This window comes from Podarcis cretensis, assembly GCF_951804945.1.
Source record: "Podarcis cretensis genome assembly, chromosome: 6".
In the NCBI taxonomy this organism is placed as follows: Eukaryota; Metazoa; Chordata; class Lepidosauria; order Squamata; family Lacertidae; genus Podarcis; species Podarcis cretensis.
In genome coordinates, this window is record NC_137175.1 from 51,946,264 (window position 1) to 52,049,466 (window position 103,203).

Consider the following 103,203-nt stretch of genomic DNA (forward strand, 5'->3'; position numbering starts at 1 on the left):
GTGCAGACAGATACCTTACATAATATCCATCCTGGGATTATTTGGAGAATATCATATTTTATTGTGCAGTGTACTCAATCCCTGCAAACAAGAAGCTCATGAGGCTTCATCTGATACAAACACATCACTTAACTGCAATTGACAGGGGTGTGAGTGAGCCTGGATGAGTTGTGCAGAGTTCGTATTAGTGCTGTAGGAATGCCATGTGGGAAAAGACTGCTACCATTGCTCAGGTCACACCAGCTACACTTTGAGTTGCATAAAGTCATATTGATCCAAGAACATGAACAGTACTGTAATGATGTGCCCACAGAGTGGAAACTTGGTAGCCTTCCATGAAATCTGCTTTCATTCTGCTTTCTTAGAATCATTGAGTTGGAAGTGATGCTGGGGATCATCTAGTCCAGCCCCCTGGAATGCAGGAATATGCAGCTGTCCCTTACAGGGATCAAACCCGCAACATTGGCATTATCAGCACCACACTCTATCCGACTGAGCTATCCAGCTGTTTCTTGCATCTTTGAAGGGTGCGGAGTAAAGTGGAGCAGAACATGTTGGGCTACAAAGCAGGTAAAATGGTCTCTTTCCCTGTAAGCTAGGGGAAAGTTTTGCTGTTTAGAATGGAGGCACACACTCATTTCCTCAACAGTTCTGAGTCTGACTCTTAATAATTAGACCACTCCAGGGAGGCTCCCTTGAAAGCCAGGGATGGGTAAGGCTAGGGACATGATACTTTAGTTCCTCTCAACTGAAGAGATATTTAAAACAAAATAAAAGAAAAAAATTCCTTCCAGTAGCACCTTAAAGACCAACTAAGTTAGTTCTAGGTATGAGCTTTCGTGTGCATGCACACTTCTTCAGATACACAGAGTGTGCATGCACACGAAAGCTCATACCTAGAACTAACTTAGTTGGTCTTTAAGGTGCTACTGGAAGGAATTTTTTTTTTTTTTTTTTTTTACTATGGCAGACCAACACGGCTACCTATCTGTAACTGAAAAGATATTTATTTATTATAATGCTTAGCTGCATGGAACATCCTGAAAAGATGAGATGTAAATATATTTTTGAAAAGCAGAACTGTGTTCTGGAAAAGTCTGGTTTCTTGAAAGCTCATTGACAGTGCCTTGATGCAAATATCCATAGTGATGGACAAGTTTCTGCAACCTCCCTTTACAATGTGCAGCCACAGGACAGTTTTGGTATAGGATTGCCACCTTGCTATAAGTCTGCTTCCTCTATAACAGAAGCTTGCCTTGCAGACATTAACTAGTTTAAATGTTTCCCATCTATCTATATCCTTCTCTCCATCCAAATGCCCAATTTACTCAACTAGTTGATGAATTTTGGAGACAAACAGGGTTATGCAGGAGGGGGAGGAGAATGTGGTCATGGAACCAAGGTATGTTCTGAAAGTGCTTTCAGAGGTATTTTAAACAACTATATACACAGGAAACCCAGAAACAAATGGACATTGATCGTTTTTTGAAAATAAATGGATTACAAAAAATCTCTCAAGAAAATAAACTAATGTTGAATTACAAAATAACGGAGCAAGAGATAGAAGGGGCCATTGGGTAAATATCCAGGACCCGACGGTTTGACTTCAAGATACTATAGGTCACTGAAAGAATTGATAATACAGCCATTAAATGAAGTGTGTAATGAAATATTGGAAGGGAAAAGGGCACCAGGGTCGTGGAAGGAAGCTTATATTACACTTATACCGAAAACAGAGTCTGAGAAGACACAGCTTAAGAACTACCGCCCCATATCTTTGCTTAACGTGGATTATAAAATTTTTGCAGATATTATGGCCAAAAGATAAAAAAAGGTACTAGTAGAAGAAATTCATAAAGATCAAGCGGGCTTTCTCCCGGGCAGACATTTGTCTGACAACACGAGGAACATAATTAACATTTTAGAAAAGTTACAAGTGAATATCAACACTAAAGCAGTTTTGATATTTGTGGACGCGGAGAAAGCCTTTGACAATATTTCTTGGAGTTTTATGAAGAAAAACTTACAGGGGATGGGGGTCGGTCAAGGGTTCGAAAATGGTATAGGTGCAATTTATTCAGAACAAAAGGCTAAATTAATTGTGAACAATGTAGTGACGGAAGAATTTAAGATAGAGAAAGGAACACGACAAGGTTGCCCAATCTCTCCATTGCTTTTTATATCGGTCCTGGAGGTGCTTTTAAATATGATTAGAAGGGACCAAACAGTTAAAGGTATACAAGTTGGAGCCAAACAGTACAAACTGAAAGCATTTGCTGATGATTTGGTATTGACATTACAGGAGCCAGAATCCAGTACTAAGTACTGGAACTAATTCAAGAATTTGGCCAGGTAGCGGGTTTTAAGTTGAATAAGTTGAAAACTAAGGTTTTAGAGAAAAATCTAACAGTGACTGAGAGAGAGAGGTTTCAGAAGGAGACAGGATTAACACTGGTTAAGAAAGTGAAATACCTAGGGGTTAATATGACTGCTAAGAATGTGAACCTATTTAAGGATAACTATGAAAAATGTTGGATGGAAGTGAAAAAGGATTTAGAAATATGATCAAACCTGAAGCTATCATTGCTAGGCCGAATTGCTGCGATAAAGATGAATGTATTGCCAAGGATGTTGTTTTTGTTTCAAACATTGCAAATTTTGGATAAAATGGAGTGTTTCAAGAAGTGGCAGAGAGATATTTCTAGATTTGTCTGGCAGGGCAAGAAGCCTCGAATAAAATTTAAGATATTAACTGATGCTAAAGAAAGAGGACTTAAAACTTTATTATGAATCAGCCGCATTTTGCTGGCTGAGAGAATGGATGCTTCTTGAGAACACTGATGTGTTGGATTTAGAAGGTTTTAACAATGTTTTTGGGTGGCATGCATATTTGTGGTATGACAAGGTCAAAGCACATAAAGCATTTAAAAACCATATTGTCAGAAAAGCACTGTTTAATGTTTGGATAAGATATAAGGACTTGCTTGAAAATAAAACCCCAAGGTGGCTGTCACCAATGGAAGCGAAGGCTCAGAAAAAGCTCAATATGGAGGCCAAATGGCCAAAATATTGGGAAATTGTGGAACAAGACGGAGACAGACTAAAATTGCAGAGTTTTGAAAAATTAAAAAATAGAGTGCGAGATTGGCTTCACTATTACGAGATAATGGAGGCATATAATTTGGACAAAAAAATTGGCTTCCAGGTGGAAAAATCAAAATTGGAAATAGAACTGTTAGATCCTAAAATTAAGAATTTGTCAAGAATGTATAACTTGCTGTTGAAGTGGAATACTCAGGATGAAATGGTGAAATCTGTTATGATTAAATAGGCACAAGACGTTGGACATAATATTATGATGGCTGACTGGGAACAGTTATGGTATGAAATTCACGGCATGTAATGCCTTAAGAGAGAATATAATGAAAATGATATACAGGTGGTACATGACACCAGTCAAGCTTGCAAAAATCTATCATCTGCCCGATAATAAATGTTGGAAATGTAAAGAGACCAAAGGTACATTCTTTCACCTTTGGTGGACGTGCCCAAGGATTAAGACCTTCTGGGAGATGATCTATAATGAAATGAAAAAGGTATTTAAATATACCTTTCTGAAGAAACCAGAGGCCTTTCTCCTGGGCATGGTCGGCCAATTGGTGCCAAAGAAGGACAGAACTTTCTTTATGTATGCTACAACAGCAGCAAGAATATTTATTGCAAAGTACTGGAAGACACAAGATTTACCCACCCGGGAAGAATGGCAGATGAAGGTGATGGACTATATGGAACTGGCGGAAATGAATGGCAGAATCCGAGACCAGGGAGAAGAGTCGGTGGAGGAAGATTGGAGGAAATTTAAAGACTATTTACAGAAACATTGTAAAATTAATATCTGTTAGAAGGATGTTGGAATAATAGTATATGATTTTAGCAGGAATGATATAAAGGATTTGGGAATAACTGACTGTTAATTGGTGAAAGGAGGAAAAGTAAAGTTACATTATATTAAGACAATTTACAGGACAAAAATTTTAAAAGAGGGAAAGGATTCGCTGAAATGGATAATTGACCTAGAATACAAAAAAGGGAGGTGTGAGGAGGTCAAGGAAATAAGCTAATGAAAGATTAGTAATGAGGAGATCTGATGTATTTTTCTTTGTGTTTTTGTTTTTGTTTAATGGGTTTTATTTTTCTGGTGTTTTTTTTTATATATTGTGATGTGTTGTTTTGTTTTTGTTTAATGTGGTATTTTTACTTTTTCTTTCTGTAATTTTTAAAACTTTAATAAATATTATTTTTTTAAAAAAGAAAGCACATTGGGCAACCACTTGGCTGAAGCTAAGCATGTCTGGGTCTGGTCAGGGCTTGGATGGGTAGCCACCTAGGAATTACATGATGCGTTCCATGATGGAAGAAAAGCAACATATAAAGGTAAGAAAATAGTGTTCTCCCTGTGTATTTGGATGGAAAGTGGACAGCTATTTCACTGAGCCTGGGATTGAGGCAGCCCAGAGAGAGGATAAAAAATTGATATGGATATGAAATAAAGAGAAACCTGCAAGTGATCATGAGAGGAGAGGAGAAAGCTGCAAGTGGATTGAGAGATGGAGCAGGAGATGCACAGAGAAAACAAGAAAGAGGTGGAACAGAGAATGCTATGCCCATGCCGTCGTCAACAGAAAAAAGGATTTAAACATAGCTTAAAGCAACACACAGCAGTCCTCCTTTCCCTTTTCAGTACTGAGAAATCCCTAGTGGAAACAAGTACCTTTGAGATGTCTGTTGAGGCCAGCTTCCACACTTCCAGCTGACGTACATACTGGGGAGAAGAAGGGACCATAGCTCAGTGGCAGAACACAAGTTTTGTGTGGGGAAAGTCCCTGGTTCAATTCCTGGTGTCTTGCACTGAAAAGGTCAGGTAGGAAGTGATGTGGAAGAATCTGCCCTGCAGAGCCACTGCCAGAGTAGGCAATGCTAGGCTAGATGGACAAATTGTCTGACATGACAAAAAGCTACTTCCTATATTGCCAGCATGCTTAAAAGGAAAACACCATGGAACTTTCATTCCTACATGTGAAGCATTTGGTGTTTTCTGTCAGGTTTATATGCACATGGGTCTGGATCAGAAGCTACACTAAGAAAGAAGAAGCTACTTGCTGTTCTTGATTAGCCCAAACAGAGTGTTCACTATTTATTTTATTTTATTTTTAGTCATTTTTTTGTTGTTTTTACATAAGATAAATAGAACACTGAGGCTTTGTCTAAGCAGAATGCTTCCTGACATACCATTTGCATTGGGATAGGCCACATAATGTAAATTTTAGGACAGCTTAAAATGTTAGGGAAAACATCCACTGTGTCAGTTAGTAAGAGAAGAGAATAAACTTGAGATAAATATTGCATAAGAAGAAGGTTGGTCTTGAATAATAATTTTGGATTATTATCAAGCACTACAAGTTTATCCAGTTGATCAGTCAATGCAAGGCATGCCCCACCCGTGTTACAAGAACCAAATAGAACTTCAGACCCAATTCACACAATACTTTATTAAGAGATTTACTGGGGTGATATAAACATAAAAACATCATGATTCTTAAAAAGAATTGCCAGGGATTGGCTAAGTATTTACAGAGACTTGCCTGTGAAATTGGCCCTGTGGCCTTAAGCGAATCAGGATGTTGACAGGACTGAGACAATGGTCAGAAAAGGCAAACCTGATTGTCCCTAAGGAAGGAAGGGGGGGGTGTCCGGAACATCAAGGTCTTCAAATGCTTTTAAGGCATTTTCTATAATGTAATCCTATAGCTTCTAACTGTGTGTCACCCATGCAAATCTCCTTTATGCAATATACATGTTATAGGAAAAGCCGTAAACCTGCTATGGGGAAGGAGAAACTAGCTCATCAATATGTGTTTCTGCATTCCAGCAGGCCAGAGTTAGGGAGCCACTTTAGGCAGCCGATTGTGAGAGTCAAGAAAGGACAATAAATAATTTATTGTTATTTTATATTATTCCTGAGGAGAAGTGTTTTGTGAGATTTTCTGCCTCAGGTGTCAAAATAACTCAGCCAGCCTTGGGTACTAGGGGAGGGAGGGACACCATCTCTGTTTTGCCTTGGGTGAGTTCTGCATTTAAGCACTGAAGAAAAGTACAGAAACCACTGAGCTGTCAAAAAAGACGCCAGAGCTCAGTCACGGATGAGATTTATAAAAACGAAAATCACAAGATACTTCTGTCTCATCCACCCTTTAAAAAGGTAAAGGTAAAGGACCCCTGGCAGTTGATCTAGTCACTAATGACGCTGAGGTTGTGGCGCTCATCTTGCTTTACTAGCTGAGGGAGCTGACCTTTGTCTGCAGACAATTTTTTCTGGGTCATGTGGCCAGCATGACTAAGCCGCTTCTGGCAAAACAAGAGCAGCACACAGAAACGCCATTTACCTTCCCGCTGAAGCGGTACCTATTTATCTACTTGCACTTTGATGTGCTTTTGAACTGCTAGGTTGGCAGGAGATGGGACTGAGCAACGGGAGCTCACCCCGTCGCAGGGATTCGAACTGTCAACCTTCCGATCGGCAAGCGCTAGGCTCTGTGGTTTAGACCACAGTGCCACCTGCGTCCCTGTATCCACCCTTTACTGTTTGTTTAAAAGAATTCCCCTCACCCCTTCCCAATTATACAAGCTGGAGATGTGTGACATATGTTAATCAGCCTCCATTTCCCGTTGCTTCCTCTCTCACAACCCCTCTCTCCCTTCAGCTTACTAGTATGTTAAATTCTGTGTCTACGTATTCTAAAAAAAACTGAAGAAAGGATGAGGTGTGAGGGGGAATAGAAGGAACAACACAAAACACAGTGTTGATGGCAAATCACTATGTTAAGGGCTATCTGTCTACTAGTGTTGCCTGAGTGGTCTCCTTTGTGATGTCAGTGGTAATGAAAGGAGCATAGCACCTTAGCTGGGCCTGGGAACTTAAAGGAAACCCCCCCACTATTTTTGCTTCGAAGAAAAATGCCAGCTACTACTGATATTGCACTGAAAGTCCCTGAAAGGGACAAGGAGTGGGTTCTGGGTATTAGAAATTAACTCTGCTGAAGTTCAGACACCTTTTCCTCCAGCAAATCGCCTAAGAAAATACAACTTTTAAACGATTTGAAATTGTGAACTGCCTGAATGTTATTTCGGAATTACCCGTTTTCCCCTATAACTGTATATTTTAAATCTGACTATTAAACGACCTGCTTTAATGAGAGAATATTAGATTCAAGCCATTACTTCAATGGCTCTTGATGCTCCTGTCAGAATGACTCATCAAAACAAACAAACCCACTCCAGTGACATTAACAGAGTTATAAGATAGGCTTTAATACAAGATCTATAAAAGAAGCCACAGAAGAACTCAATATTTGAACAAACTAAGCACGTGTGGGGGAAAATAAACTAGGTTGCAAGCATTTTCAGAATTTGCTCTTAATTGTTTTGGGCCAAAGTAAGTTGAGGTTGGTTGTTGTTTTCTTCATAAGAATGTAGAGAGGACCTTTTAATGCAAATTGCATATCACGTACTGTCAGGAATTTATGTTTTTAATGCCTTTCTTCATCTAGGTCCCTAGGTACAACCCTATATATTATATATTGACTCAAAAGAATGTCCTAATAATGTGGTGTGGCACCTCAAGTGTTGGACTAGGTAGGACATGGGAGAGCAGTGTTTGAATTCTCATTCAGTCATGAAGCTTACTGGCTGACCTTGGGCCAGTCACAGTCTTTCAGCCTAACCTACTTAACAGGATTGCTGTGAAGATAAACTGGAGTGTGTACCACCTTGAGCTCCTTGGAGAAAATGTGGGATATAAATATAAATAATTATGTTCAATGATGTTTACTCTGTAGTGTGTTTTGGATTGCAACTTTAGAGTATTGTATTTTGAGTTTTTCTTTGACTTACTTAACAAAGTTTGTGCACTCCAGAATTGGTGAGGAACACACAGTCTAGAGGGAATATTATTATGATTATAATTTATTAGGAAATGTCAGGACAATATTGCAAGGGAGGAAATAGTCTTGATGGGGTTTACCCAGCTCGTTAGACATTTAACAAGGCTACAGTTGGCACTCCTGCTGTTATGCTACAGAAGGAAAGCTCATTAAAGACCTTTAACTCCTGAAAAGATTTTTTTTTAAGAAACATGTTTTTTAAAACAACTTCAACAACAACAACTTTAAAAGTAACACCAGGGGGTGGGGAAGAGTGGTGCTTGTCACCAGTGACATCACTGACATTAACCAAAAAGTGCTTCTGACATGCCAGAACCACATTCCACACCAAGCACGCTGCTGCAATTGACATGCTGTTTGGAAGAAGAAACACTTTCCTTTCTTTTTTTCTTTACCAGCAACAACAAGAAAAGCTATTTATTGCTGGGAAAATGTTATTTCCCCGCAAAACAAGTGATAATTTGGCCGACATTTCAGAATGATTCCCAAATCCTAGGCACACTAACTGAAAAAGAGCAGCACATTCCTAGCATAGAATGTAATAAAACCTACCAGAATGTTAAAAAGGCCCTAGAACATTCTCTGACCAGGCGAGGGGCAGAAGATGGTTTCAAAATTGATAATATAGCCCAGCCTTTACCATCCTAGTGCCCTCCAGATGCTTTGAACCATGTTGTCCATCAGATGCAAGATAAATGATACAGTATATTCTGTCCTCACTGTTCTTTCCCTTTTCTCTAGAACCTTTAGCAATTTCACTGCAATTCAACCCTCATATTAGCGGTGACTGAGGAAAGGATGAAGAGCATTTATGCTGATGACATGATTTGCATGTTAACTAATCCACTGGACACCTCACCAATGCTAAAATCAGAATTAGGTCAGTTTGAAAAAATGGCAGTCCTTAAAACCAATCTCAATAAATCATGGATCATGTACCACAATATAGGCCCAATGGAGCAAATTAAGCTTCAGCAAACACCTATTCCACATTGTAGGACTAATTTTTAGGGGTAAAAAATCCCATATAAAATGAATAAATTATACATTTTAAATTATACTCTTATAAAAAGTTAGGAGCCTTGGGTTGATGGGATAAACTACATCTTTCAACTTCATAACTGTGTTTATTCAAATGATGATAATACCTACAATTTTATATCCTTCCTAATTGCTTCTAATTTGACTTCCACCCAATTGACTCAAGAAATGGTAAATGATACTTTAAAAGTTTGTGTTTGTGTAAAAAAAAAAATGGTCCAGCCTGGCTATTATTATTATTTTTTACAGGAAATCAAGGGAGTGGATAGGGGCTACCACACCTAGCCTTATCTCACGATGCATTCCAACGATGTCAATGTAATTTTATCATCACTAAAACAAATAAGAAATGGATTGACCTCAAAGACTAAATGATATAAAATAAAATATGGGTACTCCTGAATTTCCAAAACAATTTTAGATAAAATACCGCAACCCATATACAAAGAACACAATATGGAAAAGGTTGCAGTGATGTCTATCTCCTTTGTGTTCACCTTTAACATCACTTGGCTTTCACACCCAAGTCCAAGATCCAGCTCTATGAAATCTCATCCTATTATGGAAGAAAAAACATTTATTTAGACTTTGTAGTTTTTATGCTAATGATAAACCAATATCCAAAGAACAACTAACAATAAATACAGGTGACTTGAGACTCTACTGGTTACAATAAATACAGTTCTCCCACTTATTTAGCATATAATGCTTTAATTGCACAAGCCACCAGACCGTTAACTAAATTTGAATTTGTACTCTTAAACCAAGGGCATGTAGGAAGAGGCTTGATCTCTACCATGTATAGTATAATGAATTATTACACAACTACAGGCCAATTAGTTGGCCTGAAAACTGCATAGGAAAGAGACCTTAATTTCAACATTGAAGACTATGTGGAATGGTATTTGCTCAAGTAAACCCTTTGAGTCAATATCTGCTTATATCCAAGAATACTCTTTGAAAGTACAATATTACATAGATGGCACCAAACTCCTGTTCAGATCTCACACATAAACTCTCAACCTTCCCAGGTCTGTTGGAGGAGGGTATGCTCAAAAGGGAACTTTTTTCCCTTTATGGTGAGAATGTCCATGAAAGAGATATTTGCAGAAATGTCAGACATATTTAAGTTTCAGATTCAAGCAACCCCACACATTTATTTATTTATTTATTTATTTATTTATTTATTTAATAAATATGTGGGATAATAATATGAAGCAGTGTCCTTCAAAAGAGCTATTACTTGGATGCTGGCAGCTGCCGGAATTTCTGCAGCACAAAAATGGAAGACATTAAAGTTGACTCTTGCATTATGGTACAAAGATTTGCAGACTGGTGATCGCTGAAAAAATAACCCACAAACTTTGTGTAATTAAAGGCAAAGATTCTGCAGAGCACTTCTATGCAATATACTGGGACTTTACCAATAATCTACAATATTCTTTACCTACACATAAAAAGAAATCTGGACTTCATGATTAGAATATATTGTAAAATGAATGTATCAGATTATACTTACCCATCTTACATATGTATGCATCTCTCCTGTGACTTTCCAGATTTCCAGATTTCCAGAAAAGAAAAAGTATAATAAGAATAATAAAAACTTCCATCAAATCGGGTGGAAGTTTTCATCTAACACCTCTGGAAGCCATCAAGTTGGCAAAGGCTGCTATAGTTGTACCTCAACCAATCTCCTCTGAAACTATTCTAGAAAAATATTAGAATTTCTATTCTGGCAAGCAGGACAATTGATCCCCACAAACAACATTTTCCCTGTGCTACAGTATTTTAAGGAACAAATATGCTTTTGAGGCTGTGTAGGCCAAGTGGCACCTGTCATGGTTTAACTCTTTACTCTTTCCCTGTACCTTAAGTAGATGCCATTCTCCTACCCCACTTTTTAAAATAAAATATGCTTACTGTATTCAAAAACTAAGTAGGAGGAGGTGTTGCATTTGCAATTGGTATTGTTCACCCCAAACGGCAAGAGACTTACCCAATGCTTACCCAGGTTTCCGGTTTCAGGAAAGAAGCTCAAAGGAGACAGTTATGTCTTTATTTACACACATATATACAACCTGAACATAGGATTGGCATAGAAGGGCTCACAGCATAAACACACCAACAGATCTTGCCTCCTCATTAGGTTCCCAGGGGGATCCCCAAGCCACAGCTTTTGAGTCCAGCACAGACCAAGCCTCTGTGTCTCCAGCTTCCAGTGATAGCCAAAACTCTCTCTCTCACAGCCCCTCTTTACCTATTGTTTTCAATCCTAGGATGATGTGGGATCCAGTCAGGTGAGGTGGGAAAAGACCTACTCATTTGTCTCTATGACAACAGGACTCACTCTTTAAGATGCTGGTGGTGAACATTTAGCTGAGCTAACAAAGGAACTGGTTTAACTGGTTCAACAGGTTTCATCTTACATATTCTAACCCAGGGGTAGGCAACCTAAGGCCCAGGGGCCGGATGCGGCCCAATCGCTTTCTCAATCCAGCCCGTGGACAGTCCAGGAATCAGCGTGTTTTTAAATGAGAAGAATGTGCCCTTTTATATAAAATGCATCTCTGGATTATTTGTGGGGCATAGGAATTCGTTCATTCCTCCCCCCCCCCCAAAAAAAAATATAGTCTGGCCCACCACATGGTCTGAGGGACGGTGGACTGGCCCACAGCTGAAAAAGGTTGCTGACCCCTGTTCTAACCCCACAGATACAATATCTCAGGCCTGGAAGGGACCCATGGATATAATCCAGACTGCCCCCCCCCCCATTCTATACAGTTTACTCAGCTAGACAATGTAAGTACAGAGAATGAAAAATTGTGCAAGAACATTTTCTTTATATTAACTTAGAACATCTGTCCAGTATCTGAAGCCGATGTCCAACTATTTCATTTCCAGAAGTAAGAAAACGATAAAGTACATAATTTGACCCATGTGTTTCTCCTTTAGCAACTTTTACTTGGTTGGTTAGGGGGTTTTTTGGCCAAGGGAAGGTTGCACACTTTGCTCTACCCATGGTCCAATCATGTTACTTCTCTGTGTTAATTCTTAGGTTATACTTGCATGGCTGCCCCTATCACAAATAACAGACTTGTTTGTATAGCAAGTTTTTGTTTTGTCCACCCAATAATGAGATCAGCTCCAGCTTTAGTGTACAATATATCTGTTGACCTTTTATAGTAAAACTTTTAACCAAAAACTATTAACTGTTACACAGGTCCACCTCATGTGGAAAAATTATCCCAATTAGGGCCTTTGTCGCCAGCATTGTGGACTGGTTGTACTGCTTAGTTTTGGCAGTGGAAGGCAGTGGATGATTTTAAATGTGTCTGCTCCAATTGCTAAAATAGATTTAAATAGTTAACACAGCTACACTTGAGGCTTTTTTGAGATGTGACTTTTATTTCTTCAGAAGGTCAGGCTAGCTGATTGCAAGCAATTTGCTTCATTTTATTTATAGTCCATCTTATCTCATAGGGTCAGGGCAGGAAACAATCATTTTATCAAAAAATGACAGGCATATCCCCATCCTTGAAGGCATAGGAAATTGATACAAATGGCTGAGGGCTGTTGGGGGGCGGTGGCAGAGAATAATACTACTACTAATAATTTGAACATTAGTATGCTTCAAGGTGTCAATAAAAGCTAACCCCATTTCACCCGCTCACACCCACCCATAGCAGGGTGTCAGCAGCAGTTTATAGATAGATAGATAGATAGATAGATAGATAGATAGATAGATAGATAGATAGAGATAGAGATGATAGATATGCCTTAAGCCTATAACTATATGCACTGCTGTTACCTTGGTCCCTGACATGTCCCTGACAGCCTGCAACAGAGAAGATCATCCGAGATTTAGCACAGACCATAAATTCTGCAGGCAACCAGGTTTCTGTTCCAAAAACAGGGAGAAATATACCTTCTTCTTTAAATAGCTCTTGCATCCACTTTTGGGTTTCACTGTAATCAGACTCAGGCAGTCTTTACCATCTGTATATGTGTTATTTATCAAGAGGGTTTCTTCCCAGCCTCTCCATTTCTAGACCCCACAAGGCAGCTTATGGCAAACTGATTTAAAAATACGTAGCAACAACAAGCCAATGCTGATATTAAAACAGAGCAAAAATGGCAGCAGAGCCCCACAAAAAGCATATAGTTCAAAAAGAACCTAAAAGTGTGGTGCTGATAAAAGCAAACATAAAAGACTCTGTTACGCTACATTCCTAAATCCAGACAAAGGTCATCTAAGGTGTGGTATAAGTGCTGCTCTGCTCCCAGAGAAGTACATGTGAGGCATTATTCATGCCACCGAGGGCCCCCAGGTATGTCCATGGAAAGCTTATATGAAGAGAACTGTTGGATCAGACAAAAGGCCCATTTTGTCCAACAGTGAGTTCTCAAAGTGGCCAGCCAGATGTGTATAAAAAGCCTGCAAGTACGACTTGAGTGCCAAAAAACCCTTTCCCCAGCAACTGGTATTCAGTTGCATATTACCTCTGACAGTGAAGGTAGAACATAGGATGGTTAGTATCCATTGACAGCCTTAGCCCCTGTGCATTTGTCTAATCCTCTTTTAAAGCCATCTAAGTTGGTGACCACCCCAACACCTTGTGGGAGCAAATGCCATAGTTTCACTAGGCAGTGTGGGAAGAGGTACTTCCTTTCATCTGCCCTGAATTTTCCAACATTCATTGGATGCCCCCTTCCCTTTTGATTTCAATTGTTATGCTTTCTCATTTACAAAGTACCTACATTTTAAATAAACTCTGCACAGATTAAAAACATGACAGTCCCCGCTCGCAGGCTTACAACCTAAAAGGCAGGACTCAAAAAGGGGTGGGGGGGAAGGGGTGGGGTAGAAGGAGCAAAACAAACATCTCTGGCACCAGTTATTGTTCTTATATTTCCCAGTTGCAACACATCAAGTGAGGGGGTGGGGTTGGCACTGCTCCTTGCTGGGGCCAGGATTCAAATCTCCTCCTCCCTAAAAACCCAGTTTGTCAAGGATCTTGGGTCCACACTAGTAGATTTAGCACAACCCCCTGGTTGGGTCTAAAGCTGGTGCTGGTTCTCTAAAGCGTTATCCCGCTGAGACTGCCTTGAGCAGGGCAGTTTTAGCAATAGGTTTACTTGACACTATAATGCTTATTAAGATCACTGCACAGCAAGTGTAAGTAAGGGAGGAGTGGCTACACTTTAACGAAACGGAGCTGTCATACAGGATAATCCTAACGGATTTAAGCAAATGTGCTCAGGGGTAAGACCCTATGTAACTAAGAGTAAATAATGCTTGGCCTATATATAGCTGGCCCAGGGCAGGAGGTGGGGGAAGGGCCAGGTGCAGAGGCATCCCCCAGGCCCATTCTCTGGCCAGCAGTGGAAACCACTAATGAGCATGCAGTTCCTCTCTGGAGCAAAGAATTATTATATAAGCCCAGAGAGATTGGGTTGGCAATTTATCAAGTGATCCCAGTTTAGATCCTGTGCCAACAGCAAGCGCCCCATTTGGCTCACTCCATTGGAATAGCTAATTAGAGGCAAGAGAGAGCAGCTGAGGGCAAGTGCAGCCAGCAGAGAAACGGTGGAAAGGGGCTTACGATGTACAGCAGCAGCAGCAGGCAGGGAAGGGGACGGGATGTGAGAACTGGATGCAAGCTAGTGCCCTTGAGAGCTGCCTGGTGCCAGGGGAGCCGGGAAGGCGCAGGGAATACATTCCCTTCCCAGGCCTCCAAGGGGTAGGGTGCTTGGGGACCTGGGGTGGTGGTTCTGCTGAGCCATCTCAGTCCCTCCGCTGAGGTCCGGAGAAGAACATAAGAGTTGGAGGTAAGAACTGGGCTGTCTGCCCACAAACAGATTAGCAAGGTATACCCTCGGCAGCTATGTGGGAGTTAATCCATGATCCACTTGGCGTGGGGAGGGGGTTCGTGGGACATGTGAGCAACGCCAGTGGTGATTTCCAGAAAAGATCCAGGCTTCTCCTCCAGCCAGCAAGGAAGGACTGTGGTTCAGCGGCAGAGCCAAAGGTCCCTCATCTAGCCCCAGAATCTCCAGATATTGCTGAGGAAGGTCAATACTGAAGAACTGCTGCCAATCTATGCATAGACCAGCCTTTCCAAACCATCAGCCCAAGCTGGGCAGGACTCATGGGATGGTGGTGGAATTCTGCTCTAGATAATAGCAAGCTAGATGGACCAATGATCTCTTCTTGGATTAAAGCAGCCTTTTATATTTTGAATGAGGAAGTGTTAATCAGAGTAACTGGGTCTTCCGAAGGTGCATATGAAAACCAGTGTGCCATATCTGCTTACATTTGTGTTGAGTCCCCAGCAGGGCCATTTTAAGCATATCTGGCGCCGTGGTGTAAAGCTCCCTCTGGCACCCCCCGCCCCCATTTCCCAGAGTTTTTTAGAGAGGACGGCGCTGCCGGCGGGGCTGGAGGAGGCGGGCAGCGGCTGGAGGGTGGCTCCTCTGGCAGGGAAGAGGTGGAGGCTGGCCGCGGTGCCTCCCGGCTCAGCTGGCCGCTGCATGCCGTGGTGGGCAAGGGCGGCGAGCTGACAGGTGCCGCGTCCAGCCTCTGCCTCTTCCCTGGTGCCCTCCAGAACTTGGCGCCCTGCGCCCCTAGCCTGTATGGGTAAGACGCCCCTGGTCCCCAGCAAAAACAGAGTGGCCACAGGCACCAGCCTAGCTTAAGGAGAGAGGGGAGTTGCATGTGTGCTTGAATAGCTGGGGAAAGGGGGCGTAATTCTTACAATGGGTGGTGCCTTGCCTCTATTCCATGGAATCAGAAAAGGGAAGACTTTCCAGTGTGGCTTAGCTGCTCTCCAACAAGACCACTGTACCCCATAACCCAGAATCTCCCAGGCCCCTAGCACATGCTCCTGGGCCCTCAGGCCAGGATCTGGGGGCAGAAGACGGGGGTCCCATGCAGCAAAATGATGAAGGACCCCCAATGCATGACTTTATAAGTGAGCAAAGTCATACAAATTATTATTATCTAAGGATGATGGGGCGGGGGATAGAAGACAGTTAACTGCTACTGAGCACCTGGAAGTAGGGACTGGGGGAGCTTGATGAGACAAGAGCAGAACTTGGCAGAACAGCACTGTGCGTCTGCCGTTCTGTCCAGAGAAAGGCAGCCGCGATTCAGCTACTGGGGTCAGGGATCAGCACTGCCAAGCCGCTGATCACCAGCACTGCACTGGCATGGACTACAAACCAGTTCCTGCTGTGGCACAACATCCTTGAGGAGTTTGGGTGGGCAAGGACTGCTCTGTACCTCCCCTAGCAATGGATGTAAGGAGCAACTGCCACGGCTTCCAGCCACTCATCTGCTCTCTCCTGCCCTGGGCAGCTCTGCCTGTGGGTGATGCAGAAGTAAGGACTGCCCAGCTTGAGAGTGCAAGCAAACGTCATGCCCAATACTGTGCCACCAGGAGGGAGGATGCAGGTGAGAGTATGTGGGTGGCCCACGTTTTGCATGAGCAGCTGCCTCTGCTCACCTGCACCCTCCCTGCTGTCCCTCCCTGAGAGAGAGAGCGCAAGCCGGCAGAAGCAGCACCTTACTCTGGCTCTCCTCGGGCCCAATCCTCTCCACCATGTTGTCCAGAGAGCGAAAGTGCCCGCCGCCTCCAATCCTCCCCCTCTCTGGTGGCAGCGAGAACTAGGAGGCAGAGAAGTGCCTCATGACCGTCGCCAGGGCGCCAGCTGCCCGAGGGCCCCAGGGGCCTCCGCGCCGGTCCCAGGGGCGGCGCCTGCGCCGGCTGCTCGGCTTGGCGGCCGGGGTGGGGTGCGGCGAGGTCCCACCCGTGGCTCTTTCTCTTGTCTCTCGGGCGAGCCCCGCCCTGGGGATCAGGTGACAGCGGAGGCTGGAATTTGACACCAGACTCTGCCAGCCGCGGAGATGGAGCCGGTGCTTTTCTTCCTGCCAGAGGCCGCCTGTCCCGGAGCCCGGCCGGCCGTAGGTCCGCTTCCCGAGGGCCGAGCGCCGTGTGCGGTGAGTCCGGCCCGGCGTGGAGGGGGGTCCCGGGATCGGGGCTGCCCTGCCGACTCTGGCCCGGACGCCAGCCGCTCTAACCCGATCTTTCCCCGCAGGGGGGCGCTGAGCCCACCGGGCACCTGCCGGCCATGCAGGCGACGTGAACGTCGGGCGCCCGAGGGAGCGATCCCGGCGGGGCCGGGCTATGGCCCCCGGGGCCGGGTGAGCGCAGGAGCCGCCGAGGAGCCGCTGCCGCCGCCGCCGCCGCCGCCGGGAGGTAAGGAGGGGGGCTGGCGAGCTCGTGGTCCTCGCGGGGAAAGGGCTGTGGGTGTGCGCAGTTCTGTCCCAGAGCGGGGAGAGGCGAAATCTCTGGTCGTCGGGAAGGGGCGCGGGGGCCCTCCTCTTTGCTCCCTCCCCGGCCGATCCCGGTGTAGGTATTCCCCGTGGCTCTGACCAGGCCGCCGGTGACCGCGTGTCTCCCGTGCAGGGAGCGGATTCGATGCCCTGGAAGGGCCGGTACCCGAGGGCAGAGGGAGGCGCTTCCCGGCCCGGATCCTCGGAGCATGGTCCCCGGAGAGCCGCGCGCAGCAGGAGGCGCCCGATCTGCCGAGACGGAGCGCGCGGTGAGTGCGGCGGGCGGGAAAGCGCGAGCGCAGCGCCCCCTGGACTGGGGCGGGGAGGAGAGAGCGGGGCAAATGCGCGGCTGGGGGGGGGGGGGCGGAGAAGCAAGACTCTGGAGCGGAGCAAGTAGGCAGGCTGTTCGGAAGGGGAGCGGGCGCTTGTCGCGGCAGGGCTGCTTCTCCGCCGCCGACCCGGGTAACTCTTGGCGGACCTCGAGCGCCTTCGTTCTCCAGAGGGCCGCTTGCTCGGAGTCGAACCGCACGCTCGCTCGCTCGCTCGCTCTCTCGGTTCCCCGCACCCCACAGCTCAGGTCTGCCTCGTGGCTCCAGTCTTAAGTTTTCCAGGCAGCTCCTCTGGAGAGAATCGATGGTTGAGTGTGTTGTATGTGTGTGAGAGAGGCAGAGAAAGACAAGAGAGCCGGATGCAGGGTGTCTCTTTGCCTTTTCCCAGGCGGTCCACGGTCCTCTTCTCTTCTAGAATTTCTCTGGCATTTCTCTGCGTTTCCTCCAGTCCAAGAGTGGCTAACCTTAGGCCCTCCAGATATTGCTGGACTACAACTAACATCATTCCTGACCATTGGTAATGTTGGATGGGACTGAGGAGTCATAGAATCACAGAATTGTAGGGTTGCAAGGGACCTCCAGGGTAATCTAGTCCAACCCCGTGCAATGCAGAAATCCTGCTCATGGTACCTGGGTGGACTTGACCCACCAAAACAGCCAGATGCACTGACCCTACAGAGCCTAACAACTTCTAGCGAGATCTCTGGGGCTGTTAGACCAGGCCTATCAGGAAGGACCTCTCTGGCTTCCTCAGGCACTTCCAGAACATATTTCCACCAGCATTCAAAGGAGAGAGAGAGAGAAGAATTCGACACAATTTCTACATCATCAGAACTTGAGAAACTCAGCTCTTCCACCTCAGTCACTGAGCCTACAATGCTATGCAAACTTACCTGAGAGCAGCAGGACTTACGTCTGAGTAAACGTGCCGAGGATTGCACAGCAAGTCTGTTTTCCACTCCCCATCACCACCGGTGTCCGGCAGCCCACTCCTCTTTTCTGCTGTGGTTCCGATCCTGGCGTGACTTCTCTGTTGCTTCCTAGCAGATATAATTCCTGCTGTTTTTGGTTACTGTTCAAGAGAATGTGGCGTCAGGTTGCGAGTCCTGCATTAGCTTGCTTGCTCACTTAGTCTTTTGACTGTGTTCGTTGTAGACACCAGGGACATATTGGGCTGCTCCGGTGGCTGAGTGTCCAGAGATGAGGCTCCAGAACTGACACTTTGGCATGCTGTTCCAGCCACAAGGGGTCCAGGATAGCATATGCATGGATGCTTTACAAAGTGAGCAGGATGTTCAGAGTTGTGGGGGTGGGGGTGGAGGAGCAGGAGCAGGAGCGGGGTGTATATTGGCTGCTCATCAGCTTCAAGGAAGACTTTGCTGCCAACATCTCTTTGTTTTGGAAAGTAAACATAAATCTTCAAACCAGCTTCCTTCAAAAACTCCTGCAGCTCTGCAACAGAATGCCTTAGAGTCACCACTTTAGATTGTTATGACAGTTTGAGGCACCAGAAAGATAATATTCTGTTCTCCCCGCCCGTACTAACCCATTCCTTTCTTACTAGCCATTGTTTTGTATATTTCCCTAATTACCCACAAATAGACTATGTGGTCCTATGTGCTCTGACTGCCTATTTGGCTCTCCCAGAACCTGTTCCAAACACTCCTCCCTGATTTGCGAAATGCAGCACAAGCAGCCCTTCATTTCTTAATCGAAACAGCTGCATGACAGGGGAAGATGCTGTTTTGATAATGCCCTTGCCCCTGTGTGCTACGAGGTGGCACATACCAGGCAGGAGTCTTCAGGAATACATTTCAAAGGATTTGTGTCATCCTTCTGACACAGCTTCTGAATTCATTTTGCAGCCAGCAGTCAATGGATAAGCCTCCCCTCCCTTCCATTCTTCTCAGTCCTCTTGGGTTTCCCTGGGAATTGAACTTGATTCCCCACCCCCATAATTCTGATCCAGGTCTGTGGAAGACTTGCATTAATGAACATGAGTCAAATTCAGGCCTCTGCATCAGAGGAGGCATGGCTTTTCCACCCAAAGGTCTTGGGAAAGCGGAAAGATGTCTTTGAAGCTTCCAGAGTTGTTGCTGGAAGCTGATGACTCCCAGAAGCTCTGCAATCAGTGTGGTTATTACTCTGTGCTGGGTCTGGCAAGATATGGAAGCAGATTTCCACTGGGCCTCAATGTCTGCATGGCTGGGGACTCTGCATACTAGGTATGGTTGCCTGGATGGCAGAAAATAAACAGAAGTCTGAATTCTGAAGATCAGTAGTATCTATTAGGATGTGCTTGGACATTGGACCCAGAGGATATAATTTCCACATTTCACAGGTTGACCTTCAGAAGCTATTCTTTTCTCTACAAAATCACTGGTAGGACCTCCCCACCTTCCAGGACAGACATGGATATTCTGTGCAGGGCTTAAAGATGGAAGGCTCATAGACTATAGAATTGTAGTGTTGGGAGGGGCCAAAAGGGTCCTCTAGTCCAGGGGTAGGCAACCTAAGGCCCATGGGCCGCAAGCAGCCCACGGGGGTCATTTAACCAGCCCACGAGCCGTCCCCTAACTGAGCAGCCCACTTGGTGAGTCCCCATGCGCTGTGCTAAACCAGCACAGCACGGCACAGGAACTTGCTTTCACAGTGCCGGAAATCACATCTGCGCATGCTCAGGCGCCGGAAATTGCGGCCGTGCATGCGCAATCTGGCCCACGGAGGGATCTCAGCTGGAGTGAACCGGCCCAGGTGAGGTAAACCTTGCCAACCCCTGCTCTAGTCCAACCCCCTGTGATGCAGGAATTATTTCCCCAATGTGAGGTTTGAACCCATGGCCCTGAGGTTAAGAGTCTCTTGCTCTACTGACTGAACTATCCCAGGAAGCCTGTCTTTCTCACAGCTACCCACACTGCTGCGTCTTTAAATCATTTTGGAACTCTCTGTTTCCCAGTCTGCGGAATCAGGGCTAGGTTCTCCCTCTTAGCCACTGAGATGAGATAAAAGGTTCCCCTCTGTGTGTGTGTGTGGTATGGGCAGTGTAAAAAATGCAACAAAACTCTGGTTCTCTATTGCCACCTTGTGGGAATCTGATAAAGTGCACATCTCTGCAAACGACCAGATTTCCCAGATGTTCCCTCATGCAGGAGATGAATCCTGTCTGGTCAGGTCAGATCAATGCCAGTTGAAGGTAGTCTAATATCAAAGCTAGCTAATTAAGGTGGTGGCAACTTCAGATGGAAGGATAATCAAGAACCAAAAGAGTTTACCTTTGCATCCAGCCTCTACACAAGCTCTTTTAAAAGGGCTCAGCTGTTTAATACTCTGGGGAACCGCTCTCTGTAGTTGCAGGGCAAAAAGTAGTGTGAGGGCAGACTGTGCCTCTGATAAAATCTGGTGCTTCACTTAGTGGGTTAGCTCTAACAATGAGCTTACAATCTAAAATTTTACACTGGGGTAAAACTGTCTGCAGTTGTGGGACAGGTGTGCTCATATCTCACAAATCATAGCAGTGGCATAATAAAGTACCCATGTTGGAAGCACTTACTGTCATAATAGACTCTTCCATGTGAGCTTTTCCTGGTTGCATGCCTGGTGGCAGCCCTTACAAACCCCAAGCCATTTGTGTGCATGTCACCGTAAACATGAACTAGCACAAAACCTTCAGAAATTATCAAGCTAGGTCTCATCAGAGTTGGAACTGGCCAGGAACCTCTTTTGTCCCAGTCCTGGGTAGGTGCCTGATCTCTCCATGGTACCCCTCTAGAGATGACGATGAAATACAAGGAGCTGCAACACTCATGCCTGTTTTATTTATTTCAGCACCAGCATCCACAAGATAGTTGCTTGCTGTGGATATTGGTGGTCTTAGCTGATGCTAAGGAAATGGCTTGTTTTAATTTTTCATTGGCCAAGATACATTATTGGGACAGAGCCATGGGAATGTCTCATAGCCCAATCCTGTTCCTGTTACAGACTCATACCAGATCCTAAACTGCAAACTTTCAGGTCAACTATCTCTTGCAAGGGTCATCTGAACTGCTTTTATTTAGCTCAACTGACTCACTTATCCAGAGAGGCTTGCAGTGCAGGAAGGAGAAGTGTAGATCTAGACAAGGCTGATGTCTGGGCCACAGTAAGGCTGAAGGTGTAGAAATTAGGCTATCCAATTAGGAAAGAAAGGTCCGGTTCCTGAACTGTGTCTTTGTGTTGCAGGTAGGATGGAGTGGAGAGTGGAGGGGCCAAGGCACAGATCGGACAGATCTCCCTCTGCCTACAGGAGTTTGCCTGTCCAACAAGAGCGATACAGGGTGAGTTAGCCTCGCCAGAGGGTGTTTTCAACACAGGAGCAGGAGCCTCAGAAGCAACGGGTAGGTAGAAAGGCCCTTGTCTGCAGGAGGATCCCAGCTCTCCCAATGTATGAGAGATGGAATGGCTTCTTGGTACATCACTTGCCTTGGGTTTCCAATGCATGAATCTGGTTCTTTGCTGCTCTCTGTTAGCCTAGCCCAGTGTTTCTCAAACCTGGGTCTCTAGCTGTGGTTGGACTACAACTCCCATCACCCCAAGTTAGCAGAACCAGTGGTCAGGGATGATGGGAGTTGTAGTCCAACAATACCTAGAGACCCAAGTTTGAGAAACACTGGCCTCTCCCTTTGTGGGAACCTTGTCTTGGAGGGCCGCATTGTACATAGCAGTTTTCTTACATAGGTTTCATTTTTATGTAGGCCAAAGCTTGTCCATTGCTCATGTGAACTTGCATATGTCTTCTTTGCTGCATGCATCTATAACTGTAGCTTCTCACTTGGCATGCATGTGATGAAATGGATTCCTGGGCACCTTGATCTTTTCACATAATGGTGCAATTATGGCACATATACATGGCCAGCATGTGTTTTCCAGCACAGAAGTGACACCCATGTTAGATGGTGAAGTAGCCTCGAGACTCCAGCACAACACATTGCCTCCTCATCTCACCTTCCTTTGTAGGACAGCCCTGCTGCATTCTCTGTGCCCTTGTTTCCATGAGGTGTGCTTTCTGAGGTGTGCCATTATCTCTTTCGTAGGAGCGGGGTTTGTGGGGTACAATCACCCTGCTATCATTGTTTGCTGGTGCAGTCATGGCAACCCCGCAGACCTGGCACAACAACCAGACATTGGGAGCTGCCTCTGATGGAAGCATGGGCACTGCCAGCCCTGCCTCTCTGGAGGAAAACAGCAGGGAAGCATCATCACTGGGCACATGGAGCCACTGGCACGGTAGGAACCTGGCATGTCTCATGGGGAAGTGGGTGAGAGTCTGGGGTAGTGAGGATCTGAACTTTTCCCAGTTGGATCCTCACCCACACAGTGGTCCCCAGCTTCCTTTGTCTCAGGCACTGCTGTGATGCTTTGCCTCTCTTTAAATCATTTACCCACCCCCCATGTCCTTTGAAACAGGCAGTCCATTTGCAGAGCAAATGGAAATAGGTATATTTCTGCCTGTTATCTTTTGGGCAGATTGAGCCCCATGCCCTTTTCCTTGATTCCCGGTGCCTAACATTCTCCCCATGTCCTCCTTTCTGCTCGCCCCTCTTCTTTTTTTCCTTCAGGGGGAAACGTGACCATAGACAGGCTGAGCTCTTCGGAACTGCTCAGGGCTGAGCGCTCCCCAGCCAGCTCCAGCAAGGCCAAGAAAGGATCCAAGAAAGCTGGTCGCAGCAAAAACAGCCGCTTCTGCCGCCTGCACAGCCGCCTGGTGAAGGTGCGGGACCTTGGGCTGGGCTTTGAGTCGGAGGAGATTGTGCGGTTCAAGTACTGCAGTGGGTCGTGCCAGCGAGCCCGCACCAACTATGACTTGGCCTTGAGTAGCCTGCTACAGCAACGCACCATCGTGCCTGGGCCTCATGACCACCCTTCCTCCCACCCCTGCTGCCGCCCCACCCGGTATGAGGACTTCTCCTTTATGAATGTGCGCAATGCCTGGCAGACTGTGGACCATGTCTCAGCAGCAGAGTGTGGCTGTGTGGGCTGAGGGGGCTGCCTACTCCGAGCTCGCAGTTTGTCACTGAGGCTGCAGCCATGCCTAGGGCCTTGCTCCATTGGTGGGGCATGAGACACGGAGAGACACGGTCTGTGGTGGGGCTTTCCAGGTCAGGCAGAAGCAGCACATGGACAGTAAGCAGGAGGAGAGCATGATGGCCACAGCTCGAAGGTGCCTGGGCCTTCATCTCCACATCTGTGGAACATTTTCATAGGGTACTTTCCTCATAGCAGCCAGATGGTGAGATGGAGGCCAGCCAAGCCTTTGAGGACTGCAAACCCACACTGGGAGGAATTCTCCCCTTTAGGGTTTGGTCCGTCAACCGTGTCGTGCATTTGCTCACCCATCAAGTTGCACCCTCCAGTGGAGAAGCAGCACTGGGATTTCCCATACCTTTACTCAAAGGATGAAGGATAGGGATGTAGCCTGAAAGACCTATGGTGCAAATGGGAAGGTTCTTGAGCATCACTCCTTGCCACTTTGTCAGGCAGTGGAAAGAATTGGCTGCTTGCTCAGGTCACCTGGCCCTGTCAATTGCAAGGCTGATGTTCTCTCCCACTTTAAGCCCCCAAACCTTTCCCTGAGCAAATTGGTTTGCTCCATCAGAGAGCAGATGTAGTTGAACACGAAGGACAGAGTCACAATGCTTAGCAGCAGCATCAGGGTCAACCTACAACTGGTGAGCTTGTGCTCTGACGGTCCAGCGATTGCTACTGCTGTCAGTCTTGTGCTGGGATGTTCGGCACAGTTGTTGAGGACTGAATGGAGCACCTTCCTGGTTTTGTACTAAGATGGTGGTAATTCTTAGAATCTTTGACCTGGTTTGGGGAGCTTCTCCTGGTGAGAACAAGCCCTTGGCAGATGGGAGGCTGCTGGCTGGACCTTGTGGAGATCAAGAAGCACAGCTGATGGAAGTCTTATGTTTCCACAGCGTAATTAAGGCATCTATTGCTATAGAAAATGGTCTTATCCTATAAAACCAATGATGGTGTTAACATCCTGGATTGCAACATTCCCTAACACACCAGCAGCAGCTTGGAGTTTGGCCACTACAGTTGCCAGGCCAACACTGGAAGCAGCAATAGCCCCTGCCAATCGCTGAGTCAGCCATCACTTGGTGCCAGCAGGGTGGGGAACTCTCTGTCCCAGAAGTGACACTTTCTGAACAAAGTTATTTATTCTCTAACTTATTTATTTATTTGTTTGAACCCCACTCCCCACCCTACCCACCCAGTGGCACCTATTTATGATGCTGAGAGTCGGGCCTGGTGTACCATTGAAAACGGGTGCTGATGTTATGTCCCGGCCTGTGACCAGCAGTTCCTACTCCCTTTTCCCTTCTTGGCCTGATCAAAGGCATTTCCTCTTTTTCCTTTCCTGATTTTTATATTCTCTACCCTTTATTTGCATTTGAATAAACTCTATTTTTGTACAGCAGCAACTTCCTGTAGCAATAAAGCCTGTTAAGGCAGTGAGAAATTGGCTTCATGTGTATCTGTGTAGGAGGGGGGGAAACAACAAATATGCAAACCAGCTTAATTCATAAATATAGTTTCTGAAGCAAGTGTGGGCGCAGACAAGCATTTGACTATGTGCCTTGTCATCTCAAAGTTTATCACCCATGTGCCAAACCTCTTGTTTATTTATACGTGCTTGGTTGAAAGTGAGTTAAAAGGCCAGCAGATTGAACTCTGGCCAGCAGTGCCTAGGAGAATTTACTAAGAGCTGCTTCCTTTCTAGGTAAAAGGTAAAGGTAAAGGTACCCCTGCCCGTACGGGCCAGTCTTGACAGACTCTGGGGTTGTGCGCCCATCTCACTTAAGAGGCCGGGGGCCAGCGCTGTCCGGAGACACTTCCGGGTCACGTGGCCAGCGTGACATCGCTGCTCTGGCGAGCCAGAGCCGCACACGGAAACGCCGTTTACCTTCCCGCTGGTAAGCGGTCCCTATTTATCTACTTGCACCCGGAGGTGCTTTCGAACTGCTAGGTTGGCAGGCGCTGGGACCAAGCAGCGGGAGCGCACCCCGCCGCAGGGATTCGAACCGCCAACCTTTCGATCGGCATGCCCTAGGCGCTGAGGCTTTAACCCACAGCACCACCTGCGTCCCTTTCCTTTCTAGGTAAAAACCTGCAAATCCTGGGAGTCCTCGCACCTCAGTTTCAGGGTAAAAAGAGGGTTTTGTGCAACAAACGTTAAGTAACTTTGTGAACAGTATTACAGACTAGTCCATCTTAACATGGCAGTTGACGTTCCTTTATTCAAAACTGAATCCGCTGACATCCAGTGTTGGTAAATGGTTGCAAGATATTATAAAAATAAGCTCTAGAAACCTCTGAAATGCTTAGAATATGTTGTTTTATTCATTTCTAACAACAGCACAGGTGGTAAAGAATAGATTGTGCTGCTGAGCTTCTCCAATTTGAGCCAAGGTTAAGCTGGCATCTATCAACACATTCCTGAAAGGAAAAAGGGAGTTCTGTTGGAGTGACTTTTCCACACTGAAAACAAAAATTATGAAAAGTAAGACCCCATTAAAACTAGAGACAACATTGTACAAATCACATCTCCCACACTGGTCAGAATAATCTGAGATGTTTTCAAACTTAGCAGGTAGTAAATATCAGTGGTAAGCTATTTTATTTATTAAAATATTTACAACCTGCCGTCTACACCAATCATTAAAAAGAACAAATCCAACTACCGATCAGGATTGGATAAACAAATAATAAAGAATCTTTAAACACAAGTGATGGTAATAACAAATTAGGCACGCATAACTGCATGTACTCCAGCAGTTAGTTATGCAAACACGTTTCACACATTACTAAATCCTGGACTAGTGCCTACCACACAAGTAGCTTAAGCAGTGTTTATACTGGCGCCTGTTGTGCAGTGTTTACTTAGAAGTTAGTCCTGGTGACTTACTCTGTCGAAGAGTGTAGGAGTGCATCTGTAAAGTAGCTGCCCCTCCCCCCCCTTTCTGCCCAGGTTCATAAAGACACCTAGTTTTGTTTTTTATGTTGCTGGGACTGGTGTGGTCTTAGGGTTTGGTTGTTTGTTGTTTAAATGTTTAAGCAGGGCTGAGGAACCTCAGGGATGGGGGCTGATTTTAGCTCTCCAAATTCTCTTTCCCGCCCTGAGACCTCCCAGGCCACATCCTTCACTGACTGGCCTATGGGCCTATGCCTTTTAGGGGCCCCTCGACAATGGATCAAAATAATATTGATTTGGTCTTTTAAGAAATTACAAAAAAAATGTATTAGGAGATAATTTGTGAGCCCTCCCCCAATATTTCAGTTGCCATGGGGCCTCCACAGCGTTTAATCCAGCATTGTCACTGACCGTGCTCTGTGCCCCCTTCAGCTTTTTTATCTGACCAGAACATGTCATTGAACTGTAAAAAGTAGCCCACTATGCAAAGGTGAGTCACATCCGATGCTCTGCCTTCTTTTACACCTGACCCCACCCACCAATGCCACTTGAAAGGTTGTTTACCGGGATTGGGAATGCTTGTGTAAGTTGCTTTGAGTGATTTATGGGTTACCTAAGCGTTTCCATAACATTCTATTTTATACCAGCTGCAAATTTGCTGCTGCTACGAGGTACCTGGACCAGACTCCCTTACCGGGGTGCCACTTCCAACTTCGTCCGCCCCAGTCTCGCAGAATCCCACTGCTTAGCTGAGATTCACTATTTTTTCCCCGCCACCAGGGGGTGCAGTAGGCAGAGACTCGCCACACTGCAAGAACTACAACTCCCATGAGCACCCGTCGGCCAATGTCTCGCTCGCTTCCGGAGCTGGGAACTACAACTCCCATGATCCTTCCGCCACAAGCTTGGTCCTCAGCGGGAAGCGGCTGTTCTTGGCGCCTGACTGGAAGCGAGCGAGCGAGCTGGCAAGAGGGCTTTTGGCGAAGACAACCCGGCAGCGCGTGAGGCCCTCCCTCACTCCGCTCTCACTGGGTGCCCCACTGGGTGCCCGGCCCAACTGCCAGTCAATTAGTCCGACTGAGCGGCCAGGGAGGCGTCTCGGCGGCGGTGGCGGCGGCGGCAGCGGTTGCCGCCTCAGGCAGATAGAGCGACCCTCCTCGGGGGGCGTTGAGCGGGAGGGGCCGGGCGAGTACGAGACCGGCAGACGCCCTTCTGTCTGTCTGTGTCTGTGGCGGGTGATAGGCAGGTACCTCCTCCGCCATTAACGGCAGGAGGACAGATTCCCCGCTTCCCCAGGAAATTTGCGTCAGTTTATCAAGCCTTTTCTGTGCTCCCTCCCTCCCAATAATCCCGCTCAAGGCAGATAGTCCGTGCGCTTTACCGGGGCGGAGGCAGGTAGCTTCCATTCACTCTGAATCTTGTTTGGAACAGGCGGGATATTCTCCCCTTATTTCCCTGCTGAGAGTCCCGTCTCCCCCCACATCACCCTGTGGGGGGCAGCTAGGCATGTATCCCTCTTGCAGAGAAGCTGATAAGACATCGCGCCTTTAAAAAAGAAGAATATTGGGAAAGAATCCGGCAGCCCCCACCCCTTTTTTAAAAAAGAAAAACCCCTCCCATTGACAGGCTGAGCACACGTAGCACTCCCCTTTCCTTCGGGCGAGACACAGGCAGAGAGAATTGCCCTTTCTCTCTCGTTTGGGGGGCGGCTCTTCTCTTCTTTCGCCCGTCCTTCCACCCCAAGATGCTGTCGCCGCCGCCGCCTACCCCCTGTAGCTGAGCCCCAGTGCAGGGCGAGGCTCAGACCGTCGGCGTGCCGGCGCCATGGAGCGCCGAGGGGAGGCTGCCGCCGCTGCCCTCCCGCAGACCCTGGACTTCACCGTGGAGAACGTGGAGAAGGTGAGAGGTGGGGAGGAGGGGCCGCTTTAGGATACCTGTGTTGGGGTTGCGGGGTGGCTTGGGTGGAAGTGCCTTATCCTGCACCCCAGTTAATTTCCGCACACTGGATTAGGAGCTTTCAATGTGCTCAGGCTTTTAGTGTACATTTGTCTCAGGCAATCCTGTCTTGAGTTCCAGTAGTTTTGTACTTCACCTATTCGGTGGGCATAGCTGCTCCCATCTTGATCTTTTTCAGGGGATTGAGAGTGCCCTTGGCATGTTATTGGTCTCTGACATTGGCTTCACGGTTTAATTTGCACTACTGTAGCCTCTGAATCCCATTGAATCGCACACGCACACACTCTCTCTTTGGAGTGGCAGTAATATTGGTCCTTATGTTATAATCTGGGAACCTTTCCTCCGCTTACCTCCTTCTGAGAGCGTATCATGATGAGCCTGGGGGGGGGGGGGCTGACACTACTGCTGCTGGCTTGAGGGGGCATTTGCAGAAGTGATGATCTGCCCTGACAGCATACCCAGGGGGCATCCTGTTACTCATTGAATCATTAGCATGTCATAGTCAGAACTCATGGCACTTTGGGCTTTCTCCTTTAGCTTCACTCCTCAGGAGATACCCTCTAGTTGTAGAAAGCAAAGTGGCCTTTAGAAACACACCTGGAAGATGAACTGTTGTCTGGTGACTGCTTTATTCTTTTGGCAGTTGTGTAATCACCTGCCTCTGTTCTCTTTTAGATGTAGGTATAAATGTTCCCTAATTCACAGGAGTCATTTAAATGGTATTGTAATACTGGCTATGACTCCTGGCATCTCCATGTAAAAGGTTCTGATGGCAGGTGATGGGAAAGACCTCTGTCTCAGACCCTGGAGAGCTCCTTCCACTTAGAATAGTCTGTCATAGTATAAGGCAGCTTCCTATATTTACATGAATTTTGTAATGAGAGTAACCTTTTATTTTTGAGGGCCTCATTCCCTTAGCAGTTGTCTGTCGGGGACTGCATGCTGATCATGGGTGGGGCTGCCACCAGCTTTCCTTTTTCTTTTCTGCCACTCCTTACTTCTCTCTCTCTTTCTCTCCCTCTCTCCTCCTTCTCCTCCTCCTCCCTGGCCAGCAGGCTGGGGGCAGGGGGAGATCACTCTTGCCAGAGATGGCTTGCTGAAGGTTTTTAAAAATTGGTTAGCAGGTGGCCCACCTCTGCTATAGGCATACCACAACTTCACTGGCAAATATGCTAGACTAGAGTGAGTGCCACCACTTGGTTCAAGGCTAAAGAGGATCTTACCTATGTAATTGTTCCACATTCCTTCACTGTAATGCTTTTGCAGCTATTTCTCAAAATTCTTTGTGGTGGCCTTGTGGAAGGCAGGCTGCTAATTAAAATACAATTGTGCTTCAGATTTATACTATGCATTTTTGAAAGATCAGAAACAACCATATACTGTAGACAAGTATTTTTGTTCCCATGTTGCAGATTGAATGTTGAAGCTGATGAATAGTAGCTTATTCAAGACTATCTAGTGAGTTTATGTGTGGATTGAAGGTGGACTTCCCAATCAAAGCTCACACTCATAGTCACTACGGTATATTGCAGTAAAACAGCTCTTTATCTCTATCCAGGTAAACTATCCCTATCTCTGGACTGTGATGTGCTGTATAATGGACATTAACAAGGAGAAGCAAGAAGAATGGATGCTGTGGTACTAGTTACTGAAAGGGCACTATATTTCTTGAGGCTCCATCTTAAGTTGTGGGGCAGTCTGTGTTACGATAATAGTGAAGATTTCACTTTGCCAAGTGATTGGTGTCTTAACTGTTGCTGCCTGTTTGTAAGAATAAAATTCTACACTTACAAGATAGAAAAGCATGAGCTTGGAGCTGTTTTTGAGAGGTTGTTAAGGAATGATACTTAGAAATATCTATGACTATGTGTTTTTGGAGATTTCACTCAAGTGTAAGTAGAACTCCAATCTGCTCCCGTTTCCCACATTGGGCATATGTATAATTCATTATAATTGATTATGATTAATATAATTTATCTTTAAATGAAAAGGAACATTTCTAGCCTCCAGGTTTTTGAAGGTGGGCTTGAAAATGTGTGAACAACATCTGATGAAATATTGAAAGCCAGGGATACCTTGTAAGTTTCCTAGGGGCCATGGAACTGGAGCTCTGTGGCCTGCATAGCTTCAAGTCTAGGAAAAGCAGAATAAGTGCACTCACTTTGAATAAGTTATACATACTGCAGGAATTTTATTTTCCTGGTTGAAACTGGGATACTTTGGCCTGAAAGAAATTAAAAAGCAGTTTAGGGTTAGTCCTGAACAGTTTATTTTTCTCCCCTTCTGTTGAGTAAAGTTCTGCAGGATGGAAATTGTTATTTCTGTTAAACAACACACATCTTCCATTGTGGCTTTGTAGAGTGCTCTGTTGTGGACCTGTCACTATTCAGGCAGCTTTAACCTGCCTTTGCTGCCCATTGTATTTTCAGAAGCACTGGAGCAGCCACTCCCTATTGCACCCTGAATTCTGTCATTCTGCTCGTGTTAAATTGTCACACAGGTTCCAGGCAGCTCACTAGTAGGGATTATGACATTTAGCCCTCTTCCTAGCAAAGCCCAGATAGTGACAACTCACCAAGGTATATCTTTAGCTGGATATGGAACCTGACTTGCTTCCCTTTCTTTGTTTATTAGATCCATAGCCAGGAATGGCAGACTCCTAGTCCAAGATTTTAGGCCATGATGTTAAAAACCTCCCACTTTCATAGTGCATATGGAATAAGGGTTTGTGCCTTTCTGCAAAGTTATGTAGCAGCACTAGCTTTTGTGGCCTAATCTGTTACTGGGTAATGCTGCTTTATAATTCCCTCTGGAAGGAACGCACAGGCAGCTTCTTTGTGCGAGCTGACAATAGAGCAAATGTTGACATCAAGAAAGGTCAGTACACCCCAGGTGGTGATTAGCTCAGCAAGTGCTGGGGTAGAAGTTGGAGCCATCAGGGGTGTGCCAGAATGGCTTCCACACTGGCTGGAAAGGGCTGTAGCAGGCTCTCAAGGATGCTTCGGCTCCCCACCTCCCCCGTCTGTCTCAAACCTTCTTTGCTTCGCTGCCTAGCACTGCTTGCATCAAGCTTTCCCGTAAGATACAACTGTTATGCTATAACAGTGGAGATTGGTTGGCTGACTGAGGAGGAAGGGTGTAAGCAGGCGATTGTGCCATAATAGTCTGTATTTAGTGCCAGTTTATGCTGCAGGAAGCATTGACTATTGGGGTCAAGATACAGGTTTTTGAGTAGGGTCAAATCTGCCATGCATTTGCCTCATCAGCCCAAGGCTTTTTTTTGCTGCAAGTGACAGAAAGTGGTACTCTGCCAGGGTAGATTCAGACTGCTTTCTTACACACGTGGTGTATTTTTGTAATAACAATCCTCTCTGGTCTTGAGGCTGCCTCTTCATGGCAGGTGCCACAGATCCAGGGAGTCAGCATCTAGCCAAACCAATATGCTCATGCTCCAGTTCAGCCCTGAGGTGACTGAGTAGCTAACCAGCTTTTGCAGGAGCTCATAGATTTGATTTGTAGTTATCACTGTACCAGACATTTAGACCAAAGTACAGTGGTACCTCGCAAGACGAAATTAATTTGTTCTGCGAGTTTTTTCGTCTTGCGATTTTTTTCGTCTTGCGAAGCACGGATCTTGGAAAAGCTTCAAAAATCACCAAAGTCTTCAAAAACCTCAAAAAAGGCTACCACACCGCGTGCTATGAGTTGCTCCTCGAAGTCAAGTCGCAACTGCACCCCCTGAATGCACGGTTTTAAGAAAAAGGAAACAAACTTGCAAGACAAAGGAAACAAACTTGCAAGACGTTTTCGTCTTGCGAAGCAAGCCCATAGGGAAATCCGTCTTGCGAAGCAACTCAAAAAACGAAAAACTCTTTCGTCTTGCGAGTTTTTCGTCTTACGAGGCATTCGTCTTATGAGGCATTAACTGTAGTTAATGACATCCTGCTGTCACAGGCAGGGGTTGAACTAATACTGGGCACTTCTTTCGTATTCAGTGCAGAGCTACCCAACCTCACACATTAGTATATGAATGAAGAAGCTTAATTGGTTCTGAATGTTTGAATTATCCAGTTCAAAACTTCAGTGAGCAGGGGAAGCTTGGGAAAAGCAACACAAAGGACAAGGAAGTTAAAACAGTTATACCAATTAAAGTGAAGCTTAGATTTTAACCCTAAGGAATATTTATGGTACAGTGTTCAAAACATTGGGGGTTTTTGTGGGTTTTTTTGGGAAAGGTCTTTCTTACTCTTAGCCAGAGAGCAAACCAGGTAGCTTTTCTGTTTCTTAGCCTAAACAAGCTAGCTTTTCACACAGGAGTACAGACAGGATGCAAGAAACTCCAATGAAACCAGAGACATGCCCTTACATCTAAAGCCTTTTTGGTCTTGTGATAACACAGGGCCATTTGGCTTAGAGTGAAGTATTCTGGTTGCATTTCACATTGGATAAAGGCTTCAGGTCAGAGGCAAAGGTGTAAATTGCCATTTTGCGCTTTTTATAGGGTGACCCTAAGGAGGTGACTTATCTCCCAGCAGAAGCCAAGGGATGTGAAAATGTATAGACGAATTATCTTATGCTGTGTGTAATGCAACAATTGTTTGGGGTACAGGAAAAAATGGTTGCACTTTCAATAAGAGATGTGTAAAAAATTCATATTTCTCTGGCTTCAACAAGTTGGTAAAAAATAGAAAAAATGAATCTGAAGATGGGAACACCTTGGAAACACCACATTTCCACCACTGGAAGACATTGGGTTGAATCTGTACACACATGCACTCCACTCTTCCTATAGCCATCTTGATGGTACTTAGGCAGCAGTTCCTGTTAACTTTATGGCTTCAACATCAGACATAACCTTTCTGCATTTGTATGATTGTGTTTGTTTTCAATCCAGTGTGTTTTAATGGTTAACGTGTTGGGCTATGACTTGGGAGACCAGAATTTGAATCTCTAGTCAGCCACGAAGCTCACTGGGTGACCTTGGATTTCTCAGCCAAACTACCTCACAGGGTTGATGTGGGAATAAACTGGGGAGGGGAGAGCCATGTAGACCACACTGAGCTCCTCGAAGGAAAAGGTGATATATAAATGAAATTAATAAATCAAATCCTCCCACGTCCCCTGCTATTCCCCTTTTCTTGTGGACATGTGTGTGTGTATTTGAGGTGAGGGCTGTATCATCTAGGCTCTCTCCCTGGATAAAAAGGTTTTGGTTTCCATCACTTCTAATTTGAGGTGGTGAGCCGCAGGCCTGTGTGATGTGACAGCTGAGACAGCTGCCTTCAGACCAAGATATTGGGGAATAGAAATACAAGTGAATCTGCCTCTTTGACTCTTTAAAAATGCTGTTGCTGATTTACTGTTGTCAAAGTAGTCTGAAGATCCCCTTCCTTGTATGCAACTGGGAGTAGCTTTCCTGACCTGCTCCTTTTCCAGTAAATTTCCATAGTACTGTTGAGGATTTCATTGGACTTTCAGGGTTATAGTAGCATTTCATTTCAAATGGAAGTCTGCAGAATGATAGCGGTCGCGAGTGCAAGCCTTAGCTCAAGTTTCACCGGCTGGCCTTGTTTACTTAGAATCATAGAATTGTAGAGTTGGATGGGACCCTTAGGGTCATCGCTACTCTAACACCCTGTAATGCAGAAATCTCAACTAAAGCATTAATGGATAGCAGATGGCTATCCAACTTCTGCATGAAAACTTCCAGTGAAGGAGAATCCACCACCTTCCGATGGAGTCTGTTCCAATTGCCAAGCAGCTCTTACTGTCAAAAAGTTCTTCCTAATGTTTAATTGGAATCTCATTTCTTGTGAATTGAATCCATTGGTTTGGGTCCTAGCCTCCAAAGCAGAAGAAAACAAGCTTGCTGCATCTTCCATGTGACAGCCCTTTAGATATTTAAAGATGGTTGTCTTTCTCATCTTTACATACCCAACTCCTTCAACCATTCCTCATAAGGCTGGGTTTCCAGACCTTTGATTATTTGGTTGCCTTCCTATGCATATGTTCCAGCTTGCCATTATCTTTCTTAAATTGTGCCCAGAACTGGACACAATACTTTAGATGTGGTCTTACCAAGGCAGAATAGAGTGGTAATATTGCTTCCCTTGATCTGGACACTATACTTCTGCTGATAACTGGGTTATTTTGTCTTATGCCTGATCGTATGAATCATAGTACCAGCACATGGCCTCTCCACTTGCACAGAGCTAGCCCTGGAAGTGCTGCTGTTGAGAGCAGCAAAGCAACAGGTCCAAGAACACACCATCTTTAGCTCTAACAGTTTTGGGTTGCCTGGCACAACCCTGTGCTGGCATCAGCTAAAAGTGACTTCCCCAAGGACATGCCTCTGCTTGATTTCCAGGGATAGGATGCTGGAGTATTTGGAACAGAGCAAACCACTACCTGTGCATATTGTGGCTTCTTAGGTTTGCTTTACACTGTTCATTATGAATTGTGTTGCAGAAGGTATTGGTGCTGTGCATGTTAGAAAGAAGTTTTTTGTTCCTGCGGTACAAGATGTCATTACTCATAGACAATGGGGCTTCTGTTTTTTACAGGGTATGTTTGAATTTGCTTACAAAGGATGTTGTGTAGCCTGCGGTATTATGTCGCCTGGTTTCATGGTTGCAACTGTGATCAGTGCTGGTCTCTTGTGCCAAGCAAAGAGTCAACCATATATTCTGATGTTCTTGTATGTTGTTGTTGTTGTTTAGTCGTTTAGTCGTGTCCGACTCTTCGTGACCCCATGGACCAGAGAACGCCAGGCACTCCTGTCCTCCACTGCCCCCCGCAGCTTGGTCAGACTCATGCTGGTAACCTCGAAAACACTATCCAACCATCTCGTCTTTCCTAGTTAACAGCAAGTAATAGGTGTTTCCTTCATGACGACAGATGGCCAATCATGCTAGCTCTTGTCTATAGCCCATTTTAGAAAGTAAGTGAAAGAGGCAGTTTGTGATGTTTCAGTTTGAGAGTTTATTTTTTAAAGCAATTTGCTAGCAAGAAGCAATCTCTGACATGGAGTGCATATTTCTGTGACTTTTGTAGTCTTGATTCTTTTGTAGGGTTAACATTAACTGGGCATATGATCCCCTTCATCTTGTAAATTTTGTGTGTGTGTGTACACCCACACCAAGTGTCTGCAGTACTTTCCTCTTGTAAAGAAGCTGACTCTAGTGTACTAGAGGTGAAGAATGTGAATCCTTATGTGTTCCTTTGTCTGGAACTTCAGCTGCTGCTCTAACTGTAGGCTTTCTTTCTCCCAGAATCTGCATTCTTTGAACACTCTTCTGTTCCGAAGATCAGCCCTGGGTCATCACTCTTCTTCTGTCACTCCTAAATGTCAAGCTTCAACCATGTTGCAGCTTGAGCCCTAGAACTCATGCCCCTTCCCTAGTTCTAGTCAGTAGTAGTGGCATACTCACTGTAGCAAGAGCTATTGCTAGAAGCTGCTCTTTTGTTACTGAATTAGCTTTTTTAAATAAACTTGTTTTCTGTCTTGTTTTAGTTGATTGTACTGTATGTAAGCTGTTCTGCAAGCCTTTTCTGTGAAGACTGGGTACAAACATTCTAAATAACACCATCACTACCATCTAGTCTTCTTAAGCTGTTGGTCTGTTGGTGCTGAAGGCTGGCCCATCTTCCTTTGTTATGTACTTTACTGTCTTTGGGGTGACAGTATGTTGCGTACTGTGGGGGTTGAAGGCAGTGGGTAATGCCAGCAATGTTTTTGACGTGTTGAAGGATGTCATTGGCTGCTGGCAAACATGTCAGGCGACTTGGTTGGCACAGAACTCTATAATATGGGCCCATCAATATTTGGCTCAAGTGGGTGGGAGGAAAATGCTTGTTATGTTCACGCCTGTATTGTGGCAGAACTAAGACTGTGGTTGCAGCTGACTGCGCTCAGTACTGCAGAACCAGGGCAATGCTCAGCAACCTTTCCGCCTTCTATGTAGATTGCCTGTGCCCTCTACGCCATAGTGGAGAGGGCTAGGTCTTTGCTTGAATGAACAGATGATGCTCTGGTTGCTATGGTTCCTGTTGCTTGGTGGCAATTGGCTGTGCTGTTCAAGAGATCAAGATATTGGGTGCTTTGGACAGGACTGAAAGGAAAGCAACCCAGAATGCCTTCCAGGAGGTGAGGAATGGTAGTCGCTGCAGAGTCAGCAGCCATACAGTCCCTATTTGGCCCTTTGAGGTCATTGGATTATGAGGCCATATCCTGAGTGTGCACAGTATCATCATGTTGGTCTCCATTCACTTCAGTTTGATGGAGCAAGAAGTATGTCTCAAACAACTGCATCTCCTGCAATTCCAGGGAGAGAGATTGTATAGGAACACGGGATGGGTTTTGTGTGTTCACTAACCTGGAGTGGCCTCATGTACTCATGCTATCTTTAATTGTTGATATCTGCTGGAACTCCTCTTCTCACTTAGTCTCTGGGACTTTGAGAATTCAGCTTGCTGTTATTTACATAGTGCTGTCAAGGAGACAAACTGCTATTTTCTTACTCTTCAAAAGCTCAGAGGAGGCCTGGAAGGAGGAAGCACTGCACCAGGGACACTGAGCTTGTGGCAGTTGCTGCTGCTACTTAAGCATCAAAACCTGATATGTCACATTTTCATTCATGCTCCTTTAATAAAGCAAACCCAGTGCCAATCTGCTTGAGAGGTCAGAGAAAAGAAATGAATCCTGTTTTGGGTCTCTGGTTAAGGCTCAGGGTGTCAATAGTGTTGTCTCATCAGTTGAACTACATTAGAATACCATGTGCTGTGGTGTTCATTAGGTGAGTTCTTTCCCAGCAGTGATCCTTTGCTGGCGAGACCTCACTCTGTTGCACTGAAAGTGCCGTGCATGCTGGGCTGCTTACAAGATATAACGTTACAAACTTTGCCATTTCTATTGGCCCAAGAATAGCACAGTATTTAAGGCTTTCTTACGACACTCCATTCTGCATCCATTTCTTTTGTCACTGGATTGGACGCTGTATGCCAACTCCTTATGGTGTTGAACCCATAAAGCTGGTCTGAGGCTTGAGAAACCGTTATTGCCACTTTTAAAGTGCTCGTTTGAAAGATCCCTACAATGCCCTTGCCTCCGTTGTCTAGAGGAAGGGGCATACGTATGCTGTTACTTTAAGATGCATTATCTGGAGCAGGGGTCAGCAACCTTTTTCAGCCATGGGCCAGTCCACTGTCCCTCAGACCATGTGGTGTGCCAGACTAAATTTTTTTGGGGGGAAATGAACGAATTCCTATGCCCCACAAATAACCCAGAGATGCATTTTAAATAAAAGGACACATTCTACTCATGTAAAAACACATTGATTCCTGGACTGTCTGTGGGCTGGCTTGAGAAGGCGATTGGGTCGCATCCGGCCCCCGGGCCTTAGTTTGCCTACCCCTGATCTGTAGGTTTTGAAGTCTCAGCAGGTCAAGTCATGAGACACTGGTGTAGGGAGACTGTAATATGGTTTAGTTTATGCAGCAGTTGAGCTCCTGTGTGTTTCTGTGACTGTGTTTGTTATGTGCTGACTACATACAGTAAGTGTGTGAGCAAACTTAAAGCCCGAGTGGTGTAATGTTTATTCATGTACTTATTAATGTTGGATTTCAGCTGCCATTTTGTTGCCAATTCATCCAGCTAGGGACAGCATCCTGGAGCTCTTCAGTCTTGCTGAGATTTCACCATCCTGAATAATTTGGCATCATCTGCAAAGTTGGTTGTCTGTCAGTTTGCATCTTACTCCAGACCACAATGGACAAATTATATAGCACCAATCCAAATACAAATGGGCATGGTTTACTGTCCTCCTTCATGAAAGCTATCAAACTCTGCTTTCTGTTTTGGTGTTGGAGGCTCTTAAGAAACTTGGTTACCTAATGACAATCCTTGCTCAAAAATATAAATAATTTTAACCCTTATATTTCAATAGATTCTGGCTGCATGGGAACCTACTATAAAGTTCAGTAGTTAATAGGAATTTTATGTGTGTTTGTAGTCTGCTTCAGATTTGTACAAGGACCGAGTGCAGTCTGTGCCACATCTTGAGAAATATCATTGATTACTCTACAATTTGTGGAGAATCTGACACAAAGTCAGGCCATGGCTGCACAATGCACTTGTTGATCAGCAGCTTGATGCTTTTCTTTGTAGGCACTGCTTAAAACATCTGGAGCTATATGACTTCATATTGTATTTTTCCCCTTTGCTACACCTACCCATTAAAATATTTGCATTTATGTTTAGAGACTTCTTGTTTTTACATTTGATAAAACTAATCAGTTTTGTGGTCTCTGTTTTTCAACATTTTGCATTGTTAAAAGCAATGGTTCCCAACCTTTTTATTATGATGATCCACTATTAGAGTCACATGAGTTTTGTACTTTAGGTCTTCAACAGCTGTCGATTTCATGCATTTTAACTGCACGTTTGCCTATTTTATAACCATTATTTGAGGCATCCAAGCAAAAATTTATTTAATGCCCCTATTAATATTGAACTTTTTGAAATATTTATAATACTTACAGAGATACTCAGTTTTTTATGGGAATGTAACCACCAATCACCTGGTTACAGAATATTGCTTCATGAGCTATTAAAAATATTTTAAAAACATGCTATTACACAAGCAGTGTTAGATATTTTGAACTATGAATATTTTAAATAGCTTTATTCACAATAAAATTCATTTTGGCAAGTATAAGTGGGATGGCTGAGCTTGCACTTCGCTAATGAGTAGATCAATGTGGGGATTGATGGTTGTCAAGCATAGTCTCATATCGTTATTGATACATAGCCGGCTACTGTATTTATAGTATTTATACTGTATTTATACTGTCTTCATAGTAGTTATTGCTGAAATACCTGTCTCGCAAATATATGCACTATCAAATGGCAGCAGCACAGATTTTGCTTCATTGGCAAGCTCAGGATACTCAATAGTAGCTGAGTAATTTTGGTAACCTGAACCCAAAATTCAGAGAGCCTCACTTCCAAAAATGTATCTTTGAGGGCCCAATGAGTTGTTCTTTTTGCACAAAGACAGGTTTGTGACATGAGTTGCAAATAGGTTTTGCACCCATTCAAACTTCTCTGTTTCTTCAGCAGAAAGGTAGTGGAGAAATCAAACCACCCTTGGCTTCACTTTTAACTTACTGGCAGTCTGCCACAAGGTACAGGGAGTTGTTTTGAGTGACTGCTATAGCTCGCCTCTGATGGGCAGGTGCACAGCTTTTCTGAGTGAGAGACAGAAAAGAATTTACTAGCTATGTAGGGAAGAATTTACTGTCTATGTAAAGAAAGTGAACTTCAGGGCTCGTTCACACTTCCATTGCCCCTCTGCTTCCTCTGGGGAAACCCTCTCATTGCCACTACATCGTAGCAGATGTCAGTCGAATTTTCAGCAGATTGACGTTTGCTCCGACTCAGCAGTGAAGAGTGGGTTTTCCCAGAGAAAGTGGTAGGGCAAATGCAAAACCGCCTGGACGCATGCTTAGAAAGCATGGGGCAAGGTGAAAACCTTTCAGACCTGTGCTTTCTAGGCATTGGACAAGTGTGGAGTAGCCCTTAGCTATAACTCAATATATCCAGGAAACAGCCACTACCAAGATGGACCAGACTGTTATTCCCATATGTAAAATACAGAAATAAAAGGTTTTGGTTGGTGGGGAATATTGCATTGTGTGTTCAGCAAAGTGGCACTGAAAACTGGGTTCACCTAGATGTGACAGCACCATGATGAACAGGTATTAAGCATGGGGTGGGGTGGAGGTGATTGTAATGTATTATAGAAACAGGTAATATAAAGGGGATTCTGAATCTTCTGTTTCAGAATTGCCACCCAAATACTTTTCTCTCGTCATGTTTTGGAACCCAACTTAAAAATAAGCAGCTAGGGCAGAGGAAGTGTTCAGCAACTTCTTCCATTTCCCCCACTTTCCTCATTAAATTGCTGCTCCCTTATATTTGTTCTCTACCATTCCTAGTTCTAAAACATGAGGCTGCTGCTTTCACATCTACTTAGCTCTTCATTGTGGAAGGATATTATTACAGCACTAGAGGTTTGAAATACAGGCATACCTCGGGTTGAAGTAGCTTCAGGATAAGTATTTTCGGGTTGCGCGCTGTGACGACCCGGAAGTAACGGAGCGCATTACTTCCAGGTTTCACTGCTTGTGCATGCGCAGACGGTCAAAATGACATCACGTGCATGCGCAGAAGCGGCGAATCGCCACACACGCAGATGCAGATTGCATTTGCTTCTGGATGCGAACAGGGCTCTGGAATGGATCCCGTTCACATCCAGAGGTACCACTGTAGTAATTAACACTTTCTGTTCACTGACTTAGAATACTCTTATCCTGAATTTCTTCTGTTGAGGGCAGTTGAGACTTTTACCAGTCCCCAACTGCTGTGTTGTACTTGATTGCATTATCTGTAGTATCGTCCCCACTCAACCATATATGCCCTCTCCTGATCTAAAGTACGGGAGAGCAAGGGTGTTACTCTTTTTTGTAGTATGGAGAGAGTTAACGTTTCACGAACCAGGTACCTAACAGTAAGGGATCTGGATTTGGCTTTTTACTGTCTTACAAGCATATATAAAATAGTGGCTAAGTTGCTATTTTCTACCTTCTAGGCACTCCACCAGTTGTATTATGATCCCAACATTGAAAACAAGAATCTGGCTCAGAAATGGTTGATGCAAGCTCAAGTCTCACCACAAGCCTGGCACTTCAGTTGGCTACTTCTCGATATGGACAAGGTGCCTGAGATCCAGTACTTTGGGGCCAGCGCCCTCCACATCAAGATTTCACGCTACTGGAATGACATCCCAGCTGACCAGTATGAAAGCCTCAAATCACAGCTCTTCAGCCAAATAACCCGTTTTGCTAGTGGTTCCAAGATTGTGCTGACCCGGCTTTGTGTGGCACTGGCTTCGTTAGCACTAAACATGATGCCAGAGGCCTGGCCATGTGCTGTTGCTGACATGGTGCGCATGTTTCAGGCAGAGGACTCTAATGTCGATGGGCGAGCACGCTGCCTGGCACTCTTAGAGCTGTTGACTGTTCTGCCTGAGGAGTTCCAAACCAGCCGCCTGCCTCAGTACCGTAAGGGGCAGGTGCGTAGCGTCTTGGCACAGGAGTGCAGTTCTGTCTTCCCCCTGCTAGAGCAATTACTACAGCAACAAGACTCTCCCAGCTTCATTAAACAGAAGGTGTTGAAGTGCTTCTCCAGCTGGGTGCAGTTAGAGATTCCCCTGATGGAGTGTGAGAACTTGATCCAGGCAGCCTTCACCTCTTTGCGCGATCCAGAACTCTTTGATACAGCTGTGGAGGCCATTGTCAATGCCATTTCCCAGCCTGATGCTCAGAGGTAAGTGTTGGTTCCAAATTGTGGGTCAGTTGTGGTTACAGTTGTGCAGCCTCCCCTGTAAGCTGACTGTTTCCACATGGAGCAATCAAGGGGAGAACCTGTATTGACAGAACTTTCAATCAGCTTTCTGAACCACACTCTGATTCCAACAAAGGGGTTATAGAGTGTGCTTGTGTAGAGTTTCATATCCATGGACAGTACATAAATTCCGCAGGTCTTCTTGAAGATGGGGGGCAAGGGAGGAGATTGAGGAACTCTTGAATTGGCGCAACCATTGGCAAGCAAGCATCAACCTTTTGTGGACTTTTTTAGTTACTACGTATCAGCCAATAAAAACAGAATTACCTAGTGCTGAAATTAAGCTAAAACCAACCAATAAGAACAGAATTACCAGAACTGAAATTAAGCTAAAACTAGTATTATTAACTTTTAAATAATCATGTGGTTGATTCTTGTGAGACAGAATTCTACCAAGCTTCAAAACAGACATTCTGTAGCCACAGCCAATCCTCAAGAGCATCTGTTGGTTCTGTTCTAATTTCAGCTAGGGAAGGATGTCATGCATCCTCTCGTAAGCTTCAAGAGAGTTCATGGAGTGGCCAGACAGCTCAGCTTTGGGCCCCTACCCATTAGAGTCTTGCATTATGTCTTCATCCAGGTATTAAATCACCTCTCTGTTAATTCATTTGCTGTGGCTGTTGGTTGTAGTTCTTTGTCTTGTGTGATATGAAAGGTAGTCATGAATGGAGGAATTCACCTTTTTTCTGTAGAGGTTCACTGGTGTGCATTAATTCAGTAACCCCTCTGGGCACAGTATGGAATCTAAGTGAGTAGGGGAGTTGTCCAGGACTATTGGTCTGTTTCAAAATCTGTTAATGACTAGCAGAGCTAGAATCTGTTGTGACTACGTTGGTGTGGTTCTGGGTGCAAACATAATTGGGAAGTTTCTGTCAGCAGACAGGGCCTGTGATATAGTTTGCTTCCTATCTCCTTTCATCTCTCTTTCCTTCTCTACTGCCAACACTCCTCCTTCCCTGACTGTATTTGTTCATAGTACAGATTACATCCTTGATATCTGGGAGTGAGAGACCTTGCCCACAGGCTCATCAACAAAGCTGGTTTTGTTGTTTTTTAAGGAAATCAGTGCTGTGGTTCTTCAGGTGGCAGAACTATTCATGACAACAGATATTATAGGCTTGGAAATGTATAACATGCTCAATTTAGATAAAAGAAAATTATAGGGAACATGATACCAGTCTTCAAAGGATGGCAGAGTAAACCACTATTTACCAGTGCTGCTGGAAAAAAGAGAAACATTGGCCTTTAGTGGTAATAGAATAGACGGGTTAGATTTCAAAAATACATTTTTCATAAGAATAAAGGTGCAATAGAACAAACTCCTCAGGGTTGAAGTAAAGCAGGAGTCAGGACTTTAAACCTGGAGGCCAAATGGGACCCTCCAGGTCTCTTTCTGGCCCTCAAGATGCTGCCCAGGCCAGGCCCCTTCCCCAGGCCACACCTCTCATCAGCTGTACTCCACTCCTTCCTCAAGTGCTTTTTTGGGGCTGAAATGTGTCCTTGAACTGTGATTGATAATGTCTCTTGCCTGGATGGGGAATGGAGAAATAGGTATGGATGTGTAAAAACCTGACTTTTGCTTAGCTGGAATGTGGTTATTGTACCAAGTCACAGCTGTTGCTTTGTTCTCGTTTGCCTCTGACCCTATTTACTACTGGCATGCAACCTCTGGAAGGTTGCCCATGAGAGATATGGCCTTTGGGCTGAAGAGGTTTTCCCATCCCTGCTGTAATGTCTCATTCTATGCAGTTCTTATGAGAGAGCTGGATGAGCATTGGCTGTGTGTGCATGAGTTTAGATCTTAGAGTGGTGATCCAATTTAGCCATACTCTTAATAGACCCATTGAAATCAGTGGACAAGCCCATTGATATCAGTGGGTTTACTCGAATGAGTATGGCTAACATTGGATAATCACCTTTATAGTCTCTTGCGTTTTCTTATTGGTTGCCAAATTAGAATTATAAGGTCAGGTGTATAGTAAAGTAATTATTTCACTTGTATTCAAGTGTGTTGTAACACTGGGCCATATTCAACTAAACTGTTGCTCCAGCAGGAGCCAGTGCAATGACCACAATGGGACTTCTCCCTTCTCCCCCCCCCCCAATCATATACCCCTGTGTCATCCCCAGATCTACTCCAAAGGGTTAGAAGAACCCCCACAATGGGGCGGGGGCGGGGCGGGAGATGGTTTGTCAGACAAGCATAAATTCTTGTTCTGATGGAACAATTCCCTTAGCACTAAGTTGATTGCAGCCTATTCAAAATGGACCAGAAAGGGAATTTGTTAATCTTCTTTAGCAGTAATATTAAATTCTGAATTATGCTTACTGCTACAACCCACCATTTATTTAAACTCAGTCTGCTGAATGACTTAAAAACCACTAGCAAGGACTAATTTAGATGTGTCCTAGTTACATGATTTGAGGTGGTTCAGCCACTACTAGCTACACCAAAGTGGTACATACAGAAAGACATACCCCCAACAACCTTATGCTTACCATGAGGAACCAGCAATGTCTTGCTGGTCCTGATTATGGAGATCACACATACACAGATGTAGTTGCTGTGTAATGACAACAGGGAGCAGGCTTTAGTACCAGGAAAAATATACAAGGTAGTCATATCACTCACATTTCATTGAAATCACTTAGGAGGTATCTACACATTTTGCTCATAGAGACTTTTTTTTAATGAAAGCTGAGTCTAGGGCACCTGCCCAGTGGCACCACTGGAAGCCTTCATAGGTGCCATGTTGCCTGTAGCAACCACTACATGAGAGAGGATCTTTTTGTGGTGGCTCTGCACTTCTGGAATATTTCCTTGTCATGGTTCATAAATCATCAACCCTATAAGCAATTACGAGAGCACTAAAAGGCAATCTGTTCTCACTGGCCTTTGCTTAAGACTGTGTTTTGCTTCATGCTATAGCTGGTGATTTTAGACTGTATTTTATGATTTCATAGAATCATACAAGTGTAGAGTTAGAAGGCACCCTGAAGATCATCTAGTTCAACCCCCTGCAATCCAGGAATCTCAACTGAAGCATCCATGACATATGACCATCCAGTTTCTGCTTAAAAACCTTCAGTGAAGGAAAGTCTACCACCTTCCAAGGGAGTCTGCTTAGCTTTGGGTTGCCTGAATGTTCATTATTTTTTAACTAGACTGGCTTTTCTGAAGCATTCTTATCATGGTTGCATTGTGCCTTGAGAGGGTTTTTGTCCTTAAAGGTGGTCTAAAAATATTATAATTCTCCCTGTCACCCCCAAAAAATAAGAGCTTAAGCAAGGTCAAAAGAAACTTAAAACACATCACTAGTAAATATACCATAACTGTGCGTTTCAGGGATCAGAATACAGGCCACAGAATAGCACTGGCGCTCACTCTCAGTCGGTCAGTCTTTAATGTTTTAACCATAGGTTACAACAGAAGCACTCGCTACCTTAGGGAATAAGTAAACTTGTGTGTAGAAGCCCAAAATGATAGACACTGGGTGCCATTAGGTGGCCACAAGGAAAAATGTGACATAGAGACTAGTTTGAAAATGGGTGGCAGCAGGGCAAGATAGTGGTTGCATAAGCTTTGTAGGGAGGGAGCAACAAGGGTTGTGTGTGTGCATGCAGTGCCATTGTTTTCACTAGAGATCAGTGAGGAATGAGAGGAAGTTGAATAGCAATATGATTCTGGCTGGATCAACAGGATTAAGCTCTGTTTCTCCTTTCAGTCTCTGTTGCTCTTAAGAATCTTCCTTGACCTCTCTGAGTGTGCTGCTGCCCCCTCCCCCCATTGCATTGTCTGTGGATGCTTGCTGGCAGCCTTGATGCACATGCTTTTCTGTTGTCGGTGACCACTGGAGCTGGCGCACTTCCCCTCCTCCACCCACTTCGGTTTTTGCGCACAGCAATGCAGAACTGGATTCATTTGAGTTGCCCCTTGGGGCATAAATGCTGCCTTCTTCCTCACCTCCTTCCTACGTTTGCAGCTTATTGAGCAGCCTGATCTCTCTACCCCAGGCTTCTAAACACCAGTGACATGACCACATACTTTTCCCTTTGCAGGATATTATATGCCTAGTGACTGTGGGGAGATGGGCATCTGTCTACTCGCTTAGGCTGCTTTCAAACCAAAACCTGGCATTCCGTGATATGTCCCAAGTAGATTGATGAGGGTGGTCCTAATTGCCCTGAGAGCTTAAAAAAATGATAGAGGAATTGGGTCTCCAGTGCAGAACTCAGCCTTGAAGGTGATGCTAGCATATGGATGGCCTTTGAACTGTTTAGTGCTGCATGCATGCACATTGGTGTGTTCTTCCACCTGTATCTGTGGGCTGCATGTGCGGTGGGGGCAGGCATGCGAGTGCAGAATAACTGTGTCTCCAGATAATATGCCTCAGTAGCCAGGTAACTGACAGCTGGCCGATTAGCCGCCAGCACAGCCTCTCTCTGGGGGCCATCCTTTGCTCTTCCCCTCCATTTCCTCTGTGCTTGTTGTCATGGTTACAATCACTTATTGGCAGCAGCAGAGAGATTGACAGGCATGAAATTGCTTATATGGTGCTGGAATACTGCTGTGCACAGGGAGGCAGTAGCTGCCTGGATGCCCCCAGGAGACCACTGTATGAGCATTGTACTTTTGATTTTAGGAAATGGATATTCAAGGGTCTTGACTCTTTCAGCCTCCCCCCTCCCCTTTACCAACAGATTCTTCAGATGGAATAAATTCTGTGAATGGCATACAGTTTTAGATTTGTATTCCATTTCAGAATATGTTTCATCCTGAATGCATGAAAATGTTGACTTTGTGAAATGTTGTGGGGTAATGGAACTATACAGAAGGAAGGACAAGCACTGAGCACTGTGAGTAGACCAGGGAAGCCAGAACAGGGAAACCATATGCAGATTATTTTTCCCTGAAGTTTGAGCAGAACACACTCATCCTTAAAATCTGAGTTCAGATTTTAAATTCACCTGTAGCTGGTAAATTCCAGAAGAGTAGTGATGTTGAGTTTTTGCACCAAAAACCAAAGTCCTTTACATTTATGTATTGGTTGAGGTTTAAGGGCCATATCACAGTGGCAGAGCATCTGCCTTGCATAAGAGGGAGATAAAGAACTACAGAACTTTTAAAAGACATCTGAAGGCAGCCCTGTATTGGGAAGTTTTTAATGTTTAATGTTTTACAATATTTTATATGTGCTGGAAGCCGCCCAGTGGCTGGGGTATAAATAATAAAATTATTGTGGAGGCGCAGGTTAACTCTGTGACCAGGGCAGCTGTCTACCAGCTCCACCTGGTACGCAGGCTAAGACCCTACCTCCCCACGGACTGTCTCGCCAGAGTGGTGCATGCTCTGGTTATCTCACGCTTGGACTACTGCAACGCGCTCTACGTGGGGCTACCTTTGAAGGTGACCCGGAAACTGCAATTAATCCAGAATGCGGCAGCTAGACTGGTGACTGGGAGTGGCCGCCGGGACCACATAACACCGGTTCTGAGAGATCTGCACTGGCTCCCAGTACGTTTCCGAGCACGATTCAAAGTGTTGGTGCTGACCTTTAAAGCCCTAAACGGCCTCGGTCCTGTATACCTGAAGGAGCATCTCCACCCCCATCGTTCAGCCCGGACACTGAGATCCAGCGCCGAGGGCCTTCTGGCGGTTCCCTCATTGCGAGAAGTGAGGCTACAGGGAACCAGGCAGAGGGCCTTCTCGGTAGTGGCGCCCGACCTGTGGAACGCCCTCCCATCAGATGTCAAAGAGATAAAGAATTACCTGACATTCAGAAGACATCTTAAGGCAGCCCTGTTCAGGGAAGTTTTTAATATGTAATGCTGTACTGTTTTTAACACTGATTGGGAGCCGCCCAGAGTGGCTGGGGAAACTCAGCCAGATGGGCGGGGTATAAATAATAAATTATTATTATTATTATTATTATTATTATTATTATTATTATTAAGAAGGTCCAGGTTCAATCCCTGACATTTCCAGCTAGAGCCAGAAATGTCTCCTTGCTCAAACCTTCGAGAGCTGCTGCCAGTCAGTGTAGACAGTACTGAGCTAGATGGGCCAGTGGTCTGACCACTGAGGCAGTTTCCTATGTTCCTGCGTGTGCAATTGGGCCTGTGCATGTATGGGCACCCACCTCATATATTAAGTGGTGTGTGGGGTGAGAGGGAAATGCACAGCTGCATCTCCACCAGAGTTATATTTTTTGATCCTGGTATCTAGTGTGTGCTCATTATTTTAAGTGTTTGGATAACCCTCACAAAGCAGTTTGTATAAATCATTTAAAATAACATGCTTCAATTAAAGTACAATGACAATGAACATAAACAGCAGCGGAAAAACAACAGCCAGATAAAACCATCATTTGAGACTAAAAGACACTAAAGTGTATGGCTGAATGAAAAGATCCTCATTTGGTATGGAAAGTAAGTAGAATTAGCACCAGGCGGACCTCCTGGGGAGAGCATTGCAGAGACAGGGCATCACAGTAGAAAAAGCCCCATTGTGCATCACCATCCATCTTGCTTCAGATGGGGGAGGGCACAAAAAGCCTCAGAGGATCTTAAAACCCTGGCTGGTTCATGTGGGAGGAAGTAGTTACTGAGGTATCTTCATCCCAAACTGTTTAGATCTTTAAATAGCACAGTGAATTTGCTCTGGAAATCAATGCAGGAGCCAGTGCAGTTGTTTTAAGACTGGCAAGATGTGTTCCATATATCTCATCCCAAGTAGTGGAAAATATGGCAACTAGGTTACTAACTGACTTCCAAACTCTTCAAGGTCAGCCCTATATACAATACATTGCAATAATCTGAATGGGATTTTCCTGGAGCAAGAATAATTGTGATTAGCTTGATTGTACCAGCCTAGAGTAGTAAAAGGCATTTTGTACCGCTGAGGTTACTTGGGCATCCAGAAGTAAGGCTAGATCTCATAGCACCTCCAGACTGTGTATCTAATCTACTAAGGCAGGCAAACCACCTACCAATAGAACTTGTCATGATTGAGCTTCAGGACATTGGTCCTCATGCAGCCAATTACTGGTTCCAGGCACAAATTCAGCACTTTTAAAGGCCACAGCACCAGCTGAATTAGAAGGAAAAATGATAGAAGTGGGTGTCAAGTGTGCCCTAAATTCTCAAATCTCACTCAGTAGTTTCATGTAGATCAGAGATAGAGAACACATGACCTTCCTGATGTTGGTGGACTCCCAACTCCCATCAGTCCCAGCCAGTGTGTGTAATAGCCAGGGATGATGGGAGCTGTACTTCAACATCTGGAGAACCACTGGTTCCCCATTCTCAAATAGATGTTGGTATAACATGGGAAGGGCAGACTAGGGTTGTGTGGAACAACATGGCATGACTGTCATGGGTCACAGCAACAGTCCAGCACCATGACCTTCTAGAACTGATGATTCAGGTTGGTATGGGATCGCCAAAGTGTGGTTCCCCTGTTCTCCCCCAGTGCAGCCAATCTAGAAGGATAGCAATGTCAATAATATTGAAAGTCATGAGGTGTATAGTTGAATTAGCAGGGTCTCGTTCCCTTGGCATAGGTCACCCATAAGGGAGACTAAGACAGTTTCAGTTCCAAAACCAAGCTGGAAACTAATTTGAAATGGCCTCAGAAAATTAATGTTGCTCTGGGGAGCCCCAGCCCTTTTCAGCACCCTATTTTCTAGGTTATAGCATGTGCCCTAAACAGTTACTCTTCTAGCATGCAGAATAATAATAATAATAATAATAATAATAATAATAATAATAATAATAATAATAATATAATCATCATCACCAGAATCATGCTAGAACGTAACAAAGTAGACTGAGTTGTGAAGCCTACCTCTCACAACATTGTTATCAAGGCCTCTTTCACTTGTTCAACCTTCATGAAATATGTTCTGTCATCTGCCTACAAATCTGTATCTGTTATCCTATGTAGAAAATAACAGAGGATTCTTAAGATAGCTAGGACATGATGTTTGTTAGCGAATTTTACACTTTACATTATCTTTTGGTATAAAAAGGGATTGTTGATGGTTACCTCACTACATCCCATGAAGTGTTACAATCATGGTTTCATCTTGCACAGGCAGGACACAACTTAGTGTGAGCTGGTTCCTTTGGCATTCATCTGGGGAAAAGAATGCATCTAACTGGGTTATGTGTTCATCTGCGCTCAGCAGATATTACTACACTTAGGCTTTATTGGGACCAGGATATGTTACATTTTGTTGTCTTGGCCTTACTGTAAAATACTTTCTCTTCCATGGTGTATACAAACCTGCTTCCTATTTCAGGTATTTCATGTAGGCTCATGTCATGAGTTACAGTGGTACCTTAGGTTAAGCACTTAATTTGTTCTGGAGGTCCATTCTTAACCTGAAACTGTTCTTAACCTGAGGTACCACTTTAGCTAATGGGGCCTCCTGCTGCTGCTGCGCTGCCGCCACACGATTTCTGTTCTCATCCTGAAGCAAAGTTCTTAACCCGAGGTACTATTTCTGGGTTAGCGGAGTCTGTAACCTGAAGCGTCTGTAACCTGAAGCATCTGTAATCCGAGGTACCACTGTATTAGTCTTTAAAGTGCTACAGGACTCTTCATCATGAAAGTTCTAGGTATGTTCTCTCAGCAGTGTTTGTTAGCTTACAAGACCTGTAGATCAGGAATTTTGAAAGGTTTGTTGTGGAAGAGAAGGCCATTTAATGTAAGTTATCAATATTCTGTGCCAGGAAGAATCATTTAAGAGGTATAGCAAATCTCATATCTGAAAAATTTCACTTCCAAGAGGCAAAATGGGGATTGATGTGTTGGTTAATGTGACAGTAGTTTGCATGCGACAAGCCTAGAGATAACAAAATACACTCTTTACAGTTGGCTTGGGTTTCCTGACTGATGTTGGCACTTTCAGAGTTGTGGAGGAGGGGTCTGTGTAAGATGCCCTTGGTGTTTGAGACTTTTATATTTAGATAAAAGATAAGAAGAGGATGATAGAGCTTCAAAAAAATCATGAGTTATGTGGTGGAGAATTCTTTTCTTCCTCCCAACACTCAAGGTCACTCACTATTGATTGGCAAATTGAGGATAGACAAAAAGAAAATAGTTCTTCACACAGTGCACAACTAACTTGTGGAATTCACTGGTGCAAGAGATAAGCCACTTTATGAAAGGTCAGTAGCAATAGTATTTACAGAAACTCCAGGTTCACAGATTATATAACTCTGAATACAGTTGCTGCAGAGCAAATTGCAGGACAGGACTGTTACCTTCATCCCTTGTTTACGAGCTTCCTGAAGCATCTGGTTGGGCAGCATGGGAATGGAAGGCTGGACAAAACTGATATCTGGCTTGATTCAGCAGGAGTCATCTTACATTTGTGATTGACGGTTCATTATTTTAGGAGGCTATATAGGCATAAAGCCTCCCATCTCCTCTCTCCCTTGGCAGGTATGTGAATACTCTTCTGAAGCTCATCCCACCTGTTCTGGGACTCCAGGAACAACTACGTCAAGCAGTTCAGAGCAGGGATATGGAGACATCTCATGGGATCTGCCGCATTGCTGTTGCCCTGGGAGAGAATCATTCCCGGTGAGGAGAATGGTGATGGAATCTGATAGCAATGATCAGTAGAAAATGGAGCTATTTTGGGGAGTGTTCCCTCTGCCCTACTAGCTTTCTTTGTAGCTAAGCAGCCTATAAGTCTCCCAAACCTCATTCTAAAGCAGCTCAAAGATCCAAAGGGTCATATGGACGCTAATGTATCTGTGCATGATAGCAGATACTATACCAAGTGTGGCCAAACTTGGCCTTCCAGCTGTTTTGGGACTACAGTTCCCATCATCCCTGACCACTGGTCCTGTTAGCTAGGGATGGTGGGAGTTGTAGTCCCAAAACAGCTGGAGGGCCAAGTTTGGCCTTGCCTGGACTATACGGAACCCTTTCCCATCTGGAAGCCATTGAAGATCCTAAACCTACTGTATCTTGTCCACTTGCTGGGGTATTTGTTCCATGAGTTGGCCGAATCCCTTTCAGTTTGCTTCCTAGCTCTTTTCCTGTAGAGCACGCATCCCCAAACTCTGTCCTCCAGCTGCTTTGGGACCACAATTCCCATCATCCCTGACCACTGGTCCTGTTAGCTAGGGATAATGGGAGTTGTAGTCCTAAAACAGCTGGAAGGCTGAGTTTGGGGATGCCTGCTGTAGAGGGTATAGCGCACTGATATACTGTACTGTATTATCCCAAATGTGGGGTGACTGCTGTTTCTATGCACCTGCAATGGCAGAGCCAATTCCTGATGCAGTGTGCCTACTATTTCCCACAGAGCTCTCTTGGACCAAGTGGACCACTGGCAGAGCTTCCTAGCACTGGTTAACATGATCATGTTCTGCACTGGGATCCCAGGACACTATCCTGTCAATGAGACCACGAGTTCACTTACACTCACTTTCTGGTATACACTTCAGGTAAGTGTTAGCCACCTTCATGAAGTGGACTTCTTCAGTGCCATCTTTATAGGTTTGTTCTCTGGCTTGTACTTTGGTTGGTGCCAGGCATGTTCTTGTACTAGTGGTTCTGCATGCCTCTACATGAAAAAGTTGGCAAGGCTAATAGCTAGCACATTAAAGTTGTTTATGACGATTACACTAATTGTTCTGCATATGCAAGCACTTGTCATGTAGATTGTATAGATATTGGTTCTGGATTGAGTATAATGGAATGTTCTGGAATTGTCCACTAGAAGCTCTGAGGCCAAACTTGATGTATGCTCTGTGCTTAATAGAGTGGAAATTCTTGCATTCTTGCATACATATATTGAAGGCCAGAGTGAGTGACAAGGATGTATAGTAATTCTGCTTACTGCATAAACATGGCGTATAAACATGGTTGTGTTCCAGTAATATGTTCTGTGGCAACAGAGAAGATGCTCAGATATACCCGTGAGCCTTAAATTCCCTTTAGGTGCTGCAGGTATTTATTTGCAGCTCAGACTCCACCATCTTCGAGAAGTGTGTAAACTAAACACCTCATTACATGAATCAAATTATTCGCTATGAGGTAGATTTATCATCTTCCTCTCTTTCTGCTAGAGAACAACTTGACTGTGAGTACCCTGTTTTGACAGGAAGAGAGCTCCATTTAGTTTGCTGTCTAGTGGTGGCAAGGTGTTTCTTTACTAGAGTAGCCCATAGTGCATCAGTGGCCTTATTGGAAGAGCCTTACAGATAATAGCTCTTTTCAGCTATGGAAGAAGACCAAGTTTGTTCTCTGTCTTGACAGGCAAAGTGCTGCTATTCCCAGTTGCAAGCACAATTAATGCAGATGCAGATTTGTCTGTTGTGGTGTATGCTTGCTGCTATGCTGAGACACAGTCCTTGAAGCAGTGCAGCCTGGTCTGACTTGCCCTCCCCACCCCCACACTTCCTTGGAGCCCAGAAGCTTCATTAGCATGGCAAATTAGCCTGACATACTCCTGCACTGCCCAAGAGCAAGGCTAGCTGTTGAGCTGCTGTTTCTCTGGGTGCCAGCTTGAAATGAGATGAGATGAGGTCATGCATTGTCTCAGTGTGTGACTGGCGCAGTACTTGAGTCCACAGGCACATCGTTCCTAATGAAGGAAACAAAACTGAAGCAGCATCTTTTATAGGCTGCTCAAGAACAGAGAGACAGCAGAAGACTTTTTCTGCATGGTCTAACCCACACCAATACACACCTTTGCAGTTTCCAGTGGGTTCCCAAAACCTTTGGTAATTTTATGCCAGGCAACCCAGGATCATCCTTTTCTATTTCCTTCATAAGCTCTGCCTAGTGTGAGAATCTTGAATCAGAGGTTTAGTGAAGCTCCAGGATTGTATTCAGTGACCCAGAATCCCTTCTTACTTTTCTTTTCTATACATCTGTTTTTGCATCAGCCTAGTTTATAAGGTAACCTTGTCCATGCCAGCCTTGAGCAGCATAGGAATACCCAGCTTTCTTCTTTTAGCAGACATTGCTATACTGTAGGGGGTGGATTTATTCCTTACCTGGCTAAAACTGTCTCTAAAGGAAAGAACAAGGTGTTGGTCACTAAAAGTAGAAGAAAGCAGACGTGGTCAGCTGCTTTACCAGCCTGTGATGGCTTCTGTGCTTGTCTAGTTGGTGTCAATGTGTTGAGAAGGAATGATACTACAGAGAGAGTGACCTGACAAAGTATTATGTAGAACTGCTCCTAGAAGCTAGGAAGGATCTTAGATGCATTAAGGAGAATATTTGAGTGGAGTAACTTGACTCTAAAATGTCATTTCTGGGTTTCCCATATAGAGATCCCCCCCACATCACATCAAAATGCTTGGGGGACTGATTGTGTTAACATCAACATGATTGCTGGAGTTCAGGGCTGATTTTTCCAATCTCCACTTGATGAATGATCTTTTTCTTTGCAGGATGACATCCTCTCTTTTGATCCAGAAAAGCAGGCCATGTATCAGCAAGTGTATCGGCCTGTCTATTTCCAGCTGGTGGATGTGCTCCTGCACAAGGCACAGTTTCCCTCTGATGAAGAGTACAGCTGCTGGTCCTCTGATGAAAAGGAGCAATTTCGGATATACCGGTATGACCTTTTGCCTAATCATATCCCTTAGCATTCAGTTGGTGTGCAGTGCTTATAATCTGCAGAAGAGGAAGTTGATCATGCTTCATTAATGGGAGTAAACATTGAACTTGCCCTGATTTGGCTATGGGCTATAACTGTTTCAGCAATTTCTATCTAGCTGCTATTTGGTAATGTGGGAATGTTTTGTAACTCTTTTTTTTCTATTGCTCATTTGCTCATTTCCTCAGAGTGGACATCTCTGACACCTTGATGTATGTGTATGAAATGCTTGGAGCAGAGCTGCTGAGCAGCTTATATGACAAACTAGGTCGCCTCTTGACCAACACAGAGCAGCCATCCTCATGGCAGGTGAGTGGAGAGCTCAACCCTCAAATGGAACACCAAGCTAGAGGAATGCAGCAAGCACAGAGGCTAAATATGCTGCAGATTTTTAAGAAAGAATGGTACTAGTCCTGGTTAGACCTGGGGAGAGAGCATTGTGGAAGAGAGGTGCTAAGGTAAAGTGAAGGTGCAGAGTGTCTTGGTTAGAAGAACCATCTGTTAAATCTCAGAGCAGCATGTGTGGAAGGGCAATCCAAAGTCACAAAGCTCCAAAAAGTTGTTAGAAGTGTTGAATGGGTCTGAAATGTGTAAACCTCTTCCTTGTAGTGTACGGCTGAGTTGGTGGTTTATAAAATTGGGACTGAAGGATTGCTTCGATGTCCCAACTTCCAGCTTGCTGATTTCTCTCCTAGTGTAAGACACTGCTGGTGGTTTTTGCAATCATTCTGGCACACCTCCCATCACTGTGTGGCAGCAACCAAATTATGCAAGATACCTGACAGCAGGACTGCGGACTCAACAAATGCATGCTCAATTACATCTATTTTTCCTTATCATAGGGTTTGTGTTACCACATGTTTTTATCACTAGTCTGCAAGTTAGGTTTCTGTACTGGGAAAACTGAGGAGTGTAGTTGTCCCACTACCTCCAGTGTTACAAAGAAAATATGCCTTTACAGTTTGCTGAAAGATGCTGAAAGATTCTTTGATATGTCTCCTGTGCCATGATGGGTGGTAATGCCAGGCTAGAGGTCTCTGTGTGGCAGCTAATCAGAATGTATCTGTTCACCTTGGCATGTTGACAGTGTGTTACTGGCACAGCAAACAGTGATGGGCGTCAAGGACCAGTGACCGCAGGGGCTCCTCGTTCATCAATGTGACAGCCAAGCAAAAACCCAGCCTAGCCATGATTTACAGTCCACGCACCTGGAAGACTTAAGACAGTAGCAAACATACCAGCACTCCAGCATACTAAGTATGCAGCCTCAGCAGTCCATATCTTGCTAGAATAGCCCTCGGTGTGAGGGAGCATGGATGCAGGTGTATCCTGCCTCCTCTTGCGGGTGCAGGAAGGGGAGAGACTACACAATGAGCTCATCCACACTTGCACTTGCCCCGCCCCTTTCTCCCCAGGAAACCCACTTTTTACTGCTGAATCAGAGCAAACGCCAATCGATTTTTCTGCATACTGGTGTTTGTTCTCATGGAAAGTGGTGAGACAAATAGGACAAGTGGAAAACCTCTTGGACCCATGCTTTCAAGGTATGGGACAAGTGGAAATGTGGGTGAGCCCTGTGTGTTATATAGCCCAGCAGTTTCAGGATGTCTAGTTGGGGTTGCACTGAAGGATAGCAGGTGCTTTATGTTGCTGGGGAAAGGGGTTCCTTGACCTGAAGAATTTGACTCACTAGATACGATGCCCCTGCAAAAAGCTTACTGGTGAAAGAATTATTATTGTGCTACTAAGTGTAAAGGATCAACAACTCATCATAACTTTTTATGGAAGTTATCCCTGCATATTTTTTGTAAAAATGAAATCTAGGTTGGGGACTTTTTCAACATACTGTGTCTCTGTCTTCATTGCCTTCAAGTTTGATTAAATAAATTTAAAATATTTATATATCACTGTTCATTTCGGTAGTGGTGTTTGAACCACCCTTTGTAAAATTCAGCACTAACATGCAGTCCATGTTGCAAATCGGATGAAGGGAGGTATATACATTTAATAAATAAAAAAAATTAAAATATCTATGTGGGGCATTAGAGTTCGGCCTGGGCTCAAGAATGAAATCTTTTTTCTTTGGCAGCACACAGAAGCTTTGCTTTATGGGTTCCAGTCCATCGCAGAAACAATAGATGTAAACTACTCGGATGTAGTGCCTGGCCTCATTGGGCTCATTCCTCACATCAGCATCAGCAATGTGCAGCTTGCAGATACGGTTATGTTCACTATTGGTAAGAAGACTGGGTATGGGGAGGGAATGGGTGCTAAAAGGGAAGGTTAACCCAAAGAACCTCAGGCTGTTGAGGTCTTACAACACTATGGAACCAGCAGTCCATAGGCTGGATGTGGCCTGTCCACAGTACCCTCTCCTTGCCCAAGCCTGTGCTACAATTAGGCTGCAAAAAGCCTTGTATTGTCTCTGCTATGTGTATATGTGTGCCAGCTTTGAGTGTGGCCAAAACAGAATGGGGCAATTTATTTTTTTACTCCCCCTCCCCAGCATGTAGCTCCCTGAAGGTTGGCAGTAAGGAAATGTGGCCCTTGGAATGAAAAGATTCCTAATGCCTGAAATTGGTGTGCATTACAGTAGTCCATGTGGGGCTTCCTTGAGATGGTTTGGAAGCTATATCTGGTGGAGAATGTTACAGCCAGTTTTTTGAATGGAGCACCTTGACGTGCACATAGTGCACCTGTGCTGAGGGAACTGCACTAGCTGTTTTTATGATCCTGTTTATTGCTGTATTTTTGTACATTGCTTAGACCTTTAAATGAAGTGGTTTAGTAATGCTTTTAAATAACTAAATACTGATGGGTGCTTCTTTGCTTTTTGTGGGCTGTACTGATAGCATTTGGCACATTAAACAGAGCAGCTCCTGACTCTGCATTTTCTATCTTTCTAGGAGCACTTTCAGAGTGGCTGGCTGACCACCCTGTCATGATCAACAATGTTTTACCCCTGGTGCTACAGGCTCTGGGCAATCCTGAGTTGTCCATCTCTAGTGTCTCAACCCTTAAGAAAATCTGCCGTGAATGCAAGTATGACTTGCCTCCCTATGCTGCCAACATAGTTGCTGTCTCTCAGGTAACTGAAATAATGGTCTAAGGATACATGGTTTTATGAGACAATGGAAGTTTAAGTGACTGACTAGTTTTGAGCTGTATGTAAAGGAGAGATCATTCAACAGGGCTTAAAGCAGTAGGCACATTCTGAGGAGGATATCTGCGTGTGTATGTGAGATTTAGTGGGGTAAATATTTATTGCACATTGTCAGAATGGGAATTCTGACTGCATGTATCAGTTAAAATAACTTGAATCTTATCAGTTTGAAGGTATGTGTGCATCTGTTTTGGCAGCTGGCAGGGTGGGTTGACTTTGAGCTACTTCTGCAGTGGAAATTTGGTCAAGGTTCAGCTCAGCCTTCTGCTTAACTAAATGCTGTCTCTGGTTTCCCCTTCACATTTCCTGCTAGAAGAGGAAAAATTATGCTTGCAGGGTGTGTGGAGGAAACAGAACTGTTGACCCTTGTTGCTGACATTATGGAGCTTGGGAGACCAGCAATATGAAACCGCTGCCTATAATGAATCACTGATGACTACTTATCCATTATGAAGCATCCTTGAGAAGGGTTGGCTTTCACTGTAGGAGGGAGAGGGTGCTTATTGATTATTTATTCAGATATTTATAAGCTGCATTTTAAGATCAAGCCCTCACCGGTATGTAAAAAGATTGATGCAAGATAACAATAGGTACATCAGACAGGTGTACAACTACTATGAGAAAGCTGCTCTGAATCATACAAGTCTTTAACACTCTTCAGGAAAAGCAGTAGAGAGCTTTTCAAGGCCCTCTTAAAAGCATGTATGGAAGGGGCCAAGCTTAAGTTAATCAGAAGGGAGTTAGCCTTCTCTTGCTTATCCACTTTTCCTTGAAATTTCATAGCGCCCATGCTCCAGATCAGTGTTTGTCTCCCAGAGTTGTCAGTTGATATTGTGGTTGGAGCATTGTTAAATGTTTCTGCTGTGGGGCGAGTACTCACTTTCTCACATCTTTCCTTCTATAGGATGTGCTAATGAAGCAGATTCACAAGGTAAGATACTTATACTCCTCCCTGGTGCAGAGGGTCAAAGAGTGTACGGAATATATGATTACCTATCAAGTTATTATTTCCGAAGTATTGAGCATTCCAGTCAATGAGAGGAGGATTAGAGGAATTGGTGAAATTGGGTGCATGTATCCCAAACAAAGTTTTGATCAGGAGTGGGGAATCTGTGACCCTCCAGAAGTTGCTGGCCATTGGCTTTGCAGGCAAGAACTGTTGGGAGATGGAATCCAAAAGCATCTGTAAAGTCACACATTTTTCTTTCCTAGTTTAGATAGACATCCATTATGTTTCCAGGCATTCCAAAGCTGCATGATAGAGTCTTATTTGTGTTTATCTGTGACTCAGGGCTCTGACAATGGCTATTTTGGTGCTAAGTTCTGGCACTAAACACAGGTTTCTGTGTTGAGACTTCCAGAACGCATAGCTAAGACTTAAGCATTAGAGTTGACGAAGAATAGAGGGAGAATAAACTCCAACTGAGATGTAGTGTAGCATGACTTTCTGAGGATAATAGGAGAAACTAAGAATGTTGTCCATCTTGTTCTGCCCCCAGACAAGTCAGTGCATGTGGCTGATGCAAGCTCTGGGCTTCTTGCTCTCTGCCCTCCAAGTGGAGGAGATTTTGAAGAATCTGCACTCACTGATTACTCCTTACATCCAGCAGCTGGAGAAGCTGGCTGATGAAACGGTGAGCTACTTCACTTGCTTGGTGGTGGCTGTTTGCCAACCTTCTTTTAAGAAAGAATAGAGCCTGTTGTGTGTAAAACTCTACTCTTCTTCTTGCAAGTTGTGCCTTGTTTTAACCATACCTCCCTGGTCTTGCAAGCCTCTCATTTCTTATCTCTGTCCAATGGTTTTTAAATTCCTTCCCCCTGCCCTGTTTTCCATTATGCTTCTGGAGTCAAGAACGGAGTGGGTGAGAATTGGCTGGGGGGGGGGGAATCAATCACTAGACTATGCTTCACAGTTGTGCTGTCCATTCTTGCTGCCAATCTGGGACATCTGATGTGAGTGGCCCATATCCTGGGTCTACTGTAACTGCTATAGTGATGCCTTGCCTTGCAGCCAAACCCCTCCAACAAGCTGGCCATCATCCACATCCTGGGCTTGCTCTCCAACCTCTTCACCACATTGGACATCAGTCATCATGATGATGATCATGAGAGCTCAGAGGTCAAGAAGCTGCCGGTGCCTCAGGGCCCCAATCCGGTGGGTGTTACATGTGTCTGAGTAGTTCTTTTTATACATTAGGGCATACAACTCCATGTTTATTTGGCTGTGCCTCTTCCCTGCCATGTAACTGTAGGCAGCTTCTTCTAACTTTTGAAGGGCAGTAGCATAGAATGGTTGAAGGGTTGTGAAAATAGGTGGTGTACAACATAGCACTGTGTGTGTTACTTTAACTATTGGAATGAGCCCGTGTAGATTAGCCACTTCATCACCGCAGATTGTGAGCTTTTTGACGTGACTACTGAGTGATCAGAAGAGAGCTCAGAATGTCCCTTCAATTGTGTATATTTTCTTTGTGTTCGCTTTTAAAAAGAAGTGAGGGCAGCTGCACATCTGGTATTGTGAGACTTTTGAAAACTACTCTGGCATAATATGAGTTGTGGAGCAATCTCTAGAGAGGCCTCTAATACCATCCTTTCATCCCTGGATCTGAATGGTTGTGAGCTGTCTCCTCCTCCTCAAACTGTAGTAGACCAAGCCAGTTTCATAATTATCTTCTATCTTCTTCCTCTAGGTAGTGATGGTGCTGCAGCAAGTCTTCCAGCTTATCCAGAAAGTGCTCAGCAAGTGGCTGAATGATGCCCAGGTTGTGGAGGTAATGCATCATCTAGGTTAAAAAACAAGCAACACTTTGCCCACATAGCTATAGTTAGATAGGAGATTCCCAGGTTGGCACTGGTGGTTGTTGGCAGAACTTGAAGAATGTATCAGTTACAGATAGGTAGCCGTGTTGGTCTGCCATAGTCAAAACAAAATAAAAAATATCCCTTCCAGTAGCACCTTAAAGACCAACTAATACTATTCTATACCAAGAACTAACTTAGTTGGTCTTTAAGGTGCTACTGGAAGGAATTTTTTTATTTTGTTTTGAAGAATGTATGTTTGTGATGTTGGATAAGTCTCTCTTTTCAGTTGATTCCCACATTCTGTTCAATTTGGTATTCTACTTTTAGGCTTAGGAGTTTGGCCGACCACGCCAAACTTACCTCACAGAACTGAATTGGAGGTGGGTGGAGGAAACTATATATGGCACCTCAATAGATATTTAGCTAAGGAACAAGTTATTTAACCAGTCCTCCCTTGACGCAGCTCTTCCTCTTCCCACAGTCTGTGTGCTCCATTTTTGAAAAGTCGGTGAAGACTCTCCTGGATGACTTTGCACCCATGGTGCCTCAACTGTGTGAGATGCTGGGCCAGATGTATAGCACCATTCCTCAGGCATCTGCCATTGATCTCACTCGACAGGTAAGTCTAAGTACTAGAATTCCTGGAAGCTACTAAGTTTACAATGGAGGCTGATTACTCAACAGATTAATTCCTACCCACTTAGTATCTTTAGCTTGTCTCCTTTGTTTTGTTCAAGCACAGATATTGCTCAAAATGTGTTTTCCCCCATACACACGAATTGTGTATGCACATATCTGAGAAGCTACTGTAGTGTTCCTATGCCAGCTGGTCTCTGTCTCCTTTGCTGTGTTAGCAGCAAGGGTCTTGTTGATGTTTTTAGGCAAAGAACAGGCAGCTAGACTTACACGGGGGCTACAAATATGGGATGGAATGGAATGGGTCAAACCAGACTGCTCTGGCTTCAGTCTCCTTTGTATTTTATATCCCCAGCTGGTTCACATCTTTGCCCATGAGCCTGCCCATTTCCCACCTGTCAAGGCGCTCTTTCTGCTCGTCACATCAGTTACGCTAACACTGTTTCAGCAAGGTACGTGTGCTTGGGCACCTTCAGTCTTGTGAGGCTGCCACGTTGAAAACTGCTGTTCCTGGTTTCAGCTGTTCAGACTCGACTATAAGGTGTGTGCAGGTGGGGGGAGGGAACACCATCCTCAGGTCATGGCTGTGCTCGTTCAGTTCCAAAAGCTTTTAGCTGGTACAGATGAAGATGAAAAGCTCTTGCTGAGGTGGACTTTCTGGCATGCTTCTCCTCAGGTATCAGTGCCTGAGTGGACAGTAGTGCTGCCATTTCCCCCTCTTCTCCTGTCCTTCATGACTGGAAATGTGCCCTCCCCGTGTCAGATTCCTGGGTTAGGGCCCCAAGAGGAAGATGAAGCGAGCAATCGGCTCTGAGTAGAAAGCAAGAATCACTCAGGAGTGTGTTGTAATGTCTTTCAGTTAACCCCATCATGGCTCTTTTTTTTCTCCAGTGGCCTAAATAAAACATTTGTCATGTGGACTCTGTATCCTATCTCCCTGGTTCTCCAGCTCAAAGGATTCCTTTTACAGCTTTGTGAAATTCCCAGCAAGCGTTTGGACTTGCCTTTGCATGGAACTGCCATATTGACTCCATGTTGACCCCAGCTGAGATGAAAAGCTTGGAATACATGTACAGATCCAGTCAGCATGGTTGGTGGGGTATCTGCTTCCTTCTCCAGGTTCTTGTTTGAACTCAGAATTGATGGGGAGCAACTAGTACTTGGAGTGATGCCCTGTTACTGCCTGACTGGGTCAGGCATAGCCAACATGGAGGAAGAGAATTCTCAGATCCAGGAAAGCTTATGTGATAATAAATTTGCTAAATTTATAATGCCACAAGGTTTCTGTTTTGTGGAATGGAAGTATGCTTACCAGCAACCACACTGGCCTTTCCCTGCAGAAAATGCCAGAAAGTTGGGTTCTTCCCAACTAGGCAGGCATGTGGACATGGGTGTTAGGAAAATACTGTGTTGGGGCTGTCCATCCAGCACTCTAGTGGATTTCCAATACTTTGTGCCTACTCCATGTCAATACTGGATTTGTTGTTTGACTCTGGAGTTGTCTTTCAGGACCAAGTAAATCATGATAACATGTATCCAGTTCAAATGTGCTCGTTCTCCACATGAAGCTGGTGTCCAGTTAGCTCCTGCTTCTCTCTTCCCTTGCTAGGGTGCAATGAGCTCTCCCCTTCCTATCCTTGGTGCTTGGCAGGGGACTCTGGGCACAGGCCTCTTCCTTTGCACTTTCTTTCTGTTCTTGGGTTTCCAAGCTCCATGATTTTTGTATGTTTTGTTTCTTTAACTTGCTTCAAGCTGCTCATGTGCCTGCCCTCCTCAACCCACGCCCTTGCACCCTCCCCTTCCTTCCCTTACTCCTGTTTTCACTTGTAAATTCTTTCTGTATCACATAACTATATGATGTTGAGTTGCTGTTTGTATGATTTTTCTCTTCAGTTACATCTTTATTATATTTTTAGGGCCCAGGGATCATCCTGATATTGTTGATTCATTTATGCAACTCCTGGCACAGGTGTGTTTTAGTTTCTTATTCATTCACTTTCTGTTCTCTCTCTTTCTCTTTTTTAATTCAATTTAAACCTATTTTTAGCTTTCTGTTGACAACGTTTTTTCCTTTTAGTTGAATATCGAGTTTCTCCATCTGTTTCCGTGGAAGTTGAAAACAAAACATTCTCCTTTTTCATAGGTGTGAGTTTGCCCTTTCCATTCCCCAAGGGGCAATACCTAGTGATGCAACAAGGCTTGTAGGTTGGGTTTGTTTTCAGGTCATGTGGTGTGGCCTTGCCCAGGAGGGGGCTGCTGAAAAATTGGTAAATGTAGTTCAAGAGTTCTGGCAGCCGCATTCCAGTCCTGGTATAGATCTGCGTGCTTTTCTGAAGTGACTCTGACTTCTTTACAAATGCTGGCAAGTCCATAGTTTCTGTTTATTAGGTAGGAGTGATGTACTCAGTAACTTGGTGGATCTGGGAGGGGCAGCTGATCTAATGGGCAAGGATAGCAGATGAGCCTTGTCTCCCGTGTTTGACCCCAAAACCCTTCTGCACTCCAGCATTTCTGCCAAGGCTTCCTGTGTCTGGTGTTTTGTTTTTTCCCCCCAGATTGTGCATCTTCCATAGAGCTCTGTCTCTAATGCTGTAATGACATCATGCACAGGGCAGGGCAAAGCAGTGGTGGTGGAATACAAACAGAGGCTGGTGGGTATCATTCCCTGGAGTAAGTGAAGGATGAAGCACCCCCAGGAAGTGGATTAGAATGAGCAATCCCTAGACTGAAAATAAGCTGCAGCACTAAGAACTGATGGAGCAGAATGGGGTGGGATCTTATATATTGATCTCCTGACTGTAATAAGATGCTCTCTCGTTGGCTCTGGTTTATTGTTGCCTAATGGGGTTTCTTTATACTGTGATGGGGGAAGTATCTGAGTGCTTAGCTCCCCCTTGTGGCAGTTAATACAGATGCAAATATGGGAGGCAATGTTGCTAATAGGTAAAGGTAAAGGGACCCCTGACCATCAGCTAATACTCACACTTCTCTTCAGTAACACAGTAACAAACTTCCAGAAAATTCTGAAATTTGACAACAGCAAATCACAAAATTAAAATGCCACCCTTTAGAGTTCTTATTCTTGTTTTGTCATCATGTTAAGGGGATGTCAGCTATCAATGTACAGTTAAATATCAAATACTGAAATCAGTTATAATTATATAGGTGGAGCCCTATGGTGGATCCATGTTCTCAGGAAAGGGTTGGAACAATCTCATCCTAGGAGGGGCGTAGGGAGTAGCTTTAGCCAGATGAAGGAAAAGGAGTTGGAATGGTAGATGTGAAGAGAGGGACTAGGAGAAGCCCCTGGGGCATCCAGACACAGTTGAAAGCCCCACAGTAGCTCATGCAGTTTGACACGGAACAACTTGGGACCCCAGATCTTCTGACTGACTGCATCCAGATGAGACCTAATCACCAGCCAATATTCATCCTGAAGAATTAAAAAATGCAGCACTGTGTCTGGGACAGTGGGTGTCATAGTTTGGCCCATGCTGGAAATTAAAGCAGTAGTGTTTCAGTGGACTCAAAACGATGCTATTAATACTTTTTTATATTGTATGTCTTCCTCTCTTGCATATATACACACACATACACACATACTTTCCTCCCTTGGTTGAATAAATATTGTTTGTTTGCCTCCATAAAATTTGAGAGAAGCTCAAATTAGAAGTTGCCTGGGTTTGGGCTGATTTAGCTACTAGTGCCCAGTATGTTTTGTTCACCACTTCTTTTGGAGATGTGAAAGCTGGTGGTCTGGAGACACTGCACCCTGCATCTTGGGGTCACTGGCATTCTTGCTGTCTCTTAGTCTACTTCATCTGTGAGCCTAAGTCCCATTGCACTTTTGCTATCTCTCAGCATTCACATTAAAACTTAACACACACCCCAAAAGAGGAGAGAGAGGCAGCTGATATACTGGTTATTCCCCATATTGTCATTAGCACTTTCATTCTTTCTTTGAGTAAAAAAATAAAATTCTACCTCCTGGTCCGCCAGTCCCACAAAACAGCTTACAATAAGATACAATAAAATTCTGAAACAATATTCGAAACACTTGTAACTAAAAGATTAATTACAGTAGTCCACCATTTGAAACTCTTCATCTTCCAACTGCCTTGCTAAAAATATGTTTGGGCCATGCACCAAAATGCATCTTAGCAGACTCTCTAGAGAGACACTTCCAAGGGCAGGCTGCCATCACCCAAAGAGTCGTGCTCTTTGTGGCTACCAGCCTACATACACCTGTAGTACTTGGAGCAAGAACTCAAATAAAACAAAAGAGGCAGAGTGGATTTATATGGGAGAATATGACCCTTGAGGTAACATTGTTCCAAAACTATGCATGGTTCTGGATTCTGTATGAGGCAAAGAGGACTGGGTTGCATTTGAAAGTGCAACTTCTGCAGTCTGCCATTTTCCTATAATTTGCTGACGGTGTCCCGTTGGCAGAATGTCACCTATACCCTTCTCTCTTGGAGTAAGCCTAAATTGGCAATGCCCTAGAAGACTTATGTTAACATTTGCTGTGTTTAACTTGCCCAACTGGTGGCCCATGTCCAGGCTCGTTCTGTCCCAACAACCAAGTTAAAAGACACTGGATATAGGAATATTTGAGAAGTCTGAAATCCTAGGGGAATGTTCTCCCCTCACGCTTAGTGTGGAGACAAATCAGTAGGAAAATTCTTCGCAGCATCAGCATCAGGCATGCACTTTCTTTGAAGCCATCTAGTGAGACTAGAATACAGGCCTAGCAGAAGGGTCAGTTTGCTAAAATGAGAAGACCATTGAGTATGTAACAACACTGCTTGTCCATTCAAGTGGACTGGTACATTGTGAAACATAAATGTTGTGTCTATGGGCAGAATTATGCAAGAATATATACCATTTTCCTTTCTTTGTTCAAAAATCAAATCATATTGATTTGCAAGTATTGCCCCACTAATGCCTATATTATCCCTAAATCAAAAGACCAGCAGCCTGGGCTTAAATATACAGTTGAGCTTTCCTGAAATTGTGTGTGTGTGCTGCCATGTAGAAGAAAAAAAGAAGTGAAGAGGAAAGGGAGATGCAAAAGAATGATCTTTTCTTGGAACAATTTTAATTGCTTAAAATGTCAGAACACTAGAGTCATTCCTCTAGCATAGGTGTTTACATGAAAATTTTAAATACAGTGGTGCCTCGCAAGACGAAATTAATTCGTTCCGCGAGCTTTTTCGTCTTGCGATTTTTTCGTCTTGCGAAGCACGGACTTTGGAAAAGCTTCAAAAATCACCAAAGTCTTCAAAAACCTCAAAAAAGGCTACCACACCGCCTGTTATGAGTTGCTCCTCGAAGTGAATGCACGGTTTTAAGAAAAAGGAAACAAACTTGCAAGACAAAGGAAACAAACTTGCAAGACGTTTTCGTCTTGCGAAGCAAGCCCATAGGGAAATCCGTCTTGCGAAGCAACTCAAAAAACGAAAAACTCTTTCATTTTGCAAGTTTTTCGTCTTACGAGGCATTCGTCTTGCGAGGTACCACTGTATGTTCTTAGAGGTCCTAGTTTTAGCGCACCCCCATAAGGTTGCTTTGATACAAAGGTAGTTGTTGAGAGACAAAGGGTTAGTGTCAAGTCATGAGCATATTGTGAGCTAGCACTGAGTTTCCTTTAACTGGCTGTCATTATGTGGTATATTGGCTAAATTGTTTATGGAGACCTGTATAGTATTAATATAATTTATTCTGCATGGTTTAATTTGCTTCACTTTGAATATGAGCAAATGTTTCAGTAATGGAATACAAAGATGTGTGGGCTCAGACATTTGATTTAATTGGCCTTTTTATCTATTTCTATACTGATGGCTCACAATGCACTGTGTACTAAGCAAATCTGTTTCCACTTAGTTGGCTGTAACACACTGTGGGAGGAATTCAACATAGCACTATGGCAATCATTCTGTCAAAGCAAGTGCTTCATCTTGCCATATGGAATGATGCCCCTCTCTTCCTCCTGCAGGCTGTTTTGGGGGGCCTCCTGGCCCTTCTCCAGCCAATTCGGGTGCAGGGAGAGGGAAGAGGGGAAGCCCCATTGCGCTAGTTCTGCTAGTGGGGCTCATTAGTTGAAACTGGCCGTCAATATGTAAAAATGTACTTGGAGGGATGCAAACAAACGAAACATTCTTTACTAGGGTGATGGAACAAAAATAATTTTTAAAACTTTAGAGTATTAGCAATATTCCGTAGCAGTTTTAACAGTAGCATTTGCAATACAAGAGCCATTGAAAACTCTGCAGATTAGCACCAGGCAGATATTTACCATTGCATGACAGAAAGGGACATAACGTTGGATCATAGGAAGATGCCTTACACCAGGTCAAACCATTGGTCCATCTAGCTCAGTATTATCTACACTGACTGGTAGTGGCTCTGCCAGGTTTCAGGCAGGGGACATCCCTAGCCCTACCTGCAGATGTCGGAAATTGTACCTGAGAGCTTCAGTGTGCAAGGCAGATGCTCTGCCACTGAATTACAGCCCTTCCCTTAACTCTCTTTGCTCCTTCCACCTGGGTGATGAACAAGTGGACAATCAAGGTGTGTAGAGTGGAAACTGAGAATGCAAAGCTTTGGAAGCTAGTCATTGCAGCGATTGGTATCCAGTTGCAGGTACAACTAGCAATACTTCTGCAGCCCTGGAAGATCGTGCTTCATTGACAAAGCACATACTTCACATAGCTATATGGGAGTATAAGTTGTTTAGGGCCCTGTTTGTTAATAGGTCTCACCTTGTTTTGCGAATGCCATGGTGTGGAGCAGGTGTTTAGGTCGTTCAGTAATGGAAGTAACAGTGGGGACTGCTGTCCAAGGTGCTGAAATGGATAGGCTCGCAAAATTCTTGTCTGTGCTTGCTGTCTATGGTGCTGAAATAAGCTGCCAGGCAGCAATATTTATATTAAGTCACAAGTAAAACCAGACTTTTTGTAGTTTAACAGGAATACTGAAACTAGATGAGCCCCCTTTCCTGACGGTGTAAGAAAGGAATTCCCACATATCTAGATTTCTTCATTTGTAGCAAAGTAGGAATCCTAGTAGGTTGTTTCTAGGTAATGTTTCAATTACATGTGTCTTCAGAGGCTCTTAATTACCTGGAGTCCTTGATGCCCTTGACTTCAGAAGTGTCCTACTTTTGTTCTTTCCCTTCCTGCTATATCTGACTTACTGTGCACCATGGCTGATGGCCAGGTAAGTGCACATGGGGGTCTTGGCCAGGGAGCTATTCTGTGGCACTTTTTTGCCCCGGCTTGCCAGAGCTGTGTTTATTGTCTGTGTATGTGTGTGTACCTTGCAGGCACTCAAACGGAAACCTGACCTGTTCCTGTGTAGCAGCCTGGATGTCAAAGCAGTATTCCATTGTGGTGAGTAGGCAGGCCCCGTAAGACTAAGCTATCAAAAAATTGAGCTCCCTTGATGCAGTTGGGAAAGCTGATTTAGCCAAATGAGGCAGTGTTTCTTAAAGGTTCAGATATATGACAACAGCCTGCATGTTTGATGTAGAAACACCCCTCCAATCAGACCAGCTAAAGCTCCATGTAAAGTCCTTATGCTTGGAGAAGGGAAGGCTCCTTTCCTTCCCGCTCCTGTGGAAAGCTTTGAATTGTGTTAGCTAAGTCCTGAAGTGTTGCTTTCCCTCTAGGTGTGATCTCCTTGAAGTTCCCTGAAGCACCAACTGTCAAAGCTGCCTGTGGCTTTTTTGTGAGTGTTTTGCTTTTGCTAGATCTGCCATTGGCCAATGGTACAGGCAGAGTTGCGTTTGGGCCAAGTGGCTTGGAAGCACTTGTGCTGGGACAGGATGGAGAAGCACCCAGAACTGGTGAGAGGGAGCCTCCTCCAAATTCCAGAAAGGAGCTTTTCCTTTCATAAGTTGCCATTTGGGCCTTTTTATTTTCTTTTGCAGTTGGGTTTTTTTGTATGGAGGCATTTTCTCCTAACTGTATATGCCTCCACTCTGTTTGGACATGTATACAGGAATGTGCTTGTCTCCTACATGGAACTGGAGACAGATGGCTATATATCTGAGTTCTAGCAATACAGTTTGCACCAACTCCTTCTCACTGTTTCTTACAGACTGAGTTATTGCCACGTTGTGGGGAGATTCCACCGGTGGGACAAGTGGTACATGAGAATGGCAAAATGCTGCTGCAGGCTGTGCTTGAGGTAAGGAGTGGGGCTTTTCAAGCTAAGTCAGGGACAATTAGAAGGAATAACTGGAAGGAGCCATGCTCACAGATAAGCTGCACTTATTCCAGTATGTTTTATTAATTCAGCTCCCTTCTAACCAGAATATCCCTGAATGATTTGCAGCCTGATCTAGTATTTCGTGTCTTACTTGGAAGCGTGTTCCACTAGGTTCAGTGGTGCTTACTCCCAAGCAAGTGTGCCACCTTGGCCACTTCCTTTTTAAAAACACTTCCTTGATGCAATCTGCTGGAGCCTTCTTAGGTTTGTAATGTAATGCTCCCTCCTGCAGTGCAGTCTCCTGGGAGGATTATTGTCTGGTGTTAACTGGATTTGCTCCATCTGCAGGGTGTAGGTGGCCAAGCCGCACGCAACTTGATGGATCACTTTGCTGAGATCCTCTTTGCTCTCAACAAGCACTGCTTCAGTTACTTGAGTGTCTGGATCAAGGAAGTGATGCAGCAGGATGGTTTTCCATCAGCCCGTGTCAGCCCTGAACAAAAGGAAATCTTCAGCCAGCAAATTCTCAGGTAAACTTTCTCTTGAAGACTTTTCTGGAAGACTGAGTTGGGGAAGATGTGTGAGCGGGTTTCTTGGCTCTTCAGCTTTCTTTCTGTGCCCCCAAATTGTCATGAGTGATCATGATAGATACTGAGCATTTCCCCAGGTTCAACAGTTCTCCCCAGAATCATCTACAATAAAGAGCTTGCTTATTTTTTTTATTTTTTAGTTAATTAATTAAGATGTTCAGAAAGGTTCAAGGTATTTATATAAAGTAGAGGTAAATAGAAAAGTGTAGCACGGAAACTAAACATGAACTTGAGTTTTTATCCTTGTAGAGACATGCCTCCTATCTTGGTGTTGCTTTGGTTTCTCCTTTAAGCCCCTGCTACTCCATGTAAACACCCATGAATTCACCAGCATTTAATAATTATTATAACAGGAACATAAGCAGAGCCTGCTGTATCGGGCCATTGGCCTGTTCTGGCAGGCTCTTCTTGTATTCTTATGGCTGGAAGAGCAGGATTCACTAGATTAATCCAGACACCGATGAACTGAGATGCACTGGTGAACGATAATTTGCAGAACAGGAACATGAGTTATTTGAAAGAGGATGTCTTAATGGAGGGCAGCAATGATTATAGTAGCTGTGCAGAGCACGTCTGCAGTGCTCAGCTCTCAGTGCTGGGGATTCCATGGGTTTGGCACTGGGTGGTGCCCTTGTGTATGGGAACATCCGACTCTAGCCATTCTTATATATCAGCCTTTCATAGTTCTTTTTCTGTGTTAGCAGAGAGCGTGTGAACAAACGGCGTGTGAAGGAGATGGTAAAGGAGTTCACACTGCTGTGCCGAGGACTACATGGTACCGAATACACAGCAGACTACTGAGGGGCCATGTAGCAAAACAGGAGCATGAACAGATCTGCTGGCTACCTGCCACTGCCTAACGCTGCTATTGAACCAGCTCATAGGACGATAACTGCAACTAACCTGCTGAGGCTGCTCCTCTCAAGAATGAGCTGTTTGTCCATCCCTCCTGCATGTTCAGAGGCAGCAGGCTACAAGGACATGGAGCACAGGCTGGAGCTGAGGAGATTTCCTCCCCCTGCTAGACTGGTGCAATGATTGCCCCTTGTTTTCCTGGCACACTCCTGTAGACATATCTGTGGTATTGTCTGTTCCTAAAGAGTCTGCCTTTGCCCTGCATGAGGCAGCTTGTGTCTGACTGAAGTGGAAGGCCCTGCAGCCTTGAATTATATTAAGGCTATTTCTAAGCTGTGGTGTTTGGTGAATTGGGGGAAGAGACGTATCTTCTGGACAATATTGGGCAGGGGAGGGTAAAAAGCTGTAGCAGCTGCAGTTGCACTTATAGCTGCCCTAGCCTAACGAGTAATAAAGAAGAGTATGATGTCGTTTTGGACAAAGAAGAAATCCAAATTCTGCAACAAAGTATTGGAAAGAATCAAAGTTAGCTTCTCAGAAGGAAGCATACCTGCCAGCCTTTGCATTTCTTGGTGTGCTGGCAAAGTTGCATAACCAGTTCAATTCTTCTTTTTGCAGGCAACAATCTATAGGAGCATCCCGTGGAAGGCATATTATCATACTAGCCTGTACTATGAATGATAGTTTCTAGGTTCATTTAAAAGGGTTGCAGCCACCTTTATGCGCTCTGATGAAAAATGTCCCTGGTTGCTTCTGCAGCTGAAGATCAAGATGTAACAATGGATCTGAGGGTGTGCTACTGTTTATGGTGGAAGGATGGAAGAGGAGCAAATCATTTTCATATGGGGGACTGTTGGTATTGCAGGTTTGGAGACTAACCAGGTTGAGCAAATGTGCAATTCAGAATGACTCCAGGGCCAGTTTCAGTCTTACCTCCCCATACAACACGAGTAGGTTCCTAACCTGAGACTTGTTGTAATGTTTCCTAACCCTCGGTAGTGAAGCTCAGTTTACATAAGAGCAGGTTGGGATGGCTTGAACCTTAGTCAATCCTTTCTATTTAACAAGAGCTTACCAAAGTAACCATTGAACCATCTAAATAACAATAGCAGATACCAGTGTGGTAAAGTACTGGAGCAGAAGTTCTCAAACACTTGCAGGCTCCATTGAGGTGGTTTGTGGAGTGGTCACAAGTATCTGTACTTGGTCCTGCACTTTATATTTTCTGATGATAGAGATGGACTTCACAGAACGTTGCTCACAAAAAAACAGGCATATCCATCACATTAGAAATAAAAGACTGCAGTTATTTAGAGTATGAGTTATAAAACAAAAAAGTAGCTGGCTGAGACCTGCACCATCCACAGCATTTTCCAAGTGGTCCATGAAAAAATGGTTTGGGAACTGCTGTACTAGAGGTTTATGTAGACATCAGCTGGAGCTTCTGCATTTCCAAGGCAAAACATGTTCTTGGGGAAGAATATGCTTATGGGACAACAGAAGCTGAAACAAAACCAGGCATCTTAAGTAAATGCAAAAAGTAGCATACTGACAATGCACTGTTCTAGGTCAAGTCTTGAAAAGTGAATAGGGTATACCGTATTTTTTTCCAAGTAAGGGTTGTTCCAGTTCAGGCAGATGAAGTACTTTGAATCTGGAAACAAGATAAGCATTTTGTGTAATCCTGGCTTGTTAAGTAACTGCTTTCACTGGTTAAAAAAGACAAATTATATCAGAAATCTTCACATCAAATGTGGACTTAATGTTTAGCTAATCAGTGCAACCAAGTAGTTTATGTGTTTTGATCAGAAATTGGAGTTGTGATCTTATAGATTACTTATCTTGAATAGATGTGAAACCTTCACAATGCATATGGAAAGAACAAAGTACAGTTGGCTATATTAAGGAAAAAGCAGTACTCTGGTATTTCTATAGCAGTGGCCATGATTAAACCCCGGTAAAGAGAAGTATCTACATTAATGCACAAAACAAGCAGTACTTGGCAGAGAATGTGCCTTCTAGGTTTGGGCATGTGGTACATTGCTGCACCTTCTCTCTTTCTACTGATTTCAGTGTTTCTGTCTGGTGTTCTTTGCACTGAAACATTCCTTTAAAAAGTAGCATTTTGAGGCTGTGTGCTATACCTTTCAGTTATTTATTTGAAGCTCTTACTTCCATGCTGCTTATCTAAGCACTCCACACTTTGCCTTATTAGGAAAGGTATTGATCACTGGTGTGGTCATGGGCTGCTACAGTGCTTAGCATATGATGTTGCTGCTTTCCGGAACCTGATACCTATGCAACTGCTGCCCAGGACCTTGACTGATGAGCTTGCATTGCACACAGCACTTGACCCACGTCTTCATAGGTGGTATAAGTAGAGTAGAAGGTACAAGCAAGAGACTGTAAGAGGCCATGGAACTGAATCTTACTTTGCAGCATGGAGCAAAAAGCAACATAATCATTACTAGCTTGTGCAAAAGACTGCCTGTTATACCTTTCTTGTGCTTTTTTTTTTTTTGGTCTGGTATGGCATGGCAGTTGGAGAATGGAATGTGTAGGTGATGTTCTGAAAATAGTGTTAAGAGGAAACAAACTTACGGAGATTAGGAGCAGTGCTCATGTCTAAACATGGCTTCTCCACAGTTATGCTGCATTTTGTAGTATGGTTTATGGAGTTGCATACTTCCTTGGTTATTCAGTATTCTTGTTTGCCCCACTCCTGTCTATCTTGGCCTTTCTGTCTATCTTGGCCTTTCTAACTCTTAAGCTATTGCTATGTGGTGGTCTCTTTCTTCACTTTTTGGACCATGTGTGAAGGGTAGAGGTGTGTGACTTCTCTACATAGCGGGTGGCTGTGTAAAACAGGTATATGTGGTGCCCTCCTAATTATGATGGGCTACCATTACACCTAATGGCTATGCTGGCTGAGGCTTGTGGGAATTGTAGTTCAACAACATCTGAAGGGCCAGTGGTTAGCCACCCTGGTGTAAAATAACTCACCTGGCTGCTTCTAGGGCCTTGGCCTGCTACAGTATGCCCCTCTCACTTCAGCAAACTATTATAACAGCAGCAGAAGGTGAGCAGGAGCACCAGGAAAGCAGCTATGACATGGTATAAGCAGTGTTATAAACAGAAATATGAAAGCTAGGAGCTAAATGGCAGCTTAAACTTGGGGTATGGGTGCAACAATGGAATGTCTAGGCACACTTTTTTGTAACAAGAATGCAAAGCTGAAAATGAATGAACTGCAGCTAAAATATTATGTTCATTTTTCACATGGTCTATCCTTCCACTGCTCACCCACTAACATTCTTGAGGGTCTCTTCTCCAGTCTTCAGAGAGTAGCTGGAAGTGGAGAGGCAGAAAAAGGTCCTTTCCTTCCACTCTGCAGTTTTAATCTGAAATCTTAGGCGCAGTACTGCACCCAGAGGTCAGAAGCCACTTGCGCTAACAGAATTCCCTGTTGCAAAATGTGCCTAGAACAATGGGAGTTTTGAACACTGGGTATAAGCTAGTCTTACTTCTCTGTACTACCCTGTGCTAATTTATGCTGTGCCCATTTCTGGAGGTTCCCATTCTACCAGTTACTATCTCTCCCTCTCCCACTCCCATGACTTTTCTTTTTTGCTGGTATGTATCACAAGCCCCCACCCCAGGGATCATACATACGCAGCCAGATACTAAGAGCATTGGCCAGATGGGCTGTAATGTGCATAGCATACAGTGGCCCTCCTATTATCTGATAAACAATTATGAAGTTGATTTGGGTGTATTAATGCTTCAGAAAAGTTGCCCAAATAAGGAGAAAGGAAGGATGCCAATGGATTTAAAATAGAACTTTATTTGGCATAGCAAGGTCTACAAGTAGTGTTTAAAAATGGTTTTTTTAATTGGCAAATTATTCTAAGTCTTAAAAATGTTACTAGCTTTAACTGAAGTAGGTTCTTGACTTAAGGGATGTATATATCCCTTACCTGTTACATCTTGTACCTTGTGCTCAATGCTGTTTTGATTCCTGATTGGATGGCAGATGTTTACACAACACAGTGCCAGCTGTGTTATATTTTTCTTCTCTATTAGGATATGGAATGATGTTTCTCCTTTCTGTTTGATAGGCAGTGCCATATAGTCATGTTCAACAGAAATAACTTTGAGCATTATATTGGATGGTACACATCTAAGGATGTCAGTGACTTATGCTTGTGGGTCGGAAATGATGAGTGGATAAACATACCCTATCCTGCTACTGGGAGGAAAGATGCTAGTACAAATCTCTTTCGCTAACACAGATCAACAGCCACCCCTTTCTTCATTCTGGGCTTTTAAACTCCAAAGAGCTGCAAAATATGTAACCTCCAGCTGAGCAGACAATGCATATTTTGTAGGAGTATAACTGTATGGAGAACTATTGGATTTCATTTCTACTTGTTTCTATAGGATGCCATTGCCTCTTGTGTTCTTGTGTGCTTCCCATAGGTGTAGGTATGTGGTTGCCCACTGTGGGAAACAGGATCCTAGACAAGATGGGCCTTTGGTTTAATGCAGCAATGCTGTTATTATTTATTTACTACATTTGTATCCTGCCTTTCCTCCAAAGAGATATCAAGGAGATATATATACTTCTCCCCATTTTACCTTCAACCCACCTTTCAGGGTTGTAGTGAGTTGAGTGGCCCAAGATCACCCAGTGAGCTTCATGGCTGTGTGGGCATATGAACCCTAGTCTCCAAAGTCCTGTTCAGCACTCTACCCACTATACTGGCTCTTTATCATAGGATTCTTATACCCCAGCTATTCAAAGCCTGGTTCTTGCTTCTGAGTCCTAAAATTCAGTTCCTCATGCTATCAGCAAATCTAACTCCTCGAGGATACAAAATCCTAGCCTCAATAGGAAAACTTTTCCCAACTTCTAGTTACACCTTTAACACTGGATGGTGTGGGTTAGCTCAAGGTTCAACCAGAGTATAGAAACCTGCCCTCCTTCCTCAATCGCACTCTTATCTGCTTTTCCCATGTATGAGAATATGGCAGAGGTTGAGCCTGGGCATGTAGGGGCACAATTGGCTTCCAAGAGTGCTCTAAGTTATAGCTAACTATAACTTCCACTTGCCAGTGGAAGCTGGATAAATGGGGATCTGTGGTATAATTTCACATGTGAATTAAGCTGCAGTGCTACACACCCCTGTTCCCCCAACAGAACCCCAAGTCTACTGTGCTGCCACTCTTAGCCCAGGGCTGCTTTATGTGCACAGATAAACACCAGCACAATTGAGAGCACAGTGAGAAGAATAGGTTTACTTAGCTTCTTAACATAAAAAACACCATTTGGCAGAACTACTGTATTGTAGATGTCAGCCAGTTAAAATGTTGATCTATCCATCCACCAAGAGGAATGTCCAGGCCTGGGAAAGTGATATTCCTTGCCTTATACATGTGTCTAGTTATGGGTAGGAGGAAGAAGGTTGTGATAAAAACCATGTTTGGTTATCTCATCTAGATGCAGAAAGGGAAGGCAACTTTTTCTCATCATGGCCCAGTTGGTACTGTCATCCAGAAGGCTCATCTTCATATGCAATGGCAATTCCCCGTCGTCCAGCCACGGCTTTTGTGACTGCTGACTGCCCCAGCTGCTGCTCCAGCCCCCGCCAGCTTCGTGACTCCAAAAATGAGGCTAAGACACACAAAAAGTCAATCAAACAAAAACAAAACAGAAGAACAATGATCATAGCATAAATGATTTCCCCAAGCTGAATTCCAGACACCACTCTGGAAGAGAACAGAGCTTACAGTATATTCAAGATTATGGATGAAAGAGCCCATGGGGCCCACTGCCCCACTCATTACTGCAACTGTAAATGGAGGAAGGCGACTAGGCTGCTAATTGCTATTCTGACACTAGCATAAACCTTTGAAACATTCACCATATAACAGACTTCAAAACAGCCATTTTCATCTCCCAAGAACAACCATTAGTCACAAGAAAGGTCCTAACAGATGAGATTTGCCACCATTTGTGTGGACCGTTAACATAATCTGTTCCCGACCCCTCAGACACATACCTGCTGGGCTACTCTCAGCCATATGCATATGGCTGCGGCAGGTCACAGAGGTGCCAGAGCTTGGCTCTGGGTCCGGTGCTGTATAAAGACAAGTTGAGCGTAGCTCGCCAGTGATGAGTGAAATGCTGGGTTCACTGTCAGCCTCTGAAACCTTGTCTGGGAAATGGGTGTGTTCACATGCTCCTGCAGGCAACAGCAAGGGAAAGAGTAATAGCTAAGCTTGGCCCATCCAGAATCATGCCCTGCTTTTACCCACCTAAGGATGATCAAGAGGTGCAGAATTAGCACATGGAAAACAGCAGTAGGTGGGGTTGGCATTGCTCGCCTGGCTTCCCAACATGCTGCTTGTTACTGAGAGGTTGGGGAACTTGATAAGGGCATAGCTACTCTGATGCTTCCTTTCCTGCACCTATACCACACTGAGCTCCCCACTGCCTTGCCCTTTCCCCTCTTGGTCACTGGCAGCAATGCATGGCATGGGGAAGCCAGGTGAGCAACATCAGCCCCACTGGCCACTGCAAGGTGCAACTCTTCTTTGACCACCATTTCATATGGCAAATGTGGAGAGGACTATGGGAGGTACGCATAGCCCAATTATATCTGCTTGCACAATGGAACTTCCCCACTTCCTCCTTTCCCAAATCAGCTCTGAAGGGTTAGGGGAACCCCTAGAATAGATTCAGGGCAAGAGGAGGGGGGAGTTTCATTGTGCAAGTGAAAGTCTTTGCACTGACAGGACATGTTACTATTTTGGATACAACCCTATGTATTTGAATTATCCCCAATGTAGAAATTGTTCCCTGCCGCTGGTCTGTCTTTGTGTGGGTGTAGGGAACTTTATGGTCATTGCTGCTGCAGCAGACTATGCCTTCAGGGCAGGCCCAAGAGCATTGGTAGAGCTGTGCAGCTTTTATGAGTCTGAAATTGCAATTCATCGTGAGACTCAAGTTATCATTATAATAAAGCAACTTTCAAACCCTTATGCCTGCAGAGAGAATTTTGGAAGTGTGTGACCAAACATAATTTCCAGAGTCTGGTGTGAAAGGAGCTCACTGGTTGTTGCCTCTACTCATTTCTCCAGTTACGAATCCTAGTATTACCTGGTAGGAGGTGACGGAAATCTGTGACATAGCTGCCAGTCCAGGTCCGTGCTGGATTGCATGCCATCTCCAGCTCGTAGGGCGTGACCACAGGCCGGTAGAAGTCAGCTGAATCAAGCAAAGAGTTCTGTGGGCAGGCTACCAACACAAAAATGTCCACCTCTAGAAAGTTTGCCAGCTTTGCAGGGTTGGGTTTACCCACAGCCAAGGTATAGGCCCGTTTGCCTGCCCGCTGAATGATGCCACGCAGATGCTCCAGAACAGACAAGTAGTCTGCCACACCAAGAGTGCCCACCACAATGCCCACTACTTGGGCATCCCGTGCCCGCTCCACTAGATAGAGGCGTCGCCTCAGGGCCCGGTTCACATCCAATGTTTCCCGTCGGCCTTGTCCTGTCTGAGGATTAAAGGAGCTGAAGGGACACCGGTTCCAGCTCAGCATGAAGTTTGTGAGTTCTGGGCCTTCACAACCCACGTAGAACATGGCGTAGTTGTCAAGACCATGCTGACTGTCCACTACAAAGTGCCTCCCAAATTTCTTCACCAGCCCAGGAACTGGCTGAAGTTCCTTGTTATCCAGTTGAGAGAAAACTACATTGGGATAAATGGGGTTCAGCAGAGCGGCCAGGTTATCTGAGGGAAAGAGAAATGAGAAGTCGTTCAGTTTAGAGACAATAACTGTCACATACGCCTCACTGTTCCAAATACTCAGCAGGCCTTTTCCATGGACAGGGAAGGGCCCTTGTGCTAGACACTAGGTTTAAAGCTGTGATGGGGAACTCCTATCAGCCTCATGCAGCATAGCCAGTGGTCAGGGATGATGTGAGTTCTAGTCCAACAACATCTGGAGAGCAATAGGTTCCCCATCCCTGATTTAAAGGATGTAAACAGAGGGGAGTTAACTGAAAGCGAATATTACAAGGAAAGATTACTTCTGTGGTCCTTTAAAAGAGAACAACCCCTCCAGCCGCCAAATCAGAAATATAAATTGGAACATTCACAGGAGTATTGTCTTGAATTTTCTCACTCATAGAATCATAGAACTTATAAAAGCCTCTTTGGCAGGTATCTGTGCATTAACTGACCACATTCCTAGTTCATTCAAACTACAAAGGAGTAAACACTGATTAATTTATGTGGTTTTGCCTTTGAACATTAGCATGCAGGTCTATTAGCTTTGCTCTGAAGAATGTTATTGTTTGAGGAAACTGCAAACTAGTATCCTAGTGGCAAATGAGGTGGGGAGCACAGAGAGAAATAGGCATTTCCTGGTTAATCCAGCCCTGAGGATAGTAGAGAGGGTTAAAAGCTGGGACTGAGTAACATTGGAAGGCAGATAAGACATAAAGGGCAGGACTGGCAAGGAGAGCACTGTTTGAGGTTAGAGGATGCCCACTGTAGCTTTTTCTCATCCTGGCCTGATGTATCTCTTGAATACCACCCACCACCCACATTGTGATCCCCATGGTCTCACCAAGAGAATGAAAATAGGCCACTTCACTCAGCACAACCACATGAGCTAGAGGGTCTGGATGCAACTCCCGGAAGACTTCTGTGCAGCGCGCCACGTCTAGTTGTTTGTGGCCAAACACATGGAGCACGGGCAGCTTGCGGCAGGGACTCAAGCAGGCAGGGCCATAGTGCACCACAGCCTCAGCGCCCACGTGCTCTGCTGCCACTTCATCCACGCAACAGCTAAAGAAAAGCAACAGCATTAGCTATGGAGGGCAGCTTTCCTCAAAACACCTACCACCTCTATCACACAGAAAAATGCTTCCTTTGTAGTAAATGGGTTACCATTGTAGAGACTGGATTTCCCCTGTCACCAGCTCACTCAGCATGCAAGGAGCCCCAGGCCTGACAGCAGATGGGAAAAATACTCTGTTACCAACACCCAAGATGCAGGAACTGGGGAGCAACTAATGATCCCAAAGTCCTACTCTCTTGTCATAAATAGTACCCCCACCCCAGCAGAGGCAGTCAAGAGACTGCTGAACATCCAGAGGCTGACATATTACTACAGAACCCCTTGAAAATGCAAGCCTGCAGTATAGTCCTATGCATGTTCTCAGCACTAAGTTCCATGTTTTCAATGAGGCTTACTCCCAAGTGTCTATAGGATTACGGCCTCAGCTTCTATCATTTGTTTATGTGGAAGGAGGTTCCTGTTGTGACCTCACCTGCCGTATGATGTGTCCCCCAGAATGTACATTTTGGCACCAGTTGCTGCTTCCATCTTGCTAGCAAGGCTTGCTGAATCTGGCAAGAGTTCATCGGGAAACTGAAGAGCAACCTACAAAACAAACCCAATATAATTATTCAGCACATGTCCACTGTACACAGCTAGCAGTACTGTGGGTTTCCTGGGGAATTAGGCTTTGAAGAAAAAGGTCCCATCCACATGGACAGGATTTTTTCTTGTAAGTCTAATTGCCATGGGGAGAGGGGTTTGAAGGGTGAGGGTGGCAGCACTGGGGAGAGGGTTAATTTACCCCCCCCCCCAATCTGCATTGTGACTCCCTCAAAAACCTGCATACTGAGTGAAATGAATTTCCTCTAAGCTTAACTGCAGCAGGGAAGGGCAAAGAGCAAAAGCAAAAAAATGAGGAAGAATGGGTGGGGAGAGAGAATAGAATGGATGGACATACATGTGTAAGCAGTGATGTGGGTTTGCCAGTCAATTCTGAACTGGAACAAAATCCTTCGAAAATTAGGTCCGTGTGAACAGGGCAATATGTGATGCCCTAGAACACTGGCTTTCAACAGGTGGACTTGGGCCCACTGGTGGGTCACGGCCTGATCCAAGATGGGTCACAACAGGAGCATAACCACCGTGCAAATATATGATAAAAGATTAAGAAATAGTTTTCCATATGTATGTTGGGGTTAAAAGTAGGTCCTGGGTCTGAAAAGGTTGAAGAATACCTGCCTTAGAGAAGGGTCTAATTTGGTATTTTTATTTTACTTGTATTTAGCAAACAAGAGCTAAAAACTTGAAACTGCCAAGTTTGCCTAATGCTGTATTTGCAACTGGCATCCATTCATTGTTGATCATGACCTTATGAAACATATTTTTTCCTTGTGGAAAAATAAAGCACCAGAAAGTCCACCACACATCACTGGTGAAAAGGAAAAGGTGGGGGGAGAAGAGATGTGCCTTGGGCGGCCTCAGCTCTCCCATCGCTGGCATGTTCCCCCTGGGAGATATGGCCCTTGGGGGAGGATTCCACATCTCTGCCTTAAATACTGTAGTGTGTGAGCTGCTTCTACATATTTATTTGTTTGGTAAACAAAACTTTTTAAAAGTCCCCCATATTTAGTGCCCCAATACTTGATTATTTGGGGCGGGGATGTCCACTAACTCTAGGGGAAGAACTGACATTCATGCCTGTAGCTTTCTGGCAAAAGGGCAAACTACTGTCTCACCTTAGTGAAGCCATTATCAGATACAAATGCAGCTGCTCTCTCCAGTTCATAGAACTCTTCCAGCCTGGTGGTTGGGGGACGTCCACTTGCTTCTGCAGGAATCACGGCACGCTGCATAACCTCAGCACCATCACTGCTGAATGCTGTTGCCATGGTGGCCTATATCCAAACTACAAAAATACAAGGTGATGCTCGTCCGCATAGCAATATCCCACTACTAGCAAGATGCTGGATGAGAATGGTCCTGAGCGTCAGTTCTCCAAGGTCACATTTACAGGATCATATTCTATATTAATCAGTAGGGAACCGACATAGCTAAAACCCTTTGTATCCATGCTTCTAATCACTAACACTGATTAGAATGCCTCCTTCATTCAGAAACATGCACTGAAATGGGTTTGGAGAGAGACAAGAAAATGGCACTGAAGCGGCTTGGGAAACAGAAGAACTCAGGAAGGCTCCTTACACAAAGACAGACCACGGGTCTCTCTAGTTCAGGGATAGGCAAACTCGGCCCTCCAGAAGTTTTGTGACTACAATTCCCATCATCCCAGACCACTGGTCTTGTTAGCTAGGGATGATAGTAGTTGTAGTCCCAAAACATTTGGAGGGCCGAGTTTGCCTATGCCTGCTCTAGTTCCATGTTGTCAAGGGGACTGACTGGCATTTCGGGCAGAAGCATTTCTCAACCTTACCTGGAACTGCCAGGAATTGAATCTGGAACCCCTTTGCACACAAAACAATTGTATCCCCCCGCCCGCCTGCCCGCCCGCCATAAGAAACATTAACTACTGTGCTCCATTACTGTCACTCTACTCACCTAGAGGACCCCCCAACATCCACCACATGGCCACCAATACACTTCCTGGGTGGGGTTAAAGACACCCACGCTCCTTTCCCTATCGGAACGCGTCTTTTTTCTATCGTTTCGCTTCTCTTTCTCTCTCCCGCGTCATTAGCGGGAAGCTTTGCAGCTTCCAACACAGCAAGGCCCTCGGAAAGTAGAATAAACGGGAAGCCTATCAGCGCGGTGCATTGTGGGGGGTGGAGTTTCGCCTTCCTCCCATCCGACCAATCATCCCAGCCGGCGAGAGGCGTCAGATAAACTTCGTCTGATCACGTGGAGCGTGGTTCCCGTCATTCTGTGGGTCAGGTGATTCCCGGTCGCGTTCAGTCCGTGCTGAGGACTCGTCGCCGCCGCCGCCGCCATGTCCGGGCTCGCGCTGCTGTATTCGGGACTGGGGCTGACCGCGGCCGCCACCATCACCGGCATCGGTTAGTGCTTTGAACGGGGAGCTGGGAGCGCCGCTGCGAGGGCCAACGCCGCTTTGCCGAAGTCCTCCTCTCCCCTCCCTTCGCCGGGGCTGTGTGCGGTTATACGCAAAGGAAATGGCTGTGGGAAATGGCTTGTCGTGGGCGGGCGGGCGGGCGCAGGGCGCGAGGGAGCACGCTTGGGGCGCTGGGGGTGGGATGCCGCCCTCCAGGCTCAGCGAATGTTTTTGGGTGCTGCTTGATCCGCGGTGCTGCCTTGCCCTACCCTAGTTTGCCCGTCAGGCTGTTCTCGGGGTTGGGGGGCGAGGCGACATCCCTGCTGGTCCGGAAGATACTGTACAATACTTGGTTCTCCTTGTCCATGACCTTCTCATAGTGAAGGTTTCCGGAGGGGCCCTCGCATGTGGGTTTCCCACGGCAGGCCCACCTCTTGTCGTTCTCCACATCCTTGGTCTCAAAAATAAAAATAGTTTAAGAGACGACTCCAGACTTCCACCATATTGGGCTCTGTGGTGCTCAGTTTGCTTCCTCATCTGTGAAAGCAGCGAGGGGTGGGGAAAGGCTTTCTTAATGGCTGTTCAGTGCTAGTTGTGAATTTTGATGCTGTGCACACCAATGACATTTTGATGTCTGAAAGTAGATCAAAAGAAGTGCATTTGGAGGAACTTTCTAAAAGTGCAGTGTTGTTTCCTTTTTTATGTGGTGAAATTTGAGCAAGGCCTAGAGGCTGTAGCCTTGGAACCAGGGGACCTGTGGCAGAGTCTGAAGCTGCTGTCCCTTAGTTATCTTTAGTATCAAAGCAATTGCACTTTAATGAACTCCTGACTAGCTATGTAAATGTTTATACATTGACAGGATTACTGGGTCTTAATGTTGATATATATCTTTTCCTTCACTACCAAACATTGATTTCATTGTTCATCATGGTTTCGATGTTAACCATCCTAGCATTGGTAAGAAGTTCTGCATGTTTTTGGGTGAAGGAGACTTGGCTCACCAATAGCCTGGATTCATTCTTGCTGGAGAGATATTTGCATTTTCTGGTAGTCTCTACATTTGTTCAGGTGATAATTTGTTCTTGGTGAGCCCATGCAGATATGCTGTGTCCTTATTCTAAACAAGGAACAATTCAGAAAGTCCTCCATCATGAGTTGAATGACATATTTGTTCTTGTATTGTGTGGTTGCAATTTATTGGGAACCAAAAAAGCGTTAACACTGTTGGGGGAAATGTGATGAACCATGCAAAAGGTGCACAGTGGACTCATCCCCTCCCCCTTCAGTTTGTTTTGTCAACAAGCTTTGGAGCAGTTGTCCTACAACAGTCCTGTCCCAGCTCTCTGGGAGCTGTTGGTGGCTTTAACTGGATTAGCCCAGCTGATTTGGTTAAGACTTCACCAGTCAGGGTTGTGGAATGACAAACAGCAAACTAAGCTCTGACCTTCTGATTCAAACTCAGTTTCTTTAAGGTCATTTTACCAATTGGACACAGACCTTGCTTAGAAGCAGAGAGTTTCTTACTGGTTCCTGTTGGGACTAAGCAGTCTGCTCACGTATACCACTCTACTCAAACAGTACTCCATTTCCTTTTCTCCTTCATTATATCTTATTTGCAGCTAGGGTTCTTCTGCCCCTCCCCTCCTCTTTTTGCTACTTTCCAGTGGTAAGTATGACTCTTAGTTCCCCTTTCAGATCAGCATGGATGGGAAGAACAGAACTTCTCCTTTTCTAGCCATGTTTACTACAACTGTACCAGGGAGGACGTTAACATTTTCCTTTCTTTTCAGTAGGATGTGAGCATAGATGCCTCATGGTGGGTCTCTGAGTATCGCCCTGTCTTGGCTTCTGTGGACCCTGAACCAAGCATGATTCTGTTATTACTCTGGGACATTCATGCACCTGAGCTAGGGTTTGTCAGACTGGTGGCTGGGGACTGTGGCCAGGAAGGAATGTGCTCTAAGTCGTGAGACATCTGTCCCAAAATGTGAGAAGCTATTTGACCTATAGATGGGCTACATAGGTAGAAATACCTTACCCCATCCCAATATATATCTGGAAGGGACAATGAAGAACTGTTTCCTATAACAGTACTTCAGTGTTCTGCCTCATGACTAAACTTGTTGGAGAGGAAGCAGAGCGGAGCACCACTTGAATGAATAAATGATGTATGTAACCGTACTCAGGGGGGGTAGCCTGTCATTTGACCTTGCTACTATAGGGAAGAAGCAGTGTGATGAATGGAGGTTTATTCACTGTGCTGTCTCTTCTTTTTTATGGTAGCTTTGGGTCACTGTTGTTGCAAAACAGTGACTTAACTTCTCAGATGTGATTGAATGATTAATAACTTGGAAGAGTCTTAAAGGTTTTGGATCTTAACCTTTAGGATCACAATCTTTAATGTGAAGGATTTACTGAAATATTATTCTCTCTAGGTTTTATGCTCGAAACACTGTTACAATTTTATTTTTTCATCATTGTTAAACGATTAATAAGATCAGTTGTACAGGCCAATTCTCAAAGCATCAGCAGAATCATGGCTTCACTGGTCAGTTTGCTGTTGTGCCAACTCTACTTTGTGTAATAAACTACACTTAACGTGGTTTTCCATAGTGTCTGCTAACAATTTTGGGACTTTGTATGGGTTGTCTGGGGGGCGGGGAGTTAATTTCCCCCAAGAATTCTTGTAGCTTTAAAACTTTTTACATGCACTGCATACAAGGGTGTCACTCATGTCTTTTGGCAGGATGATGAACCATTTGGTCTTGGACTTAGAGGTAGGATAGGTTTGTGTTGTTTTTTATACTATCTGGCCCAAATTTTAAGAGGGCTCCTGTACCTCTAGGAGTTTTACAGAAAGTAGTGTATTTTCATCAATTGCTGCAGCACTGCGTTGGGTAAAACAACTCTGAAAAAATGCTACCTGTATTCTGAAATAATGCATTCCAAAATAGTATTGGGCCTGAAAGTGGTAGTTTGCTTCCTTTCTTTGCAATTGCATATTCCATCCTTGCTATGTGTTATATACTTGTAATATAAATCAAGGGGGAGAAAAGTGAATGACTACTACCGCAATGGTAAAAAACATTAATTGTGACACTTCAAGCAAGAGACAAAAATCTGGAGCTGGTCCTATTGGAAGTAACATATCAAGATCAGCATTGTGGATCTGAAAAGTAGAGACCAGAATTCTGGGTGGGAATCTTTAGCCCACTTCCTGTTAGGCCTCACAGGGTGCCATGGAATTTTCTCCCCTTCTGAAAGTATAGAAAGAGACTCTCCAGTCTACTGAGTGTATTCTCTACTGCTTATAGTACAAATTGATTTGGAATATAGAGAGGGATTGTCCTAGCTAGTATCCACTTAGAAAGCAGTGAACAAATCCACATAAGGACAGGAAGCTTCTTTTGCCAGCTCGCTTCACACTTTTCTTGTGAAGAAAAGTAGAGGTGTCCTTAGGGTTCATTTTTGGCCCTTGGGTTCTCCTACAGTATGTAAAGAAGATCCTTCAAGCAGTGTGAGTAAACTACCGTTCAGCTGTGCTTTGTCTTATTATGCCTTTCCATTCCTGTATTCCTCCATTGTTGGGATGCCTTCAGATACATGATTGCTGACTTCAAAGTTCACATTGTGTACTGTTTCTGAATGATGCTGTTGTAGTACGTGAGGGTAGCTAGAATTACTGATATGTTTTCCTACCATGTTGTAAAGACTTGGGATGGATTACAAGAACCCCTCTTTTTTAGTAAGGTTCTTGCACTCAGTGGGATATGCCAAGGTTGCCCACCACCCCAGGATGTTTTATTTAATGCTGCTTAGCATGAAGCCATTGGTAAGGAGAATTTTGAGCTAATATTTGCCAGATTTAAAATTTACTTGTAAATCGGTATGCATTAAAATATAGCTTTAGTATAATATAATAAAAATATAACTATATTTTATGCAATAAATTATTATAACCAGAGAAAAAGCTTTAATTAATGCTAGTTGATCTAATTTTCTACATTAGAAAGGGGGACCATAAGTTCTCAAATTGTCCCATTTATTTGTCTGCTTTTGCTTAATTTTACTATTTCTCTTTAATTTCATTACTGTAGCAAGATACCAAACTCTATCAAACCATTCTCTCTTTTTTTAAATAATTTTTTATTAATTTTCCAATTTTAAAACAAAACAACATACAAACAAAAACAAACACACAAATATAATTTCATAACCTCATTTTCATAAACCTTCTTTCTCGGACTTCCCCATACCCCACCCTTCTTGCATCCTTATCTTGCAATTTTTCAGCAACCCTTTACTCCAATTAATTCAAACTTATTATCTTTCTCAATTTCATCTTAATTCATCAAACAGTTTCAGCTGTAATTCTGCATCTTCCTTTCCCTTGACATTTTAGCACTCATCAATTTTATAACAATTCTTAAGATAGGCTTTGAACTTCTTCCAATCTTCCTCCACCGTCTCTTTCTCTTGGTCACGGATTCTGCCAGTCATTTCTGCCAATCCCATAAAGTCAATCACTTTCGTCTGCCATTCTTCCAGTGTAGGTAATTCTTGTGTCTTCCAGTACTTTGCTAGGAGGATCCTTGCTGCTGTAGTGGCGTACATAAAAAAAAATCTTATCCTTCCTTGACACCAATTGGCCGACCATGCCCAAGAGAAATGCCTCTGGCTTCTTATGAAAGGTACATTTAAGTACCTTCTTAATTTCATTATAGATCATTTCCCAAAAGGCTTTAATCTTTGGGCAGGTCCACCAAAGGTGGAAGAAGGTACCTTCAGTCTCGTTACATTTCCAACATTTATTATTGGGCAAATGATAAATCTTCACGAGCTTGACTGGGGTCATGTACCACCTGTAAATCATTTTCATAATATTTTCTCTTAAGGCATTACATGCCGTAAATTTAATACCGGTGGTCCATAACTGTTCCCAGTCAGCAAATATAATGTCATGACCAATGTCCTGTGCCCATTTAATCATAGCTGACTTGACTGTCTCATCTATTGTATTCCACTTCAGCAACAAATTATACATTCTTGATAAATTCTTAGTATTGGATTCTAACAATTCTGTTTCTAGTTTCGATTTCTCCACCTGGAAGCCAATTTTCCTGTCTTGTTTGAAAGTCTCCATTATTTGATAGTAATGGAGCCAGTCTCGTACCTTAGACTTTATTTTCTCAAAACTCTGTAATTTAAATTTGCCACTTTCTTGCTCTAAAATTTCAAAATATTTTGGCCATTTAGATTCCATATTAAGTTTCTTCACCTCCTTAGCCTCCATTGGTGATAGCCACCTAGGAGTTTTATTTTCCAAGAAATCCTTATATCGAATCCAAACATTGTATAGTGCTTTCCTAACAATATGGTTTTTGAAACCTTTATGAACTTTAACCTTGTCATACCATATATATGCATGCCACCCAAATCTATTGTCAAATACTTCCAAATCCAAAATGTCTGTATTCTCAAGAAGTAGCCAATCTTTCAACCAGCAGAAAGCTGCCGATTCATAGTACAATCTTAAGTCCGGCAGGGCAAATCCCCCTCTTTCTTTTGTATCAGTTAATATCTTGAATTTTATTCTGGGCTTTTTGCCCTGCCAGACAAATTTAGATATGTCTTTCTGCCACTTCTTGAAGCAATCTAGTTTATCCACAATTTGTAATGTCTGAAACAAAAATAACATTCTAGGCAATACATTCATTTTGATCACAGCAATTCGGCCTAACAAGGAAAGCTTCAAGTTTGACCATATTTCTAGATCTTTCTTAACCTCTGTCCAACATTTATCATAATTATCTTTAAATAAATTCACATTTTTAGATGTCATATTAATCCCCAAATATTTTACTTTCTTTGCCACCATTAACCCAGTTTCACTTTGAAACCTCTCTCTTTCAACATTTGTTAAATTTTTTCCCAAGACTTTAGTTTTTTGTTTATTCAGTTTAAATCCTGCCACCTGGCCAAAAACTTGAATTAATTTTAAGACTCTTTTTGTACTAGTATCTGGCTCTTGTAAAGTCAATACTAAGTCATCTGCAAATGCCTTCAATTTATATTGTTTGGCTCCGACCTGAATTCCTTTTACCAGCTGGTCCCCCCTAATCATATTCAACAAGACCTCCAGGACTGATATAAAAAGTAATGGGGGTATTGGGCACCCCTGCCGTGTCCCTTTTTCTATAGAAAGTTCTTCAGTAACCACATTATTTACAATTAACTTTGCTTTTTGTTCAGAGTATATTGCACCTATACCATTTTCAAACCTTTGGCCTACCCCCATCCCATGGAGATTCTTCTTCATGAAGTTCCAAGAAATATTATCAAAAGCTTTCTCCGCGTCCACAAAAATTAAAACTGCCTTTGTATTGATATTTACTGTCAGCAGTTCCATAATATCAATTATATTCCTTACATTATCTGATAAATGTCTTCCTGGGAGAAAGCCTGCCTGGTCCTTATGAATCTCCTCCACCAGCACCCTCTTCAGTCTTTTTGCTAAAATGTCAGCAAATATTTTGTAATCCACATTAAGTAATGATATAGGGCGGTAGTTCTTGATCTGATTCTTTTCAGTTTCAGTCTTTGGTATAAGTGTAATAAAAGCTTCTTTCCACGATTCTGGTGCCTTTTTCCCCTCTAATATTTCATTACAAACCTCCTTCAATGGCTGTATTAACCATTCCTTCAAAACTTTATAATATCTGGAGGTTAGTCCATCTGGGCCTGGATTCTCATTCTGTTGAAATGATTGGAAAATACCATTTCACTTCCAAAATATATATTTTGGCAGCAGCTAATAAAACCCAAATAAATTTTCATGTTCTGATCTCACATCTTCATTAGGATATTCCAGAAAAATTATTAGCAGATTTATAAGTATGTGATATGCAATTATAATTATATAAATGCATCTAGTGGTCTTTCCTACCAAATTCCTAATTTTGTCTCATGTCCATCAGACATTAATATAACCCTCAACTGTTTCCCCACATTTCCAATATATTCCACTAATGTCTTTGGTTATATGTTTGGTGAATATTTGAATATAATTTGATGTGGTATCTTTTATATAAAAAAAAAAAGAATTAAATTGAATATAATCTGGAGCTTTGGGCAGTGATGTTATTGACATAACACCAAGCTGTATATGTTGTTAACTAAATGAACGGGTACTACTATTTTGGTTTTAGTTAACATTGACACATTTTGGTGGAGTGGATGGTTAAACAAACTAGATTTGAATTTAGGCAAGTTGAAGATAGTTCTGGTAGATAGTTCTGGACTGGTAGCAGCCCTGCCTCTATTAGACAGAAGTGACAGTCACCGCATCAAACTAGTTAGGTGTCTAGAAGTACCGTACCCTTAAACCCTGTCTTATTATTTGTCAGGCAGGTTTGGGGGTTTCCAGGAGCACCTTTAATCAACTACATCTATTGTGTAGCTGTGTAGCTTTCTGGAGAGGAAGGCTCTAGCTATGCTTTTTGATATTTTGTAACCAGTACTGTAGTATGGATCTTCCAGAAATTTTTGAATTAGATACCTTTCTGGGAAACTTTCTTATGCTATTAGGCTAATTTACACTGTAGATAATTCAGTTTGTGTTGGAAACTTTTATTACACTCCCAATTTAGCATGTTCATTTTTCTAATATTTTGTAAACAAAGCAAAAAAACTTGGGCATTGGCAAGCTTGCCTGTGTTTGCAGTTGGCATCCAACTCACAAAATGGGGGGAGGGGGGGATTCCACAGCAAAATAAATCACTGGTAAATTTTCCATTCCACATCTTTGTTTGTAACTGCCGGGTTTGACTACTTTTTGTAAGGAAGACTGCAAAGTGCAGTTAATACAAAATGGCATCAGATTACGGTATCTTATGCTAACTCTCTCAGTGTTGGTGGCATGGCTTGGCAAGGAAGGATGCTATGCCACACTCCCCTCTTCTCCAACCTTCACCTGGGTTGCTCCAAAAGAACACTTTGCCTTCATGGGGCCCCGTTCCCCCCTTGTGCATAGACTATTAACCTGCACAGCATACAAATTTGAATAGATTCTGCTCCTAGTTCTTACCTAAATGTCAGAAAGAGTGTAGCTCTCCCTGGGTGTATATGCCCATTATCTCTCTCTCTCCAGTGTTGCTTTCAAAGCCTGCGTGTGCAGGAAAAGGCAGCAGGCTGTCGGCTCCTGGTGCCAATTTTTTCTGAGATCAGAGTCTGTTGCTGCTGAGTGAAGGGTCTGGAGTTGGCAGTGCCTGGGGCTTAAAGCTGTCGCTTGGAGCAGGCTGCACACCTATGAGCAGATAGGCTTCTGCTCACGGGGATGTGAATATGACCCTGATGAGCTCTGAGCCATTGAATAGAGTCTTCAGTTTCCTGACCCACTTTCATCTGCTTCCCCATACATGGTTAATTCTACCAGACTTGTTTTTGGTGTGGTGTATTATATCTACAATGCCTCCTGATAGCGACTTCACACCCTCTGTTGAACTGCCTTGTTGTCTAACACTTCCTAATGTCAATGCTATTTTTAAAAAATACATCAAAGGGTCACCCTACTTGCATTCTCTCTTTAGTTATTCTCCATGGGAGCCAATCTATCCTTTCTTCCCCAGTTCTGTGGCTCATTTGTTCTCTATCCTGCCCCATGATGCTCTGTTTCTGCAGCCTTGCTCTTTCTTTCTCAGCTCCTTCCCACCTCTGTCTGTCTGTGTTTTTTTTCACATTGTCAGGCTCACAGGAGGATAGTTCTGCCTGGACCTTGCAAGTGGAACATTTGCATCCTGTGACTGTCCCATCATATTCTGTTCATATATCCCGAAATACAGTTCCCATCATCATGTCATTGACTCATCTTCTTCCACTCTGCTTCCCAGTCTGAGGTTGTGGGGTGATTTTCCCTTCCTGTCTGCAGTATGTGATACTGCTAACTTTTTCACAGCTGGTTTTCTTCCCCATTCATGCTCTTCATCCAGCCCTTTAAAAGGAGAAAATGGTTTTTGGATGAAAAAAGGCCCCTAGAGCCAAGATTGCTGTGAATGTGAAGGTACAGCATTCTTGCTTATCTAAGAATGAAAGCTGCTGGGGATCCTTTTGGTATTGTTAATAATAATAATAACATTTATCAGTCACTTTATGCAATAAAAAGTCTCAAAGCAACTTGACAAATTAAATTACAACACCATTTAAAGCCAGAGAAGTTTAAAGCAGCGAGAATATATAGTACATAAAATGCACATTCATCAACAAATTAATAAGGACCAAGTCCTACCCACGCCACTAAAAGATGGGCACCACCATAGGAGGCAACATTAATTAACCAAAGGTCTTGGCTTGCTGCACCTAAAAATTGACTTCTGAAGAAGTGTGCATGCACACGAAAGCTCATACCAAGAACTAACTTAGTTGGTCTTTAAGGTGCTACTGGAAGGAATTTTTTTATTTTGTTTTGACTATGGCAGACCAACACGGCTACCTTCTTTATAGGCGATCATAGGAGATCTTTGTTACATTTTTCCAGTAAACTGAAACTTTCTAAATATTGGTAAAGATGTAAATCACTTGTTACCCAAGCCAATGTGTTGTATCAGGAGCTATTGTTTAGATTTTGAGGATAGACATAGACAAAGATACATTAATGATAGGTGGAATGGTTACATCTCTTGAGTTTTTCTATAACTGCCAATTGTGCCATTAGGAAGCTTCCATCATAGCTACACAGAACATCCTGCCCATACATTGGTGGCTGTTATCTTGCCTTTGGTGAGCCTGGCTTCTGCACGGGCCTGACAGAAGTCGAAAGTGATTGTTTGAGGTCCAAGGTGTTGTATTCCTATGTGGGTCAGTGCTGCAGCACTCAGAAGATAAAGAGTGAGGTAGCCAGTATGGTACCCCAAATGTTATTTTTGCACTACTGACTGGAGATGATGAGAACTGGAGTTGCACGGCATCTAGAGCAGTGCTCCCCAACCTTTTTATCGCTGCGGACCGGTAAATGTTTGATACGTTTTCCGTGGCCCGCTTATTTTGAGCTGAGTCCCCCCCCCCCCCGTGCACTTACCTCACAGCAGCTTCTCTTCAGTCCCCGCGTCTCCGACCTCGAGTCCTCAGTCCTCCCGTGGTGCCTCCTCCTCGGCCAATGGCATGAGGTTTGCCTTTCTGCCAATCAGGAAGTGGGAGGACCCGCTCCCTGATTGGCCAGGAGGAGCATCAGTGTAACAATAGCGAATTTTCATTCGCTATTGTCACACAATGGGCGGGCTTGAGAGGGCACAATGCTCTGCGCCTCGGCTGCCCGCCACAGTGAAATGATTAGAAGTTCCTCAGGCGGCCCGGTGCCGGTTGATCCACGGACTGGCACCGGGCCGCAGCCCGGGGGTTGGGGAACACTGATCTAGAGGATGCTCACATTGGCTACCCTGGAACAGAGAGGGGCAAGACTTCCTGTTAGTGCTGAAAGGATTTTAAAAAGTGTGCTGGTAGGAAGTCTGTAGGATAGGATTCCTTTTCTGTCTCTTATTTCTAGTAAGTAGTAACCTTTTGGGTCTTGTTAAACAGAGCACAATAGAAAGGAATAAGTGATAGTTTCCCCATGAAAGAGGTGATTTGGAAAGGGGCAATTTGTGGTGTAAGCTGTATGAAGACTATATAAACCCTTTCTGCTCTCCCTGTGGGAGATCAGCACTGGTGGCAAGGTGTGAGCATCACAGATTGAGCTTTGAGGAGACCAAGACAAAAGGCGGAATCATTCTGTGTTTCTCTTGTTTTTCAGGAATCTGCTACACAATATTTGACCTTGGTTTCCGTTTCGATATAGCATGGTAAGATGGCACTTTTTCCTAGAGGCTGGGGTTGGAGTAGCATGGGGAACAGTAACTTATTGGTGTTTTCAGCAATATATCGGGGAAGAAAGCATGAGGAAAAGCAGTAATTTCCCTTCGCATTTTCTTTTCCATGCGCGTTAATTACTGAAAGCCCAACAGTGCTCTGCTCTGAGGAGTGGTAGGCAGGCAGACGTTTGCATGGTTGCTTCCACAGGCAGGCTGTGTCTCCCACCCCCCTTCCCCTGTTGGTTGACAACAGTATTGATGGCAGTGTCCCATTTCACTAGTCGATGCTGCTAATTGCCTCATTTTGCCTGCAGGTCAGCTGGCTGCCTCTCCTCTTCCCCTGATGTTGAAAGCCACTTGTCCCTGTGCTTAGCTAGGTTACAGGCCCTGTGCTGCTCAGATTCTGTTGGCACATCTGCACACACATCTTGAACATTTTTGGAGCACTTTTTTCTGTGCTTCTGGACTATTGCTTGGGCCTGAAAACAGATGCTTCTCCATGTACCCACTAGTTTTAATGGTATAGGATTAGTAGTCTTGAGGACTTACCATGACCCATATCCTGCTTCTGCTAGTTCAAGAGCTAACCAAAGAGAGCTGTATTGAACAGCATCTTAAGAAAGTATCAAGCTCACCCTGCTTTCATGGACCTCCTTTCCTGTTGGCTAAACTAGCCTAGTGTTGCTTGGGCTTAGCACAGCTTTTCTACAGTGTTGTTTTGTAGTCCAAACTATAACAAATAACACCTTTCCTAATGGGTTATGAAGTCTCCTAGTTACTGCTGAAGAGGCAAGGCCTTCTGGCTGCCACCCTGGGCAGCAGGCGTTAGTTCTCTTTTACCCCTTACCAATTGTGCAGGAGGGGTAGACTGACCTGACCAAGTTCTGTCCAGAAATGGGGTGGATTGGTTTAACTAGGGCTGCTTCTTACCTGTGGGTGTTATGACTTGATGCTATGATGGAGAAAGGAATAGAGTATTCATAAGGTAATTCCTCCTATGTACAGGTTCCTGACAGAGACCTCGCCATACTTGTGGTCCAACCTGGGCATTGGGCTGGCCATCTCATTATCAGTGGTGGGTGCTGCCTGGTGAGTACTTCATCTCTCCCAGCCCCTAGCAATCTGTTAATGGACATCATTCCTCAACCAATACTGCTGAGCCCTACTTTGGGCTTCCATTTTGGGGGGTTAGTCCCAAGGCACAGTCTGAGGGCACATGATGCTGCCACTTCACCAAAGGTCTGTGTCTGGTCAGTGCCTGGAGGGAGATCCCCAAACTCTGTCTGGACCCTGGGATTGTCATCTGAGACCCTTTTCTGCCTGATGCATCAAAGGCAGACTCAAAGAGTGGTGATGAGAGAACAGGCCTTTTCTGCAGCTCCCCAACTATGGAGTGTGGCAGCAATTCTGTCATAGTTCAAGTACCGGACAGATACAGTTTTGTTTCCCTGGGCATTTGGGAAGCACCAATGATTGGATATTCCCCTTACTCTGCCTGCATTTTTAATATGCTTATATGTTTACTGTATTCTATTATTGTTGTAAATCACCCTGGGAATTTTGGGATTCAATAAACCTAACCTAACTTCATGTACACCACCGTGACTTCTATGATGGAAGAAAGTCAAGATATAAGTGTACTTAAATAAGTGTAGTGCTGGGCATTAATGAATAATAAAATGATTTTGGTAGGGTGCAATCTAAGCAAGCCGTCCCCCCCTCCCCTTTGCTGCCTATCAAGTACCACTCCTCTAACCGCTTCTGTAACTATTTTTTCAGGGGCATTTACATTACTGGATCCAGCATCCTTGGCGGTGGTGTCAAAGCACCTAGGATCAAAACCAAAAATCTGGTCAGGTGAGCGGACCCCCTTGTTCAGCATATATTCCACAGGTATAGGTACTGCAAAGTCCAAACGCTCACTTGCCCATCCTTGATATGCCTTGTTTCCTGCTGCACAGATTTTAAAAAATTGTACATTCCTGAATTGGCTTCTGTGTACCATAAAATCCTTGTGAGAGCTAGGCATTGAGTTTGATCCAGCACAGGTGTGGGGACCCTCAATGCTTGCAGGGCAAAAGATGGAACTGGGCACAGCAAAATACAAAGAAAAAGCAAATAAATAAAATCCCCTCTAGTTCAGTACACTACCTGTTCCTCACCCCTGGCTTAATGGGTGGGGTGTGAGAATAGGGGTGTGAGCACCTTGTGGAAGGATCTGCTTTGGGCCGGCGCTGCCTATGCTCAGAAACACTCTGCCTTAAGTGTCAAGCAAAGACTTTAAACAAATGAATCAGCTTTGCTTTTGGGGGAACAATGTGTGCTCTGAAACTTGCTGCTTCCTTGGTTGCCTGGTCCTTCTCAGGCTGCTGCCTCATCTGCAAGGTTACCACCTCATTCCTAGCTAGCCAGGGGAAGGAAGGAGGTGGTTGGGAAGCCAAGGAGGGTCCCAGTGGTAGATGTGCCTTTGGAGGCCAGCCCATTCCTCCCTCTCTCGTTCCCTGGTCCCATGCCCACATTGTCACCCTTGAGATGTTGCAGCTGCTAATCTGTGTTTTCTCCTGGCAGCATCATCTTTTGTGAAGCTGTGGCCATCTATGGAATCATCATGGCCATCGTCATCACCAACATGGCTGAGGTAATGGGGGGGGGGCAGGGGCTGGCTTGCATGGGAGGGACACGGTTGTGTGCCAAGTCTCGCTCTTGGCCATGCTCCACGGTGTCTGATTTGAAGGGAGCTGAGCTGTTGCCAAACGGAGGAGGGCAAAGAAGGTAATCACAGAGGTATTGATGGAGTCCAGGCAACTGTGGAGCCAAGTGCTATGCTGGGTAGAAGCCCAGTTGCAGGAGGCAATCCTGGCTCATGCCTCTGAGCAAAAGTTTTCTATCCTTGTAGGGGAGAACAAGCCCTGACTAATTGCTCTTGAAGCAGGGGCTGGTATCGACACAGGGACATAGTATTGACATAGAGAGAAATAGGAGTTATTTTCACCTGGGATAAATCCCACTACTGAGCCATAGATTGCCCAAGACCTTGGAGTAAGGTTAACCTGCATCTGGCAGATGTTTAGAGTTATGAGCTTATGAGGAATGAGGCACCTTGGTGGGCCGCAGTCCTCTCAACTCCCTTTCCCCCTGCTGCAATTCTGAAAAGGGTACGAGTTTATTTCAACTCAAGTCTGGATAGTTCCTATCTACAGTGACGTGCCTTAATGCCACATCTAATGTCTTTGTCAGAGACTTGCTTATTAAAATCCTTCCTTTCCTTGCAGCAATTTTCGGGCAGAACCCCTAAGGCGATTGGCGTCCAGAACTACCATGCAGGTAGGCTGGGTTTGTGGGGACTGGGGATAGGCAGGCATAATGGTTCTTGCCCTTGCAATATCATCAGGCGCCCCTTGTTACGTAGGAAACCTAGGAGGCTGTCTTATAGCAAGTCAGCCCATTGATCCATCAAGGCCAGTGTTGTCGACACTGACTGGCAGCAGTTTCTCAGGGGCTGCCAGCCCTACTTAGATGCACTAAAGATTGAACCTGGAACCTGCTCTATCTCTGAGCTGCAGCCCTTCCCTAGTTGAACTGTGTCTTGGCACAAGTTCACCTGCAGTAGGACAGCTTTTTTCCAATAGGCCACCGAACATTGTCTGACAAGCAGGGGGTATATGTATTATCTCCAGTTGATTTTCTGGCTTTGCAAAGCTCCCTACCGCCATGTTGCAGTATCTGATGTGCCAACTATATCTGTGCTGTCACCCTGGGGTGGTGGGTATATCATCTTTTGTCATCTCAGAAGAGACCAACACATCTTGACATGTTTGCTGGCAGCAGTTGTCCTCTTGGATGGCTATAGTGGCAATGCTATTCTTGTGGCATGCCACAGATGCAAGCCTGAGCGAGGTGTGAGCTGGGCCAAGATGCTGACTTTGTCTGTCTCTAAAGTCTTTAGAATTGTGACATCTAATACCACCCTGTGGCCTGGGAGGCTTTCTAGTGCTCCAGAAATAACTAAATAAATAGTATATAGCCATTGTTCTGCTTAAATAGTGTTACTGTCACCACTCTTTGCTTTGCTGCATTTCCCCTGAGTGAGTCAGGAACACCTTTAAACTTTGTAAATCTGAACCCAGTAGTCTGGTTCATGATTAAGGTGTGGCGAGGGAGGGTGACAGGGAGAGCTTTCTCCAATAAATAAGGAGCCCGTGCACCAGTTGCACTAAATTCCTAAGAACTGGTTTATTTTATTTGTGGATTAAAAGGTTTGCATATAGAAAGCAAGGGTTAATATACATAACATGCACCTTTTCTTCCTAAGGAAAAATCAGTTTGTGTGTGAGTTTGGGAGGGAAATTGTTACAATTTCTTGTTACCTTATTTCCATCTGCAGATAATGCATAACAAGGACAGGCTTAGAAGAAAACATAAGGGCCTTCATCCTAACGGTCTCTGAGGCCAGTCTTGTCAGGCCTGCAATGATCATCAATTGAAAATATAACTGGGTGCCGCCCATTCCTAATACTCTTTCCTCCCATAGGTTTCTCCATGTTTGGGGCAGGCTTGACTGTGGGCCTGTCCAATCTCTTCTGTGGTATATGTGTGGGCATTGTGGGCAGTGGTGCAGCATTGGCAGATGCCCAGAATGCCAGCCTCTTTGTCAAGATCCTAATCGTGGAAATCTTTGGCAGTGCCATCGGACTCTTTGGAGTCATCGTGGCTATCCTGCAGGTGAGTCTCTCCGGCCTTGCTATCCCCAGACAGTCTTGCCCATTCCCACCTCCTAAGCAGAGGTAGAAGGAAGAATTTAGAGAGGATGAAGGTTTGGAAATGCCAGTAGTCATGCCTAGACTGCTCTTTGCAGATTAGCGAAACAAAAAAGAATTTCAAAAACTAATTTGTTCCTTCAAAGGGGCTCTCATCTACTCTTAAGTTGCGCCCAATATTTACTGGTTCGGTAGGTTAGGTAGTTATCTCGCGGTGCTGGTGTTGCTTTAAGGAATCCCCAAGCCATCCCTGCTTCAGGGCAAGGAAGAGGCAAGTCCTTTAATGGGTCTGTGTGGCTCAACCTTCAGCCTTCTTCAATGACAAGAAGCTTCCCTGTCCATAAGATCTACTATGGCTCTGTCTCTTCAGCCTCCCTCTCCACAACTATTGCCCTTCACTTTTGGCTGCTGCTCTGTGCACCTGTCCTGAACAGCCATATTTCCTCATGATCATGTACAGGTGGATGCATTTGCAGTGTTAAAAAGCTGCTACATGCGACAAATATGATAGCATGCCCAGTTTGCATTTCACAGTCCGTAATCGGTAGTTAATGGTTTACTGTGAAGGCACAGAAGGCTCCCAATTTGCTCCTCCCTTCTAGTCAGCAGGAGCAACAAATCACCATTCCTGGCCTGGGGGTTGCTGTTTGTTTCACTCCAAACACTCTTAAGCCAAAAACAAATCCTGGCATTATTCTTGGCAATAGTGGGGGTACGTAGGGGAGCTTAATTCATGGCCCCTGTGTTTTCTTACCTTCTCTCCTTTTTGTCTTTTGCAGGTGTCTAAAGTGAAAATGGGCGACTAAGCCCTTTGCCACCAGCCTGTCTGCCAGCTGCAGACTCTGTACATATTTATTTAATGTCTTCTGTTGGCTTGGGATGGAGCTTGGTGTATAAATTTATTCCCATGATCTTTCCCTGCGAGGCCGTGGAAGAACCTGACCTATTGATGTGTGTGTGAGAAAGAATCTGTCCTCCTTTCCTTCCATCCTTTCCTGCTCCACTTCCCCTGAAAGAAGGGGCTGGATGGACCTAGGAGAAGGAGCCTAGAGTCTTCCAGCCCTTGCACTCTTTGTGGCAACCACTGCCAACAGCAATGCCATGTTCTGTGAAATAAACTCATCCGTGTCCCAAGTAGTTTCCCTTCCTTGTGCGCCCCATGCTGCTGTGCCCCTCCTGCTACCCCGGCTCCTGCTGCCTCTCACAGTCCACATTTTCTGGAACAGCCAGTGGTACTGGCTGAAGATTTGGCTCTGCAGGCTATGGGAGGTGCCCTCCTAGGTACATCTGTTCCATAGTGAAGGGGTGCATAGGAGCTAAAAGTTGTGATTTTTTGAGTTCCCTGAAACTTCACAAATGATTGGTTAATTAAAATTAATTATGGGAAATGTCTTGTACTGTGATTAATAGTTGCTGTTTCTCTGTGGTGTGCCTGCTGTTCATCAAACTGCTCAATGCAGGGGTGGGCAAACTTCAGGCTTATCTGATTGTCTTTGTTTCTTTAACTGGAATCCAAAATCTACTAACCAGGGGCAAAATAAAGATTATTATTTTTTTTTAGAAGGGGTTCCTCTGAGCCCATTTTGAATCCTAGGAATTGGTTTTCAGTACTAGAACGGAGCTCATAGTCCTTCTGCCCAAGTCTTCTCCTGCGTAACTTTCATCATTTCAGCGGCCAAATTTAGATGGGAAAGGTCATTTTGTTACTTCCTTTAGACAACTGATAGTTGAAAAGCCCTGCTGGTTGATTGCAAATCACTCAGAGGTCTGATAGAGCCTGTGAGGTAGGTGCAAAGGCTGTAACTGGCCCAAGGTCACCCAGTGAGCTTCATGACTTGAGTGGGGATTTGAACCCTGAAGTTTTAAAGTGTTGTAAACTTTAAGGGTTTTTCCCCCCTTTATAATGTGGTATAGAAATGAAATTAATCATCATCAAACATCATCCCTGAGAAAGAAAATGAGACCTGGACATTCCATTGTGGCAGCCACAACCTAGGTTTAAATTACCATTTAGCGATTAGCTTATATATCTTGAGTTTCTACACTGGACCCCCATGGATTGGAGGTTCCCTCTCCCAGGGTAAAGAGTATTCCTGCTACCTCTTCCCAGGGGTGGCTAGTTTTGCAGTCCTAGGACCATGAAGCATATTAATTTACAAAACTGTATTTGTATCCTATCTTGGGAGTTGCCAAAGGCAGCTTTCAGTTAAAGCAAAACTTAGCTGAAAATTAGAAGCCAGAGAGTCACATTGCAGAAGGGGAAACACTTCTTATGGTAGGATGAATCTAAAGATCTTATAGCTTAAGCCCTGAGCAGGATTTGCCATCTGTAATCCAATCCCATGCCAGCCTTACCTGGTAACTGTAAGGGTGGGAGGAAAGAGCTGGATTCCAGGCAGCAAAATTTGTTATTTTCCCTGCAAAGTTTAGATAGTCAAATGGGGGGGGTATTGTGATATATTCTTATTTTAAGGAATATATAAAAAAAAGAAAACTGATTCTGTTTGCTTGTTATTTCATTATTTACAGCAAGTCTTCACTGTTCTGATTGGCTCAGTGCTTTTGGAGAGCAACAGAGCTGTGCTTATTTTTCTACAGGAACTTAAAAAATTATGTGGCAGGGTGTTTAGTGTCACCTTTTGGGTTCCTTGCTGGGACAGAGCCCCACCCTGGGAGATTTCCTGAAACACTTTTGACAACTGTATATTTAGCCTCTTTTCCACGTTTCCCACTACTCTGAGTAAAAACACTTGAATTTACATGTGTGAGCCATTCTGCTGTTTGTTCTGAAGGCAAAGATGCTCCTTTGGGACACTCTCGGCACTTCTCAATGACATAACTGGTGTTCATCTAAATAAAGCTTTTAAGAACATTGCTAGTGGGGCAAGATATGACCCATATAAGCTAGAGCAGGGCTACCAGATGGGGTTGCATGTTCCCTTGCTCTCCATAATTTGATTGTCAAACTGTAGCTTTATCAGCATGTGGTTATAAAAGTCATCAAAGGATAGAGAACATCATCTTTATGTTGATGATACCCCGATGCTCTCTCATAGGCTGACTGAAATGGATTCATTTAGTGTTTAAAAAATGATGTAGGTCAGGTGGTGGAAGAAGCCCTCCAGTAAATGGCTCTGTCAAGGACGTTTCCTTCAGTTCAGATCTGTACATGTTTTGATAGCTAGATGTGATGGCTTGTGTAAATTTAGAGGACATAGAGCCTCAAATTTCAGTTCAGCTTGATAACTGACAAGCCTAACATCTTGCTGTGGGGCAAAACGGATTTCAAAAGACAAACATTGTTTTGTCTAGTGCCACATACATTCTTTCCTGGTGATGTATTTACAAAATCTTTCCTATTTAAAACATATAGGACTATAACAATATGTCCAGAATAGCCTTAACACAAACTGGAGTTGCTATAGGTGGGGATGAGGGATTTATTCTCCTAACCTTTAAGCTGCGCTACAAGACTTACCTGCTTTTGAATGCAGCCCGGTGGTCCCTACACAACATTTCTTAAGCACTGAGATATGCATAACAAGTCTCTTCAAGGTCTGCATCTCAGTTACTTGTGATGGCTTCGTTTGCCTGCAGTTCATACTCTTAATGTTCTTCTTATTGTGATTGCAGCTCGGGGGGGGGGCTTTTCTTTACATAGATAATAACTCAAAATTTGACCTGTACACGTAACCTCAGGTCCTTGATTTTGCATACCCCACTTCTGTATACTTAAATACAGTCATTGGGTGAGCAGTCAGTATCACAAGATGAATCTTGATCCAAACAAAACACCTACATTCTGATTGTCATATGTGAAATCATAGTAACTGTCACTGTTCCAAGAAATGGGCTAGTTTGGCTTTATTCTCATTGGAAATATGCTAGAGAAGTTGTGAGGGTTCCTTCAGATCAGGACAGGTTGCTGTTCTGTGGCATGAGTAGGGCCTGCTACACTGTAGCTCCACATTTCCCCCCTCAAAACATGTTGTGGTTACTCCCTTGAGGTGGCTTATCTTGCAGAGGCATAACCCTGGCGAGCCCATTGCTTTTTAGGAACCTTACACTGGCCTTGCGTGTTTCTGTGCTGCAGATAATTCTCTCTATTTAACAAATGTGTGTCCTGCCCTGTCTGCTATGTGCCAGGCTGATGGTAATAAAAGCAGCTTAAAAGAAGAACAGATTCCGACTAGTGAGCAATGGAAGTGGCAGCACAATCAAATGCTTGAAAATAAAAACAGCAGCAAACTACAAAACACTTCAACTGATATTTAAAAGGCTAGGAAAATAAAAGTCTAGGAAATTAAAAGGCTATGTGCGTCACATCAAAAAGGCATTGTAGTTTGGCACTAGGTGTGCTTTCTTGGGAAAGCATTCCAGTGATGTGCTAAAATGGTGAAGGCCCTTTCTGTAGTCCCCACCTGCCACCTGCTGTGTTTTTTCCTACACTGAAATGGTGTTGCCTCCTAGCACTATGTTAGGAGCTGTTGTCCTCAGGAATCTTGCCACACCATTTTTCTGAGGGTGTTTCTTTCCTTAGTGCCATGAGGTCCTGTGTCTCATGTGGATGACCTCTGAGGCGGTGCAGACTGGGCCTGAGCCTACAGAAGGAGTGAAAGTGAAGTCCTCCATTTTTCCTCTCTAGGAGGCTTAAGTACAATCACAGTGCTTTTGCTGGCTTAGTGTTGGCTCCCTGGGTGATTCTGCCACATCCCTGCAAATCTGCTGTAAGATGGAGAAAATCCACTCACTTTGGATGTTTGTAGAGTGCC

At 44.3% G+C, this 103,203-nt stretch overlaps 4 protein-coding genes and 1 long non-coding RNA gene across 11 annotated transcripts; 3 read left to right on the top strand and 2 right to left on the bottom strand.

Annotated features, from left to right (window-relative positions):
- Nucleotides 1-8,004: 8,004 nt before the first annotated feature.
- On the bottom strand, nucleotides 8,005-10,609 carry LOC307218333. Its single transcript, XR_013839910.1, has 2 exons — nucleotides 10,561-10,609; nucleotides 8,005-9,597 (listed from the first exon to the last, which is right to left on the bottom strand). It is a non-coding gene; the product is annotated as an uncharacterized lncRNA (long non-coding RNA).
- Nucleotides 10,610-15,659: 5,050 nt separating this feature from the next.
- ARTN (artemin) lies at nucleotides 15,660-25,215 on the top strand. Of its 3 annotated transcripts, XM_079980509.1 has the most exons (5): nucleotides 17,238-17,302; nucleotides 17,513-17,648; nucleotides 21,927-22,021; nucleotides 22,778-22,970; nucleotides 23,303-25,215. In XM_079980509.1, exons 2-5 carry the CDS (start codon nucleotides 17,525-17,527, stop codon nucleotides 23,722-23,724), a joined length of 834 nt encoding a protein of 277 aa, XP_079836635.1. In that variant the 5' UTR covers nucleotides 17,238-17,302; nucleotides 17,513-17,524; the 3' UTR covers nucleotides 23,725-25,215. The 3 variants fall into 3 exon arrangements, with proteins under 3 accessions (XP_079836633.1, XP_079836635.1, XP_079836634.1); XM_079980507.1 differs by lacking the exon at nucleotides 17,513-17,648 and having other exon boundaries at nucleotides 15,660-17,302; XM_079980508.1 differs by lacking the exon at nucleotides 17,238-17,302 and having other exon boundaries at nucleotides 17,310-17,648.
- A 2,530-nt stretch (nucleotides 25,216-27,745) lies between these two features.
- IPO13 (importin 13) lies at nucleotides 27,746-71,466 on the top strand. Of its 4 annotated transcripts, none has more exons than XM_079980270.1 (20): nucleotides 27,746-28,563; nucleotides 41,271-42,007; nucleotides 51,537-51,677; nucleotides 52,411-52,552; nucleotides 54,509-54,675; nucleotides 54,906-55,026; nucleotides 56,807-56,954; nucleotides 57,624-57,805; nucleotides 58,785-58,811; nucleotides 59,380-59,514; nucleotides 59,892-60,039; nucleotides 60,575-60,651; nucleotides 61,164-61,301; nucleotides 61,674-61,770; nucleotides 63,235-63,287; nucleotides 68,646-68,712; nucleotides 68,991-69,049; nucleotides 69,422-69,511; nucleotides 69,881-70,062; nucleotides 70,824-71,466. In XM_079980270.1, exons 1-20 carry the CDS (start codon nucleotides 28,489-28,491, stop codon nucleotides 70,921-70,923), a joined length of 2,886 nt encoding a protein of 961 aa, XP_079836396.1. In that variant the 5' UTR covers nucleotides 27,746-28,488; the 3' UTR covers nucleotides 70,924-71,466. The 4 variants fall into 4 exon arrangements, with proteins under 4 accessions (XP_079836396.1, XP_079836397.1, XP_079836398.1 ...); XM_079980271.1 differs by having other exon boundaries at nucleotides 59,892-60,035; nucleotides 60,571-60,651; XM_079980272.1 differs by having other exon boundaries at nucleotides 27,752-28,563; nucleotides 70,827-71,466.
- Nucleotides 71,467-74,801: 3,335 nt separating this feature from the next.
- Nucleotides 74,802-82,540, bottom strand: DPH2 (diphthamide biosynthesis 2). Of its 2 annotated transcripts, none has more exons than XM_079980413.1 (7): nucleotides 82,386-82,540; nucleotides 81,566-81,735; nucleotides 80,320-80,432; nucleotides 79,614-79,834; nucleotides 78,140-78,772; nucleotides 77,040-77,222; nucleotides 74,802-76,651 (listed from the first exon to the last, which is right to left on the bottom strand). In XM_079980413.1, exons 2-7 carry the CDS (start codon nucleotides 81,716-81,718, stop codon nucleotides 76,527-76,529), a joined length of 1,428 nt encoding a protein of 475 aa, XP_079836539.1. In that variant the 5' UTR covers nucleotides 81,719-81,735; nucleotides 82,386-82,540; the 3' UTR covers nucleotides 74,802-76,526. The 2 variants fall into 2 exon arrangements, with proteins under 2 accessions (XP_079836539.1, XP_079836540.1); XM_079980414.1 differs by lacking the exon at nucleotides 82,386-82,540 and adding an exon at nucleotides 82,261-82,281.
- A 141-nt stretch (nucleotides 82,541-82,681) lies between these two features.
- On the top strand, nucleotides 82,682-99,819 carry ATP6V0B (ATPase H+ transporting V0 subunit b). Its single transcript, XM_079980561.1, has 8 exons — nucleotides 82,682-82,840; nucleotides 93,617-93,665; nucleotides 94,680-94,763; nucleotides 95,454-95,531; nucleotides 96,243-96,312; nucleotides 96,947-96,998; nucleotides 98,206-98,396; nucleotides 99,211-99,819. The coding sequence occupies exons 1-8, from the start codon at nucleotides 82,774-82,776 to the stop codon at nucleotides 99,235-99,237; spliced, it is 618 nt and encodes a 205-aa protein (XP_079836687.1). The 5' UTR covers nucleotides 82,682-82,773; the 3' UTR covers nucleotides 99,238-99,819.
- The last annotated feature ends 3,384 nt before the right edge of the window (nucleotides 99,820-103,203 follow it).

Bases quoted from the DNA above. Each gene is read 5' to 3' on its own strand.
- DPH2 (XM_079980413.1), bottom strand. From the start codon at position 81,718: ATGGCAACAGCATTCAGCAGTGATGGTGCTGAGGTTATGCAGCGTGCC. The intron at 77,223-78,139 runs GTAATACTAGGA...TGTTGCCTGCAG, and splicing joins TTTCCGTCACCTCCTACCAG to GAGCATGTGAACACACCCAT. The intron at 76,652-77,039 runs GTATGTGTCTGA...TGTGTGTCTTAG, and splicing joins GGCTGAGAGTAGCCCAGCAG to CCTCATTTTTGGAGTCACGA.
- ARTN (XM_079980507.1), top strand. From the start codon at position 16,951: ATGGAGCCGGTGCTTTTCTTCCTGCCAGAGGCCGCCTGTCCCGGAGCC. The intron at 22,022-22,777 runs GTGAGTTAGCCT...TCTCTTTCGTAG, and splicing joins TCCAACAAGAGCGATACAGG to GAGCGGGGTTTGTGGGGTAC. The intron at 22,971-23,302 runs GTAGGAACCTGG...TTTTTCCTTCAG, and splicing joins CACATGGAGCCACTGGCACG to GGGGAAACGTGACCATAGAC.
- IPO13 (XM_079980270.1), top strand. From the start codon at position 28,489: ATGGAGCGCCGAGGGGAGGCTGCCGCCGCTGCCCTCCCGCAGACCCTG. The intron at 61,771-63,234 runs GTACGTGTGCTT...TTATATTTTTAG, and splicing joins GCTAACACTGTTTCAGCAAG to GGCCCAGGGATCATCCTGAT. The intron at 68,713-68,990 runs GTGAGTAGGCAG...CTTTCCCTCTAG, and splicing joins CAAAGCAGTATTCCATTGTG to GTGTGATCTCCTTGAAGTTC.
- ATP6V0B (XM_079980561.1), top strand. From the start codon at position 82,774: ATGTCCGGGCTCGCGCTGCTGTATTCGGGACTGGGGCTGACCGCGGCC. The intron at 95,532-96,242 runs GTGAGCGGACCC...TTCTCCTGGCAG, and splicing joins AAAACCAAAAATCTGGTCAG to CATCATCTTTTGTGAAGCTG. The intron at 96,313-96,946 runs GTAATGGGGGGG...CTTTCCTTGCAG, and splicing joins TCATCACCAACATGGCTGAG to CAATTTTCGGGCAGAACCCC.